The following is a 144,179-nucleotide window of genomic DNA, read 5'->3' as shown; positions in this document are numbered from 1 at the left end:
TAAGATTGATGAAAGTGAAGGGGTAAAAAGGGACCAGAAAAAATAAGAAAATATGCAAGAAAAAAAGAAATGGCGGGACACAGAGAAAGAAAAGGAGAAAGGCAAAGGGAAGGAGGTGGGGGGGGGAGTGTGCAGGGTATCGTCTCCGGAGCACACGTGTAAGGTTAGGAGATGAGTGGAGACTCTCTCTCTCTCTCTCTCTCTCTGACATTTACTGTACTGTGCCCCACTAATGGAGCAGCAAGACCCTGCGATGCTGTTGTCTCCAGCAGGGCCTGTGGAGCACAGCGGACCGCAGCAGAGCAGTGCTCTCCAGAACCCTGATCCTGAACTCTACTGAGCTAGGATGCATAACCACCAGAGCCACAGACACTGCCTTGCCACATAACCAATCTGTCTGTCTGTCGTTCTCTCTCTCTCTCTCTCTCGTCCCCTCCTCCTCTTCTTTCTCCTCCTCCTCCTCCCAGTGTTCCTCAGGGTATCATTTCTTCACATGCCCCTGCATCAGATCACTGCCTAACTGACCATCATGGCGTGCTTGTGCCGTATCCCATGTTTGTCATGAAGAATGTTCTAGCAAGGTGTTAATTCATAATGCATATGTGGATAGGTGTACAGATCTCTTGACACTCAGAGCCCCTTATTTTCCATGACCATGACCTGCACCACTTGTCACAGATTTATGGATTTCTCCTGGGGAGCGGAGAGGAAAGAGGTTGAGGTGGTTTGGGAGGGAGGGAGGGAGGGAGGAGGGGGGGGGGGGGGGGTGTTGTGCACTAGCCAACTCCCACCCCCCTCCAACAGTCAGAACAAGGCTTGCACCCCCATGGGGCTATCCTTCCTTTACTGTGGAAAAGTGGAAAAAGGCCTGACTCACAGGGTGATAAATTCCTTTCCTATGTTGAAGGATTCCCCAAGGAAACTGTTAGTAGCATGAGTTACCACGAGTTGCCAGAAATTATGAACTGAAGAAAACATATCTTTTTTTGAGAAATGCTATAATTTCATTAGCAAATATCTCAGCAAATGATATCTTTGCACTGGAGGTTTTGAGTATGCTACCACTTTTCTCTTTTAACCACCTTATCCAACAAATCTGAGTGGACATCAGTGCTCCATCAAATGATGAAAAATACTGTTTGATATCTCCTGCTTCATCCATTAAGACTGTCTCATATTTTCCATGTTATTGTTTTTTCTTCGTGGCGAGTTATTACTGTTCGGTAATCCTTGTCCCTCTCAGTGTTGTGGGCTTTCAAACACTTGTGTCAGAGCTTGGCTTCTGTGGAGTCTTTACACAGTTGCGTCATGCTACTCCTGGGCTAGGTCTTCATGTTGCTTGGCTTGCACTCACTTGCACTTATTGTAGAAGTATACATATTGCTCATGGTAACTGGTTGGCATTAACATCAACAGATCAACAGCATAGCAGTTTCAGTACAGCAAATGATTTTCTGCTCATGTCACTGATTCAACAAAGAATATCTTGAGCATAACAGTACCTTTTTATGTCTGAAGCAGAAACATGCCTGATGATGAACAAGTTATACACACAGCTGTGAGTTTATAAATCATCTCTCAGATTATTAGCAAAGACCAAGAAACAAAATAATTCCCAGCTGCAGTCATAAGTCAGCCTTCCCTCCTTCTATCCTCAAAACATCGTGGTAATGAAGACCAACAAGCTGTTTTCAATCAAACAACACAATCCTAACTTTCCGTCTGCCTTTCCTTCTGTCTATTTTCCACTCTTCCATTCAGATGGGGGATGTGAGTTGTAAAAAGCTACTTTTTGTGGCTCTGCCCAACAATGCAGGGAGAGAATGTGCAGAAACTGTCCGGGGTTGAAGGCTGAGTAATGCCCAGTTTGAGCACCAGGAGAGAGAGCCTGCTATGGCTCACTAGGTGATGTTATGGGTTTTAGGTCAGGCAGAAGGGGGTCTAGGTGGGAAGGCCCATCATTGCTGCTTGGCCCAACAACAGAGACTTCCGTAAAGGTTTCAGGTGGAGCGGAAGCCTCTAAAATCAGGACTCATGCCAATTAGACAGTTTGACATGTTGGAATCTTTGTCTGTGCTACAGGTTGCATGCTATGAATCCCAATAAAAATATTATATGTCCTGAAAATATAGGAGAAATGATGACTTGGTTTCTTTTTCTCATTTCCATTACAGATACAATGTCTCATTTTCTGTGACCATGTTAAATTCCAAATACCATGAATGTATCAAAAACCATTTACATAGTGTGTAAGTAAGTATGCAGTGTGTGCATAAATCTCTGTGATTGTGTGTGTGTGTTTGTGTGTATATGTGTGAGTTTTCAGTACATATAAGTAGGGACAATTTGGCTGTCCTTGTGGCTTAGTGGTCTAAGGTGCATACCATGTTACCACAATGTATTGGGTTCAAATCTGGCCCAGGACCTTTGTTGCATGTCAAAAAACAAAGGAATACTTTAAGGTACTATTTTGTTGTAAGGCATGGTTTGGCATTGGGCATCCTGTTTGTGGATAACTTCACAGAGTTATGGAATAGGCCTGACCTTTTCGCTTGGGATCATCTGCTTCTTAACAGATCAGGCAAATATCCTAGCCTGCAACATGGAACTCGCCTTGAGCTCATGTAGGACCCTCGCTACCTGACAGCTATGTAAGGTAGGAATTGGCTGTAGCTCTTCACCTTCCCCCCCTTTACAGTCCAATTGTCAATTCAATTTCCTACCATCTTCTAGTCGTTGTTAGTGTCAGGCCTTGCACACCATTCACTCTCAACAAAAAGATCCTGTCCTTTAAACCCTACCTCTCGCCCATTGCTTAAGCTCCCCCTGTTGGCTCTTCTTAATGTGAGATCTCTCTCTCGATCAGCTTCAGGTACCCGTTCCCTGGCCCCCCGGAACACGGCAGACCAGAGACTCTGGTCACCAAACCCCGGGAGCCCCAAGGACCCATCAGCGCCCAGCTCTATAAGAGACTATAAGAGCTACGAGGGAGCAGGGTCAGACCGACCAGAGTTAACTGGCCGGACGTTCACTCATCGGAGAGCTGGCTTTCTTTCTCCTGCACATGTAAGTGAAATACCAGTAAGGGTATCAAACTGTGTTGCCGAAGCTTTTAACTATTTTTTCAGGTTTAGGTTTATATCTGTGCTTATGTGTAATGCCATAGTTTATTTATGTAGTCAGCTACCTGTACTTCTTAGCTCTTTAAACCTTTTTTCGAATGGGTGCTCAATGGGTCCGTGGGGCTCCTGGAGGTCTGGCGGATGAGGCCTCTGGGTCCCTCCCCTCCCCTCTACTAATATGTCACAATGAATTAAATTGTGTTCTGCCAGCACAAGGTATTTACTAAAGTAGGGCACTCAAATGAGCGGAGGTGCAGATAATGTGCACAATAGTCCGCTTGTGGCAACGTAATGATGGGCAAAGCGCATAGAAAGTCACTCTGGAACGACATAACAAATAAATGAATGGAGTTGGGCACCAGAAGCATGATTTAGAGGTAAACAAAACCACGGGTATGATTTGAGAAGGTGAACCAAAATGCTTGCCACAAATAAAGCTTCTGTGTGATGGTAGTGTTCCCTCTGTAGAAGAGCCATCAACTCCCTTGGAGGAGCAAGGGCAGGAGAACCTGACTGAGACGCAGGTGCCAGTGTCAGAGGGATTGATACCTTGTGAAGGTATGGTTAAATATAGCTGGAGAAGCCACACACACCTCTCCATTGTCGTGCCAATTATTACGCACAAATGTTTTAGCAATGTCACTGAGACATTGGCTCATAATAAGTGTCAGCAAATTGAGAGAAGAGCATGCGACTTTTTGTTTTTGTATATTTAGGTAATAGTCTGCATATTGAGTGCACTTTCTGCTACTCTGCCAAAGAGGCTTAAATGGTGCATTTTTAAATCATCATACTAATTTAAAACCTAATTGGAATTGTAATCGGGATACAATCAAATGACTGCATGTTATGCTGTGTAGATGACTGTGTCACTTTGATCTTGGAGCCAGTTCTCGACCATTCTGTATGCAAAATGATAAGACATGCTTTTCCTTACGTCCACTGCCAATTTCCATAAATCCCTCCCGTTATTTTGCGCCTCAGCCATGGAACACCCACAAATGCATATGCAATTAGACCAAAGAGCACCCAGATCAACCCATGATTTCAAGCGCAAATCCCCTGTGCTCTGATAATGCGATTTGCACTGGCGCAAATCTTTAGTAGATCTGGGCCTAAGTTAGTCAGTACAGCACTAAGTCAGTATGGCCCTGGGTATGCGCTAAATCGTACCCGGGGATACAGAGAATGAACAGACTGAAAGCAACACATAGACTAAACCAATTTTCTCTGTGATGGTCTCATTTTTCTACTGACAACCTTTTATGTGATCAAAATGAACTGGAGGATGATCAGATACAAATTCTACACATAGGGGCTTTAAATGAGATCTTCAAAGTTTGATGCGTATCCTATGCCCTGGGTGGAAGAACTAATCGAGGGTCTGGGTCCCGCTTGATTTGCGTCCACCACAGCCCTAACCAAAGGCTACTGTTAGGTCCCCCTGACACATGAGTCCACGGATCCCTGGCTACATTCCAAATGATGATTGACAGGATCCTCCGACCCCACCGTGAGTATGCTGCAGCTTACCTCAACGATATTGTTGTCCACAGCACTGACTGGACCATCCTCCTGGGCCACCTGACAGCTGTCCTGCATGCCCTGAGGAGGGTCAGCCTGACAGCTAATCTAAAGAAGTGCTGACTAGGCCTGGAAAAGTCAAGTACGTTAGATTCGGGGCGTTATGAAACCACAAAGCTGTAAGCTCGAAGAAATCTTCCCCTGGCCAAAACCGACCACCAAGAAGCAAGTAAAAACCTTTTAGGGCTGGAGGGCTATTACCAACAGTTTATCCCCCATTTTGCCAGCACAGTTGAATGATCTGACAGCCAGGACACACCTACCCCAGCACATCTGGTGGGACCCAGCCACCGAGGAAGCCTTCAAGAAGGTGCAACAAGCCCTTTGTGTTGAATCCATCCACGTCACGCCCAATTTCCGAGAACCCTTCATCGTCCAGACCGACACCTCCGAGACAGGACTGGGGACCGTCTCCTGCGTCTGGACAGACACTCCCATCACCACAGACAGTACTGAAACTGCTCCTTGGCCAGGTCATTGAGGGGCAGTACTATCCAGTCCATGTGCTGTAGCCAGCCGGCACATGGACCTGGATGCACCTGACAACAATCCCATATTCACTGTGGAGCTATAAATATCAGCTTCCCAGTCAGTCGCAAGCATGGCAGCCCTGATTTCCCAGGCATTCTAGCAGCACTCAGCCAGTAGTAATACCAGAAGGAACTAGGACACAAGCAGGGCTGAGGGTTCATGTTTTCTCCTGTATGATGGGCTTTAGGTTCTAATGCTTTTTGTACCTTGTGCCAACATATTTTGTGGTTACACCACGCATGGCTGCTGAAATAAGAATTTTCAGTCGTCTGGTTGTTGTGCAACATTTGACGTGCTGCTGCCAGGTGCCTTTTTGTACTTTACTTTAGCAGCTAACTCCGCCTACACTGCCTACGTAAAGCCGTTGATAACAAGCACAGTCTGTCCCTTGTGATGCCTATGTAGAAACCTCACCCTCATTCTCAACAGCAACAGGCTGACCCTTCTGATTTGAAATGTGGACACAGCCTGCTCAGCAGTCAAAAACTACAATGCATCATCAATCACTGGCTAAATCAAAGGCTGAAATAGCCTATTCCACAGTTCATTAAACCAGCAATTTACTAATAACCATGCTCTCAAGGCAGGGTGGTGTAGTGAGTAGGAGAGAGCCTGAGTTCAAAGCTGGTGCCAATAAACATTTACCCCGTTGAAGTGTCCTTGAGCAAGACATTGAACCCCTACCAGCTCCAGGGATGCTGTTCTGTCTGACCATGTGCTCTGACAAGGTGATCCTCTGGTGAAAAGAGGATTTCCATATAGGAATAAATGAAGAATCACACACACATTGTGCGTGGAATGGCTGACCACTCAGGCTTTAAACTGGGTGCTTTTCAGCTGCTTGCATAAGCTCCTATAAAAATCTGTAGAGGGTTAACACAACACTTTTTTTGACCCTGAGCCAACTGCCAGATTGGGGTCATATTAGGCGATATAAGCGAGACATTTATGTAATGTTCTACTCTTGCATGATCTCACACAAATATGTGAAATGAACACGACCTCTGAAACAGATTTACGTGCTGTGGACACGTATTATGTGAAGATAACGTTTCTCCGCCACAAATTGAATTACGTTCCAAAGATTGGCTAACAGTTACGTTTAGGCAAGTAAAATGACTTTGGTTAGGTTTAGGTAAGTAAAACAACTTGGTTAAGGTTTGGGTTATGGTTGGTTAGGCAACTAAAACAACTTGGTTAGGGAAAGGATTTTGTCATGATTAAATAAGAAAAACATTTGCTAAAAATGAAAATGTGGTAGAAATGTCCTTCGTAAATGCTATAGGAAGATGAGACTGCTGCAGCTGACCCATGTATACTAAATGTGCCTTTTGAAGTTTTCCGGTTTCCATCCGCACTAAGTTTAAATCCCTCAGTGAGTTCTGCCAACTCTCACCGTTTTACTATATTTAGATTTTCACTTCTTTTATCGATCCTTTGGCTTTTAGGTTAGGTTATTTTTAACACAACTTTTACCCACTGGAGAAATTTTAGCAATCGGACCATCCTAAGCAGAAAACTTTTAGCGATATGACGCTCTCTCACTGGCGTCCTGTCTGTCCGCTAGCTTTGCTAGGCTTGTTTTTAGCCTGGAGGCTAAGTTTGATAGCCCTGTTTTTATTGCCAGTTACATAGATTTATTTTACTGCTGGATATGTTGATTTTTATACTCACTTCTCCAGCTAGCAACTGCCCACCATTCTTGGCTATCTTGGTTGTTTTGGCTTTTCATGCTTGAAACATGACATGAAACATGATATTTCTTCCCTACGGTTCTACGGTATTGAGAAAGTCTCTCTGCCACCTTGAGGTGGGGATCATGATCTGTTGTTAAAAAGGAGAGAGGCCTTTTGGATCTTTACTTTACAGACTCTAGCTCCAAAAGGCCTGAATGATTACTCAGTGTAATGCTTTAATTCCCCTTTTTACTCTATTTAGAGAATGTGGTAATATTTCTAATATTAATAATATTTTCTATTATTGTTGATATTATGTATTTATACTAGCCTATTTATGGTACCCCTTGTTTTTTATTAGGGTGGTCTTTCTTATACTTATTCTAATGTTTTGGCACTTCTCTTGCTATTATGTTCTGTAATGTGAGCATCTACCAATGTCCTCACATGGTCTACTTGACTAAGGATTAGCCTACCCTACTATATGGCTTAGATTTGTCTCTCTTCCATTGGGATCTTACTCCTATGCACGATTGTCATTAGAGAAGTGGCCAAAATTAAGACAATTTATTGTCATTACAGAGACTATGGCTGGAGCTACATTTCTAGGTGTGATTAGTTGTGATTTATTCTATTTTTGTATAACCTACAGATTTGTGGTCTTTACTCCTATATATTTTTTGGAGTCTTGATATTGGATGCTACTTGACCGAAACGTTGTGTCATTCAATAAAATTATTTTAAGTGAAGACATTGTGCGGGAGTCTACAGATTTCTACTTTATCTTTCTCCTCCGATGCACCTGGCGCATACTGTTGTGCAAAGATTATCTTTTTGTTAGGCTTTCATGCTCCGAAAACATTTAACTACCGAGAGGCACCACCAGGAAAATATGACATACTGGCATAACATCACCCAACGTTACCAGAGCCTGATCTTCGCGGCCGGTAAGTCTCATTCCCTGGAAATGTACCCGTAGTGCTCCATTTACGCTAAAGCCACATCATCGCAGTGGGCTCCGTTTCTCTGAGCCCTTGCGGGTAAGTGTCGGACTGTGCCTTTCTACATCTGCCTGCAAACTACTATATGATACAGATCACTTGCTTAATATCCATAGATCCCTTTACTGGCCATAGCTGTTTTCTATCTCCCCAGCTACCAATCCAGACCATATGGCCACCTTCATGCACATGTCAACACTCACCTTTCCATTAGACTGCGAGAGCCAGGTACCAATGGTTGCCTCCTCTAAGCTGAATGAAGTGTCCACTAACCCTAACCCATTAAAACTGAGCTCCAGTCCATTGAAGTCCTGATCACCGACCTTCAGCGTCAATCCCAGCTGCTTTCTCGGCTAGCAGTGTTGGACCCTGCTACCGATGGTCACCTCTCAACCCAGGACGACCACTGGCTCCAGCTGGGAGCCAGGCCAAAAGCCCCAGCCAGCTCCACCACTTGTGTATCCAATCCTTGGACAGTTGCCTGCAGTTCGCTGCGCGCAAATGTAACAGCAGCTTATGAATCCTGCCCTTCTGACTGTTTCTGCCTCTTTCCCTGATGACTGTGGAAAATTCTTATCCTTTTTTGTTGATAAGATATTAGACCTAAATTCAAGCCTGTATCAGCATGCTCTAATTTAACAGCAAACTTCCCCATTTTATTATCTTAGTTCATCCCTAGTAGCCCACATGCATCCATCTTCTAGTCCTTTGGGTGTTATCCCTACTAGATTTCTGAAAGAGGTCTGCCATTGCTCCCTGTCTTCTTTCCATTATTAACCAGTCTCTCACTGTTGGCTGTGTACCCAATTTTTTTAAGATGGCAAGTGTCCAGCCCCTCCTACAGACTGTTTAATGTTTATATTGACAATTGTGTGTCCTCACCCACTCCTCTACTATGTGGAGTTCCTCAGGGGTCGATCCTCTGACCCATTTTATTCTCCTTATACATGTTACCCGTGGGCCGCTTTGATTGTATCTCATACCATTGTTATGCTGACGATACTAAGCTGTATGTATCTGTTAAGCTTAACAAGTTAGATAATTTTGTCTTTCTCCAGGACTGTTTGACTACCACTGAGGACTGGATGTCCCGAAACTTTCTCAAACTAAACCCTGATAAAACTGAGGTCCTTGTAATTGGTCCTGATCATTTCACTAGGGAAATCAAACACTGCATTGGCCCCCTCACCACTAACAGCCAGACGGCCAGATGTACGGCACCGGTAAAATTTGCCTAAAGTTCACGAATGCCTGCCCTCTTCAGCTGCTCAATGGGCTCAATCCATCACATGCACCTCCATCAACTCTTCTTCAAATTGCCTTTTGTCACTTCTTGCCACTGTTTATGGAGAAGGAAAATTCTTGTTCAATTTTAACGGATTCACAATGTGATTTTCTTGATCGTTTAGCACAATAAGTATATCCCAGAATGGTACAAAAGCTTATTATTTTATAATTTGACCAATATGATACAAGCAAGTCATAAATAAAGGCTTAATTAGAATTATTTTTTATTAGAATTTTTTATTTTTCATTTTGAATACATTTGAATTTTCTCATCGTCTGTCCAGAACATGGGGGTCTACGGGCCGCATGCAGCCCGTGGGCTGCAGGTTGGCCACCACTGCCCTAGATCTTGAGTGCTTAAATTACAGTTGTTGTCTGCTCCTTGACCAAAAACACCAGGCCTGGGTGCTTGGTCCCCAACGAATATTGTTGTTTTGTTGTCACTTCTTATACACCAATGATGCTCAACACCACAATTCATATTTAAACTGCAACATAGCCTATAGTTTTTTTGGGTGAACATCAAAATATTCAGTAATTAAGGTGTGTATTTTGATTGGAATCAAGGTAATGCATGAAAGAAATAGAGCATGTTCATCAAAAAATGTTCCCTGGGAGAGCATGCCCCTGTACCTCCCAAGCTGGCTGTTTTCCCTTTGGCTGGCTACTCAATGTGCTTTTGGGAAACACACTGACTAGCTAACATGGAGGCAGTCTACTTACCTTTTAATTCTGACACCAAATGTAACATTCTACATTAGTGAAATTATATACAGATTTTATATGAAGCCATGAATTAAATTACAGAACCACACACAGGCCACATTTGGCCAGAGAACATGCCAAAACAAGAAACACCCCTTCTCTTGTCTGTCATAACTAATAGAACTCACCCTCCAGCACTAATTCACTACAAAGTGCAAACCCATATGAGTTGTGACAGGCTCAACACCCAACCACAGAACCACCGATCACAAGGATGCCCTGGCACCAGTACAGGGTGTAACCAGAGTAAAAACACATGCACATCCCAATCTTGACCAGGTGCCAGACAGAATGCAAAACATCATCATCATTGATCTGATTAAGAGCACTGAGCTAGAAATGTCACATATGTAGGTGTTAGTAAATGTGTTCCTCTGTAGCAGCTTTCAGTGCATGGACTCTTCTTTTGTTCTACCAAAAGAGGGTGTGCCTGTGATTGGCAGCCCGAGAATGATTAATAGGCTAAAGTAGCTCTAACATTTCTTTCCATTTGCTATGCAGATGACACCCAAATCTATGTTCCGGTCAAACCTAGTGACTCGAGCAGCTTAACCCACTTTAAGGCTTTCCTCTCTGATATCAAGTGCTGGATGTCCCATCATTTCCTCCAATTAAATGAAAACAAATATGAGATTGTACTATTTGGTCAAGCTGATACAGGGCTATCTTCGTAATTGTTCTACTTATATAAAGGCTGTTGCTAGAAATCTGGGTGTAATATTTGATTCTGACCTCTGTTTCGAAGACGGCGGTTCTGTCTTGCTTCCTCCAATTGAAAAATATTTTCAAAATTAGGTCTTTGTAGCCCCGCGACAACAGGGGCTCTATGGATCCCAGTGTCGGTCGGTCGCTCTGTTCAACACATGGGTCACGTGGGTGAAAGTGTGCCGCAGGGAGTTAGACTGCAGACTCTCAATCTGGAGTTCCATTCCCAGAAATTCAATGTTGCAGGGGTGTTAGACTCTAGACTTGGTTATTTTCGAGGTTCTAGGTTATTCGTGTCTTCATCTCTTAGATTACTGTAACTTCCTCTACTCAGCCAGAATTGACTTTACCCTCTTGTTGGGATCATATAATGCCCATTTTTTTTTACCAGTTTGTTTTAGAATTGATTTTAAGATCTTACTGATAACTTTTAAGGAACTGCATGGAACAGCTTCCTCAAAAGTTCAATAACCAAGTTACATTGCTTAATTGTGTATAATTAACAATTATACAATTATACCAAGAGTTGAGAACAGTGCCTGACTACCATACTACATATGCTGCCATAACTATGCCATAGGACATTTAACTCCTGTCTTAATCATGAGATCAATTTCCACACTTTCGACCCAAGCTGGTGTCCTTTATTCTCAGGCAGATTCATGCTGTTTTCAGCTGCCACAGAAGCTACAGAATGATATCAAAGCAATGTCATTTTCTTAAAGCTCTATGTGATGACACGTCAGCAGCTACTCTGGTCAGAATTCACAACTACACTATTTCGATTTTACTGCCGCCGCACTTTTAATGACGGCAGACAACAAACAAGCGTGTGCTTATTGATCATGTTGACACTCATGACACTGGTGCTTGTGATAAAACTGTTTGCACACATAAATCCTCACAATACTGTAAGATGCTTGGGATAAAACGATGTGTCTGCCATTGTAGAATACTACTAACAGGAGCTAACGGGCTAGTATATAGCTACGATGCTAACACAGCCGCGGTAGTTAGCATTAGCATCTACTAACATAGTAACGTGTTACGTAAAAGGCTGTCGGCTCATAGTTATCCAAGTTTGGACTCTGGCATCTCAGTCGCAGCAGTGCCAGCGGCGGCAGCGGGACAAGCAGAGCAAACATGGTTCTTCCTGAGGAAGCCTTCTTGAGGTGGTATTAGTGGACTTTTGCCAGATGAGTGCTCCGAATACGGGTTTGGATAGAGGTGGATTGGCGTTATTGTTTCAAGCTCTTTATCCGGCTTTCTTCATCTGACTCACAGCAAGACATCTCAAGGTACCAGACTGAAGGTAAGGCACCACAAAGAGTGTCTGTTTCTCATCACTAGCAAATTGTGATCCATGTAGAAATGTTGAGTGATATAACGAGTTTGCATTGATTTGGGTCAACAGCAGAAGTGGCATGAATGATCAGCAGTGTGAGTTGCCAGATTATAAAGGCCGCCTCATTGACTTGTTTGAATGTGATTGGTGATGAGAGTCAGCTGTTTGGATTGGACAGGTGATAGCCAATCAGCTGAATCGAGCCATCACTAACTTAAAAAAGAACCAGCTTGAGATTCCCATCAGAAAAACATCTTTCTCTAGGAGTGCTTGTGCGCTAGTCCAGAGGTTCTGAGGATTGACACCACCCGTCTTATAAAATTGACAAGAAAGCCAAACAGTCACTATTGTCTGAATGGAATAAATTTCCCTCTGGTGAAAACACAATGCTGTGGAGTATCCAGACCACTGCAAGAATTCTTTAAAATAAGTTACATGGTGAGAGGACATTAAAAGTGTTTTTAGAGAGCAAGTGGGCACCATTTCAGTTAGCATAAACAGGATTCCTGGTGAAGAGTAAAGGCTTTCTTCAAGAGGAGGACCAGTTGTCCACAAATCTTAAACCATGCTTATTGCAGTAGCATATATAATACCAACAACAGTGTAGAACTACATGGGAAACATTTATGCCAGCAAGAGGTTTCTCCAGGTGATGTTCAATGTCTAGTATCACAGTACCATAGACTTTTCTGTAATACTCCACTTGACATGTGTATGTACCATGGAAGCAGTTATGTCTGCAGTAATATCAAGAGTGTCAGATAGTACCTGGTACCTGTTTTTAGTTATAATCTCCACATGGGCACAAGATGGCTTCAGATGGGTACCACATTTCACAGGGATCCATTCTGACTCCAGGATACCAAGAGTAGTCTAAACTTCTACAGTTAGATTGATAGGGGAAAACTGGCGGTAGGTTGCACAAGAAATAGTTGATTGAGTTTGCTTGTACATCCATGACCGTAGTAGAGATCAGAGTAAGAAGTTACTAGTTAAACTTAGTCTGGCTGATTAAAAGCTTGTTATATTTATAAGTTGAGGTCATATCTTGGGATCTGCAAGTGCTCTTCCTGATGAAATGGTAGTACTCTTCACTGAGTTTGGACACAGGGAACACAGACGAAGAGGTAAAACTCAACAACTAGTTTAATTCACTGTTTCAGGAGGCAACACCAGTTCACATGCAAAGTCACACATGGTCTCTTGATCTTCAGTATAACGTCATACTGGCGTCATGCCTCTGTTTCTCCTATCTACTAACAACCAGAGGGGTATAAGAGAAGGTTAATACAGTTCAGGTGCTGCTCATTGTCTCATCAGGCTGCTCATTATCTCTGCCTCCTGATGTCAACCCCACCTCTGTTTGACACATCTGGCCGGCTCACCATCTAAATACAATGGCATTTGCCACTTGGCAAGCAATTCAGATCTAGAGGTTGGCAGTAATACAAGAACTGTATCTCCTGGTGCAAAGTCTCAGTTGCGTTCCTCTATTATACAGCTGTTGGTGATGTTCTTGGGCCTGCAGAAAATCTCACATGGTAATTGCACCAATGAATAGAGTTTGGCTCTTAAGTCCAAGATGTATTGAATTTTATTTTTACTGGTGCTTTGGCCCTCCTCCCAGCTTTCCTTAATTAGGTCCAATACACCCTTAAGATTCAAAGATTCAAATCCCATGGAGGCCTGGAGAACATGCAACAATTAATAGATAATCCAACTGCAGCTCCTAATGTCAGGTATCCTCATGAAAAAGTTCACAAACAAACCTTTGTTTTTATTGTCTGAGTGTTTTATTAAACTGTTTGATCATTCCATCCACCTGTGAATGATAGAGGCTTGTCTGAATCAATTTAAAGTCCCCAAATTTGTACATTGGTTGTGACATAAAAGGTTTACCTTGATCATTAATTTGGGGATTCCGACCTGAGACATTACATAAAACAGATCCTGCACAACTCTCTTGGCATCTACTGCGCAAGGTTACTGCTTTGAGATAACATGTTGCATAGTCATCCACAACTAATAAGCAGCAGATAGGGATAGGAATAGGGACGCAATTTTCCCACCCCATAGACAGACATATAGAAGTGGAACAAGAATGAGACAAAAGAGGGAAATTGGCCCCCCATTGTTAAAACAACCACCTGACCCAGAAACTACACAAGACAGCTATAAATTATTTCAAATTATTACAAGCTGTTCATCATAAAACTTTCATGGACAATAACAACACAATCATTTCCACCAGGAAAGTTTAGGCAAGCTAAAAAGCTAGCTGAATTCATCAAACTGTCATCACCCACCGAACACTTAAAAGCTCAGGTAAGTAAGTAAGTAAGTAAGTAAGTAAGTAAGCTTTATTTATATAGCACTTTTCAAAAACAAGTTACAAAGTGCTTTACAAAGACATAAAAACAAGAAAAATTACCAAATAAAAAATAAAAGTAGAATTGAAGTAATCATGACAAGCGAGGTATGGATTACAAAAACACAATAAAACAAATAAAATAAAACGGAAGAGTAACCGATTCAAGAAAAAGCAATTCTGAAAAAGTGCGTTTTTAAGAGAGATTTGAAAGAAGAAACAGCTAGCCTGCCTGATCTCCTCCGGCAGGACGTTCCAGAGTCGTGGGGCCGTGATTCCAAAGGTTCGGTCTCCTCTGGTTTTTAGCCTTGACCTATAGGGATTACTAACAGACCTCTGCCGGAGGATCTCAGGCTGCATTTAGGCTCGTAAGGGGTCAGTAAATCAGAGATATAATCTGGGGCCAACCCCAAACGTGCTTTAAAAGTAATCATTAAAATTTTAAAATCAATTCTAAAACAGGTAACCAGTGTAGAGATGCTAAAATAGCCGTTATGTGGACACTTCTATTGGATTTTGTGAGTAGTCTTGCTGCAGCATTTTGAACTAGTTGGAGAGGTTGTATTGAGAGAGACAGGAATACAGCGAGTTACAATAGTCTAAGTGGGATGAAATGAAAGCGTGGATAACAGTTTCTAGATTCTTAGCGGATAAAAAAGATCTAATTTTCGAGATATTACGAAGTTGCAGAAAGCACAATTTAATGACTGACTTCACCTGCTGGTCAAAGTTAAGTTTGTTTGCTCGCTGGAGGGGTCCGGACCTATGATAATGGCTTCTGATTTATCTGAGGAGGTGATGTAGAACACTAAACGGATGAACAATAACATGAATATTTTGCAAGACCATATTAGTATCATTACATCACTCAGTACATTTAACAAAAATGAAACGGCATTACAAATAGCAGTGGGCTAGGCTAACAAACGGTATGGGGTTAGGTTTAACCCTGACACTGTGCACATGGTAGAATCCATTCTGGATAACTCACCGTCTAACGCCAATATGGCAGATCTCTCTTCATCCGTGGGTGCAGGTGAGGGGAGTGGTGTCCGTGTGGAGTCGGGAGGGAAACCTTACCTATGTTTTCTCCAGTTGGGCATGAATGCAGGCGGCCTGGATGGGGGGCACTCCCCCCCTTCCTCTCTTCCTCCTCCTGCTCTTCCTCCTCCTCCGGCCCTTCCTGGTTCTCCTTCTCCTCCCGTGCTACTCCCTTCTCATTCCCCTACGTATGGGGATCAACAAAAATCCACTAAATGTTTCATTGATTTGACAGGCAGTCGCCAGCAGCAGCACAGGTGTACCAAGCAGACCCAGCTGACACATAAAAAGCACAAGTGTAATTCAAGCAGAGGTATATGATGAACCCACTGTCACACCAGGTACAACATAGTGCCTTTGCCTTACCTGTATCATATAGCAGCAGTAACGTGGCAACACACATCCAGGAAACCATCTCATGTATGCCTTCCCCTTCCTCAGGTGGTGGCGACAGCCGGCTCCGCCATGGCTCAGAGCTTCAGCCTAATCAGAGGTGGAGAAATTAAACATGATGAGAAATGGGTCCAACAACAAAGTCAGTATGACAACAGCAATGACCCTCTCTGAAATCTCCAATATTACCTCTAAAGTTAGGCTAGGGCTTGCGAGTGGGGGGCTACCTGGCAACGCTACTGGGGAAGGGCCAGATCAATTAGACCAAGGCATAACACAACAGGAAAACATCACATACACCCCCAAATACCATGTGGCGAGACAAGCCAGAAAACTCCAGGATTGGAGTTTTAGCGGGGTGCGACCTGTGTTGCTGCTGCAGGACTCCAATCTAAATAGGATCCCATCCTATTCCAACTCACAACCCAGGGGCTACGATATATATAATTTTTTGAAGGTCTGTGAGAAGACCCCAACATACCCGAACACCAAGGTTTTGGTTCTGTCGGTAGGGATAAATGACCGAGACCAGGACCCTGAAAAAAACTCGATCAAACAGCTCATGGCTCTCTATAGGTGTGCAAGGTCTACCTTCCCTAATGTTGATATCTACTTCCAGTGCATTAACCTTTCGGCTCATCTCTCGCAGGAACAGCAGCATGGAAACAATTTATCAGTTTATAACCAGAGCTTACCTTTCCTGACAGCCATTCCACAGAGCAGGTTCATCACCAGGTTGGACCACATCCATTGGACACCTGAAACCACTGGTGCGCACAACTAAATTTATGATTGATTTCCAGCCTAGCCAGGACACCATGGGGGTGGGCCTGCGGCCTGCGGCCTCCGACATGAGTGTCCCCCCCTACCCAGGATTCCCCCTGTGTTGTAACTTCCTCCCGAGCAAAGACAGAGTACTTCGGCTATGTGATTGGGAACAGTGTCATCAAGCCTCAGGTCCAGAAGGTCCAAGCCATCCAGTCTTGCCTACTCCCACAAACCAGAACCCAACTTAAGTCGGCATGTCAGGTTGGTTCAATCGGTTTATTCCTGACTTCTCTGCCAGAGCTGACAAGTCAAAAAAAACAAAAAACAGCTCCAATGGACAGAGCACAGCACAGCCACTAAACGATGTCTGCAGGGCCAACACAATAACAGACATCCTGTGGCCTTCATCACACGTAAGCTGTATCCCAGGGGTCTACGCTAAACTATGGTGAAGAAGGAATGCCTGGCAGTAAAATAGGCCCTTGACTCCCTGAGATACTCAGATCTCCTTGGGAGGGAATTCACCCTGGAGGCCCTTAAATGGCTTGAGTGAATGATGCAACAGCAGAATTACACACTGGTACCTGGCCATGCAGCCTTTCAGGTTCAGGGTCGATCGCATCCCTGGCAAGGAAAACACCACAGCTGACTACTTATCTCACTGTCCCAGCGAGATGCCAGAGGAGGAGTGTGTAATGGCTGACCATCTGGCCGCACAGTGTTAGTAGCCTACACTACGCACTCACCTCCACTTTTGTCTCATAAGTAGTTCTTATCACGTTAACGTTTACATACACAGACAACGACACACAAATGACACAACACATAGCTTTTGTTTCATAAACCAAGGTATACCCTTTATTTAGCATTACTGACAATACATGTTGCCTGATTTGAGTGCACAGATTTTAGTTAGCATTGTGGTGTCATTTGGCTATTTAAGTTACCTCTCTTGATTTACCGTCATTGTCTTCTGTGTCCTCCTTTGCCACTCCAAGTTCCAACTGACGAGACAGGCCAAGTGTTTGGGCAACTATTATTGCTGGGGGGTGCTCCGGCTGTACCAACTCCCCATGGATGGCAGGGGTGTTTGCTGTTCAGCTGCTATTTGAGCAATTTGCTTATTAATCACACATTATGTTATTATTAGTCTTATGCTGAATACATAGTAAAAGATTAACTGAAGCCTTGTTGCAGGCCTTTATGTTTATTTGTTTAATATTGTTTGTGTACTGTTAATTATACCCCTCTTCAATTTCATTAGTCTGGCCAGACTCAAACTCAGTTGTGCTCTGTTAAGATGTATGTGCACATTTCTGTTTAGTTGACCTGTATTTAAGCTAGGGCCCAAGAACTGCTGTTTTATATGTTTTTCTTTTTCATTCTATTTACACATTTATTGGTTTTGTTACCCAGTTATTTGTATTCTTTGGGTAAAGAAAACCCTGAACATTTTGCACCCCTTCCATTGCATCCTTGTGCCTGCTTGCTTGGTCCCTCACATTGCTGAAATGCCTCCAGAGCAGAGGTGTAAGGCGGAGAGCGCTTGACATAGGCAGCAAGGCAGCGGGCAATGTCCAGCTTTAGATGGTCAAGAAGGATGTGATACTTATACTGCTCTGTTTCCTAATGTGGCAGTAGGTTCTCCAATGCCATCTTAAGCATAGGAAACTCTTGGGGGTCCTCATTCCATAAGTAGGGGAATGATGGTCCCTCTACACAACTTGACTGTTGGGGAGGGGGTCCTGAGGACTCTTGGGTATAATGGAATGATGTAGGGTTGTAGGGCTGCTAAGTGACAACTAAGTGACCATTACTTAGAGATGGCCATTAAAACATAATCTCACTGAATCCAACCAAGATTTACCTCCGCCAATGTAGTTGGATGGGGGTTATTTCGCCCCATACTATCTGTCTGTCTGTTTGTCTGTTTCACCAGTTGGCCAAAGGGGGGCATGCCGGTGGCTGTGGCTTCTCACAAAAAGGCATATACCTTCCGAACGGATTCATGTAACACCATCAAACCCTCCATTATTGGCCCAATCAAACCACATGGGGGCCTTAACACTGAGTAGCACTGATACAATGGCTGTAAATCCCTGGCATGGAGCTATGTGTAACACTTATTGCCATCCAATGCCAAGGTGGAGGCTGACGTCACCCTTACCATCCACAAAATGACCTTATAAACAGATTCCATGACAATCTTTACCAGGGCACAGTCTGACTCCTGGCAGTCTAAGGACCTTGTTGAATTGGCCACCACTGTCTGTGCTATATCAATTCAACAAGTAATCTAGAGGATGGCATTGTTTAAGAGAGGGCTTTTGTTGAGCTTGGGTCTAAGAGTCGCTCACTGGAACCAGGGGCTGTCGTTCCTGCAACATCTCCTGGCCATGGGCCAGAGAAGCCACTTAGAGCACTGGTTTGAGATGAGGAGCTAAAAAACATTTTCTGGCCTTGCTACTTCTGTGATGAGTTAATTTCTCATTAAGACCCTCCAAACAACTCCAAGTTGTTTGGGTTAGGTAACTTAGGAAGCTGCTTTCTCTCTGACAGCCTCAAAGTTGGCAAGTCAGTGCTGCTCAATGGCATGCAACCTATTAATATTGAGCCTATGTAAAGGCCCCTCCATAGCCATTTTGCCGGTCCAGGTGAAATATAATTTTGCCAACCCATTTTTGGTAGTTGCATAGTTGCTATGGGCTGGGTATCGAGAACTGGTTCCAAGTTAGTCCCGTTTCCAAATGGGCAAATTCACTGGAATTGATAAGCCACCACACTAACAATACCTCTTATCAATCATTAAGAATGTTGAATGCTTCTCAACAACATTTTTGACACTGTCAGTGTGCTGTAAATCACAAAAAATGATGTAATTTGACTGCGTCATTATTTTGTCATTATCACCCTCATGTCAGTTGAAACACACAGCGAGTTTGGGGAAACCCAGGAAAGCTGATGGAAGACCATGCCACGCCAAGGCCTGGAGAGTTCCTGCTGGGGCAAGCTTTACATCACCTTGCTGCGATTCAAGAGAACCAGTCGGCGGCCCGATCCAAAGACTCTTATGCGAGCTGCTGAGTGGACTGGCTGGCCACCAGAAAGAACCAGAGCCGTCTCCAGCCACTGCATGCGGCTGGCCGGAACGGGAATGGGCTGCGCGTCTTCTTCCTCTCCTATCTGAGGAACCACAACTAGCGGCGCACAGCCTGCTGGCACCCTCCCGAGCCGACTATGGATTGGTGAAGAGGGCGGTCCTGGATTGGGTGGCCTGCTCGGAGGAAGAACATTGTTGACGCTTGCGGGACGTGCACTTTGAGGACGCTCAGCAGCTCCAGGACGCAGTGAGGTGTTGGCTGAGGCTGGAGGAGAGGACTACAGAGCAAATGCTTGACCAGGTCGTTCTGGAGCACTTCAAGGACAGCCTACCACCGGACACTGTGACCTGGGTGTACTGCCACCATCACCCAAGTGTCAAAGATGCGATCGCCCTAGTAGAAGACCGCCTGGCTCTCCAGCCTCGACATCCTCACCGGACCCGGAGAGTGGGCAGAGCAGACCCACACCGGCTCCCAGGAAAAGGGTCCCCTGAACCACTTTCTTCCCTCCTACTCCATATATTCCCCCCAAACCCTATCGCACTAACATTCCTCCTTCTCCTCTTCCCTCTTCTCCAGGTCCCGTCTCAGTGCCTGCTGTATTGACCCCTCAGAGAGCTCCTCAAGCACCTGGGCAGGAGTGCTGATGGTGCTGACGGTGCTGACGGTGCTGACGGTGCTGACGGTGCTGACAGTGCTGACGGTGCTGGCGGCCCGGTCATTTCCGCAAGGAATGTCTGTTTATGGAGGTGGGACAGGTCCGCCAGTCTCCTCCCCTGACCAGCAAGGAGCATACAGAGTATCAGTAAGGATCCAAGGGTCTATACATGAGCCATTGGTGGATTCTGGTTGTATGCAAACCATGATTTACCAAAACCCTGGGGCTTAGCTGGAGGCATCATGTGTGGAGATTAGGTGTGTAAACAGGGATATTCACAAGTATCTATAGTGACAGTGGTAACAGCTTTGTTACCAAGGCAAAAAGCATAGAGTAAAGCCCGTGGTTAGTACCTGCCTGTCACACCCCCTTTTATTAGGCACTGATTGGCCAGGGCTTTCTAAGGTAGTTAAGGAATGTATTACGTTCACGATGGGTAGGGAATGGGCAAGTGTTGTGGTTTTCAGTTGAAAAAAATATGAAAAATGTAAGGAATACATCTATTACGTTTTTTTTTGCAAAAGGTTTATTGGTTGTGTATCATAATGGTTTTGATTTTGGGGTTCTGGTGGGACTCAATCTTTCTCTACCTGCTGGTTCCCTGTTTGTTACATGTTTTCTGTTGTCAGGTGGAGCTGGGATGGACATTAAAATGTATAACCCAAAACATAAAATGCATATAGGCTACAATACTTTTTTAAAACATATCATTTGTTCAGAAGCCAAGTTCTGACCACATAACGGTCAATCTCTGTCTGTACAAAGCTATTGAAACTAGTACAGTGTGATAACTCTTCATATTTTCCCAAATCTTATAGGCTATTATTATATCAGTAATATAATTATTTACAATATACTCAGTGTCATTTAATATAATCCTGAAGACATGAGCATGGCTTCTTTTGTGAAAATTGTCTTCAACCCACAGTCCCACAGCAATCCACTTCACTGTTACTGCCAGTAAATAAGAATACCTTTACAAAATCTTGGAAGGCATATACTTTGCATTATTTAAAATTTTCCAATTTAAATATTAAATTAATTGTATCTGTGACTGTGATTTTGTGTGCAACTGAACACCTAATTACAATATCATAAAAATCATATTTGCAGTAATAGAAAACAGCTTGAGCTACTATTATGGTAAGGCATGGCGTGGTATGACAGTGTCTGTTAAAGTGTTCTGTAAATTGTATGGTGCCAGGGGAGGGGTATAACAATTGTGACCATGCATTTTGTGTGCGTCTCATCTGCTCTTTGTGGCATGTGCATAAGTGCACATATATAGGAGAATGTGCATGAACAAATATGTGTTGGATACATGTGTTTCTCAATCACTCCTGTTTAGTGCCCTCTTTGCCATAGAAATACAGATGGCAGTAATTATCAATCAACAAATGTGTGGAGGGAATAGAATCCTGTAGGCAGCCAAAATCTTATGAAATTACCCTTCTCTCCTCTGTTTCAATGGCTTTTGTTTTTCTTTTCTAAACCTAGTCCCCCAAGGTCTGTAGGACCTCTCAGCTTGGAGATATCTGAGCCAATGTTTTGGGCCTTTCAAGGAGCACTTTCACAGTCTTTTCTTTTGGATGTGATTACTTTTGAAAATAAACAAAGCCCTGGTACCTACTCTTAAAGGAGCACCACCGTTTTTAGTTTTCTCATTATCCCACAATCACCAGTCAGTGGTGTAACTTAAAACAGTTGGGTTAGCACTTAGATGCATGTCATTCACCTTACGTGTCATTATAGCAAATGATGAAGTGTGTGTTTGTTTGAGTGGGTGTATGTCTAGGTGTGGATTAAAAAGACATAAGAGCAGGAGAGAATGTAGTAAGAAACTGAGGCTGCTCTCTTCCTTGTGAGTGAGATAAAAGGCAGAGAAAGGAACTTGACACTTTCTCATTACCTGGTGATCTTGGTAAATGTCTGTCATTTACTCAACCCCCTCCCTCCTTTCCTCCACCCACCACCTCCACCCCCAACATCAACCATCCCCATTCCACTTGACACCATGGACCCTTGACCCCTTGTCATCTAGGACCTTAGGCAGGCAAAACACATGAGCTCACCCTCTTCCCTCCCTGTGTAAGGAGAGGTTTAATTTAGCTTAGACATCAGCCAGACGATCTGAACCACGCTGCACCTCAAATCCCCAGCCTCCGACCCACACTTACCACTGAAAACCAGTGGCTCCACTCCCCCAGGAACCCTAGTGCCCCAGATCTCTGTGGCTCTTGGCTCCCCAAAGTCTGGTTAAAACATTGTACAGAGCATCACATCATCTCTTACTTCCTTGTTGCCTTTGTCCCACAGTGGTACGTCACATACAGTACAGTGGACGGACGGACACACACACACACACACACACACACACACACCTCCCTGGGGATGATAAGCTCCTCCAGGTTGATGTATCAGTTCCTGGATGTTGTGGCATGACCTCACTGTGTTGCCACATCACAGATTCAAGATCAGCTTGTCCTTTCCAAAATTTAATCTAAACCATTACATGAACATGTAGAATGGACCGTAGAACAAGGGGCTGTTTCTTTCTACTCCCCCTCAGTATTTAGCGTCCAGATTTACAGTGATTTGCCTTCTTCTACCCAGCAGCTGTTGGACTGCCTGTCTTCAGGCTTAGTCACTGTCTGTGTGTGCTTGGATCCACATTCATGATTACTAGGGGTGATGGACTGTATAAACCCACAGCAAGGGAAATGTCTCTCTAAGTACCCTGTGACTCACTCCTGTAGTACTTTACTTCACTATGTCTCTATTCTCCGTCCCATAATGGGTCCAATTCTGCAGTTTCTCCAGTCAGTAGTGTGTGTGTGTGTGTGTGTGTGTGTGTGTGTGTGTGTGTGCAAGAGAAAGATGCAGACATATCCTCCTTTTAAATAAAGTAAACAAATGTGCTCTACAAACTCTACAGATGTTTAAAGATGTTAACAGCATGGTCAGTGAACATTCTCCAGATCTTGTCTTAATGATTGTTCAGCTGTGAGTGGATTTGTGTGCACATATGCATGCCTGTGTGTGTGTGTGTGTGTGTGTGAGAGAGAGAGAGAGAGAGAGAGAGAGAGAGAGAGAGAAAGTGACAGAGAGAGAAAGAAAGCAGGAGAAAGAGAGAGAGAGCAAGAGAGAGAGAGTGAGGGATGTTTCAGAGAGAAGTGCATTCATTGTGTCCTGATGAGCATTCCCCATCTACCCTTCCAACCTCAATCTTTCCACCCATCCCTCCATTCTGGCCACATTTATCTCTGTCTCCCCCTCTTTATCCTGTGTCTTGTGTTTTAGCTGGCAGACATAAATCAAGTGTCTGAAATGGAAACACTCACGTTACTGGTGTGCCACATATGTTTATATTTAAAGCCTTTTCCTCTTTTTTTCCTCCGTCACAGAGAGCACCTGAAAAACACAGGGGGGGGGGAAACCGCTGGAAAGTGTGATTCAACTGAAAATGTCTGCCCACCCCCGCCACAACTGACGTTCCCACTCCAGCAGCTTAGCGGAGTCAGATCCTTGTGTTAACCGGGGGGGGGGAGAGGAGAAGAGGAGGTATGGTTCTGCTTGACCCATGAGGCCGACAGAGGTGGAAAGAATGCGCTGTCCAGCCGGTGAACACGTTAACATAGAGGGAAAAAAAACCTCCTACAAGCACCCAACAGCTTTCCCACCCTCCCAGACCCCTCACCCGCCATTTACACATGGAGGGAAGGAGGAAGGGAGAGCAGGAGGAAGAGACTGAAGAGAAGAGGGGAGGGGGGTTGTGGTGTGTGTGTGTGTGTGTGTGTGTGTGTGTGTGTGTGTGTGTGTGTGTGTGTGTGTGTGGAGGGGGTGTTGGGGGGGGCTGAGTGAAAGAGCAAACTGCAGAGAAATGGAAAAGGAATTGAGTGGGAGAGTGATAAAGAGGGGAGTAGGGAAGTGGGTGGCCAGAAACAGAGAAAGAGAGAGAGATAGACAGTGTGTGAGATGAGAGATGCATGTTAAATCTTGAATATTAGACAGATAGACACACAGATAGACATACAGAGATGAAAGATTGAAACACAAAGCCAGGCCATCTCTGGCTTCTGCAGGAGAGCACCAGGTAGTAATGTGGTGGGCTGGGGGCGGCGGCCAGGTGGCCACACAGCCCAGGGGTCTCACTCCTCCCACCTACCTGAGTCAACTCACTGCTGACATGACTTTCCAAGACACGAGCCTATTATGAGATGCACTTAGAATAAAATACCAGACACAAGGCAGGCACAAATTTTGTTGGCAAAGTTAAAATATCTCCAAGCAAGCTGCTGCACACAAATACTCTCTCTCTCTCTCGCACACACACATATACATGGATACACACACATTCTAAGAAAATATTCTTATGTTTTTTCTAGGGTAAGTGTTAGATAGATAGATAGATAGATAGATAGACAGACAGACAGACAGACAGACAGACAGACCATAATACCTGAAACTTACTAGACTGATTTATTGCTAGAATCAAACTGAAATATGGGATAGGCTGGAGGAAGTATGCAGCTCTCTACGTAGAGAAGTTTAGGGGCCTTGTGGAGATGGAAAAACTCCTGCTCACCCCTCTGCCTGCCAATAATATAAAGGCCAGGAGCACTGAGGCCTAAACAGTGAGACAAATGCACGAAGAATAGAAAGCAGTGAGAAGTTGAACCAACAACACAAAGAAACAAACAATCCAAATGCTGAAATGTTGACAGCCATGATGTTTCCTGTTGTTTTACTAAACAGCAGGCCCACCCAGCCAGCCTTGGTAGGTGTGTGTGTGCGCGCGCGCGCGTGTGTGTCATTAGCGCACATGTACGTGTGTGTAGGTGTCAGGCCTCCCCAGGGGTCTCTGGCGCTGTTAGAGGCAGTTTATAGGGAACAGACCCACACCTGTTTGCCTGTCTGCCGTCTCAAGCATCAACCAATGGTCAGCGCCCATCTCCCAGAGAGGAGGGCCTCTCGAGTTCCACACGGAGCCAACTTCCAGCTGGGGGGGCCGACTCCCTGCCACGACTTGGGATGACCTCCCAGGAGGGGTGGCATCCAGTGTATCCTAAGTGTCCCTTAGGATACGCCATGTAAATCAGAGACAGAGAGGAGGACACCCAGGGGAGGACCGGGGAGGGGTCAGAGGGGCCCAGACTGCCCAGGATATGGCTCACTCTGCCTGGGATGACTCAACTGCAAAGCATCTCTCTCCAGGCAAAACATCCACGTCAGCACTCTCCCACCAGCCCATAGGGCCTTTTAACCACAGTCTGGAAAGACTTACTTAAACTGCAACACTCATTTTATACAATCCATATCTAGAAATGTAATGGTTAATCATTTGTCTTATAGTTTACAGTGTGTGTGTTTAGGTCCTTGTATATATGCCTGTATATTTGTACATGCATATATGTGGATATGGGTATATGCACAATAGTAATGTGTCACTTTATCGGGTCTGTATATGTGTGTGTGTGAGCATTAATGTGAGTGTGTATATGTGTGAATGTCAGAGTGCATGTGTGTTTCTGTGAAGTGTTGATGGGTGAGAGGAGAGGACTCTAATGTCTTTAGCAGACTGTGGATTATGTAAACAGGCCCCCTGACCCACTCAGCCCCGCACCCCACTACCAGCTTCCTGTCCTCCTGTGGAACCCTCCATCCCCGCATCGCGTTCATTCCTACCCCCCTTTCTCCTAATCCATGTTACTTTTGACCCTCATCCCCATCTCTTTCTGCATCCTATGCTGTTTTTCCTTAATGTGAAAGACACTTCTTTCTTTACTTTTGGGGGATAACTGCTTAGGATTTCTCAAGATGTAAACACTGTCAGCAATCCATCCCTTTATACTTAAATGTTCCAGAGTAAAACATGCCAACTTCTTTTTTCTTGATGTATGATAAATAGACTCTCGGCCCATGTATTTCATGAGCGAAAAGACTAATGACATTGTGCTATTGTTTGGCTTTACGGCTTGTTGTAAAAAAGGCAGCTGAAGTTGAGGCTCATTAGCCAGTGCTAAAGACCATGTCCTGGAGCTTGGGATTTCAGAGACAGGAAAACAACATGCCTACAACAACCCACATCACACAATACAAAAATATGGAGGAAATGTAGCCACAAGATGCCTATCACCTTACATCAGTGACAATTTAGGAGCAAAATTGGACTACAAAATTTTAAAAGTTTGCTTTCAATCGATAAGTCGGGGCGTTTTAGCTTAAGCCACCACCAACAGATATCGCCTCTAATTGACTTATTTTCTTTATTTTATTGAAAAGTTTCAAATTGCATGTGACTGCCATAGCTCAAGGGGTAACTGTTAATGGAAAAGAAAAAGCCCCCCTCGGTGAATCATGGAATAAACGTTATTACAGGGAAATAAAAAAAAAAAAAGAAAGTTTTCCACTTAGTAGAGAATGGTTTCCTGAGAAAGCCTCCATTTGAAAAGTTTTAGGAGTGAAGCAAAGAAAGATGTACTTTCGTCAGCATTTTCACTTATTTGAGGGAAGGAAAGGAAAACAGACACAGATGTACCAACAGACAAACAAATGCAGCAAAACTCAGCTCATTGAAGGCAAACTCAAAGATTAGTAAGCAATTCTGCTCTCTTTCTCTCTCTTTTTTGTGTGTGTCGAAGTAATTTCTTTGTATTTGGATGTAGTCCGTGACATCTTTGGCTCAACTGCCTCACGAACCCTAGGCTTTGGCAGTAGGGTGGGGGTGGCAAGGCAAGGCTAATGTGAAAACCTGACCCTGCAGACCTGCAATGCTCTGCCTTGACCTGAGGCACTGCTGGAGCAGGGCGAGATATGTGCATCTGAGAGCAGTGACAAGCCCAGGAATCCAAACATCCAGCTCTTCAAAGAGTCAAAGAGAGTGCAAAGATCTGAAAGCACTGTCACATCAGCTTTAAACACACTGTGATGGATTCCCTTCTCCAATGGATGCAATAAGTGAGAAGAGATTTTCACGTTTAGCTTTTTAAAGCTGCGGTCGGACCCAGTTTGAAAAAAAATGTCTCTGACAGGCCCGGTGTTTCCATAAGTCAGTTTTAATTTCATATCACCTGACACCTAAATTGAATGTCACCTACCAAAAGCTGTGGCTCAAAACAAAACAGGCAGAGTCCTGGCCACATCCATCCACTCTGACCACACACTTCACAACAGTGTTAAAAGATGAGCTGGAGCGTCAGCCTCAGCATCCACAAAAGCGTGATTTAGTGCCTTGTTTGATTCCAGAAGCTAAAAGTAGCTGTAGTAATGAAGCCTCAACCACACATGGCTGCGCTGTGCTCCTGTCCTCTGCTAAATCTGAAAACTGAGCAGAAAGACGATGGAGGGAGGCGCTTATTGTTTCTGATCAGAGATGGATGACACTTGAAGAAGGATGACAGAGTGTAATTTAACGTCGCTGTTTGCTGTGATATTGTTCTCATCTCCCAGGTCTCTCCTCATAAACAGTTCAAAGCTCCCTTGAAGTGATGATGGATAGAAGCATTGGCCATTCAATGGGCAAACTGCTATGGATGTGTTTTTCAGAGTGAGTGACGTGGGAATTTTATATTTGGTCAGCAGATAGCAACCAAATTGTCTATTATTATCATCACATTTAACTTCATTAAGAGGAAGCCCTGAGAAAATAATACATGTTACTCTTGTAAAATGCTGCTGTTTACATTCCCCCCTGGAACGAGTGGAGGGCAAGTCTGCTTCTCATCCCAGAGACCAGAGCCATCCTCCTTCTCTCTCTCTCTCTCTCTCTCTCTCTCTCTCTCTCTCTCTCTCTCTCTCTCTCTCTCTCAGTAGTGTACACCCTCCCCCCACCCACCCAAACTACACTCACGAGACAAACCTCAAAGAAAATGAGCCTCCATAGAGCTATTCCCAAGCTGTGTTGGACATAACCATGGCAGGCATTGCAATAGCTGATTTAAGATCTCTCTGTATTTTTCTTTCTGTCTGTCGGTCAGTCGGTCTCTCTGTACACCCCCCTCCATCTCTCTCTCTCTCTCTCTCTCTCTCTCTCTCTCTCTCTCTCTCTGAAGTCATGAAGTCATGCTTCATCCTGATTGGTTTAAATCATTGTTGACAGTAGGATACTGGGACATGGTCACCGTAAATGACAATTATGTTGTCCAAGATAGAAATGGAAGCAAAACCGACCAATGCCTCCAGGATGGGTGAGAGAGTGAGGGGAGGGAGGGAAAACTAGAGGAGAGAGAGCGGGAGAAGATAGATCTGGGAGAAAGGGTCATAAAGTAGTGGAAAGGAGGAGAGGTTGAGAGAAGCTAGTGAGTGGGAATAAATTGAGAGTGGAGAGTTGAGAAAGAGAAAGGAGGGAGGGAGCAAGAGGAAGGAGAAAAAAACGACGGAAAGAGAAAAGGGGGGAGTTGTGAGAACGTGAGGCAGGCGGAGTAGTGAGTGATGCAGAAGGGTGGGATGGAATTTGCTCAAAAGTAGACGCCAAGACAAATGCGCAGCTGTCAAGGACTTTTGTTCACTTTAAAAACATCTCTCCGTCTTTGTACGACTTGTTTCAACACACAAGGCAATGGTCAAAATGCGAGGAAAAGAAAAGGTGAGAGAGAGAGAGGGAGGGAGGAAGGAAAGGAAAGCCAGGGAGAGTACCAAACAGCAAAACAAAACTCGAAGAACAGAATGAAGTGTGAGGTGAGAAATGGAGAAGCAATCTGGAGATTAGCAAGTTATGCTAAATACTCTACCAGCTAGAACTGGAGAAAGGAATGTGGGGAGAATTGTGCAGCAAGCCATTGGCAGAAAGAGTGATACGGCACTAGGGGAACTAAAGGAAAACAGGAAGAAAAGAGGAAAGGAGGAGAAGAATTAATAGTATTTTTTCAGTGCACCATGTATCCCCCACCCTCCCTGTGGACCCAGGGCCTGCGCACATGTCAGCACACTGAGTGCGCATATGTTTCTACTATTACATGATAGGCTGTGGAGGCAATATAGGAAAACCGTATCTGTGTGTGCATTGGGAGGGGGCAGAGGGAGAAGGGGGTGGAGTAATATCGACAAAGCGGCCTTTCCAACAATGAGCTCCACCTTCATCTAGTGTATCTGTGCGCCTGAGTCTTCAAGTAATAGCCCAGGAACACGCCCCGTCCCTCTCTCTCTCTCTCTCTCCCTCCCTCGCTTTCTCTCTCTCTCTCACTGCACAATGACAACATAAGCTCAGAATTATCCAGACACATCAGCAGTATTATGTCCTTTTCTCTCTGTTTTATATCAAGGCACCAGTCTTCCACCTGACCAAGAAAGCAGTAAAAGGAATATTTGACTATAGTACAACATTTTAACATTTGGCAGACATCCATGTGACTGAAATGTTGCTTAAGTAGACCCATTCATTTCATAAGTATGAAGGCACAACATCCTATGCTTCAGTAAAAAGAGACCTTTGGTACCTGGTAAATCCATTGAGATGCTGTCAAACATGCATCTATGTCACCATCAACACGTCATTACACATGAACACAGTGTGTTTCAGGGGTGAGGAGAGCGCGGTGATGTCATGGCGTGACAGGCTGTCTGGTATGCGGCCGTTGCGGTGGCTGCATGTTAGTCCCATTTTTGCTGATGTTTGGCAGGGCCTTGCTACAGCCGTGTTTGGCAGAGTGTGTTGTGGTAACGGAGAGGAGAGGGGCTCACCAAGGTGCTGCCTGTGATGTCATCCCATGTGGTCATCTCCAGAACCAAGGTTAACGGTTAACCTCAGGAGTTGACTGACAGCAATACTTCTCCATTGGGCATGCGGATGTTCAAATTTCACATTGCATCAAATTAGTTTCATTTGTTTTTAATCTTCATGGGATGATCCATCACCTCATTTGATATTTCTTCATGACATTCAAGATGGCAATGAAGAACACAGTGATGTGAATTTACAGCATCTGATATATTTGCTGTTAATTCTGTTTTCTTCATATTCCCATCTCCATCTCATTTTTACATATTGCGTATATAATTATATTTATATAATATTTCCACCATTTCCATAGTGCATATAGGCTATTTCATATTTTGGCATATTTTCATTTTGTACATATTGATTATTTTCTTTGTCTCTGTAAGTTCTGCTGCTGTTATTGAATAATGTGCACTCTAATAATGCTGTAACCCATACTTTTTTCCCATATTTTTCATTCATACATTCTACCCAACATGATATAGTATTGAAATTGTCGGATGAGTATGTTTGCATAACCTCTATTTGCTACATTCTTGTTTATATTCTATTTTTCTTATCTTATCTTATCTTATCTTATCTTATCTTATCTTATCTTATGGTTTGGATTAGTTAAATCATTAGCAGCAGCTGAGCTTAAAACTGGGGATGTATAGCCTATACATCCATTTATGTCTGAATACCCCAGAGGCAAAGGAGAAGTAATATTTAACTACATCCACTCACAGCTGATAGGCTTGTCAAACAAACTGTGTGTGGGACAGAATGTGTATGAGAGAGAGAGAGAAACAAGAGAGAGGGGGAGCAAGAGAGAGAGAGAGAAAGATAAATTCCGATGCTAATGAGTTTGGTTTATACTCGCACACTTTGAGCATTAGTGCGCAAAAGTACATATTTGTATGAATGCATAAGCACACAAAGCATTTGTGTTTGTGTCTGTGCTTTCAAAATTCATGAGGTGTAAACATAGGAGGCATCTCTATGTGTGATGTTCTCAAGTACTTTTGTGTGTGTGTGTGTGTGTGTGTGTGTTGTGGGAGGGAGGGGGGAGGGGGGGAGTTAAAGTGACAGAAGGACAGTAAAAGGAGAGAGGGACAGTGTTTGTCCCATGTCAACAGAACTTAAATATAGCTGGCCCTTTGTTTATGCAGACAGGTCATCCTAAATAAATCTGTGCCTACTCCTCTTTCTCTTTTTTCTCTCTCTGCCTTTCATCAGAGAACCACCAGGCACAGCTGGCGGTTAGTGTTATCAAACAAATCATGTATTCATGGCTAGCATGATTCGTGATTGTTGCCACGGATATTATGGCTTTAGGCTCTCTGCGTCGTGGATCTTCTAGCTTTATACATACCAGTTAAATCAGTTAAATATCCTTCATTGTAACAGCAAAGCACACCAGGAGTACTTTAAGCCTACATTGATATATTGAGACAAGAGTCAGATTTATGTCGATAAACCCTTTCACTGATAAGCAGTTAAAAAAAGGCCTTAAAAGTGATTGGTTGAGAGATGTTCTTGATGCCAAACATTTGGTCTTCAATCAAAAGTGATAGGCCTGGAGAAAATGTATAAGAATGAGCCAGTTGGCCATGTCATTGTAATTCCTTTGCTGCTCTAAAAGACACTTTTTTGATGCCTTTATTGATTTTCAGCTGTGCTGTCTCTTAGCCAGAAATGTTGCTTCACTATTACATTCACATAAATAGAAAGAAAGTGCTATATTTTTGTATGTTTGTACAGCACTGTAAATGGGAGATGCTGGAGTGGCGCTTGAGCCAGCAGTTTCTGTTCCCATCAAGAAAACACCAAATGATGCCATATCCTGTGGAAGAATTGGGTTGCATTCTTCCCCCAGAGGTCCAGATGTTTGTGGAATCAATGCCAGGGTGCTGAAGGCTTCTGGCAGCTCATGGTGACTCACAGTCTTATTAACACACTTTTCATTTTGTGTTCTCTTTATTTTAATAGTTACCTGCCTGTATTTAGACGTTACGGTGGAGAATCACGCGTGCAGGTTCTATCTGGGCTCAACTCTATGTCACTTTGGTTCCATAGAGAAATGCTCAGACCACTTCACTATGTTCTGCATTTTCTTTTTGGTTCGATGGAGGTGAGAACCACTGAAGAACCTTAGTCAAATGTAGAACCAATACCATTATAGTACCATCAAGATCAAGTGTCCATAGAGAACCATCACGGTGAACCAGTTAAAATTCTATATTTGAACATATATTGTTCATATAGTTAAAAAACGTCAAAGACATATTCTGCAAGTCTAGCCCTTTTCTCTTCATCATTTTTTCTTTCTCCAGCACCTTCAATACCATCCAGCCCATCCTTCTGGGGGATAAGCTGAAGGCAGATGCAGGTGGATGTCTCTACATCACAGGCATGCCATGCTTAATATGCCTGCAGAGCTGTGGAGGTGGTACTGAGTAACACAGCAGTGCCATAAGACACCATACATTTCCGTGTTGTTTCACCTACAGAAGTTCTGACTCCTCCTGGGTGCATCAGTGAGAGAAAGTGGAAGCACAGCCTGGTGCACAGATTTGTCTTTTTGTGTAAGGACAAGCGCCTGCAGCTGAAACGTCAAAAACATAAAGGAACTGGTGGGGAATGTCTGATGGGACAAGAAGTGGACGCATGCAGACTGAACAAGTTGGTCCGGCAGGCTGGATCTGTTGCTGGGCTCAGCCTGGACTCGCTGGAGGCAGCGGTGGAGAAAAGGATGTTAGCAGAACCGTGCTACTACAGTCAATGACCTCCACCCCTCATGTCATGCTGTCAGTGCAATGAAGCGCATTCAGTTACCAGCTCGTTCCACTGAGGTGTGCCAAGGAGCGCTTCAGGCATTCATTTCTGCCAACTCCCATCCGGCTCCACAATATCTCCTCCTTCATTAGCATTAGCAAGCCTGAGCCAGTTGAGACGTCTGTCTATCTATCTATCTATCTATCTATCTATCTATCTATCTATCTATCTATCTATCCGTATCTTCAAATAGTAATGGTTTTAGATAGCACAAAACCTTAGGATGTGTGTGTTTGCAGCAGCTACTTGCTTGCTGATATTTTCACTATGCCTACAAAATTTCCCTCCTACTTGTAATACCACTATTATGAACCCATGATCAAGACACTCACATGTTCTGCATATGTCGGCAACCAGCCAACTCAGGGGTCCTAAAAAATGTGACCAACACAAGGGCCTGGGGTTCATGTACTGTGCTGCTATTAAAAACCACAGCATTTTCAAGTTCTTATATGGGAGGATCAAGGGAAGACTGACAAGGTAATCTACAATAATAAGTGGAAATGTGTGTTGGTGATGAGGATAATTAAACTGTTCTAAAGTTATGACTCATTCTGAGAATATAGTTACCTCATACCTATTAGATACAGCTTTTTGTATCTGAACTTTGTATTTGCTGATTTAAAAAATCAGCAAAAATGCAAATTCAAATTGCTATTTCATTGTACTGTAACAGTTCAATGAATGTCTAATGAACTACTTTAAACTAGAGACGCTGACATCTCTGTTGTGATCAAATCAGCGGCATTCCTCTTTAATTACCCAAACACTGGGAATATTGCATCTTTAATTGTATATGAATCAACTGACATTTATATAGACTATATTCTATATAGTTTATTCATCCATTCTGTCGCTGTGACTCCTCGTCTCTTCTTAAAACCCCGTCTCCCCAGTGTACTCTGACATCACATCCCCTCAACTATGTGACTAAATGGTGTGCTGAAAAGCACAGACGCCAAACGACATCAAATTGACCACAGAAAATTTTAAGTCATCTTGTTTAATTCACTTAGGTCATTATTTCTTCCCCCTTTTTTCCTGCAACTGCGCATTACAGACACGTACCGCCTGCCATGGGAGGTTTTAACAAGTTTCTGGGTGTACGTTTTCAGTGGGTTGTATGGCTTAATAACTGCCAGCAGTTCCCAGTTGAGAAGACAAACCTCTCTGCCCTCTCTCCTCCCTCCCTCCCTCCCTCCATCCTCCCACCCTCCTTGTAATTTTCTGAAGATTCTGGAAAGTGCTACCTCACCCTTTCTATAAATCCCCCTTTAAACGGGGCAATACTTTATGTGTGACTCGCTGAAACGTTTCCACCGCAGCAAATGTTTACTGGAATGTTAAAGATCCTGTCCCTTTGTTCAAACACGAGACCGTGTCCACGCAGTAACGTGAATATTAAAATGTTACTTTTTCTCTCTTTTCAATTTTATTTTTGTCATGTTTTGCCTTTTCGTAAAGTCATTACCATTTTCATGTTTCACTTTGAGAGGAAGTGGCTGACTTAAGCATTACTGGCTGAGCCTCAAGCGAGATCAGACAGAAAATAAACTAGAGCATCCAGGTATGAATCCCCGCTCTTTTGCGTCTGATGAAGAGCACAGTCTCTCTCTCTCTCTCTCTCTCTCTCTCTGTCTCTCTCCCCTTCCTCTCTCTCTCTCTCTCTCTCTCACACACTCACACACATATACGCACGCATTTAACATCTGCTTGGAATGTGGTGGGGGCCGGCGCTGCGAAGGGGATGGAAAATGGAAAGAGGGAACGTGAGAGAGAGGGAGAGGAGAGGGGGGACACGAGGGAGGGAAAGAGATCAGTGAGGAATATGAAGGGATGGGGAAAAGGCTGACTGCATAAGCAGCGGCGGAGTCAGCGGAGAGGGATGGGCACAGAGACTAAAAACAGAGATCTGGAGTAAGCCTCATCAGAGCCCAGCACACATGCCCTGAGAGTGCAGCACGCATCACTAACACACACTTCAAAGAGCGGGGCTCAGGCAGGCCAGGAACCGTCTAGACACGCTCTTCCCATCACACCATTCACTCCCTCTCTCTCTCTCTCTCTCTCTCTCTCTCTCTCTCTCCTTCTTGCCCTCTTTCCACCTCTATTCAATTTACTCTTTCCCTCAGTCTTTATAACATTGGGTCATGTCATTCTTTTTTAGACAATACTGATTTCTTTGTATCTAACATTATGTATGACACGGGCAAAACAAGCAAACAAACAAAAAAAAAAACTGGACTAAAAGAGAGAGAGGAAGAATGAAAAGAGGATATGTTCTCTCCCTCATTGGAGCTCATGCACACGGAGCAGATGAGTCGTCCAAGTCCCAGTGAGTAGCGGGAAAGTCCCCCTTCCCTCTCTTCATCTCTTCGCCTCTCCCTCCCTCCCTCCCTCCCTCCCCCTGTAGTTCCAGTCCCCAGGCACCAGGTCTGAATGGGAGCAGTGGCCTAAATCAGGGTTCGACGTTGAGCAGACAGCAGGCAGACACTTCCACTGAATACCACAGAAATGCTACAGAACGGCCCGGTCTCCATTCTGTTCCCACCAGCATTTCAACAGCTACAGTCTAGATTATGAGTAAATTACTCGATGCTTGTGTGTCTTGACCAGCACCAACTGTTTTTTGTTCATTCACAGTTTTGTGCTGTGTGTCATCAGCCGCATGAAACACCCATCATACTGGGATTTCTGACGTATTTTACCCCCTGGTACCTTTTCACGCTAGTTTCTCCAGTGTGACAGGCTGTGCCAGGGCTGGGAGAGACCACCATAACCTTCTCTCATACCCTGTGGTCGTCTGCATACTTTAGACAGCGGTTGTCCCCGTCTGTGTTTTAACAAAGATGCCAAAGCAGTTTTATTCCATATGGTTTTCTCTACTGTACCTCGTCCATCTTCCCTTGCAACCCCCCCCCCCCCCCCGCTCTCTTCCTCCTTCGCTCTCTTCTATTCTCTCTCTGTGTCTCTCTCTCTCTCTCTCTCTCACACACACACACACACACACACTCACACTGCCACATAGAAAGAGACCCTCCTCCCTTTCTTTCTCCCTTTCCAACTATGCATTCACCAGAAGACATCTGGATTTCAACTGCAGACCATTACATGGTAACAGAGTCAGCTAGCTTTTATGATCTTATGGAGAGAAGCAGCAAGTAGCAACCATAAAGACGCAGAAACCCAAGGAGTGGCATTAATGGGTGTGCGATATATCTGTGAATGTCAAATTGTGCCATTATGTTTCTTTTTCTATATGATAGAGTGACATTGTTGATAAACATATAGAATTTTCAAATATATTGAACATAAAAAATTCAAAACGAGGGTAGGCTATTGAATTCACCACTGTGCTGTGAATACCCTCTGCATTGTGTTTCCAGACATTGTGTTTATCGAGACGAATCAACATTTTGGCCGGGGTTGCAATGTTAAGATTTTCCACAGGAGTGCTGCCAAACCTCGATGAGATGTTTGCGATGCATCACATCAGATGGAAAGTGTATTAAACAGGATTGGGCAGGGAGATTACAGTAAAATAATGAGGGATGGAATAGTTGTGTGCACGTATAGGCCTATCTGTCTGTGTATTCATTGTTTGTGTGTGTGTGTGTGTGTGTGTGTGTGTGTGCGTGTGCATGCTAGAACTTACAGCACATAAGAATAGCATTTGTTTGTATTAAGTATAAACATGTGTTGTCCCCACAAATCCATAGCTCTTTCTATGTGAAGCCTAGCAGCGAGCATGATGGGCGGATTGGATTTTAAATCGAATCACTGAAGTTCAGGTAGGTACTCCTGCTTGCAGCCCCGCCTGGCTGTTAATGCTGCTCTTCAACAGACTCATCCATGCACACAATAACCATGGGATTTTCAGCCAGCAGAGAGGAGGGCTGAGGTGAGAAGGATCCATCCCCCAGGCTCTCAGCACCACAGGGAAATAGTTTGAATGTCTGAGACGGGTGCTCCTGGAATTCAGAGGAGAAAGGCCCATTAACTGCAGCAGGACATAACCGTATTACACAGAGTGGGGCTGTGTGTGTGTGTGTGTGTGTGTGTGTGTATGCGTGTGTCTGTATCTGCATGTGTGAAGGAACATCTGCCTGGCAGACCGGGGATGGGATTAAGATGAGAGAGAGGGTATAGGTCTACCAGCCCTTGATCTCTGTGACCTTTATACCTTTGGGAAGCTTGGTTTCTAAAGTTGAACCTTTACCAACCAGAACTTCAGTTGGTAAAAAAAGATAGCAATGATTCCACAAATATAATATGTGTCATCTCTTTGTCTCCCAGGGGCTTTAAACCACTGTCCCTCTGTAGTGATACACATGGTTGGAGGTTAATGGCTGTGAAATGCCAGAGCTGGAGAAAAGGGAAAAAAAGAAAGAGAAAGAGAGAGACGAAATGTCTCCAGAGATTTTCAAAGAGGGGTATGGGTTGTATCTCCAGAGTCAGAATCCTGTCAGAGAGGTAACAGAGCCAGTGGCATCGTGACTAGTTAAGGGAAAAAGATGACTGCAGGCTGCTTGACTCAGCACTATCTCACAGTTCAACAGCTTCCTGATTATCTCCCTATGCTCCTCACTAGGTTAAACTCTGTAAGAGAGGTTTATAATGTCAAAAAAGGCTACAGCAAAGTACATTTTATTTTTATAGTTTTTACTATAGCAGTGCATAAACTTCTCCATTCCAATTAGGCATTCATCAGTGCCTCTAAGTGCTTCTGCTCGAACATCTGGCAGGCCATCGGGGAGAGAATCTCTCAAAACATCCAAAAATCATCAAAGCTACAACAAACCAATAGAAAACTGAGATAAGATATACTCTCAGTTTAGAGAGATTTGATCCAGATTTGAGGACAACCCTTCCATCCCCGGTGACATCACTGGCGTTTCAACCCCACCACTTCAGACGTGTAATGTGGGCATGGGGCTCTGAACTGAGCCACACCCACCCAGTCCTCAGCTGGCTTGTGCTGCATCTTCACTGTTATGTACTCCATTCACACCACGGAGTCTCTGATTAGCATATCCTTCTGGCCCTTAATTATTATGGCCTGTATGTGATGTTTAATTTATGACATCAGCTCTCCTACAAGTGAAAAAAAAAAAAAACGGGACCAATATGAGCCAAAAACAGGGGCTGCATGCCACATGTGAGCCTGAGGTTGGACAGAGCTGCATGGGTCTAGTGTACTTGAGTGGTTTTTTGCCTGCAGTGTTGAGTGCACAGTCAGTCCGGGGGTGGGTTCAGTCCAAGCTGCTCCTCAGCTGGTGACAGAGTCATTGGGGTCATTCCATGACATGTAAGAGGTGCCAAATTACTGTTTTTTTTCTCCAAGGCACAGGAACTATTGCTGGTGACAAAATACAAGACATTATTGCTATTAGATTGATTGTTTTCAAGCACTGGGAACATGTCTTTTGTATTTTAGTAATTAGTAGCAAGCACTGCCTTTTTAGGGGTTGTTTTCAGTTCAGCTAAAGGAAAAGAAAACTGTCCTTCTTAGGAAGCGTCTCACTCATGTAATTAATTAGTTTATCTAATAACTTAAGGCAGAAAACACAATGCAATTTGACATAGGTCAGGATGATACACTTGTAGGGTCATGTAGTATGCACAAACACACAAACACACACACAAGGGTTCAGTGAAGGGTGACGTCATATACCACTGATTTCAGTCTGAATGGGGTTACAACAAGCTTTATGCACTGAACTTTTCTCCGCTGGGACTACACTGGAGTCTGAAGGTATTCCTCCAGAGCACAAACAGGCAGACCTCGGGACACCTGCCAACGGGGGATTTGCACTCAATTGATAACTGGCAGCTGGAGAGTTCATGACAACGTGTCAAGTGTGTCTGTGTGTGTGTATGTGTGTGTATGTGGGGACGTGTGTGTGTGTTTGCCTTCATTAATGTGTGTGAGAAAGTGTGAGTGTGAGTGTGTAAGTTTGTGCATACCCATGCTTCTCTGGTCTAATCTGATGTATTGCTCTCTTGCGAGCAGCTGCTGAACACGTTCACATGTGCATAAGTATTATGCACTCATGCTAATATTTATATGAGTAGAATTCCAGCTATAGGCCGATGGAAAATGTGCCTCCTCTCCAAACTCTCTGTGTCCCATGCACTCATTTTGGTCCAGACAACCAAACTGCTCAAACTTCTCATGTCCTTAAAATTATCTGTTTCATCAAAGCAAACTCCAAGAAATGGGGCTGTGCCTTTCTGTGTGTGTGTGTGTGTGTGTGTGTGTGTGTGTGTGTGTGTGTGTGTGTGTGTGTCTCTGTAGGTGCCCACCTCTGTGAGTGGATAAGAGAGTGTCAGGCAACGGCAGGGCAGTCCTCAAAAATAGATTAATGACTGACTGCTGGGAAGGAGATAAACATAAAGAAATGGTAGGAATTAAGTTGGACTGTGCTGGATAAATGTTCTTGAACCTGGATGTAAGTCCTTTGCCCCCTGACAATGGTCGGCGGCTTATTCCAGGAGGAGGAGGCCCTGTAGAAGATGGCATGAGCACTCTGTTTGCTGCATGGAGAGTCAAGCATTGCAGTAGTCAATTCTGGAGGAAATAAAATTATTGATCAGTTTTATAAGGTTGGTAACAGGAGAGGAAATGCCTGAATTCTAAAATACAGGATTCAAGTTTATTTAGTTGTGTTGTTCTGCAATATTTTATTGCTGTGCAAAGTTGTGTATCATCTACATACAACTGAAATTGACCTTACAATAGGCGGAAGTGGCGCCATCTAGGATAACAGTGTGGGATCTGTTAGTCAGATAGGAGTGAGCAGTACTGCGGATGCCAACAAGATTTTCTAAATGATCTAGGAGGACGCCATGATCCACAGTAGCGAAGACTGCACTTGAGTCAAAATAATGAGGACTGATACAGAGCCCTTGTCCATGGCTGATCGCAAGTCATTTGATACTTTGATTAGAGCTGTTTCAGTGCCGTTCTGAGCTCATAAAATCTCTTTTTTTTTTTTTTTTTAAATGAGCACGAAGTGTGTGAAGATTACATTCCTCCACCATAAATTGGATTATGTGACAATAGCATAAATAGGACATGACAATTTCACCTGTTTGTCATGTGAAAGGGTTAGCTAATGGTTAGGTTTAGGCAAGTAAAACAACTTTGATTAAAGGATGAGGCAGATGTTTTTTAATGCATTGCTTACCGTCAACAAATCCTATGAAAATAACAAAATTAGCAATGATTTTGTTTTGCCAGCAAGTCTCGTCCATGTAGCCGGTGCCCAATGCAGCCATGTCCCAGCAGCCATAGAACTCCATTGTATTAAAAAAATGATTCAAAACACGTCACAGAGCCATGCTGTTGCTCTGGGCAGCATATTTCATCATCACGATGCACCGGGCCGGCCGACTTTTTCCTCAAACAACTTAATAAGCCGGCTGTAAACACGTTTGCGATCTCAGGAAAGTAGTCCCGTAGCACCGAAAATAGTCCCCGGCGTAATGAATAATTTGTTCCCATTTGAATTTGATTTGGTAATAACTACAACAGCCTGACTTTTCGTGGTAACAGTTGGTGATTTTTAAAATAGAAACTATGTCTTTGTGAGCTGTATTTCAAGGTTTTTAGCTTACAATTGGAGCCAATGACTTCCAGGTTGACGGCTAAAAACGGTACGTGGGAAGTCAGAAAGTAACGGGAGTAGAGCAAACGCATTGTTGATTTTGTTATTTTCATAGGATTTGTTGACAGTAAGGAATACATTAAAAAACACCGGCCTTATCCTTTAAGGTTAGGGTTAAGGTTATGGTTAGGTTTAGGGAAGTAAAACATATTGGTTAAGATTAGGGAAAGACTTTGGTCATGGTTTAATAAGAAAAACTTTATCTTAAAATAAAAACTTCAATTAGAATTCTTCTTGGTATGAGTTGGGAATAGAACCTGGGTCATCGGAGTTGAAGACAAATGCATACACCCATCCAGCCACCCTGACCGCAACACCCTGACTTTCCATTGTGTTATCTCAATGTCAGACTGACACCTGTTCCCAGTCGTGCCTCCTTCACGTAGTCCTTTCATGGTGGGAAAACGTGTTTCTCTCACTTTATGAGTACGCAGCACGTATTTGTATTTTAAGACATCGTGTTCATTTCACAAAATTTCAGGAGATCAGGCTGGCTCTGATGCAAGATTGAAGGAGCTCATAGATATTGTTTCAGTTGAGAATGTGAGTGAGCTGCCAGCCCTCACCACTTTAAATACTTTTGAGAGGAATGGAATGGAAATTGGTTTGAATTTTTCAGTTGAGGTTGACCTTCTTCAATGCTGTACTAAGTGCTACTTTGAATGGGTCAGATACAATGCAACAATTTTCCATGAAAAATATTGTCTAAAGTAAGGAGTGCTAAAGGAAGTGGCATAAAGAGACTCAACTCAGTGGTGCTGTTTCAACCATTTTTTGTTTTAAAAAACTGTTTGAAATATTCTTTTCCAGCAAATCCTTGGTTGGAGCAGGTGTTCAAGGCAATAATCCGGCCAACATAAAAATGAAGTAATCTTTAAAACAGAACATCACTGCTCTGTTTCAAATGACCGCTGTATTGAATTGCACAAAAACGACTCTTTTACAATCTTTGCCTATAAAAACAATAGTATTGCACCTGTAATAAGGTGCGATCCAGTTCAGACCTCTTGAAAGTTTCTCATGACATAGAGAGGCAACTTGTTTGCACAGCGTCGCTCCTCAAAGCTTTGCAATTACGAGACCAGCCGCTTTCAACAGTGAGTGGAGAACATAACGAACCAGTCTTGTAAAAACACATGGGTATGAACTGTCTTCCGTAATTACAGCCACCACTACAAACAGCCGACAGGGCGGAGCTGGGCTCCCAGGGGTGGGGAAGGAGACATGGTTAGTTAATGCCTTAGACGACAGGCGACAAGTTTGGCACTTTTTATGTTGCTATGCTCTACAGATTTAAATTAAGGGAGTGTTAGGTCTCACTGCTCACTGAGTAGCTTCCACACTGAGACAGAAGCACTGTGTTTGAACCCAAGCCCAGACAGACAATATGTGATACAGTAGTTTACCAAAGAAGAAAACTCTGCCTTTGAAGTGAACTGTGGCAGGAAACTTTTTTCAAAAGGGAAGACCAGTGTTGTTCACTAGTTGTTGCAACTTTCTTGTTGCTGTCTCTTATTGAACTGATTTGATGTTACAATTTGAGAGTTTGAGGATTCAATAGGGAGTTTGCAGATGCAGAGCTTATTTCCCTGTGCTCATATTTCATCTAGAAATCATCATGGTGACTAGTACAAGCTTTATCAAATGACCAACTGTGTTTGTTTTTCATTTCAGCAATGGTATCTAGTTATCTGTAGTTTGGAGAAACTTATATTATTTAAATATCAGACAGCTTTCTTTACATTCTTACCACAACCAGCAATCGGTCAGCCTACAAATTAGGTGATTAACAGCGTTACAAACATTTGCACTTTCAAAAAACTAGGCAACAAAGTAACCATTATATAATTAACATCTACATCTAAACATGTGTAAAAAGAATTCAGTGTGTAATTTGCTCAGATGTTCCCCTCACCCTAAAAATGGAAACTTGCATAAAACTTGTATAGGCTTGCTTATTTTTTCTCAGATGTTGCTCCAATGTTTAGGCTACACTCTTACTTCTCTTGTTCATCAGTCCCTCTGCACTCTGTGTCATTGTCTACTTTCCTTTTTGGCTTTACGGTTTATCTACTTAATTGAACAACAATCTAGTTCTGCTTTCAGTGGCAAACAAAAACTGGTGTAGATCAACAAAGTAGGATGTCACCTGACATTTTAGACTAAAGTCTTTGATGTTTCTAAAGCAAATTGAAACACGATACTGAAAAAAATGTGGGGTTAGCCAAATTTTGGTTCATATATTGACTGTGGCTTTGCAAGTTGTGACAAAACTGGATGGAAGACGCATAATTATAATTTTGGGTGAGCTGACTTTGTAGCCAGGATGGATCAGGTGTGTGCCATAAAAATGTTGTGTTTACTTACAATTTGTTATAGGCTACTATTCAATTGTGGGGGTCTCACCGTTTCCACTAAGATGCCGAGTTTCAACTAGTGGTGAAAATTATTTAAAAAAAATATATAATCTGCTGGATCTTTAACAGTTTAAAATATCATGAGTGTAATTCACATTGTTCACTTTAACTATCAATACCAACTCAAACTGTATCATTCCTGTTGCCCTCACCGATTTAAACATCACCCCTCCAACAACTCACTGTGCCAGTTCTCAAAGATAGTCTCATGTTACAATGTGGGTCAGAAAAAAACGAGAAATTGAAGAAATTACCAACTACTTCAATTACAAATTACAGGAGTCTTCTTTAAAAAGTTTATTTTCTGTGCCGAAGGCATAATGACATTTTTTAAAATGAGCCAAGCTTTAAGATGAAAATCTGCAATAGACGCTACCTTAACATTACCATATGATCATGAGTGATGATAACATCAATGAACTCACAGAAGCTAATACTTTGGAAAGTGTAAGCAGATGTTCTGCATTTCTTAAATAGCACAAGCTGGATCAAGCATAGTCTTCTTAAATCAAAAAAAAAGAAAAAAAAGGTTGGCTTGCAGCCTTACTAAACTCACGGATCATGGGCAACACAAGAGTGTGCCACATGGGTTACATACCAAAACTATGTTTCCTATTAACCCCTTTTTGCTCTGAGAACTGAACAAATGCAACCTCTGATATAAGCACAATATAATCTCTGCCATCATGTAGGGTGAGGATCAGAGCAATAGTTTGCTGCAGTACATATGATAATGCCCTCTGATCCTATCTGCTTTGTACTCTTTGGCATATTTATGCACCGTGTACAAGGCCACACATGCATGGTTGCCTTTTCACATTCAATTTACTTAATGCTCATTGATTGATTCATGCCTGGCATCAATATTTTTGGCCTGCTTTTCTGAATGAGAAGAAATGTGTGTTTGCCAGTCTTTCCAACACAACATGTTGAAGGAGAGATGAGCTGTAGCTGGGAGCATGAGCAGACAGGTGAGGCTGAGTCATTAAACACCACTGTGTTTTTCTTCTCTGATGACAGACGCTGTTTTGTCATCCTCCCAAGTGTATATGTACTCTCCGATTTTTCCCTCTCTCTAGACTTAACAGTCAAGTCCTTCATGCTCAGAAGTTTATGGTTCTTTGCCATGATAAAATCTGGCACAGAAAGGAGTCACACATTGAGGAATGGAAAATATGGTGTCCTGCCATGGTGTATCATGCCAAACAGGCTTAAACAATGCATAGCAACACCAGCGTGCATCTGCCTCAAGAGGCAATGGGTTCATTTTCCTTCAGAGGTTCAATTGCTTTCTTCAAAATTGTAATCAGTGATACCAAACAAAGATTGTTGTAGTGTTTATAACAGGTTTTAAAGTTAAATCTTAATAATCTAGTAGAGAATCAAACACCCCAATCGAAAAACATCTGCCATTTGCTCGGGAGCCAATGCACATTTGTCCCTCAGATGGGAGTCTAAAGTAATTATGCAGTGATGTGATTTGAAAATATAAAAAACTGGGATCTGAGTCACATTTTCAGGTTTTTTTTTTCTTAAAGAGAAAGTCAGCTCTTGGGTTTCCCCTTTGCTGTTAGTGCATGTGCCTCCTTTGTATCCAGGACTTACCCTCTGCCAGAGAGCTCCCAAAACAGAGAGCACAACACACACACACACACACACACACACACACACACACACACTCACTGAAGGTGTATTTCAAATTCACACTCCTTTTGTCTCGCCAAGATCTGTGATCTGCCGTGCAACATCCCACATTGTGTAAAAATCTAATCTGTCTTTGGAACTGCCAGGAACTATTCAGCGCCAGGATCCACGATTTATCTGGTCTGTTGGTGCGCTGTATTTTGAATTTCCCGTCCTGGCTCTTTAAGAATCTATCATTAAAGTGAAACCGCAGCATCAACTCCATTCTGTAATTCACCTCCATCACAAGACGGCTTAGGAATGTTTTGACGTAGGGTCTGTGAGAAATTATTGGGTGTTTGGGAGATGATTGAAAAGGTCTAAAAGGTAGGTTTGAATACGTGTAATTCCACTTGTACAAAGTTTATGACTTCTTGACAAATGAAATGCCTGCAGAGAACCTGAGGAGGAAGAAGGTGTACAGATGTTTGTTCCTGTGTAGTTTCTTCTACCTCTTGACAGTCTTGCCTATAAAGATGACTTTCTAAAATCCACTCCATATTTCGAGATGCTACTGTTACATTAAAACCTTGTATATTTCGTTTAGTTATGTTTTTTTTATTATTATTATTATTATTTCATATTATCCTTTATGTGGTTGGCCCATGAAATCCATTCAAAGCACTGTATAATTTCAAAAATGTATCACAGGTAATCTGAAAAGAGTCGTTTTTCAATTCAAAATCACAAAAAGCTGTGGGAGATCGGCAAAGTGAGTCTTATATGATCGTGCCTAGCTTTGCCATGGTGGTTGCTCTGTTGTGACTATACTGAGCTAATTTTCTAGCAAGAACTTGGAATATCTCCACCCTGGCTTCGGTAACAGCGCCATCATCACTAAGTGTTGCTTTTATGGTGCAGAACCAGAAGACTGATGGATTGAATTAGGTTCTCTCTGGCATTCTTACCCAACCTGACACCAAGAAAAGTGGGGAAAAAAGGACAAGCAGAGGGGCTGAGGAGAGGGGGTATGGAGCTCTAAACAGAAACACTGAGGCACTAAATCACAATTTCCCTCTGTTTTCCAAACTTAATGTCCCATCTTTTGTCTGACAGTGGCTTTGGGGAGAGACCTGTTCAGTCAGCAAGTCCTCAATGGAAGCATAGCTGTGGTGGCGAAATGGTCCTCTACACATGGCAATATGTAGAGGACAAATAGGATAGGATAAAATAGGAGGATAAATATATGCATGGAGATCAATCATTAAGTTTTTGGTTGAGAAAAATTTTAAGGGCACAAGTGAAAGCCTTGAACAGGAGTAGTTGGAGACCCTGAGATTAGTGTGGTGTAGGCATAAAGCTGCCCTAAATGCAGGGCTCGGGCCATAATTTGCCTATAATGGTTAAGTGGTCAGGCAGTTTTGAAAGGCCAGTGCCTTCTTGCTGTGAATATCTTCTCCTTGATAAGAAAAAGTTTTTAATTTGATACCACTGAATCGAACATTTGGTCGCTTGTGTTTTTTGTTTTGTTTTGTTTTGTTTTGTTGCGATGCTATGTTGCGTTTGTACTGTGTCTGTACAGCATGGAGTCCAAGACAAATTTCCCTAAGGGGACAATAAAAGTATATCTTATCTTATCTTATTTTATCTTACATACTATGTGAGATGCTTTGCAGTTTGTGTATGCATGCAACAAACTGTTGTGTATGCATATGCAAAAGTGTATGCATGTGGGGACACGGATGACTTGAGGTAAGACTCTAACGGGGAGATGAAGGCTAAAAAGAAAATGGTTGATGTTCATCTTATTCAGCTTGGACACGTGTCTTTACCCAGTGCCATGGGGTATGCATGTGTGTGTGTGTGTGTGTGTGTGTGTGTGTGTGTCCGTGCATGTGTGTGTGGGTTCATGCATATGTTCATACAAATGTTTAGTGTGTGTACATTGATGACAGTTGGCTAAAAGAGGATTTCAGGTGTATAGTCTTGTTCCTGTCTGAATGCTCCTGTCTGTCAGTGGAGGAAGCCCCTCACTCGGCCCTGTCTGTCTGGGTGTTAGAGGCCTGTATAAAGGCCTTTTTGATACTTGGATAGTGATGCAAGACAAGTCTTTGATCCAGATGCCAGCCATGAAGTCAGTCTCAAATTCTTGCTGGTGAGTGGGGCAATCTTTATTCTCCATGGTGCTTTAACTGTATTCAAGACAATTTCTTACTAATCAGGAAAGAAGTAGTAGGCTAAAGTTGATTTCCTTGATAACTCTTGTCAGTTGTGCAAAATAATCCAGCACTTGCACATCTGAGGTATTTGACATTGTCTGGCTTTAGTACCTCTGTACCAACTTCGGTGTGACCTCTGAGCGTCCACTTTCAAACTCACATCCCCCACGCATTGCAGAATGTGACACAGTGTCAGGTGTGGCCACCATTGAGATCCCTGTCCACTGTGCTGTCTGTTTACTGTGTTTACAAACCAACTTTTACTGGGCAGTTAATGGAAGACTGCCCCCCACTGGCTCACACATATGACAGCTTACAAAGGGCAGCTGCATTTTTGGCCGTTCTTGGCACTGCAACAGCAACAGCAAGACGGAGGCGTCTGAAGCCACTGTGGCCAGAAACAAATCAGGAAGTTACACTTGTGTGTTTAAAGGATGTAGGCCGAGCAATTCGTTTCCATGATAGAGTCACATATATGCTGTTCCATTCACCATTGTGACTATTAAAGCAAAACAAACAAATATATATATTTATATATTTAGGTTACATTGTTAATGCCACCTCACATTTGACTTAATCACAGCCTACATGTTTCATGTTTAAATGGTTGTTTGAAGAATGATTATCGGCTCAACAATGGCGGCCAGTAATAGAACTGGGCAACAGAACCAACTGGTTGTTGTTTAGTGTTTGATGTTGATAGTTATTGCTTTCTTAATTTCCTTTCACGATAAAAGCTGTGCTCCAGTTGTCAAGGGTGCCAGTGTGTGCTTGGCTTTTAATACAGGACTTATTCTATTATTAAATACAGCAACACCTTAGCCTTTTGTGACCAAATATATAATCTACAATGCATTTATACTGTGATGTACTGTACATTTGATGTCCTCCTAAAGAACTAAAATATTACACAAATTATACAACAAAGTCATGCAAATGAAGTTGCATGACTTAGTTCATTATGTGTTTTATAAGTGGTTTGCTTTTCCCGCTCCGGCACTCTCCTATAGAAACAGATAGATTAGAATAGATGTTGTATGGAAGGGAGCAACAGATTTAGGAGCGCAGTGAATGTAGGCGTGAAACTTTCCCTCAACTTTGTCCTCCCTCCCCCGGCCCAATAACAGGGCTGGCTCTTTTATATGGACTCCTCTGATTTGCCTATCTCCCCTGTCCGCAGAGTGAGTGACAGCCAGGGGGGGGGGAGAGATTTTTTTCCTTGCCCCGTTGGACTTGTAGGGGCTCTACGTGACGAGGGAAAGAGGGGGCAACACTTCTGATCGGAGGCTCGGCGGTGCAGGATAGTTCAGACGAGCAGAAGAGTGGAGAAGACGAGTGCGGGAGAGAGGGTGTCCCACCGTCAACTAGCTGGAGGAACCCACACTAAAAAAAACTTATGGCTGCTTGAGAAATAACGATACATCCCCCCCCCCCTTTTCTCTTTCTCTTGGACTTTTTGCTTTAAGTTCTGCCCTGATCAGAAGTTGCTGCAAGTCTAATTAGTTGCTCTCAGTTGAAAAGTTAATCCACTTGCCGTGGACGTCTCTGGCGGTCATGGATACCCATATAAGATGGAAAGTAAAACGGAGGATAAGGGACGCCCAAATCACTATAGCGGTGATTTTGCTTTTCGTCACATCGCAAGCAAGTTCAGGTAAGATGCAGTTCAGAGGATCACTTTCTGGACGCGGTTTGTCGCAGCTGGGCGCGTTTGGATCACACTGGAAAAGTTTCCCTGTGGAATAGAGTTGATGTCCGCCACTCCTCCTAAACTCATCTCGGTGCCTTCACTGGTGCCTTAAATGCCGTGAATAGTTTCATGAACAATATGGTCAGTCCGACACTATGGGACTTGTCAAAATGTCAAAAAGACTGGATCTATGTCGCTCTCTGAGTCACAGCGTTTTCTTTGGAGATGCAATCGAAGTCTGACATTTTGGCATTGGCGACTTATTCTGTCGACATGATATTATCTGGTTTTGGTGAAATTGGTTTGCACTGTAATTGCAGGCTACTTAAGCTCCCAAACGTCTGTTTAATCAAACTTGTGGCAACTTCTATAATGCCCATGTGTTGAGCATAAACAGTATGAGCCATTTGGCATCTAGATGCAGGCCTAAACACATCATCTAAAAGTCTTGTAGTGGCTAATTATCTGATTATCATATGGATCAGTACTGGGATGACCACATTTAATTGATAGCATATCACGCTAATTAATGTCCCTACATTTATAGCATATAACATCATTTATTGATTTTTTTTTCTCGCTAATTCAGTGCCATGCCAGGCTGCATAGGCTATTTACAACCTTAGATTTTATTCGCAAAAGATATCACATATGAAAAGACTGCAAGACTTAATCTTTCAGATGTGGACTAGGTCTTTTGCACATCTCTCCATGTGTTGCAACGTAACTTAGTCTTTGCTCTGGAAAAGTTCAGGAAAGTTCAAAGAGTTTTTTTTTTTTTTTTTACATTTATGAGGATGAGCATAATGTTCATAAGAGGGCGTGGCCCTAGCTCGTCTGAAGTGGTAGGGTGGAGCCGCCTAAGGGAGACAGACATCAGGACACACAATTCCCAAAGCTCTATGTAAAGGTTGAAATACCCACAGTGTTTTACCGATTGCATTAAACAAAGCTTCACACGCTTCTCAGTGACAATTTAACATTTCTCAAATGTGAATTTGCCATTTTAACTTGATAATATCAACTAAAACTGATATCCAAGATGTTTGATATATGATTTCTCCTCCATATTCTTCATCATTTTTCATTATCATGAGACACTTTTGCATGGGGCTGTTGTGTCCCTTGGAAGTTTAGAGGTCGTGGACAGACACAGTGCCGGGGCAGTGGGGCTCGGGTCTGGCCTACATGTATTATTAGCACCTTGAGACTGCCGTGCATGGTAGGTGGTCTGCTGTTTGCTGTGTCACAGCCCTTGGAGGTAAACAGATGGCCTGCTCTGTCTCCAAACCTTCATGGTCAGTTAGAAGGTCTCTGAATTGAGCTGGATTGTAGGTCTGAATGAGAATGTGATCGCTAAGGTGTCTGACTGAGCCAGATGCTCAGTTCAAACCTAAATCCACCGATTTATGTTTAATGAGACAGATGAGATGTTATAGGCTACCAAAGATTAGATGTAATTTCAAAGAGGTTTTAAATGCTAGCATGGGCTATACTGTTAAAGTAATTTCCCATTGCAGCTTGTGTATTTTCATGTTGTATAACCACTGGTTATTAATTGAACCCAGCTTAGGCCACTGTATAAGTGTTGGATCCAGGTCCGGGTCATTTCAGATGATAGAGGAGTTGGACTGGAGTTTTAGTGAGACTTTAGAGAACATGGGATTGAATGCACTCGGATGCTGCTGGCTGGATTTAATTGGCTCTTAAAAACCGACAGAAAGCAACCAAGGGTCTTGTAAGTGATCCACTAGGGTCCTGCTGCACTTCCTGAAACTTGACACTTGACAAATGCAGCATGAGAATACTTTATGACTTGACTGTTAGCAACATGGTTACTACTGTACATAGCGCAGCTTTTGTTTATGCCAACTATCTTTTTTTTTTAACTTTCAAATTTCAGATTTTAAAAGCATATTTACTTTCATTCATTCTTTTCTCAATAAAGCAGTCAACAATTAAATAATGAGACATAATCCTTTTTTTAGAGTTTCAAATTCAAAACGTTTAATATTTCCAGTAATGCTGAGTTGACGCTTTGCATGTGAAAGCTCTACCCCGTCAGGGCAGACAAACTATACGATTATGTGGTAATTAGACATAATTAGGCAGTTTGTCAGCAGTAAAGGATGCATCTTGACCCAAACCAGATGACCTGTTAGCCGCAGGGCTGAGAGAGCCTCGATGTACGTTCATCTCAAGGCTTGCAGAGTTAATCTGGGCCAAAGGAACCAGTCTCTACCTAGTGGGCTCTCATAAAAATACAGGTCACAGTATAAATTGCTTTACAGGTGTGTTTTGTGGCCATATGAAGAAGTTGTTATATTTAGCAACTAATTTATTTAAGCAGTTACTTAACTGATCTAAAAATATACCATGAACAAAAAGATTAAAATATTATTCTACATGTTATGGACCATATTGTACTATTGATCCAACACCATATAGGTAACAAGTATACTTACTATTTAAATTACATGCTATATTCAGAACCTATTCACTTAACATTTTATATTGAATAAAAGGTTTATAAAGAAAGTAGATTCTCTTAAATTGTATGGGTTTTACATAGTGATTACATGCAAATGAAAACAATTAAGAAGAGAGTTTAGGCATTTATGATAATGACTACAGATACAAATTCAAAGTGCAATATTTTCACTGTACAGTTTATAGAATTGATGTCACATCTTTGCCTTTAGCTGTAATCACCCTTATATTGATGTTCATGAGCTCGGCTTGTTCAGTCATTGCGTTGTGTTTCTTGCCTTCTTCTAGATGATGGAAAAGCAGAAACATAAGTAGCTGTTTGTCTATTGTCTTTAATCATTTAATGATAATTACACGCCTATTATGCAGAAATGTTTGTGGTAAATTCCGGCGTCTTAGTTTCCTGCCATCTAAACAGTCTCCACAAAGAGTTTACAAAATCCTCAGAGCAAGACAAACATTTTCAATTGCACAAGGTTTTTGCTCTACTGAGCCTCACAAAGGCAAGCATGTGAAAATGGTGACATCGAAGTTCAACTCATGGAAAAGCATTTAAGCTACTGTCTATCTTAAGAGTAATACTAACATATTTGAAGATGGGATCAGCTGTATGTTTTGAAATATTGAGACAGCTTTTTCTCAAAATGGATGTGTAGGATTGTACAATGAAGAAGTTCAGTTGTTTGCACATTAGATGTTTCAAGTGAACAGCAACTTGAGGTCAGACAGGATCAGCATGCTGAATATAAGTCAAGCTCCTGTTATTCAGGGTAGGTTGCCTTCCCTTCGGATTAATGAGGATACCTTGCTTTAAACCAAGGTGAAAGGTGGTAATAACAGAAAGCCAATAAGGCAGAGATGTCAAGAATGGGAGGAGGGGTCAGAGTTCAAAGGGTGAAGGTCATGACTTTCAGATTGCCACTGCTGTCAGGTTTACAGTTTCATTGCCTGAAGAAAGGAATTCTTGTTGTGGAATCAAAGTCGTTGAACCTCCAGTGCTCCTGGGTTCGCAAACTCCTCTGACTTGTGGAGGTCAGAGAAAGAAAAACGAAGTGCAGCATGGGAATATGTTTTCGGACAAGACTGCATGTGTTGCTTTTTATGAATAAAATCTCTGCAAAGTTTCACATTGGAACTCTGTACCAATGTTTCTTGACAATCCCATTGACAACTTTAGCCTAAGTGAAAGTGAGGATGAAGAATTAGAAGTGAAAACAACAACGTAGGTAATGAAGGTCACTTTGTCTTTCTAGTTTCCAGCAACTGACTTCAGGACCAGGATTTCAGATGTCTTGACTGAACAACACTCATTTAAAAGCAATATAATTCCAGGACCTCCTAGTGTGAGGTCTTAGTTTGTTGTCTAGGCTGTTATATGACCAACATGCCTGGTGTGGACCAACTCTGGGTTCTTCTCCAAAAGGTTTCCTTTGTGTTTCTACTGAGTAGTGTTTTGTACTTAGTTCCGTAATCAATGGAGCCTTTTTCACAAAGCTTTAAAATTTTGTTTTGGCTTTTTTCACTGTGGTTTGTTATCATTAATTAAGTAAAAGGTTTTTGGATTGTCTACGTCAATAAGAGACATTCCCCTAGGACTAGAACCTACTTGTCAAACTACTTTATTCATCAAAAATACTGAAATAACATTCTTTGAATACCTTGTGCAAATGAAAACAAGGATGGATTTGGGCCAAAGCCACTCATGGTAAAAAAACTACCGTGCTGTATGGACCAACGGATATGGTAAGGAATCAGGAAATTTGATTAATGAATCGAGATTTATGCTATATTTTAGGAATTGGTATTTGTTTTTATCCTCATGTTCTTTAAAAGGGGATAATAAGAAAAGGCCTTGCTGTTTCACTGTGCTCATTCACATCTGGATCCGATAAGTTCCATTGTGCTGTCTGCTTAGCTCTCCAAAAAAGGCAGAAAAAATGTGTTCCAGATGTTTTCATCCCATTCCTGGTGGAACAGAAAAAAAATACTGTTGCATTTTTCAAAAGAAAAATACACCATTCTATGCTAGTTTTAAAGAATATTTCTGGTCAAAAAACATCTGCACCCCCATAGGTGGGTTTTGTCAAGATTATAGCAGTGCCTTGCATTTCAGGCAGGTTTGCACATACTCATCCAGGGTCATTAAAAGGTTCTTTTTGTTTAAGCAGGCCAACTTTATGACAGGGTTAAAGGTCGAATACAGCTGGTCCGCAGCTGTTTTTCATTTACAATCCCTTTATATCTGAACAACTCCTCTTCAAAGGACAGTTATATAGATCAACGCAACATTTTGCATTCTGTCACAAGTCAAAAAGTTCTTTAGGAAGCCATTAAATCCCATAGGAATGATGGAATCTGTATAGTGTAGAATGTTGTATAAATCCCTGGATTTACAGGACACCAACAGTCCTTTAGTCCTATATTCAGGCCCTATATAACTAAGGCATTTTTCATAAAGTTACTGCCACACCTGTGTATGTGATGGAATGAAAGGACGAGGATATAACTGTTGCAGCCTTTTGTTCACTGGCCACAAATGTTTTTGTTCCAAGGTCTGGGAATAATCTTAACCTCCCAAACTGACTTGGCTAGCTCTTGGTGAGAGGCAGACACCAAATATGCCTTTGCCTTATAATCAAGCAACAACGCAATAATGAGGCTGTTGAAATGAAGAAAGATGGCTATCACTTGCTCCCATCATTAATCATTGCTAGTCTGTACTGAGGAAGCCAGACATGTAGCTTAAGCTGCAGTTTTTTCAGTAGGTTATTTCTTACTCACCTTAAAGTGGGAATCCTAAGGTTTTGTTCAACCCAATCAGATAAGTGGTGTGAAAAAGCGGTTTCTTGTGTGTGTGGCTATCGCCATGGTGCCGAGGAAGGAATCTGAGCTAGCTGGACTGTGGAGAGAGGCAGTGACCCTGCAACTGCATGTGCCACTTCAGCCTGTAAATGCAGGCATTGTGGAAAGGACTCTGTAAATCAGCTCTAATGCCTGATAACAAGATGGGTGATAAAAAAAATATGCAGGGCAAGCCTTTGACCCGGTGTCAGAGTTAAGGAGATCCTTTGTGTGACACACATAGCACTTTTTTTTTGCCATGTTCTAGACAGTAAGATGTCTATTCCTTTCCAGACACATTAAGGGTCAAATAATACGCCCGATTTTAACTTCTCCCTGTGCTCCATGCTCATGACACAGTGTGCCTGATTTGAAGCCAGTTACAGTGGGTTTTCTCCAAAGGTATTGAACAGGAGATTGTTGCTTGGCCATGGCTAGTGTCTGCTGTTGAAAAAGACACGGACAAAGATGGATCAGATCATTTAAATTCCAAGTTGCAGGCGGGAGAGATGAGGTGTTCACTTCTCCGCTCACTGACAGACAAAAGGGAACAAAATGGAGGCAGTGATGTCTGAACTTTCAACACAACATTTTTTAAAGATGGATTTGGCCACTGATGCGGTATCTCATGCCATAACTCTCACTCTTGTCTTTGATTTTTTTAACAGTATGCTTTGTTACAGCATGTGGTCTATGGCAAGGTGAAAGTAGCTCTGGTCCAGCCTCGGAGGCGGAGTATTCACTTCAGCTGGGAAACAGTACTTTTCTCTGTAATGGGGTATTATAATCATTGAGCATGGAAAGCAATGTATGACTCATCCTTTCCAACCCCAGTCCCCCTTCCCCAGTCCTAGCCTCGCCACAGCCTGGGCAATAGAATACTGAGTGTAAGCATTTTTTTTCCTAGTAGGGGAAATAGAGAGATTTCTGGTTTCTCCAGAAACTTCACTGCAGTCAGAACTATTCTATTTTTACTTTATTAGGTGATAAAGTGCGTAAGAGTTGTAATGGAAAGGCTGCATAAAAGTGAGACACACAGCCAGCATGTGCTTATTCAGCAGTATTTTGTAATTAAGCTTAATTAATTATGTTATGTGACAATCAGGGACCAAGCTAGTGTTTGATCACAAAAAAATTCATTTTACAAATACATTTCACTTACTTAAGACTTACACTCTGACGTGAAGTCCATGGTTGATTTTGATGAGTCATGGTAATAAGTACATTCTCTCACAGTTTCCATTCACCCGCAAGGCTGCAATTGCTGAAGAATGGCATTAAGGTGTCAGTAAGAGATGAAGTGATGGTTGGCTTGGCTGTCACTGCAAGACATGCAGATCAGTTGGCACTGCATGAGTTGAATATGATTATGGCAAACTTTCCTTTCCCCTGGCTGCAGCTACACTGAAATTTATTATTACTATCACAAGAACAATGATTGATAGTCTAAGTGTTCACATTCCCTCCATCATTTTCTTTCCACACCTCTTTTTAACTCTCTCATTACCTTTTTCATCTGCGCGCTCTCTCTCTCTCTCTCTCTCTCTCTCTCTCTCTCTCCTATTCTCTCATTCTCTTTTAGACATGACAGTCTATGCATCTTGAAATGCTCCTTTTGATGTATGACTTACATTTTGTCTCATAACACTTTCAATATACAGTAATAATGTCAACAACATGACTTGATTTCAGTAGGGCAATATAATTCCCTCAGAACCAGAAAAAAGAGCCTTGTTAATCATATTTTTGTAGAGCTCGATTTTAGTTCATACTTGCTGCTGGTGATATTGGTGCCAACATATTGATTAAGTGGGCCAGTCACAACATTTCTTTGCAGATGTTTTTTGTTTTGGGTCATTGAGTTCACTGATGATGACATGGAAATGAGATGTTCCGTCAAAAAATGGAGGCATTAGTTTGGTTTTTACTGTGCCTTTGTAAGAAAACATGATTTCCATCATTTCCTAAAATGCAAGACTGTTGAGATGCTTAAGTTTGACCGTTTGTAAATGTTGGAATGTCCTTAACAAAGTTGAAAGTTTAATTATAGTACAGGTTTTCTTATTTAATAGCTTTAGTTACCTGATCATTATTCAGTCTCAGTGTGTATTGGCATTGGCGTAATGGTCATCTCTCTGTCAGGCTGGAGGACGGGAAATGGTTCTGTAATGCGAGTGCTGCGGTGCCAACAGCCGGCCCTCAAAACCATATCTGCTGGGACAGAGAGAGGGGGAATTAGGAAGCTAAAAAAGCAAAAAACATGAGAAAAAACACAGGAAAACATAGTTGTTAATGGAGATCCGACGAGACAGAGAGGCTGATGCAGAGGAAGAAAAAGCTTCAGTGAGGGTAGAATAAACACAAGCAAAATTAAAGAGCGGAAGAGGTGATGAAAAGCGAATGAGTGAGGAGCGGAATACACAAGAGAGACCTACAAAGGGAGAGAGGACGGTGATCACATCTGTGTGCCTCGAGAGTGCCATTCCTCTACTGTCCTGCTGTAAACGGAGCATTTGAAAGTGCGCCCTGGAAGCTTGAGTCAGTTTTTCCATCTTAGTCTGCGGCGGATAGCAGACAGTGATTTATCTTCGCTGCTCCGAGCTTCAGCGTGGAGACAGTGAAGTAAACCATCTGGTATTCCCCCTGTTAAAGCAATAAGAGTCCAGCTAAAGCAGGAACTCTGGTCAGAAAAGCCCTGTTCTCTGGATCTTTTGCCTCTCTCTGTGTGTGTGTGTGTGTGTGTGCATATGCGTGCACACGTAAGCATAATATTCTGTGTGAATCTGTCTTTTACTGTGTCTGGGCATGTCTATTCGTCTGGCTGCTTGTCTTTGTCCATTTCTTGTGTTTTTTATCTTGTTTGGCGTTTCCTGTTATTTGGCAATTAGTGGCATGGAGTTATTCCCGTGGAATCTCCTTCTGGCCGCTGTCCCTCAACTCATGATGGGCATCAGAATGGTCTGGGAGTCACGATCGGGGGAAACGAGGGCATCGGCCACGTAAACAAAAAGCCTCTCCTTTCTTCCTCTGCCCCGTCCTCGCTGCCGCTGCCATCTCACGTGCGTCCCCCAGTCCGGGTCACTGGGTCAGCGTCTATCTGGAGATGTTTGTGTTTTTCAGCCGCTTACTCTAACAGAAACAGAAACGACACATGCCACTTTTGCATGTGTGCCACTCTAGGTGTGATCTTTATGTCTTTGCAGTTTTGTGTGTGTGTGTGTGCGTGGGTGTGTGCGTGCGTGTGTGTGTGTGTGTGTGTGTGCGCACTTTCCAGGAAAGCTTAGGTGTAGAGGTGCACCGAGTGCCAAGAAATCAGGCTGACTGCGGTGTGGTAGGCAGTAGGTTTAATTAAGCTGAGGTGAGGAGGTGTGTGTGATTGCTTGCCATCTTGCTGACATCCATCTGAGTTTGTGCTGACATGAGTTCATGTGTGTGTGTGTGTGCATGCATGCGTGCGTGCATATGTGTGCGTGCATGTGTGTGTTGGTGCACATGCATGTCTGCATTAGTGTGTGTTCCCTCACAGGATGTCCATGCAGTGTATGTAATGCGTTTAATCTAGCAAGCGTAATGCCTGCCTGCAGTATAATTGCCAGCTCTGATCACATGAAAAGCAGAAGCAACAAGTTATGGTCAATGCTGATTGAGTTGTGTCTTATGTTTTGAGGGTGGGAGAGTGAGCGGATGCTGCCATCTTTGATCAAAGAGATTGAGCGAATGCATGGTTGATAGGTTTGGACATGATATGCTTCAGGCACTTTTTGAGACAAGATGCTTTGGGCTTTTGTGGTACTTATGTCCTGACCTTTTAGACTTAGAGTCAGGAAAGCCAGGGCCTTAAGTCTGACCCGCTCATTTCACAGTGAGGCTCAAAATCCACCACACACGTCACAGCTGGCATCGCTCAAAGTTGGATAACAGAATCAGGTGAAATCCAAAAGACTCTAACTTACACCCTCCCTGTCTGAGATGCACTCTAGGAGGGGGAAGTCTCTCATTGGGCCTTCTTGTTTTTGGCTGTGCTGGCTTCCAAGAAGCAGGGTCCTCTCTATGGCTGCTAATTACTCCTTGTCCTCAGCGCCAGGTCAAGCATGTGCCTGCAGAATCAGGCCTCACTTCAAGACGGGCTGGAGGAGGAGGATCGGGGGCAGCGAAAGAGGGAAGAATGTTAATCCCCCCCTATGAAAAAGTCCTAATTCACTGGTCCAGCACCCCTCCTTCTGTCAAATGAAATGGTCCAGTCTGGAGTCACTGAATGGCGTTACATTAGTTTGTATGTATGTGTGTGTGTGTGTGTGTATGTGTGTTTCTGAAAGGGGTGGAAATTGAGGGTGGATGGATGGGTTAGGGGATTGGGATCTGCGACAGTCCTGGCACCGGGCCAAAAGCAGGATTATGAATCTGGCATTCAAGCTACTGTTCAGGGAAAGAGAGAAAAAAAGAAGGTAGAACAAGAAAGAGGAGTGAAATGGGGAGGGGAGGATATTTTCAAAACCACATCATACTCTCCAGAACAGTCTGTCGTAATGTAAACTTTTATCACAGAGTTTAAAATATCTCTCACTTATGCTGTACAGTGTACTTTTATGAGTTCATTATCCTTTACAATGCTGCCACCTCATGAATCCAACCCGTGTCTGGCAAAACAGACCCATAAAAGGCTGAAAACAAAGTTACCCTCTCTCTTTTAACACCATCAAAACAAAGCGACAGCGCTTTGCTTGCCACTTTGTACTGCACACATGCCTTTCTACTGTACACATAGTAGCAGGGAGCACTAAAGTGAGAATAAAAGGAGGTGCTTTATATCCCACCCCTCTAAGTGTCTGATGTTCAGATAGTGAGAGCAAGATCAGTGTAGTTCCAGTGAGTTATAATGCTATGAAGCTATAAAGCCATAGTGTGTAAGAGCTTTAACATGAGGAACCCATAGTTTGATGAAGGTTTTATCTTGAAAATTTAAAGAAAACCACATTTGATGCCAGTTTTCATCATTGAGGAAAAGGTGAATGAATTCTAGGTGAATTCTGTTATTTGGTGACCCAAAATTAAAACAGAGGTTCTAGTGCAACCAGTTCAGTTTTTTTTAATACTTATCCATCATGTTCTCTCCTTGGTTGCGCTGTCTCTTTGTTGTGCTGTGGACAACCTGTGGCTGATTTGAGCATTGCAGAATTACTCATGCCTGGATGAGTGCCCTGGTGTGTTAGTGAGAGCCGGCACAGAGGGAAAATTCACAGCACTGTGATGTGTGTGCTGATGCACTGATGAGGGCCATGTAAGGGCAACATGAGAGGGCGACGGAAGAAGACATTTTTTTATGTGCCTATGAAAGAGTTTGAGGGATATACTGTATTTACCGAATTGCTTTTTTATGCCAATTGCATGAAAGAAGCCAGAAGACACACAGGCTAAATATACAAGACAGTATCATACAAACACTTGCTGTCTATGTGCAGAGAACCTGCCTCTTTGAAGTGAGGGGTTGTGGTCAGGGCGTCTTTGCCGAGGGAAAAGCAGCGGAGGTATTTTTAGCAGGGGTGCATCTTGTGCCAGAGGTGTTAGTCTCTCGAGGGAACTGCCATGCTAAGTAGGTAAACACCTCAGCTTAATAAGGTGGGACTGGGACCCATACCTGTGGCTTAGGATGTGGTCAGCACGGTTTCCTCTGGAGGGTTGAATGTCGGCAAGTGAAATGCATGAATAAAGGTGTGTGAATGTGGGTCCAAGTGAGAGGCAAATAGAGTTGATAGTGTTTTAGAGTATATGAAGCACTGGTTTGGTTGTTGATTGTTATGCAGGCTGTAATATTTATTTTTTATTTTATTTTTTTCAAGTTCTATGCAATCAGATAAATCAGTGCTTTACATGCTGAAAAGACACACTGTCACAGCATCTCTGACAGGTTTCTGACAGGTTTATGTATCTGCCTTATTGTGAGGTTGCTGGCCTCAGGACAGAGATACATTATGCTATCCCTTCACCTTCCCCCTCCTTTCCTGTGAGCTGCTAATTGGCCCTCTCCCCCTGGCTGACCCCCAGGTGACCCAGCCTGGGCCTGCGGTTGGTTTTAGATCCATCAGGGGTTGGGGTTCAAATCCCTTCCCTCCGCAGATGAAAATAAGGGATACAATCAGGCCTGGAATTTCATCATTTTAGGGGCAAGGCCACTTGGCCTTTGGTGTTGTCAATTTTTTGAGGGCACAAAGGCCAAATGCCAGGGCAGCAAGGCCATCAAATAAAATGATTTTAAGTCCACGGAAATAATGAATTTAACGAAGCCAGCTACCGGTGTTAGCCTACCTAACATAAAAACATAACATTGATTTGACAGCTAGCTAGCAAGCGTTAGCTAACGTTACGTTTGTTAACATTAATGTTACAAACATTAGGCTATAATACTCATTAGGCACGTCACACTTCTTAGGCCACTGGGTCAGCTATGCTATACGAGCAATGCGTAACATTATATGTTGAGTTTCTTGTCTTATTCGTTCGCTAATTTATCAAACTTTCTTACCTCAGCTCAGTCGACCTTCTCTTCTCAGTTCACTCAGTCACAGCTTTGCGGCATTGGCACATCAGGATGAGTTCGATTAAGTCTCCTCCTGGTTGTCCGGTGCTAGATTTGTGTCAAACTATCATCATAAATAGCCCGGTTTTCCAGCGGTTCATACCAGGCTCGAAATCAAACCCACCACTGGTTATGTGCGCAGCGTTTCACTTGATGTTGCCCAATAAGAATTCAGAATCTCAACAAAAGACACTGGTGTCTAAAAACCGTATTGACAGGAAAGAGGCAGAGGAGAAAACGGCAAAATCAGCTGGGGCAGTGCGGGCGGGGCATCAAGGCCACTGTGGCTGCAGGGCATATCATTTTTTGAGGGGCATAAGGCCAAACTGAGGGGGCACGGCGGCCATGGCCGTCATGGCCCCCGTGAAATTCCTGCCCTGGATACAATAATTATTGGTGAAAGAGAAATTGAAGGACGGAATGTGAGAGAACACAATAGATTTGTTTGATGAGGTAATGGATAGATTGATGGAGGGGAAGAGAGATTAGCAAGTAGGGAATGAAGGGGGGTATCCTGATGACAATTGTTTCCTTCCCAAAAGCTGCTGATCTTTATAGGATTAGCTCGTGTCAGTGTGGATTAGCAAAAGCAACACTCCTCAGCAGGGGTCACGACACAGTTAGCATCGACTGGATGCTCCTCACAAACTTCCTCCTTTTTTTCCCTTCTGCCGCTGAGCACAGTCCAGCGGCTCATGCACTATCCTGGATTGTTATAATACTGTTGCGATACACAATGACTGTAGGCTGCTGCAACAGTCCAAAGGATATTTGTTCTTTCTATCATTCATATCTGTCACAGTTTATGTATTCTCATCATCTGTAAACTAGTTGTGGTCATTTTCAGAAAGTGGCTGTGGCTTGTTGCAAATAGCAGTTAGCTGCTAAATGGAGCTAATTTGCTAACAGCCCCTGTTAGCTTGTAGGTGCTGTTTGAATACTTTATTTACAGATGAGTGTAAAAAAAAAAAAAAAGAACAGCATTCCAAGCACCTTTCCAAACAAATTGGCACTTGTTAAAATCACTGGATTATGTAGTGCCATGTTGACAAGCTATAGCCTGCCATGCTATAAAATACACAGGTGATTTTTGAAGGATTTCTAACACATAAATTAGTATTATGGGGATGGAAATAAATCCTCAGCTCTATTATGGGTAACAGGCTAGGCCTATTTTATGAAGTCAACGTTTGTACCTGTCACTACCAGTGTCTCCAACAGTAGGAAGTATGCTTGGTTGTGTCTATATAAGGAAATGGGGAGCCATACACAGCAGTGGGTGTACATGAGAGATGATTCAGGGCTAGACAGAAAAGGGAGGCAGTGGCTGGTTGGTAAAATAACAGCCTGAGAATCTGGCTCACCAACCAACAATTAAAATTCATCTGCATGCAGAGCTCAGCCATATGAACACTATGACTTTTGGCCAAACTGTCAACACCACATGAGCCAGGTGATTTTGTGGTATTTAGATTTTTGATGGTTAGATTGAATGAGCAATCACTCTTAGTCTATCTGTCTAGCTGCCTGTCTGCTTTTCTGCCTTTCTATCTATCTATCTATCTATCTCCTTGTAGCTTTGTACATTAGTCTGTATGGTAAGTGTGTGTATGTGTGTGTGTTTATGCATACAAGTTAACACATGTATATATAAGCACATATAAGTAAGTATGCATCTACAGTAAATGTATATTGCTTGTCATATAGCCATGCTTTGGTTTCCTGCCTTTAGCCTGTGGCCTTGTGGTCCTAAGAGTCCGTCAACTCTGTCACCGTCTGTGTCTCTGTAGTGGTTGTGTGGTGGCTTTTATCCCTGTCTACCTCTGACCCCAGGCCTCCAGTATGCCATGGGCCTCATGTCTGTGAGTCCTGCAGGGTGACGTGTTGTGGGATGTTGCCACGTTAGGAGAAAAAACTGTGGTGGTATAGCTGGCTGATGTGGCTTTTACAGGGAGCACTGGTGGTTGGCGCTGAGGGGCAAACTATAGGTTTTCCCTCTGCTCAGCCATAGCGGTTGTTTGATGTCACCAACTCAGTTAAAATCAAAAGATAGACTCAGAGATATACTGCATATGAAGATGTGCAATGTGCAAGTTGGTTGTATTTACTGCTGTTACATTAGTGACTGAGAAGCAGCAGTTTCAGAAGCTCCAATTGGATTGCTGAACTGCTATAAGCAGAATATTCTGATACCGATACCAGTCCATGCAGCAATGCAGATTCATAAGGTTCACACTTTAAAATTGTGTGCAACAAGTTTTAGACTACAATAGCATAAAGTGTAGGTGCATAATAGTTCTTTGCCTAGGCACCACAAGTGATCTTACCAAGTGTGTGAACACTGCTCGAAAATTATCAAAAATTGAACTATAAAATTGTTATAATTACATTCTGTAATGAAAGAAAAAAGATTTTGCATTGACTGAAGATAGGTTCATGCCTTTTTACTGCATGCACTGTTGGGTGAAAACATCCCTTTTTTTTCTGTGCCATGGGCCCAGTGCAGATTGGGCAATGCCCAGCGTTGTTCTTTATAGGGCCATAGGCTATGACAAAAAGAATAGGTGCAAAAGACATTTGAATAATTGTGCCTTAAGCCTATGAAACAGGTTTTAGCTATAAAAGCATCAGGCGTTGCGATCTCAGCCAACATCAGCTAACAAGACTAAATTATAAACACTGCAGGTTTTAGCAAGCGCCTCACTTCCTTGCCATATTTGATGAATGAATCTGTCATTAAGCAGTTGTGAATTCATGATGCTTTCCTTGTGCTTCTCAATTTTTATATCCCCCATAATGTCGTTTGAAGAATCGTTTTGCCAAACTCAAAGTGCATTATCATATAACACGTGATTCTTTCTTTAGCCTGAATCAATGATTTAAAGTCCCTGTGCTTTAATGCTCTATCTTCTGACACCGTGTTGATGTGTGTGAAGAAACACTGTGCTAACACTCAACTTACTTTGCAGAAGTTTAATGCACATTGCTAACAGGCAGTCAGACCCCAGAATGCCTCAGTTGCTAAGCAACCGGTGCAACAGATTCTATGCTTGCAGAGAAATTTGCCTCACGCATTTCATACCATAGGATCAGTTCTTAAGATCTCCCAGTTTTACAGACCACAGAGTGATAATGATGTAGAATGAAACTCGATTTTGATTAGTGACCAAACAACATCCCGACAGAATTACATTCCCATTCGCTCTGACAGTCTGACATATTATTACACCATCGTAGAGCTCTCTCAGACTCACTCATTAAACGAGCCTCTATTATCATGGTGAATGATGGACATTTTCTGGCTGGTGGGGGAGTTTCTGTATATCTCTTCATTATGAGTCGATGACAGACAAAGCTGTCTTTTTGTTTGGACCCTTCATCCACTTAAAGAGGCTCTGTCAACCTGTGGTATGCGCTTCCAGGGCCTGTGCATTTAGTTATGTTATCTTTCTGTCATATTTAAAGGCTGGGGAAGGTGGGTTACGAAGTGGATGGGTGGTAGCTGGATTAAGTTATTTATCCTTATGTGTACGTCAAATAAACTGCGACTACGCATCCCAGTGCTTCTGCCTAATATGTCCCCCAGAGCAATGTGATCTCATGCAGGGTTCCACATTCTCATGTGAAGAAATACAATTATGTAGTTAGGGGTTGGGTAATAGCTTTCTTCCGAGACAGGAAGAGTGGGTTGGCTCAGGACAGTGAGAGAGAGAGGGAGAGGGGAGAGAGAGAGAGAGAGAGAAAGAAAGAGAGAGAACGAGCAAGGGAGAGATGAGATGAGCAGCTTGATTGGGGAATCACCACATAGTTTACATTTTTTTATCTGACTCAAATCACACAATTGTTCCAGACTGTTGTGTGTATATGTGTATGTGTACAAAGTGATAAAGGGTGATGATGTTTTGTTTATTTTGTTGACCAGCCGAAACAAGTTACAAGGTGTTTGTTTGTCTGTGTTGTGAACTAATGTTTCTGCAGTAGTTGTCTGTAATTGATATGAGACAGATGCACTTGCAAGTGAAAGATCTTCGGCACTTCTGAATGTTCCCCGGTCTCAAGCGTTCTTTAGCTGTGTTTTTGTCTCATTGACTATAGCATGATACAGACAACATGCAATCAGACCCCACTTGATGAGGAGGAAGTTTTCCCCAGCCCCCCCCCCCTGCAGCTGTAGCGGGACACGTGCAGCTGAAGCGGTCTTAAACGGAGACCTCTCTTTAAGAATGTCGAGGTTTCTTTAATTGATCTCCGCTGCACGTGAGTCCGTGTGTAATGACATCCAGCTGGAGGTTGATGCAGGGCAACGGAGAGTGCAAACACTCTTGGCTCTGCCCATCCACTTTTCCAGCAGCCCTTTCACTCTCAGATGGATGGGGCTATTGAAAGTGTTTTTCTGAACAGAGTGTGTGTGGTCCTTGCAGCCTGTCACTAGGACTGCTTAACCTGTATGTGTGTGTGTGTGTGTGTGTGTGTGTGTGCACTTTCATTCTTGGTTATGTCGAAGGATTACCTTTCTCCCTCCAAGTGCTTCTAGAGGACAAAAATGCATGCTGTGGCATACCATGGTGTGGAATACCATTGTTTCATTTCTTAAAGACCTGTGCCATAAAATCCTTTTGTTGTCCTCCTCCGTTTACTCTACATCCCCCCTCATTTTAGTGTTTGCCTCCTCTAAAACATCCCGTCGGCTCCCAACCCTATGCCGCTTTCCCTATAGACAAGGCCCACGACCCTCTTCTGCTCACATCTTTGCTCGGACAGGGCTGGATGCTAACGTGTGTCATTGTGTAGCTTGTTGTCAGCATCTGGCTGCAGGAACAGCTGTTTGTTCTGGGTGGTTTGGCCTGCAAGTGTGCGGTCCAGGGTCAAACCCCATGTCACACAGTTCTGACCCAGTGTGCTTCTGCGGTGGCCTGGTTACAGTCGGGACGACCGGCCTGAAAGTGTGCTAATTGTACGCTTGTGGCCAGAGGGAGGCAGCGGTAGATTTAGCATTGTAGAGAAATGGATGGAAGGATGGGCTTTGCTGCATCTATAACCCATTATCATGGTGATCTATAAATGGGCATCTCTGTTTAGTGTGCCTAAATGGACAATTAAAATCTTTCCTGAGCCACAGCGGCGAAATGTCCTACTGAGTAACTAGTACTCATGAGTCAGCAACAGAAAGAAAATAGAAGGAAAGGTCATAAAATGGGCATAATTATGGCTAACTTAACATGCAGAGGTATAAGATATAAGACCATGCCTATAACTTGTGTTGTACAACATGCTTTAGGGACTGTAAATGTATTGCGCGCTATGGGCAGTATGGGCTTTATACTGTGAGAAATCTGAGAGACAAATTTCTCAATTCAAAACCGTTTATCTAAATCTTTTTTTCTCTACCTCTCTTTTCTCTCTGCAGTGGAACCAGCGGACCTCTTGAAGATTTTAGATTTTCACAGTTTACCCGAGGGTGTTTCGAAAACGACGGGTTTGTGCTCACATAGGAAGTCAACACAAGGACCTGATGTGGCCTACAGAGTAACCAAAGATGCCCAGCTCAGCGCCCCCACCAAACAGCTGTATCCAGGTGAGTAGCTAACCGATGCTGAAGACACTAGATCTCTCTCTGGACCTCTAAACGCTAATGCAACCTTCTCTTTTCCTGTTCACTTTCCACCTCAAACCTTCAACCTCAAACCCGCTTTGTCCCCTTCTAATGTTGTGGTTTTATGATATACTCTTACAGGTGTAGCGGCATGTCCGAGATGCTCCGTAACCGTCTTACAGGTTGTTTCTGTGACCTAAGGGTCTTGACTTCGGGGCAACTCTATGACCTTTCACCCCAGGTCATAGTAAAGTAGAGATGTAATGTTTTAACATGACTGGAAAGTAATATGTCTGTCCTCCCACTCGGCCTGTCCCTTTCCTACCCCTCCAGGTAGCTATTTTAATGGCTATCATGATTGATGTCACCTGTATCGTTGAGTTATGGTAGCACAGGCTGGGTATGTCACATCTGCTATTTCACCTCTAAACACCCTTCTCTCTCTCTCTCTCTCTCTCTCTCTCTCACTCAAACACATACAGTATGTATACATCTCTAACTCTAATTCTTGGTCCTGTAAAGGGAGAGACACAGAGAGAGAGAGAGAGACAGAGAGAGAGAGAGAGAGAGAGAGACAGAGAGAGAGACAGACAGAGTCCATCACCTCTGGACACTTCTGGATTGTCTGGAGACTGAGCTAGTCCTGTTTCTCATTCAAACCCACTCGAAAAGTCGAGGAGAAACAAAGAAGAAAAGAAACTCACAAGCAGTGAGTCATGCTAATTCCCCCCTTATTAAAAAATCTCACACACCAATTCCATGAGAAATCCAGCCCAGTAATATGGAGGAGGAGCTGGAGGATGGAAAAGCAGTGAAAAAAAGGGGGGTGAAAGGGAGGGAAGTCTGGGGTTCCACTTTTTCCTTGTTCTATTGTGCTGACGTGGCTCTGGGTTACGGCTCTGTGGTGCACAGCAGAACTTTCCTCTCTTTCTCCTCCCTCTCCAACAATCTTTCCTCTCCTCGCTTTTCTTCCTCCCGCTCTCTTTTATTTTCCCTCTCGCTTCATAATTTATCCCTCTACCATTTCTCCTCGACTGCTGCTGCTGTCTCGCAGTGTTTTCTCCCTCTCTGTTGTTATCTTTGTGTCTCACTCCTGTCTGGCTCTAGATTGTTCTGAGAGGGACATGCTAAGCACTTTCCTCTGTGCGCCGCCTTATTTATTTATTTACTTACACTGCAGAAATTCAGAGCCATAATTTTGTGACCCAGACACTCAATTTCAGCGGAATGTGTTTCCCTGCAGCTCGAAGAATCTCCAAAATACAATAATCAGGGAAAGTAGTAAGAAAAGCAAAAGAGAGTATAGTCGCGGTATAGTTGCTGAGAAGTAGGAGAGACAGAGAAATAAACCTTGTGAGTTAAGCTGACACACAATTCAGATTGGGGTGACAGCCCTATCATAATATATCTCTCATGTATTCTGGGCCTCTCGGAGGTTGTCCTGGCCTTAGTGGACCTTTGATCCACGTCGTGGCTCTTCTTATGGGCTTAAGGCAGAGCCACAGGACTCCTGCAGCCTGCATGTCCTCTCATGCACTCCAATCACACCAGCACTGTTGACTTTGAACTACTATGAGAGCAGAGCCAACATGAGGCTCTGTTTAGATACACATACTATAATTATGCATATGCTAGATCATCCAAAATGACAGTCTGCATAATATAAAACAACGTGGAGGACTTCATAATAGGCACCACATAGTCCCAATATACAAACAGAGTAACTATCTGTCTGTGTCTTGAAGGCCTTAGAAACTAGTAGTCGTGTCTGCGATGTGTTCCCCTAGTTGGCTGCACTCTCACCTCGACATTGGATGTACAGCTAATATATTCCAGAAGCCAGCTAAACTTATGAGATCATTTTGTCCATTTCTTTTTTTCCCCATAACTAAGTTTGACTTTGTTCCAAAGCCCGGAGGTGGAAAAGACCTAAATTATCAGCACATACATTTATAAAATGCCCATGAACACACATATAGAAATACACAGACTTACTAACAACATGCACACTTCGTTATGGTTATGATCTTGGTAATAAACCACACTAGCTCTGATTGGGAACATGTTGGCCCATGACCCCATAACCACAGACAGGCTATGATGATGTGTTGGAAAAGAACAAGTGCAGACATGCAATCATTAGGCAAACATGTGGAAGGGATGATTCATTTGAAACCTCTGAGAAACTGAAAACAGAAGAGTCCTTATGGTTACTCCTCCTCACCTTCACGGCGCGGATGAGGACTGGAGAAATAGGCCAGTGAGGCAGTTGGCTTCCTCCGACATTTGGACCACACACTTCCCATGTCTGAATGGCCTATACAGATTTAGTGACGCTGTGAGTCTTAGATGAAAATCGGAGAAGTTGCGTGTCTGCGCACATATGTACCAGTCACAGTGTCCACACAAATGTTCTTCATATTCCAACAGCCACAGACTTCTGGCCGTGGCTCTGACAATTTGGGAAGTTATGTAGAGGTTTTTGCTCACCCTTGCCTATTTTGTTTGCCACAACGAACAACCGCCAACATCAGCACAAACAGCAAGGAAAGAATGATGCAGCCACTCTCACCTTTTCCCTCCCTCCCTGAATGGGGTGAGCTTTGAGTTGGCATTCTTCCTCGTGGTCTGGACTGCTGTGGCTGGATGGTGCCGTTCACTTAGGGCCCTCTACCGTACAGTACAGCTGAGATTCAAAGGGCTAAGCTAAAATCACAAGCCGTAGAAAGCAATAATACTGCTGTGTCTGCACAGATGGTTCAGGAGTGACAGATATTCTGTTTTCCCCTTACCTTACAAAGCATGACGCACTTTTCCCTTGAGTCCTACCTTTTCCATTAGGGCCACTTGCAAACAGGGCCACTCACATACTGTATGTACAATACATATCAGTCTTGCTCTCTGTCATTATGTGTCCCTCTTTGTCTCTGTTTCTACGGTGGCCGACGGGTGCAAACGCTGTACAACGGCGCAAAGCAATTGCATAAGGAGAAACGCACTGCAACTTGTACACACACACAACAACACAAACAATGTCAATTCAGAAACACATACGAACATCCAATGCAAATACAACGGAAATGTGCTGCAAATTAAGAAATGCACTGCAGATGCCACAGCAAATACATTAACAGGAAATGTGCTGCAAATTTAAAAATGATGCAAAGTCAAAAACACATGCAAACTACGAAAACAAACGCAATAGAAAAACGCTGCATATCCAGTCAACACAACGGAAGTAGCCTAGAGGAATAGTTTGATTTTCAACACGAGAGAGTAAGACTGAGTTTGTTCTGTAAGTGGGAAGAAGAACTATTGAATAAAGAAACGACATAGGTAAACTTTTTTTTTTTTATTTGGCCAGCTAACGATAGCTACTCTCTTACTCTCTTTCTCTCTCGTGGTCGAAAATCAACCTATTCCACTTTCCCATACTCCCCTGGAGGCCTGCAGTGTTTTTCTGTTGCATTTGTTTTTCGTGGTTTGGTGTGTTTTTGTTTCGCTTGTTTCGTGTTAATGTATTTGCTTTGGCATTCTGCAGCGCGTTTCTTCATTTGTGGTTGTATTTGCTTTGGATTTTTTGTACGTGTTGTTTGAATTTGCATTGTTTGTGCAGTTGCAGTGTTTCTCTCTTTCCGCACACCCACAAACCTGCAGCACCGTGCAATCCCATTGGAATGCTGCTCGTCTCACACGGAAGAGCGGATTTGGACACAACGATGACTGAATGACCAATTATATTACAGAAGGCTTTCTACCCCATTTACCTGGATGCATACACACTGACAGATGGCACAGCGGATCAGTCAAAGTGCTGGCATGACTCCTGCCCCCTTCCCTGGCTCTGGAGGGTTTCTTAGGGATTCTGTAAGGTTTGGTACATCCAGGAGAATGAATGAAGAGCAGATGTCAGGAGTTAGACAGAGAAGTATGCCAGCACAGCGAAAGTGGAGACAGGGTGGCAAACCACTCTCTCTACCCCCTTTAACCAGTAACTAAAGCCCAGGGCTATTAACTCTAATAGTTCTCCCACAGACCTGTCCAAGGAAAAACAAAATACTGCCTGTGGAATTAGCTATACCATACTTCGAGGGTGAAAACGTTTGATTCGACTCACTCGTTGTGCGTGCCAGTTCTGACTCAGTTGATCAAAATAAAAGGTCACTTTAATTGCTTATTTAAGTAGGAGGAAAATGATGAGTTGTTCCTGATTGGCTGGTTGAGATGTCTTTGAGTCCCTGGCTTTCCCAGATCTTTTTTGGTCTGACACTGACGATGGTGCTGCCAGTGTAAACTCCAGTAGTACTGGCTCCACAGCCATTCCATTCCCACCATGTCCAGACACACACTCTTTCTCTCTCTCACACACACACACATACACACTAAATGAGGAATGAAGTATCTCTCATCTGGTGGCCCAGAGTAGCGGTTTGAGAGACACATTCCAGAGCAACCCGAGATCCTCTGAGCCACCCCCCTCCCACCTTGCTATTAGGACCTAAGGAGAGAGTGAGGAGGAATGGACACTGACACAAGAGAATGCTCATTTTTTTCTTTTTTTTCCTCTCGCTTCCTCAATTTTCTTTTCTGTTTACCTCCACCCTCCTCTTCTGAGGTGCTGCTGGTCGGGGCGTCATGATGGAGGTTCTCTCAGGGCATCTTAGTCCCCATAGTGATGGCAGGGTCAAAGGTCAAGCTGGGTGAAGCTTGGGAGGAGAGGAGACAGCGCACAAATGAAACATCACAGAGATAAATGCATAAATGAGAACGCTTGCTGTGGAAGAGCGACTTAAACTTCAGAGAAAATGGCAATTGGTCCACCCCGAAAAGGAACACTTTGAATTTGAACGTTGGACTCTATCGTTCTTCTCCTCCCCCGCTCCCACTTCTTTCTTCTGTGCCATGGAGTCCCTTTCACCCCTGAGCCAACCCTTGACCTCAACACAAACAGCCTGTCCCGAGCCAGCGCTGACTCATTGTCTCTGGGCCAGACGTGGCTCATGCATAACCGGATGTAGGGGCAAACTTTCACTCCCCAGGTTTCTTTTCTCTTGTCCAAATTTGTCCTAATTTCTGTAACTCTTACTTATATCTTATCTCATTCTTATCTCACTCTGCTCACCAGTGTCTTTATACATCTACACCCTGTACTGAACTCCTCCATAGGGTTGTCTGAGGTCTCTCTCGCTCCCCTCCCTCTTTCTCATGCTCTCTCTCTCCCTCCAGCTCTCTGCCTTACATCGTCCCGCCGAAGCATCTGTCAGTCAAAGCGGTGCCTCTCATTCGGTGCCAAGCTGAATTCCTGAGGAGGCACACGGCCGAGGCATGTGCTCTCCGCATGATGTGATTAGATGCCTGGCATTAATGAAGGAAAGATAGGAGATAGAGAAAGGGCAGATAGACAGGAAGGCAGGCAGACACACAGATGCAGACTGACTGACAGACAATGAAAAGAAGAAAGGAGAGGAAGCGGAGAATGGCAGATGATGGCAAAACCAGACTTTCCATCAGTGACTGGAGCTCCTTTCCCTTCTGTCCCTCCTCCTTTCTTCCTTTCCTCCCTCCCTTTCTTTTCTTCCCTTCTCTCCTCCAGTGTCTGTTCCCAACCTCAGGCTCCAGACCTCGGCACTGCTTTCCCGCTGAGGCGTCTTTGCCTCCGCAGCTTCTGATTGGCTACCTAAAACGTAGACACTCTAATTTAGCATTTCCAGGCAGCTCCGCCTGTCTCCCATTATTTGGGAAATGGTGGCGGAGCAGGGGGTTCGATGGCTGCATGAGGTGCTACAAAACCACTGCGACCACAAGCCCCACTTCTCTTTTCCGGTCTCCTGGAAAGATTGGCACATACTGAACAGTTAGTCGCTACTGGAATCCAAGTGGTTACTTTGCTTATGTTAAAACTAATCCAGTTAGCCACGTCTGGCTATAACAATGGTAGATTCAATATAGACAGATTTTCTGAAGATCCCTTTTCCGAACTCTAAAATATCGGAAGATCTGCTTACCTGAAGTGACGTGAGTCTGACCTGCATATGTGAGAGCGCCGGTGTTCTTGGACGGTTGGAAAGCCCGCCCCCTTGCTGGGGTCTTGACAGTGTCTCACAAGGCTTTGCTCTCGGGGCATCTGTTTGGCAGATGTAGCCCACTCTAACAAAATGGAGGAAAGAGTTCAGTAGGCTTCAGACACTGCAGACACTTCCTTTTCATTTCTCTGTTTCTGCACCTTTTGTGGCTTTGTTTTTGTTCAAATGTCCCTATATTGTCCCCTTCCACTGCATCTGTGTCTTTAACACTCTCTCCTGTAAAAGTTTTCACTCTCTCCTCCTATTTCCTCTTCTCCATCCCTCTGTTGGAGCGCCTCGGCGTCTGCTAGATCGATCAGCTGTGGGAGAGGAGAGCAGTGGGGAGGCGGGGTTTGGAGGGTAGCTCTGCAAAGTCTCCCAGGATCACATGCTCTTGTCATTACCCTTTTCATCCTGTGCTGCACTGGGAATGCTCCACTTTCCACTCCTGCTTCTCCCTCTTGTTTTTTCTCCGACAGACCTCTACTCTGCTATCCTTCCTTCCAGATTTACTCCTATCCTGTTTGGTTTTGGGCAGAGGTACCATTCTAGAAATGGCCGGTGTTTTCTTTAGTTGCTCCAAGCCCGTCTCCCCATGTCTTCCAATGTTAATTATCCCTATCTGTTATTGTAACATTCGTTTGCGTTAGAAAAATCTAATATCTCACTCAGCCAGTAACAACATCCAGTAGACTTACTGCGCCCTCTTGACACTGAAGAGTACAATTTATTCCTCAAGATAATATTAACATTACAACATCCTGAATACAAATCTAGTGTTTCATTCTTTTTATGATGACGAGCGTAAACTGCTATTTATAACCTCTCTCTCTCTCTCTCTCCAACCTGCCATTGGTTCTGCCAGGTGATGTGTTCCCGGAGGACTTTTCCATCTTGGCCACAGTGAAGCCTAAGAAGGGCAGCCAGTCCTTCCTGATGTCTGTGTACAACGAGCAGGGCATCCAGCAGCTCGGACTGGAAGTGGGTCGCTCTCCCGTCTTCCTGTACGAGGACCACACAGGCAAGCCCAGCCCCGAGGACTACCCCCTCTTCAGAGGAGTCAACCTAGCTGACGGAAAGTACGTGCGTCCCAGGCACCTGTTGTTTGCTCTGTGCAACAGTTGGCTCAGCTGACATCCATCAATCTCTTACCGCAATTGCACAGTACATGAGTGTCAGACTGCATCAGTCCATGTTACGCTGATATCAGACCTGGGCTCTGCTTTTTGTTTATGCATCTTCCTCTCTAATCAGAGAACAGGTGGATGTGTGTTAGTCTTTGATGAGGTTGTTTGTTGCATCTGTAGGTGGTTTAGTGTGTTGGCACCTGAACCAGGTGTCCCTTTATTGGTGATTGTTATTCCTATCTGCCGATCTGTGACATGTTATCAAATCCATCACTTGCCAGTATTTATAGTTTGTGAGATTTAATCCCTCGTACTTTTTATATAGTGCAGGTCACCGTAGTGTACTCAAATGCATAGCTTTTTCCTGCAATCACAGTGTATAAATCCATTTACATCGCCACTATACAAGAAGAATAGAGTGAAATAGAGTAGAATATATTTGAATTTCAAGGAGAAGCTGGACACAAAAGGTTGTCCTTAGCCTGTTAGCAGTTTGTAAGCGAGCGGCTTGTAACCCAGTATGTGTGTGAACTAACCTCACCTCCCCTTCCAGGTGGCATCGAGTGGCCATCAGTGTGCACAAGCAGACCATCACCCTCATTCTGGACTGTAAAAAGAAGACCACCCAGAAGCTGCTCCGAAGCCCCCACCCCATCATCGACACCAAAGGAATTGTAGTGTTTGGAACTAGAATACTTGATGAAGAGGTCTTTGAGGTAGGCGTTATGACTCCTTATCTCTATTTCATCTACAGATTCTTTATTTTATCAAATACCCTAAGGTATCAGAGACATTAATTAGAAGAGGATTCATTGGACCTTTTAATCTTCCCCAGTTTTTAACCGTCCTGCTGTTGGTTCTGAACCTCTGAGTGACCTTTGTTGGTCAACTCTGCGTCTATTGTCGGTATTTCACCACTTGTTGTGGTTCAATGAGCAGCTAAAACCTATTAGACGAATTGTTAATTTTCTCTCTTTAGATCCCTGCGTTTGTCAGAATGTGCTGCTACGTTTCTGTTTAACAAGTGGTGACAGATAGTGAAGATTCTCATTATGAGAACGAGGGCTTCGCCCCCTCTCTTCTGCTCTTTTTATCCTCCCTTAAGCAAAGCTTTGTGGTGGGAGATGAAAAATTGATGTTAATCAGTCTACTGACAGCAAGCCCCCTGGGGCTTATCAAACCCGGAGATACCTGATATGCATCTCAACATGAAATACTTTTTTGTTGTTTTGAACTCAGACGGGAGAATCAGGAAAAAAGAAAGTTATATTGATCTTAGATAAGATAAATCCCAAGTAACCTAAAGGAAGGAAAAAAGCAAGCTGGTGTGGACATTTGTGGCTGAGCTGCTCTTAAACATGAACCCTGTGAAGGATACATGATGCATGCTCACGCACGCGCTCACACACACACACACACACACACACACACACAGGCACAAGGAATAGTGTTGTCTTTGTCCTGTCAGAGTTGTGCTTGTATAAAGGGGGATTAGTCTGTGAGGCTGAGGCCCTCAATAATAATTAGTAACAGAGGCTGACTGATGTGACTGATGCTGAGCCAGCTGACCTTTGACCTCTCTGCTGCTCAACGGGAACAGACAATAAGAAAGAATTATGACATCACTCCCCCTGCGATCCCCAAAGTGGGGCTGCCAAGCCATAGGAGAGATGGATATATGATGTGATATAAAACTAAAACTAAAATTCACTTCATGCAACCCCTCTTCCAAAGCCATTTCATATGCCGTATAAATGACAAATGATCATCCAAATCCCTGTATTTCAAGTAATAGACGCACTGCAGATGTTTTCTTCCATAGGAGTGTTACATGTGGTTCATGGGCGAAGTAGGACAAAGTAAAGCTGTGTTTTATATTACATGGGTTTAATTTCACATTTTTTTGTGAAATTGTTGACTTGAAATCTTAAATGAGGCATGAATGCAGTTTTGGCATTGTGTGTGTGCGTGTGTGTGTGTGTGTGTGTCTGAGAGAGTTTTATATACACACACACAGAGTGTGTGTGTGTATTCCCCACTGTACTCCTAATGGCCACTGGTAAATTCCTCCAGTTGACATCACCAGAAGCTGAATTCATTCATTTGGTAAGGTTGTAATTCTCCTCTAATTTAGTTGTGGCCGGTAGCCTACTTATCAACAGATTGAGGTGATGTAGGAACAATTTAAATCATATCCAGCTATCACAGCCACAGTAATAGGCCACTCGTTACCGTGGGAACAGACAGATATTTTGTCAGTGATGTTTAAAGTCCTCCTGCTGTGTGTCTGCCAGTTGGGAGACAGGACAGGCTCCAGTGCTTGCAGAAAATGGAAAATATGCCACATAGTTTCCAAATTATGCTCATGCTGCACTCCTTTCTCCCCTTACTCCCTTCTCCCCTCCATAGTTTAGTCTGATCCCGTGTTGACTTTTGCCAAAGGCAGTTACCACCAAAAGGTGGTGAGCATGAAAACACAGAAAAACATATTTGATTTCAGTGGCAGGCCGTTTAATTCAGTTGAGTCAAGAGCCTGCAATTTCCAGTTGATTTTCTTAGAAAAGCAGCATGTAAAAGGGTAAATAGAGAGAAGTAGCACTATGGTGCTTGTGAACTATAAAATTAAGATTGCTCTTTTTGACAGATTGATTCGATTTCTCCTGAATTGATTTCCATGCATGATAAGGAAGATTATTAACAAAGGGACTACAGTAAAAAAGAAAAAGAAAAAAAAAGAGATAAATCAGTGTTGAGAGGCAGTAAAACATCAAGCGTATACTTAAACACAGAGGAGAAGAGGGCGAGAGAATGTGGCTTATCACAACTTCAATCATGGCAGTGTGTGTGTCTCGCTGTGAATTACAGTGACTGATGTGTTTTATCTGCCTGTAAAGAGACTGAGCCTTTTCTTTACATACAGCAGTCAGGAGGAAAGTAGTACTTATGCTCAAGCGGTTTGTGGTTTGGTTTCTGACATGGTTATTGTGGTCCCAGAGAGAGAGTGTCTATCTCGCATAAGTACCATAATGTGTAGACTATATGTGAGTATAGTGAGTAGCGTGTATCAATAAAGATTACGTAGGTAATTAAGGAGCTGATTATGTAACCAGGCAGGTATTTTACCTGGTAATCGTTTATGACCTATCCCAAATGAAATTGTAATTACACCTTTATACGACTGCTTCTGGTTTAATACCATTATCCTGAGCTTTAGTGATAGCATGTTTCTTCATGCCAGTGTACATGGGTGTTAAGGGCATGTGTGTGTTTGTAGGGTATTTATATATCAGTGTTGTGCAGAAGGTAGCGCCTGCTTGACAGTGTGCATCTGCAGACAGTGCTGTCTGTGTGCAGACAGCACTGTTTCCCAGTGAGCGTGCCAAGAAAAACGGTAGATAATTTAAGGCCCGTCGCTGGGCTGGAATCAACATTATGTGGAATAAATGGCTGTGGCTAGTCTGAGGGAACACAGACGGGCCAGGTTGGCTGCTCAGCCTCTCTCAGGAGGTAATCTGCACGGGACCGGGGTGGGGGGGGGGGGGGTTGTTGGCTTTGCAAAGACAGTGGTACAGTCTAGCCATCCATTGTCTCTGGCATAGACTGCTGCTAAACAGCCAGGCAGAGCTAGAGTACCCATGTTGGCTGGGACTGTGTATGAATGTGTGTGAGCGTGCCGTTTACCTTTTGTCACACAAAGACATAAATCAACCATATCAGACAGGTGGAGGAGAATAATTCAGAGCCAGTTTTTAGTGTTGGGTAAAAATGGTACAGGGGTGCACGGTAGAGATTGTGAGGAGAGTGGAAGCTGTAGCAGTAGGTCGGGGTAGGGGAGCCAAAACATTGGGTCAGACGCTGGAAAGAATGAGGAGTTCTCTCCCCGCTGATGTCAACCTTTGAACGGCAGCCACATGACATCATCCAGAGGTTTCCATGGTAGCCGCTGATAGGCTGTCCCGGGGCTGATGGGCCGGACAAGGAGGAGAGGAGGGAACACGATAAGTGAGGGACGAGAGGCAAGGAAGGGTGATGAGCTTGAGATGAAGAGGGTTGAGGTTAAGAATAATGGGGGATTAGGGATGGAATGAAAGGCATACTGATAAAAGTAGGCAGGGGAGTGCAAGTTAGATGAGAGAAAGGAGGGGGTGGGGGTGGGGGGGTGATGGAGGGTTGGAGCACGGCTGGGATGAGGCGAGGTGTGGGACTTGCTGTGGAAGCACCCAGAGCCAGGAAAAAGCAGTAAAAAACAGGAACACATGGGCTTGATGCTCGTTAAGGGCTTAAATATTGTGAAGCCATGACAGCTTTTACATGTCCTGTTTCCTCTTCTTCGCTTGAGGCTTTTTCTGCAATTATCCTGCCATTTATTAAGCTGCTCCCCCTCTTTAGAATTCAGACACTTAAGTCATTTAAGGTAAAGATGTGTGAAAAGTTTTCACCTTCAGAGGCTCTTCCCACTCACAGCTTGACTATTCCTAAGCACATGTACTTGTGACGGAAACCTGACGCCATTTTCCATATCCAGGTTTTCCACATTCAGAATCCCATTTGGTGCCATTTGGCTCAGTTTCCATGCTAGTTGTCAAATGGGTACGGATGATGTTACCAGGCCTCTGCCGTGCTTCTCCTTTATTGTTTGTCTATTATTAGCTGCGCTCATCTAGTTTTAGCAAAGCGTCTGAAACAGTGGCTCCACAGTTTAAAATATGAAAACTGTCCAGCACATGAGTCACTCTGTATTTCACCAACACTATGAATGCACCTGGACTCTTTGGTTTTTGTTGTGAAAACCCCTTTCAGGTGTCTGAAAGAAGTAACAGGTCTAAAACGGACGTTGAATGGATGGATAATGGCCTCTCTCATCAGCCCCATTAGAGGAGACTTGGAAAGGTCAGCTGCTCTGCTTGGGCCTTGATGACAAATCTGGCACAAAAACACGAAGGGGCATTAATAGTGTCATGGGAGTTACATGAGGCTATGAGGCCAAACATGCCCTCAGACAGACTTGTCTGAGGCATCAGTCATCAGTGGTAATAGTGTGTTTTAGGTTCAAGTGGAGGGCTTTCTGTTGTGCTTTCCATGGGCTCGGCATCTATGATAATGTTTTCACTTTTGAACAGTGCATTGTGTCTAAAAATGTACACCCATAAAATGCCTCAGGTGTTTATGCTTTATGTACAGTCTCTTCTTTCTGGATGGGACTCTGAAGTGACTGTGAACTTCCAAAGCCTGTGATGGATTGAATCTCAATGTTAGAGTCTATACTTGTATATTATTGTAGTCACATTTGCCTGTAGCACCATGTCCGTGGTACATGACATGGTTCAGTTTCAGAACATACTAACGCCATACATTTTGGGCTGTGGAATGGGACTTGAACTTCGATAGCCCCGGGGAAGATAGAGTTTCCACCGTGGATAATTAAAAGAATTTCTCTAACTCGTGTCAGATGTTTGTGTTTCGCCCCCTTTATCCCCTCCGTTATTTCTTAACTGTGTCAGCAAGCCCCCGAAATGTGCCCTCAGCACTTTTTATGTAGATTTCAGCAAATGGCCAAGCCAAACATTCACAGAGTCCACCTCTGTGAGGTGAGGCGAGCCGCCCTGGCTCCCATTAGCCTAAAGAACAGGGGAATGGGAATACAGCCGCCCATGGGATTAAATCTCATACGGGGGGGAGAGATGGGGGGGGGGGGGGTTGAGAGAGAAGACCTAGAAAGGATCCAGAAACAGGGCAGGAGCAAAGAGGCCGCAGGGTGAGGGAGTGGGCACGGTGCTGTGTAGTGGATAAGTGGGGTGGCAGACCTGCCTGTTGCTCTTGGCAGCTGACCTGAGCGCTGGGATCCAGCTACAGTCTGGAGAGGAAAGTGTATGTGGCTGAAAATGTACTTGATGTCTGGTAAGGTCTTAATTCTCTGAATTTGTTGGTGTGGCATTTGTGTGCGTATGTATATGTTTATGTGTGTGTATGTGTGTGTGCACGAGTGTGTATGTGTATTTCTTGATACTTGTATGCCTATGTGTTTGTGCATGTATATATATATATATATGTGTGTGAATGTGTATGTCTATGTGTGTGTGTGTGCGTGTTGATTTATGGCTCCAGTGCAGCGAGCTGACCTCTGCAGTGTGTTGTTTGGTTTTTGTGGTCAGGCTGGAGAATGCCCAGGCTCTGGGCCTGTGAGTGTGCTGGTGTGGGCTGGCACTGGGACCAAGGCCTGGCTCTGAGCTCAGGGGCGACTGTGTAAATACGTTGTGAAAGCAGCTCGGTTTGAATGCAGCCAGAGTTTGGACCTCCCAGAGTCCTGCCCTGCTCTGCGGAGCCCTCCTACCCTTTCTCTCTACTGACATACGACCAGGCAAAAAGACTGGGTTTTTCTTCCTTTAAGCTGCTGTGTAAGGGTGCTGTGCTGTGTTGAAAGGCAAAACACAGCCATTATCAGGTGTCGCTGGGGATATGGAGCAGTAATGACCGTGGGTGTGTGCTGTGTGTATTTCCTGCCTACTCTAAGCCATGAGGGTGTCACTTTCACAGGACCCTGAGCTCACCCATCTCGAGTCGATCAGCAGGGGGTCGCCTGACGTCACTTCAAGACCCTGCTCTAATCAAAACAAGCCTTTCCTGGGGTTCCATTCACCTCATGCTTGAAGTGTGCGTGTGTGTGTGTGTGTGCGCGCGCGTGTGTATGCATGCATGCATGTATGTGTCATTGTGTGTATGTGTGTGTGTCTGTGTGTGTGTGTGTGTGTGTGTGTGTGAGAGAGAGAGTGTGTGTCTGTATGTGTGTGTGTGTGTGTGTGTGTGTGTGTGCTAGAGAAAGAGAGAAAAAGAGTGAGACAAGGAGGATGTCTGCAATACGTGTTGTGTGTGAGAGAGAGAGAGAGAGAGAGAAGGAGAGCAAGAGACAGACAGAGAGAGAAAGAGAAAGATAAAGAGTATAGATTTTTTTTTTTTCTCCCTCTAATTCATGAATTGTTTACTCCATTCATTGTCTGTTCATAATGTAATGATTTTGAAACCTCACCAATATTCCTCTCCATTCCATGCACCATATCTTTTAAATCAGAGCAGGGAACACAATGAACCCAGTCCACCCTGCATGATTATGGGTCAGGTTCAGAAGGAGACAGTTTTTTGGCTTCACGCTCACTAGAACACTCTCCTGCCCCCACCTGGACACAACCTGAACAGCAATGACTACAGTAATGTGTGGGTGCCAAATGTGTGGGTGAGGTTCAGAAAAAATGAGAGCCAAAAAAGTCATGGCTGACAGTAAAACACAGATACAGTAGGTGAGTATTAGAGTATTGTAAAGCCTTGATGAAGTGTGTCTGCTTCTGCACAGCTGTAATCTACAGTCCTTCAATCAGACTTGCATGTGCATGTGCATGCATGCACATACACAAACACAAACACACACACACATATATATATACATAAGTCTCCTCAGCAGTTTCTATAACATGCAGTATGTGAGGTGAGGTTGGCCATAGCTCATAGCCACAGGCAATGGATTTTCCACTGGAGCTTGACACGGAGAGAGCATTGGCCAGGAGCGAGGTCATATTTCAGCTTAGACCAGGGAGATGCTGACAGCGGCAGGCCTGTTATTGTCTGAAAACCCTGCCTTAAGCACCACTCTGATGTGCCACATGATGTTCTAGAGTGAAAAATGTCGCTGTCCCCTCTCAAATAGGAACGTCTGATTGCACGTCTCTTATCGTTCCCCCAGGGGTTTGGGCGTGATTCCGTGATAACTGTTTTTTCCTCTGGTGTGTCTCTGTGCGGTTGTGGGCTGGGTGGTGTTTGTGTGTGTGTGCATGCGTGTCGTATGTACCCATGTGATATACAGTACATTTTTGTCTATGTGTGTGTGTCACACATGTGTCTGAGCTTCCGTTGATGTGACCGTGCTTGTGCATGATTGAGGTGAGGATGGAGAAAAGCGCTGTCTCCCTCTAAGCTATAATTTCCTGTTCTTTTTATGTATCGGGGTTGGGGTTAACCAAACGCCTCGTCATGATGCAGCCTTATCAAACACCGAATCCCTGACTCTGCATTTAATTGCTGTGCAGCATCCCCTCTTATAAAACACATAGAGAAGTTGATCTAATGTAATGCAGAAAAACCCATGCATTAATGGGTAGCTGGACTGGAGTGACCGTTCAGTGCCAAGTCCTATATGAGAAATTTAAGATTAGCATACACCTGGGGTACAGTATAGGAATAAGCACCGCCTCCCTACATCTGTAAAACAGCAGCTTATGCAACACTTGGCGAGGTGCGGCATGTGACGTGTGGCAGAGAGACCAACTCTAGCTCAAAGAAAGGAAATCAGAACCAGCTTTAGCGGTCGCCACGGTGGATCTAGCCTTTGACAATAGTTTTACTGTGAGGGTGTGCCACTTTCATGGGAACACCACATGCCTTAAATCACTGTAGAGGTGATCTAGAATTTCATGCTGGAGAATGAAATGGCAGTAATCTGTGTCATAAAAGTCATAAAACAAAAGAAGAAGAAGTGCAAACGGAATAATTTGCAGAGCAGTTGCAGCTCTACTTTGAATGTTCGAAAAAAGACAAAGCTTAGCAAAAAGTTTGTTTCTAATCATTTTTTTCTCCAGCCTGTCCATCTGCAGTTGGTTTTGTGCACAAAACCAACTGCAGTTCAGTGTTTCTCTTTTTATAGCCTAGCACTTTTAACATTGAGTAAAACCTCAGACAGCTGGACCTGGTTGTGCTGAACGGCCCGGCACAACTCAGCACCGCTCAACTCAGGTCTACATTCTCTATCCAGCTCCCTCTCACCCTCTTTCCCCCCCACATGCCTTTGGCTATAGAGTTACTACAATCAAACACAGCCATCAGCTTTTCCAGCCTTATAACGGCACATTTCTTTCAAAGCTTGCACACGCCTCTCTCTCTTCCTCTCTCTCTCTCTCTCTCTCTCTCTCTCTTTGCATGTGTGTGTACGTGTGTGTACATGTCACACATCATTAAACATATTCTGCGGTGATATTCTCAGCGCTCCGAGGGTGTTCTCATTAATGCTTAGGTGTATGATTAAGTATCTCGTCTGGGTAAAATCAGGATCACACCACTTGTGGTCAGGATCTACCCTGGGATTCCTCCTGCTGCTGTGGGAGAAGGAGGGGGGGGGGGGGGACCAGGAGGAGAATGGTATGCGAATAAGAAAGCAGTTGCAATCCTTCAGACTTAGTTTCTCTATATAGCTGTCTTGTTGTGTAGAGGGTTTATTCCTCACTGAATGTGACCTCATTTCAAACACTGAAATCCCATCATCCCCTCTCGGCGCAGCTGTGACACACAGACTTGCCAGGATGAGGGAGAGGCAGGCTGTCAAACTGATACCAAGTCCAGCCCCCCTATGGATGCTCGTTTTAGACAAAGCTTTCAAACGGCTCAAAAGTACAAATGGCTCAGAGACCTTCCATCGCAAACAATTATGGCTATCAAATGAATGCCTGTGTTCAAATTTAGATCTTTCAATGTCAAAGCAAAGTTTCCTGGGAACTTTGAGCTCACGGCCGGGAGAGCTGTGTAATGGCTACACCAGCAGCTCTACTGTCTTGGAGGAAGTTTTGGGATTTGTTTTCCTGCATCCACCATAAACCCCAGTGATAGCATGAGCCAAGAAACAGAGCAGGAAACATCTTCTCCTGGAGTGTTTTGCAAGGACAAGAGGATTATTAAAGGATCGGAGACAGGGAGTTCTATGCGGTATGTTCAAGTGTACTAGTGAGTGGAATTAGTATTCCTCAATGAACTGTCACTGGTTAGACCACAAATGAAATCCATGTCTGTTAGTCAGAAGAGAGAGCTATGCATGGAGAATCGCAGTTGGAAGGACTTACTGAGGGATTTCAGACTTTTGGCAAGAGGACATAATTAAAAACACTTCATGCTCTGTGGAAATCTATTCCCATAGTAGACAGTTTGTGTAGTTTCAAGATACTCGTAGCACTGAAAATATATTTGTATCAACTAAGTTGACACTATATTTGATCCATGTGGAATGACATCATTGGATTTGGAAGGGTGATCGGGACATGTTTGGATTGATACAATACAGTGTTTTCGGTGCTGTAAGCTTTCTATCCAGAAACATGTGGCAAACACACACACCCAGCTCCCTATGCAGCCTGGGGATCCTTCTGAGCCTTTCTCCTCTTTTCTCTCTCTCCTTCTTGTTCTCTCTTGCTCGTTTTCTGTCTGTCTCCATTATATATCTGCCTTGAGTTTTCTCTTTCTTTCACTCTCTCCCTTCCCTTTCGATACCACTTCTGCTACTGCTCACCGCTTCCACCAACCCCACCCCCCACCCCCCCCACACCCCTCAACCCCCACTCCCACCCCCACCCTCTATCCCCACCCCTATCCCATGTACTCGCCTCTGTAAGTCAAATGGCTCCGGTGAGATATGTGTGTATGTGCAGGTCTGCTCACGTCCTCCGCGTTACACACGCTAAGCAGATCCATTTGTCTTACATGATGAGCTTGAAGGCAAAATCACTCATTTCCCATTCTGAACTGGCCAGGGTTTATGTGTGCTGTGAAAATAAAGACAAACTGTGTGTGTGTGTGTGCGCTACTATTAAATCAGTTATTCCATGTTCTCTTGTCAGCCCAGACTCTTCTCTATAAGCTGTTTGTGTCACATTCTGGTGCTCGGCTCTGATGCGACGTGACACTGTTGGACCCGGGACAGAGTTCTTGGTCATCTAGTCGCCCTTCCGTTCCCCCTGACTTGACCTACTTTCAGGACGTGCTTGTTCTGCGTGAGACAATGTTGCGCACAGATGTTTTCCCTCATCTTTTATTTGTTTACATACGTTCATTCTTGCCTCAGGGTCGCTGAGTGTGGGACTCCTATGTCAGTGTAGTGTGCTTTGCTTGTTTGTTTACATCCATAACAACTTCCCGTGTTCAGCGAGCCTCATGACTTCCTGTTTCTTGTGGTTTCCAGGGCGACATCCAGCAGCTAATGATTGTAGCAGACCACCGCGCTGCTTATGATTACTGTGAGCACTACAGCCCCGATTGTGAAGTGGCCATTCCCGACCAGCCGCAGAACCAGGACCCCAACACAGACGAATATGTGAGTGCCTTGATCTTTTCGACTTTAATTTCATCTGCTCATTTCTGTTTTTTACCACTCTAATATGTCCGTATTTACTCGTAACTCTAGGCATTTTCAGAAACAATAACATAGTGGCTGACTCATGACTAGGAGCAATTATTGCATTTTTATGTGGATTTTTTCTAATTATTCAGAGACAGCTGCATTCAGAGGTCACTATTAGGACATTGTAGGGGCTTTCAATGGAGACAACCACCAAATCCTCTCATGGCTGACATACTCTACTCAATTAAGTTAATTTCCCATAATCCGTAATTGTCTCTAATACCCTAATCAGATCTTGGTTGGATCTAATGCCGAAAAGTCTAATGCGAATGCTTGGCTGATGGAAAAGAGTTGCACTCTGCCAGAGGAAAGTGCTGACTGAAGAGAAAAAGCTTATCATGCTATGCAGTTAGTTAATGATATGCAGGAATGATGCGGTGCCTGCCTAAGCCTGCATCCCTATACAGTACCATTTTCCACACTGAATACCAAGTATTCAGTGTCTTTACAACACTGACGCAGGTAAAGATGCGTCAGTGCTACAAGGCGGACGGGAATGTTTTCAGCATGTTACGTGCACAACCACTGTCATTTCTATTAACAGATGAAAGTGATGATCTTAACCTTTGCTTGGGAAATAATCGATCATGCATGCATCTGAGCATATTTCAAATTCCTTTCAATCATTGTGCCAGTACATCAAAATGGCCAACCCACCACCAACCTCTTCCTCTCGACCTCTCCTGTGTCCCGGGGCCTGTCAATATGCCTAGTGGGTCCACAGAAAACTTCCGCTGTCTTTTAAAGGTGTGACAGACTCATTTAGAAGGCAGTGGAAAAGTGATTTGTCATTCAGTTGTAACAAGTTGCAACAGAGAGATACAGCACTGCGAAGGTTGTGGGGAGTGGGAAGGACAAGGGGCAGCGTTCCTGTGTCTTCTGATCAATGACTGATCTTTGGCACGTGAACCCAGCCGGCATCTCATCCAGATGACTGATGTAGCAATAACAGCACAGTAGCACAGATTTAATGCCTCATGTTTTTAATCATCAACAACAATATAAATCTTTGTCTCTCTCTTTCTCTCTCTCTTTCTCTTCCTCTCTCTCTTTCTCTCTCAATGTTATGTTTATTTCCTATAGAACACAGAGGAGGACAGCTACTACTATGAATACCCTTACTATGAGGACATGGAAGGCAAGCCTTATGAATCAACCCCTGAAGCTGAGGAGACAACCGCGAAAGAAGTCAAGGTAGCCTCTTGGTCACTCTCGGTCTGATCTATGCTAGTCCAAACATTCTAAGTTTCAAATGGACTCTCTCCATTAATGTGGAAATCTTCTTCCTCAACGTATCTCTCTATGCATATTTCTTATTGTTCTGAAAAGCACTAAAATGACCAAAATCATTAGCGGTCGAAAGCTATGCAAGAATTGTTGTTGACCAGTGGTTGCTATGCCTCGCAGGTGACCGGAGGAGACGAGGTGGTCACCACGGTGAAGGAAGTTGTGACTAACGCCAGGGGTGGCGCTGCCGGTGCCGAGGGCAAAGTGGTGACCTCCATCTCCACTGGCTCGTCGTCCGGCTCGTCTAGCAGCTCTGCGGTGGGCTCTGCAGGTACTGCCAATGCTGGAGGTGACGCCTACGGGGAGGAGACCAGCCCTTATGACAGCTATGACACTTACGGCAACTACGAGACCTACTACGACGAGTCCACAGCAGCGCCCGACACCTCTCGCCGCGTCACCATCAGCAGCACGGGCACTGGGGGCGAGCTGGACTTGGGGCTTGGGTCAAAGATCGACCTGGCCACAGGGGGCGAGATCGATAGCAGGGTCATCACCACTGGAGGAGGAACGTCAATCACCATGACAAGCAACAAAACCTCAGTAAGTAACCGCACTAGCACTTAATTGTTGTTGGTGTGACTGGTCGGTCTCGCAGAAGCTGTATATTGAAAAAAATTGCTGTGTATCCTTAGAATCAATGAATCCCACGTTCCTATAAGGTTTTATCCCATAGTGTTGCAGCTTTATAACTAAATCTGTCTTTATAGGTGGGAGGCTCCTACGATGACGGCTACGGCGATGGATATGAATATGGCGAGGAAGGCCATTACACCATTGGTGGAGGAGGCAGCAGCAGCAGCAGTACAGTTCACTTGGGTGGTGGAGGAGGCAGTAGCACCAGCACTGTCATCAGTGGTGGTGGAGGAGGCGGTGGCGGTGGCAGCAGCAGCAGTACAGTTCACCTTGGTGGTGGAGGAAGCAGTAGCAGCAGCAGTACCATCACCGTCGGGGGCGGGTCTGCTGGAGGAGATTCTGTGTCTGTAGGAGGTGGTTCTGTCACTGGAGGAGGATCTTCCAGTGCTGGAGGCGGATCGGCCAGCGCCGGGGCCGGAGCCGGGGGGTCCGTCGCCACAGGAAAGGGCCTGGGTGTGGACGGCGAGGGGGACTACACGGATCTGGACGGATTCAAGGAGGAGCACATCACCGACTATGGAGATATGGACCAGGACCTGTATGATGCCTATGGCGACCTGGATTATGGAGACAAAGGGGGCAAAGTGCTGCCTGCTGAGACCGATGAGTATTACGGACAGGTGAAAAATAATGGAAGGACATACTGCCAAAGACATGATCATGAAGATGAGGAGGATAGGATGATGAGGATGAGGGTGATGAAGAGGAGGGGGCTGATATTATGTTTGTGTCTGTGTGTTTGGTGTGTAGGTTGATGGAGCTCGCGGTGAGAAGGGACAGAAGGGAGAGCCTGCTGTTATTGAGCCTGTGAGTATCATTATTTGAACAACAGATTTGAGCAACAGATGTAGGCAGCGTGTGCCTGTGTGTGTATGGGAGTGTGTGGATGTTTATATCTGAGAGTACATATGTGTGATCCACATCTAAACACAACCCATCCCTCAACTCTGACTGAGAATCCTGTGGCCAAACACACTGGTTAGGTCTCACTGGGGCTTACCAGACCCCTCCTGCAGTATCCTTGGGCAAGGCCCCACTCCTGGCTGGTCATCAGGACTACAGCATAAACATTTGGAGAATGGCCATGCAAGGATTGTCAATGATCTCTAAACACAATGTGGGCCAGGGTAAACACAAGGGGAGATGGAGGAAGGGAGGGAATACAGGGAGAAGCTAAGGGAGCGAGAAATCGCTCAAAGACTTTCCTGCCTTCTTGCAAACCACCTCAGATTTGTCTGAAGTCCTAGCAGGTGGAGTCGATTCATCTACTCACACATGCACAGGTACCAGTGTGAAGATGAGGATGACTCGTATATATTTGCCAGAAAAATGTATCGGACATGGTCGCAGAATCCCAAATACCTGAAGAAATCCCATTTTTCTGGTGATTTCCTCGAAAGGATTTCCTGTATCGTATAGCCTCCATCTCCAACACAGCTACAGCTGGCTCACTTCAAACAAATGTCACCGGGCTCTGCTCAGTAAACATGCCTGTGTGACTGAGTGTTTCCATGTTTATGTGTGAGAGAGTAAAGGAGGGTGTGTGTAAGAGAGACCACCTCTCGGAAGGCAGTGCGTGTGTCTGTGCTCATGTGGACATACACACTACCACCCAGTATTGGCCTGTTGGCTATCTCTCTTGCACAGATTGTAAACAAGCAAAAAGCAGAGACACCACTCCAATTCCCCACCCCCACAATACTGATGCCGACCCATCTCCTAGATGTCTCCACACACACACACACACACACATACACACACAGGCACGTGCACACACAAACTTTTCTATCTTGATGATCAGCCACTAAGCCTGGGTCAAACATCTAAGCCCATACATCTCAGAACCATCAGCTGTTTGTGGGGCACCTATCATCACTGTAATCATGCTCTCTCTTTCTCTCTCTCTCTCTCTCTCTCTCTCTCTCTCCCTCTCTCGCTCTCGCCATGACCTGAGGACTGTCAAAGACCAGTTGAAGTCGTTTTACTCCAAAAACACCATTGAAGGAGCTTAGAGCGAAGGGCTCGTGGGTTGATGGAAAAATGCTGAAATCACATGATTCAATAGGTTTGGATATTGTGTGGGTTTCTGTCCCCACAACAAAGCGAAAGAAGAAGAAACCAAAATGTCACCGCAATAGCAAACAAACAAAGAGAAATCTCTGTAGCCACCGAGCTACAACAATGCATCTGTAGTGTGAGTCAGTGCCAGTGCTGACTCCACACAAAGCTGAGATGGCCCGCTGTTTTTGACTGTAGGGATATATGGTAGAAATACAGATTCTTAAAGAAATTATTCCATACAGGAGAAGCTCCCATGGGATATATTTCAAAGAATAGACAATTTCCCTGGTTATATGTTACATGTCAGATCTGATTGGCCCATGTGGATGAATTCACATCCTCTTCCTGTCCCATCAGTAGTTCCCTTGGCTTGTTCTGCCTCTCAGAGAGAGCACTTCAGGGCATGTTGCCTCTGTGTTGCCTCCTATCATTCACCCTCCTGTTCCCCCTAGATCAATTGCCAGCAGAATTGAAATGACAGGCAGGAATTTACATTAAGACTCTCAGATGGAAAGCTGATATGCAGCTGTGTCGGGACACGTATGCATGTGCACATCATGCCTCAGCCGCAACTATCTATGAATGGACACAATGCATTTTAAAACACCATCATGGCTATGCTTGTGAGCATATCTGCGTACCACACACATGTAAATACACACACAGCTTATGAATGAGCCTGTGAGAGTAAACAGAGGTGACTCTAGTGGTATCTGATGAGTGTTTATGTGCTTGTGTGTTTCAGGGAATGCTGGTGGAGGGTCCGCCTGGGCCTGAAGGGCCAACAGTAAGTCAACCTGTCTCAAATTCTCTCTGTCACTGTGTCTGTCTCTCTTTCTCTTGTCCTCCCTCCCTCTTGCTCACTCTGGCATTACTCTTTGCAATCTCGGTGGATCAATAAAAGCCCCCATGCTTCTTATATTATGTTTCTCCTGTGGGGTTTTGGAAGGAATATTCTAAGTTCAGTGCTTTCCCAGTGGAGTGAGTGTAACCGAAAAAGAAAAAAAAAAAAGAACAAGAAAAAAACGATTGAGAAGCGCAAAAGCACAAGTGTGATTCTTGCAGAGCTGAATCCTAAAGCAAAGGGAGTGGCAGAACAGTCCCCCCGGAGAGATATGGACTTGCCCAGATGTTTAAGGAGTTAATTATTTATTTAGACAGATTTTTTTCTGACACGCTTGCTCTTGACACCCTGGAGATGGGAGTCCCGTAGAAAGCAACCATTTAAGCACTGAGCTATAGACAAATACAGAGGGGCCCACAAAAGATTTACAGCTGATCTGCTGAACAACTGAACATTGCCTCATACATTCCTTTCCACCATGTGTGAGCATTTTGCAAGATATAGGGTGGAACGTTTAGTCAAGTGAATTTGAATATTGCTTTTGTGTCGTGTTATGTATGTATGAGGGTCTAATGGCATCTTTTGTTTAAAATAGGGTCTCCCTGGACCCCCAGGTGCTTCTGGCCCACCAGGCAGCTCTGGAGATTCTGGAGAGAGGGTGAGTAGAGACAGTCTCCATCAAGACATGGCAAAGTAATAAGCAGCTGGTATCTGTCACACTAAACGTTTGAGCTATAGAGATATGGACCATAACCACACCTCTGTCTGTGTGTGTGTGTGTGTTTGTGTGTGTCTTTCTGTGTCTAAGGGTCCTACTGGTCGCCCTGGTCTTCCTGGTGCTGATGGTCTGCCAGGACCCCCTGGAACTGTCCTGATGCTGCCTGTAAGTTGATTAAATTATTGCTTATCTTGTAAAATAGCAAAAAAAAAAATCTCAGTTTTCATGTTTACTCCACCTTAAATCACCCTTCTGCGTTATGCCCACTGACTCCTACTCCAGCTGGCTCTATGTTTTGTGTGTCATGCTTGAAGCCAAGTATGATATATGTGTTTCTGTGTTATCAATAACTCGGACAAGAGGTTTACACAATCCAGTGGAATGTAGGGAGTTTCCTTTGAAACGCTTCTCCTTGATGGACCTGTCCCTCACCGTGTGTTGTAATGCAAATCTGTACTCTAGCATCCCCTTGTGGATCCTATTAGTAACAGAGGCAGCCCCCTACAGCAGTGATCATCCCTAATGATCATCCTCTCCTTCTGTCACTTTGGACTCCATAAACCTTTACCTACATTATCATAGGACCCTCTCCCCCATCATAGACCTAACTGCTTCCACATTTAAGTGAAAGTTATCAGGTGGGCTTCCAGGAAGACATTTGACCTCAGACGGGAAGCAAAGCAATGCTGTCACTAACTTTTTTAGTTTCTTCTTCTCCTACTTCTTGGTAAATAGCTAGCGCTGCTGCTATTAGCCCTGATTAGTTGTGCAGATGTGTGGTTGTGGTTTCAGGGGTCCACAGAGCCGTCTGGGAGAGCCATGTGGCAGGCTCTGTCTGGACAGGAACTCAACCGGTCTGGTGTATCCACTGGCGAAAAGCTCTCCTTGAAATCTGATCCTCGAGCTCCAGCCCTAATGAGAAACATGCATTGTTGTTTTACCGTTGTTAGCAAGCACCAGAGGGTTTTTGTCTTTTAGTTGTTCTGCACTCAAAGTGGGGAGTCAACACAAGGTTAAACCCCGTAGTCTAGCCCTGTGTTTTTTCTTAAAACTCCCAGTTACATCTTTCCACTAGTGATGTGTCCTCTTTCTCCATTTTCCTCCGGGCATGACAGGATCTAATCTGTCATGAGCTCAAGAAACCCTTGCAGTCCTCAATTGGATGTGAACAGAACATTTTGTTCAAGGCTTGATGCAGAGGAATGCCAGTTAAGCACTGAGTATTAGAGAGGGATAGAGAGCAAGCGTGAAAAGGATGGAGAGAGAAACATAGTCAAAGGAAAGAATCAAAGACAAACAAGCAGGCTGGCAGACAGACAAAGAAGCAACAGCATACGTTTGAGAGGAACTGAGATTGCAAAGAGAAGGGCCAATACATTATCACACTCAGCAGAAACCTAGACTGAAAAGTTGATGGGGTTTGTGCAATAGTTGTGAAAAGTTTCTGCTCTAGAGAGGTTTGGTTTATGTTGTGTGAGCTGCAGTAGATCTGACTCAGCCCTGTAGTCCATGTTCTGAAACAACTGTTTGTATTTTGCTTCCTGGTAACAATGTTACTGTGATGGTGAAATCCTGCCCAGTATTTCACAGTTGTGTTGTTATGCATCTGTAAAGCAGCCGACACTCAGCCTCCTGAGGACTGTGCTATGTAACCCAACCCAAGATGCCTGGCAGAAACAGCTCTATGTTGCACCACATGCTTGGTTATTCACCTATGGTGCAATACTCACTTATCACCACTAGATGCCAGTAGAGGTCATGAGGCTTCTTGCTTAGCAGCACAGCCTTCGATGGTGTTGGTTTGGCAGCTGGAAGCTGATGCTTAGTTCAAGATCTGTTGCATAGTTTGAAGACAGGTACACTGTTCTAAATAAATGTTAAGGATATTTTTTTTTGTCTTAGGCATCAATAAATGGACTGAAAGATTTATTCTGCTGCCAGCACTTCATCCAGTTGCCTCATTTTTCTTTGATTTTTCATTTGTGTTTTGGCAATGCCTGCTGTGCACTGGGATCAACTTTACTGGAGTGCTGTCTCACCAATCAATGATTCCCTCCATAGTTCCGGTTCAGCTCTGGAGGAGACTCTGGACAGAAGGGACCTGCTGTATCAGCACAGGAGGCCCAGATGCAAGCCATCATGCAGCAGGCTAGGGTACGGTTCACACATAAACCGCACCTCATACACACATATTACACATACATATGTTCATGTATACGCTCACGTACTTATGCACATGGTTGCACACAAGCATGCATGGTTTCATATACATGAACACATGCACGCACACAGACACACATTCATACCCTGAAACTCACTGGCACATGAATGGGTAAACATGCACTGTATGTTTAACCATACAACAATGCAATTTTGCTTTTATGTCTTACTAAATTGTTTGACTAAACAATTTTTCCTCTCCGTTTTCAGCTGGCTATGCGTGGCCCCACAGGCCCAATGGGTTTGACTGGAAGACCCGGCCCTCTGGTATCTATCACAAATCACTTCGCTGACAAACACACTCACAGTCAATGAAAATTATTTTCACTTCAATTTCACAAATTCAAATCAATTAATATTGTAGTGAATGGTACATAAAATGAAAGCTGAAACAGTTTGTAGCACAATAAACAACCCTTGTATCGGTTTAATGTCTATTAAAGCTTAGTGAACGTGTGGTTTTTTTAGGGTCCTCCCGGTGTGTCAGGACTGAAGGGAGAGTCTGGAGAGTCGGGACCTCAGGTAAGAGATATCAAAATACTCAAACGTAAACCGAAACTAAACTAATCTCTGAAAAATAGAAACTAAACAAATCCTAGCAAGCGCTATCTGAATACTAACTGATGTGTTTTTTCAGGGACCCCGCGGACCTCTGGGATCCCCTGGACCTGGTGGAAAGCCTGGCAGGAGGGTAAGTGTGACCCCATGCCAAGTTGCCCACTCCAAGACACATGCACACATAAATATTCTTTCTCACATTGAGACTGCACTGGGTAGTAGTCAGTAAACGATTGTCTTTTTTTACTGACCCGACTTACCTGTTAATACTGTAACTGTTGCTTTTCCCAGGGTCGTGCTGGAGCTGATGGTGCTAGAGGCATGCCGGGACAGACTGGACCCAAGGTACCTTGTTCATCATAATGATCATCACTTCATTGCATTTTATGTAAAGCTCCGTATATTTTCATACCTTTTACATCAACTCAAACAGTCGTTTTCTCTGCCCATCAGGGAGACCGAGGGTTTGACGGTCTGGCTGGGCTTCCTGGTGAAAAGGGACACAGAGTAAGTCTTACGTTTTTGCTGTCTTGTGAAAAGTGTGTGTTGCGTGCACGTAGGCACAGTATGTTCATGTTCACGCGTGCTACGGCTCAATGTTTCTGTTTGTTCTCATAGGGTGAACCTGGACCCTCTGGACCCCCTGGTTCCACAGGAGAGGATGGAGAGAGAGTGAGCATAGAGATTTACATACATTTATACATTTCTGAGTTATCCTCCCACACTGTTCCTTTTCCTTTTATTTTTCCTGGGAGCCTCTCTTTGCGTGTGTATGAGTGTGTCTCAGAGAGAAGGAGAGAGCGCTGGTGAGATAGAGTGCGTACACATGTGTCTGATGTGAGTGTGGGCTGCATGTCTGTCGTCGATATTGCCACTGAAAGAGGGGCAGAAATGACTATTGCCATCCTCATTTTACTTGCTATTTCTCCCTGTTTCTCTCCGTTTCCCCCTATCACCCCTCACTCTCACAGCTTGATCCCCTCTTGCTCCCCTTCTCCTTTCACCTCCCCTGCTGTCTGCGTTGTCTCCCCCTCTCTTCCCATCTCGCTGCATCACACCCCCTCCCACACACACACACACACACACACACACACACACACACACTTATCCTCACCCTCTCCTCGATTATCATTCATGTGCTCGTCTGTGCCACATTCTGACCCGTTCTCCTCTCTCTGTTTCCCAGGGAGATGATGGAGAGATCGGACCCAGGGGACTCCCTGGTGAACCAGTGAGTGATCGCATTCATTATCCTACAATCTCACACTGATTCTGCGAGAGCTCAGGTCCCACTCTCATCATGTCACTGTTAGTGAACAGTGATGCGGCCTAATGATATCATATATCATCCGCCGATCGTAGGCGCCGTTTTAATCCATATAGATGGAGATTTTTTAAGCGGTATATTGTTGAGAAGTGTATGTTGTTCGGGCTTCTTTGGCACCTCATCTGTACAAGAGAGAATCTTTGGAGGTGAGAAATTCAGGCAGCTCACATCAAGCTTGTTATAATAGCTTCCCACTCTCGCAGGCGGGATATTCCCCATGGGGAGAAAAAGATAGGGAGGGAGAAACCATCAGAAAGCCCTTGAAATCTACTGCCATGATTTATTTTGACCACCAGGGTGTGCTACATTGGTTTGGATCCATGCTGCCAGGACAATACCTCTTGTTAGGTAACTGTAACTGTGAGGCAAAAGCACTGAAATTCAAAGCGCTCGTTGATAGGCACAGCCGTGGGGGAACGGAAGCGTAAAAAACAAGGGAGTTTCAGCTTTCCCTCACAACCTGACTCAGTAGAATATCCTCAAGGACATTTGATAAGGCAGGTTGTTTCCAGAAGTGTAATTTCTTGACTTGATTTAGCCGAACATGTTTTATAATTCATGAATTCTGTCACAGCTTTGATATCATTCAAAATCTCATTCTCCTCTTTCCCCAGGGGCCCCGTGGTTTGCTGGGACCAAAGGGACCTCAGGGACCTCCCGGACCCCCTGTAAGTCCCCACGCTCTCCTCTCACCATTTCATACCCGCATTATTTCCATAGATTTACTGTTTATGGAGCAAAATCCATTTTTTGCCATCTCATAGGAAACAGGGAACAAAAGACATTGCAAACAACACCCACAGGGAAATACAGAACTCAATATATCCAGCACACATACACACATACATTAGCTCATGTTATTGAGTTTAGCTTTGAAAAGAAAGAGTAAATCTGCCTCCGTGTTCCAGCTTACTTTATGTTTATATTGTTTCATTTAATTTTGCATGGACAGTGCATATCAATTAGCCAGCTTTTAAACTGCTATCCTGTGCACAATGTTAAAAGTGATAAAGACAATAAATCACACTCTGAATCAATTTGCATGGAGCATGTGGGGTGAGGGTGCAAAAGCCAACCATACATACAGTCTATGGTGCTGTATTATATTAGGAGAATCTCTTTCTATGTGTCTGTTGAGTTGAGTGAGGTCCAGCAGATGTGATGAAGTGTTCCCAGTAGACAAGCATGATGCAGTTTTAGTGTATTAGAGATTTTCTGTCTCGCCCCTGTATGTTTGCTCTGTATGTGCTGAGCGGTGTTCATCTCATCTGCTGTAGGGCGTTACTGGAATGGATGGCCACTCCGGACCCAAAGGAAACATTGTAAGTAAAGTTGACACACACACACACACACACACACACACACACACACACACACACACGACACAGACTCAAAATGCACCAATTTCTTCTCTTCCTCTCTATTTCACCCTCAAATGCACAGAATTGTCTCATAAGCTCTCACTTTCTTTCTCTCTCTCTCTCTCTCTCTCTCTCTCTCTCTCACACACCACACACACACACACACACACACACACACAGAAACATATACACTGATACACTCAGAAGATACTTTGCAGCTAATCAAGAATAGACTAGGCTGTATTTAGGCCCATTTGAGAAGTCCTCCATGGCCAGCTGTATTATTCCAGGTCCATTTCTGGGAGCGCCTGGCCATAATGAGAGAATGCCTGGCTGGAGCAGCCTGTCTGCTGGGAATGCTCCAATTAGGGAGAGATGGAGGATCCACATCTTTCCCAGACTCTTGGACTGGGGGAACATAGTTGATTGTCAATTATCTGAGAGTGAAGGTGTTTTGAGTTTGAGGTTCAGCAGTTTCTTTCATTAGGAAAGTAAGTGTGAGAAGTCGGGTGTTTGCGTGTGTGTCCTCTGCCTCGAGCCAGGGCAAGATGCGGTAATGTTTTTCAAAAGTTATGGGCTGTCCTGGCGTTAGAAGGTAATAATGTAGTGATACAGACTCAATCTTCAGCCCACTGTTGGACTGATCCTAATTTATTTCTCTTTAGAGCAACATTACACTTTTATCTGACATTTATGGAACAACAAATCACTTGTACCTTCACGTGGAGTGTGTTTTATTCAGGTAAATAAAATAATTAATCACTGTGTTAATCATGAGATTTCTAAAAACAATGCTTTATGTTTTTTCAGGGGCCTCAAGGAGAGCCAGGTCCCCCTGGACAGCAAGGCAACCCAGGTGCCCAGGTCAGTATTAACACATTCTCGTTTGGTCTTAAAGCTGTGCCCGATCTTGAGTTGGTCATTCTGAACAGGATACAGGAAGAACTTCAGAGTTATGTGTCAGTTATGTCATTTCCCTCTGATCCAAAAAGGAAAAACATATGTTGTGTTTTCTCCACAGGGACTTGCAGGGCCCCAGGGAGCCATCGGACCTCCAGGAGAGAAGGTAAGAGCCATTTATTTCACACGGCCACTGATAAACCACAGTATAATATAATCTATTGTGAAAAATGTCTCCCTGCAACTCCACAAGCAAAACTGCCAACTTGATAAAATGTTAATAGACAGAGACCCAAATTCCATAAAATTGCAGGAAATTGTTCCGTTCATTTGCATGAGCTAAACCCAAGTTACTATCTTATTCACTCCCCAAATGCTTATCAGACTATTATGCAAACATGTCCCCATTCCCCATGCAGGACCAAATAGTGCCTAGTCGGCAGATAGATTTTAATCCTGATACATTTTAATCCAATTTGGGGTAAATCGCATTTGCCAAATTATATGGATTGTATTCAGTCTATTATTGAATAGTTTGAATGCAGAGAATGAACAATGCAGATATTATGTTTCCCTGATTACAAAGTAAATATTAGAAGGCCATGCTATTTGTTGAAATAAAATAGAAGGAAATAAAATAAATACAAGGTAATCTATTATAAAATGTAATGTACTGTCTAACACAACTCTCATAAATGCCACCATGCCACTAGATGCAACACTTAGATATTGGTCCCTCCTGGCTCTTTTGGGGCACTCAAAAGAGCCAAAAAACACCCCAGATGATCATGGACTCTCTCTGCCTTAATTGGCAGGACATCATAACGAATACCAGCATATTATTTAATAGATATCACAAATTGTCTCTGTTGTCTCTGTAAGCAGCAATACATACTCAGCTTTTTGTATTTTTGCATCAACTGTCTTCTTTCCCTAATTTTTGGGAAGCATGTTTTTTGGGGGCTGTGGCATTGCTGGGGTGAATTGTTTTGTAAGTTAGATACTCTTTGCAATAAATCGTTGTATAGCTAAGTCAACAGGTCATTAATATCTTTCACACAAAAGTCTCCCAAAAAAAAAAAAAAAGTAAAGCGTGTCTATGCATCATAATGTTTTAGTGATGCTGCACCAGAATTTAGAAAAGGAGATTCATGAGAACAAGGAAATTATGTCCAATGGCATTTTTTCCATACTTTATATCTGTATCAGCTGTTATGATGCATACAGCCTTTGATTCCCCTGTTTTGTCTTAGTTTGCGATGGCTTAGTTGCACTAACATCTTGTCTTCTCTTCTTATCAGGGCCCAACTGGAAAGCCAGGTCTGCCAGGAATGCCAGGAGCTGATGGCCCACCGGTGAGTGTCTGACCCCATGAAAGACACTCACATATTTATATATATATGTATATATTATATACTTACATGCAGAGAGAGAGAGAGACATGCAAGCAAAGCAGCCTCTCTCTTTCACTCCTCTCTCTCTTCCTCTCTAACTGTCTCCCTCCAACACACACAATTCACAAGCCAATGACTTCATAGGCAAGACTGTTTATCAGACAATATTGCAGAAGCAGTATACAAAATGTAATTAACAGTATGTAATCACCAATATCTGTAATGACAGGAAAGAGTTCCCAATCACAGACATCTCTCTCTCTCTCTCTCTCTCTCTCTCTCTCTCTCTCTCTCTCTCTCTCTGTCTCCATCCACTGTCTGTATTTCCATATTTCTGTGAGCAAAATAGAACTTAACCATTGCAAATAGAGCTTTTAGAGGAATATACATTCATTCATATTCTGCATATTTTTCATCCAACAATGTTGCCCTGTTCCCTTAATAACAACAATAAACACATTTTATAGCACATTGAACTATCGCTCTCTCTCTCTCTCTCTCTCTCTCTCTCTCTCTCTCTCTCTCCCACGCAGTTATACACACACACACACTTCTCTCTCCCCCACCCCCCCCTCACAGAAAACACCTGTGCTAATGACAGGTGGGCCTTGGAAGGCGCCAGGTGGCATCTGGGAGAGAGGGAGAGAGGATGTGAAAGATGAAGAGCTGTAGGGCGAGATAAAGGGACGGGGGGACCTTCAAATGGGCGGTGCTGTGAGAAATGGGGGACTTGGTGAACGAGAGGAAAGAGAGATAGATGAGCGAGATCGCTATATGATGACCGCTGATTCTCTAATGGCTTCCAAAGTCTTTTTTAGAGTAGAAATAGCTCTTCCCCGTTTACACACTCTTTTCTTTTTCTTTTTTATTCATCCATTTGTTCCATCTCCCATCAACCTCAATATTCTCTTCTCTCTCAGGCTCCATTCTCCCTCCCTGCCCCTAATTTCTCTCCCCTCTTGTCTCTTATTTCCTTCTCTCTCTCTCTCTCTCTCTCTCTCTGTCTCTCTCTCTCTCTCTCTCTCTCTCTCTCTCCCATCACTGAAAACCTATCAGAGGCATTGCGGAGCTTCTTTGTCTCAAGGGAATGCAATCAATTTCCCTCAACCCTTTCTTCACTGGACATCCATGTGTGCATTAGCAGTGTGTGTTTCTGTGTCTTGGGATTTTCTATTGTGTGTACGTGTATATGTGTGTGAGGATGTGTTTGTGTGTGTGTGTGTGTGTGTGTGTGTGTGTGTGTGCACGCGCGTGTGTGTTTTATTGTGGGTTCCAAGACAGCCTTGGCTTTAAGAGCCCAGTAATAGCCTGTAGTGCCTCTATAATACTGTGCATTAACGAGAAATCCCAAATGAGATTGAACTCCGAAGGCTCCTATTCAAATGGCCTTTTGCAGTTTGATACATCCTCCAATAGTTTTACAACTTAATCCCTCAGTAATAGGGAGTGGTGTAGTATTTATGATGGTAATTATCCTGGCATGAGATGCAATTAATGTTTCTCTTAATAATTTACAGGGTCACCCTGGAAAGGAGGGACCCAACGGAGAGAAAGGACACTTGGTAAGTTTCCTTCCCTCCTTCTCTCTTTTCTCTTCTCTCTTTCCTTACTCAGTATGTTATTTTGTGCTTGTATGTGTTCTTTCACTCATTTTTTTTCTTGGTTCATTTACACTTTTCTGTCTGGTTCCTTCTCTCCTCCCTCTTCTTTCTCCCCTGGTTCATACATATTTGCATTAAACATTTTGCATTAATGTAGAATACATTAGCATTGTGCATGCACACGTGAGTGAGTGTGTGTATATGTGTGTGTAACAAGCCCTCACCAAACACCCATCTCTCTCCAGGGCCCTGCTGGCCCTCAAGGACCCATTGGTTATCCTGGGCCCCGAGGCGTGAAGGTGAGTTTATTTGTGATCAACTACTCAGGGATGAATTCTTAATATCATTACCTAGTGCTGAGCTGCAATTAACAGATATTATGGGGTAATAGTTCCCCATGATCTTATTAAACTGGTATTGAGGATTGGATTATGATTTGCAAGATTTGTCCAACCAACCAAGGATTTTGTAAAGAGCTATAGTTTTGAAAATTAGAAGCCCCAATTTCCCATTAATAGTAATAATAACAGATTGTGTTCCCTTGAAAGAATTGTCTGGAATGGTTCAGTTGCTTCTCAGCAGTCCTCACAGAGATGTAAAAAATCTCACTATGATTAAGACTGGAGGTTAATCTTTGCAGAACTTACATTGCTCATATCTTAGCTCATGTAGGGCGATGTTGGGGTTAGTCTGTAGTCGGGAACGTGGTGGCAGATAAGACCTAAAGGCTCAAGGCGCACAGACGTCCTCTTGATTTGGCGTCATTACTAGCTGATGAAACACAGACAAAAGAAACCCCATCAAATAACCCTTGCAGAGAGGGGCTGACAGGTCAAAGTCATTAAAGCCTCCACTGAGGGAGAAGATCACACCAGTGGCTTGACATGCTGCTGACTGGCCCCTGTCACGTGGCTTGGAGTCTTGCTAACTGCCTCCGCTCTCTGGGAAAGTGTGCACACATGAGCCAAGACATATCTCTAAGATATATATATAACATAGGGTTTCAAATAGGCAACAGAATAGAGAATTTCATGTTTTGCAGTTCTGACAAAACACAGACAAATGCACCCACCATACAGTATTGCTTCCATAGCACTGATATTGATGATTGATGTGTCAGTTGCAGAAGCTCTCACATTACCTTGACACTCAGTGAACTTTTCTCCATTTTAGAAGAACATCATGTTCATCATCATGTTTATATGAATGCCCCCCTGGCTTTAAGTGACAGACGCATGGTGGGAGTGAATCTTACTCACAGTGCAACCCGTCTCTTCCGTCCAACATTACCCCTATCAGTCAATAACTTGTGTTTGTGCTTGCTTCATAGGGAGCCGATGGTGTGCGGGGTCTGAAAGGAAACAAGGGTGAAAAGGTAAGAGAGTGCAGACTGTTGGCTGAGAGTGATTGTGGGTCAGAGGGTGAGATTTTGAGATTCAGAGACATTCTGGTTTGCTGTGTTCTTACTGTGGATGCATCAAAAGGTTTTGAATGGTTACATACACATACATGAACAGGTAGGTGATGATGATGATGATGATGAGGATGATGATGATGTGGATGGTAGTGGTGGTGGTGATGAAACTTTTGAAACATGGTCATGATAAAGATAACGATAATTTTGATGATATGCTGTAGATCTCATACTTGGGAGCCTTATCTGAATTTTGTTGGTAGAAAAAAAATCTAGAGTTTCTATGGCAACAGGGAATGTCGAGGAGACTGCGAATGTGTGTGAACACCACGCAAATGGTTTTCAACATCTGTATCATCCAATTCTTTCCCATTCATTACATCCTCCCCTTTCTGTCTCCTTTATTTTTCTTGCTCCTAGGGAGAGGACGGCTTCCCTGGCTTCAAAGGAGATATGGGCATCAAGGGTGACCGGGTAAGACTGTTTTTTGTTTTTATTTTGTTAGATGTGTCCGCCACATCTTGACTGCTGGCCTTGGCCATTCATTGTCAGTGAATTAAAAAGAGTAGACAATTCAGTTTAATGAACTGCAGCTGGTTAGGTTTTTAAAAAAAATACACCCAAAACAGTCATTGAGCAAGGTCTAAGGGGAGGTGACCTTTACTTGAACTGATTGAATGTATCGACCACTCTTGTCACGTTAGCCCCTCATGGCCTAAGCCTCTGTGACCACTGTGGAATTGTGGGTAATGAGCAAACATAAGGTGTTGTTCCTATCGCCAGCCATTTGTGTGTGTGTGTGTGTGTGTGTGTGTGTGTGTGTGTGTGTGTATACAAAGTCTCCAATTTCTTCTCTATCCCCTTTGCCACTTTCCAATCACTCTTACCCATAAGCGACTTTGAGTGGAAAGGACAGGTTTGACAGGTGCGCCGAGGAATAGCTTCCCCCTCCAAACTGCATCAGGGGTTTACGCTGTCAAGCCTTAGGAAAACCGCCTTTTTACAGTGAGAAACATAACTCGCCCTGGACCTCACTTCAAACATCAAACCCCCCCAATCCCTGACCAGGCTGTCTATAGATGAGTGGAAAAAGGAAGAAGAAATCAATGGCAGTTTAAACCCCTTCAAACCCGAGAGAAAGACGCGGGGCTCCAGCCTGTCTTCCTCTGGAGATGTAGCAGATCTGGATGAAAGCAGAGATTTGAGTAGGCCCTGTGCTCAAGAAGAGACACTCTGCATGGACTGGAATCTAAATGCCTCATTTTCAAGCATGCTTATGAAATGTGCGTGTGTGTGTGCGTCTGTGTCTGTGTGTGTGTGTGTGTTCAATTTAAAGTGCTCTGTTTGATGAGCTTGCAAGTGTGAGTCAAGTACAGTTTGCTTGATGCCTTTTTATGTGTACTTGAGAGAGCGCGCGTATGTGTGTGTGTGTGTGTGTTTGCACGCTTGTGCAACTGTGCACAAGTCTTTAACTAGATACCTTTCACACACCACTGGGTCTCCGCAGCAACGGCTGGTTGTCAGAGCGAGTTTGTACCCTGTCATTTAGCTGGTGGCCTGCTAGTGGCTCTATAGGAGCCCAGAAGGGGAGCACACTTACAGGAGGCAATAACAGGACCCCTATAACTGCTATGAGGGGCAGGCAGGAGGGGAAATGGCCTTAGTTGGTTCCTTTAGCAGCTACATACTCACAACATTTTCAAAGGCAATAGCCATCGCCCCAAATAGACAGGCTTGTGTGCTCAGCCAGAAGAATCTTTTGTGTACTTTCACACGTGCTGCATCTGTCATATTACATGAACATGAAGATGAAGATGCAATATATTCCAGTACGATGTGAGTCATTCCTTTGTGTTTGACATGACAAGATGTAAAATGAATGTATACAGTATGAGAAGATATGAGATGACTTCACACGTCCCTGAGCATAAGGAAAACGACAAAAGACAAAATAGACTGTATGATGTGGTTTTACAAGGTGCTTTCAGAGTGTTTATATATATTCTGCCTCAATGATGACTGGGTGGATGCATCAAGTATTTAGGTGTATGATATTGGACACTAACGTTCTCCTGGCTTTTGCGACACAGGGAGAGCTCGGACCGGCAGGACCCAGAGGAGAAGATGGTCCCGAGGGGCCCAAGGGTCGCTCAGGTCTCCCTGGAGATTCCGGTCCTCTTGGTTCCTCTGGTGAGAAGGTAAGCTCTCGCTCCTCTGGGCAGTTCTGCTCCTACAGTGAATGTATGCAGATACCCTACAGAGGCCCATGTGTGGTCTAGGATGATGTCTCAACAGGGCTTGATAAGGAGATAGTTTTCCAATCATTCTCTTGCGTTTTGGTCTAGCTTTCCTGAACACACAACACAATAAAGTTTCAGTTTTTAGCATTCTTTGTTGTTAAATTGACCACATGGAGAGCTATTGTTGGTGAAAAACACTTTCACTTAAGGCCCAGAAGTTGGCTTGAACAGCACTGCGTTGGTGAACGTTCACAGATGGAGACTAGCATTGAGAGTATGTTTACAGGCTCAGGCAAAGTCTGACTTGGCAACTCATGAGCCAATGAGTACAAGGAGTTGGAGCAACTTTGCAGACAGACTTCAGTAACCACAGTAACTGTGCTAGCTTTTTCCCCGCTAGAGTGCACAATTTGAATTGAACATATATTTGCATTATGTAGGTTACACAGCATTGTTTGGACGGGTGCATGAAATGTAGACGCTGATCTCTATCTGGGTAGCAGAAGCGCACATGAGTTAGCAGTTGAGTAATTTAGATATTTTATTAGAGCCAGCACAGCAGCCAACATATCAACTTTGATTTGAAACGCTGAGCACTGAGCTGGCTCCAGTAAATGTTGCTGTGTTCACCGTGTGCTTTTCCACTTTTTCATGTTCTAATGTAGTCTTATTGGGATTATAGCACGTCAATCATGTATTCGTTTACATATGTTGGTATGTATAGCAGATTGTGGGCCTATTGCAGCTTACTCTTGTTGCATTCAAGCTTTTTATCATGTCATTGCCGATTAGTAATTATGAAGGGCTAACATTGTATGGAAAATCTGTACATTGTATGACTCCATTTGCATCACTGACAAGTACATAAGTTCTATGAATATTAGATATTTCATGCATGGCCATGACAAAGAATTCACCATGCAATATTGAATAATATTGTGTGGGAATGGGCAAAATTACAGTGTTAACAGATGCTTTGCAAGAAAAACAAAATCGATTGCACCCATCCCTATGAAAACATAACATGGTACGCACGGTTTGACATAATTCAAATGTGGCTTTTCTCATTGACAGGGTAAACTTGGTGTTCCCGGATTGCCAGGGTACCCAGGAAGACAAGGACCAAAGGTATTGTCCAAACATCGTTGCTCATTGATCACAATACTGAACAATTGTAAAATCCTATCAATGAGGGACACATTCTGTAGGCCAAAAGTCTCTCATTTACCAGTCACATGCGTGTTTGTGTGTGTGCTTGATACAGAGAGAGCATATATGTGTATGTGAAGATCACTTTGTTGAACTCTTCATGGCCCACGCCTTAGCCTTTCTTAGACAGGGCAGCAATCTGACAGTTGGACATGGTTGAAACTCCCTGATCAAAGAGCCGGGGATTTAAGTACGTCGATTGGTGTCAGTCTTCAGCTCCTAATACCACAACAATCGACCACTGCTGCTCTATACTGCATCCCATCTCCTACCGCTTCTAATAAGCCTGGGATATTTCAGGATAGAAACATGGGATATAATATTTAAAGTATTTCTACTTTACAAATGGCTGACTCTCTCACTCTCTTTCTCACACACAGGGATCTCAGGGTTTCCAAGGTTTCCCCGGTGCAAACGGAGAGAAAGGAACTCGGGTATGTCAGTAAGACTTATTATTATTCTTCTCATTCCTTTGAGGTCTGGATCAATACGGGCACAGCACTGGAGACAGACTCCTGTTTCTGCCCCAGATTTATCAACATACAGGGAGTTGCATGGTCCTAAAGTAAAGATTACACCAAGGACAAAAAGACAATTGTATTCCTTCTTCATTACCACTCGCACAACTCATTTTTAAGAGCATCCAAATCCGCCAAAAAGGCTGTTTATCACTTTGTGGTACTTGAGCAATGTTTCATTTTCTTTGTTTAAGGGATGGGCCATTAGCTTGCTTGTAAGAGTAATGGTTTGTCACCATGAGTGGAGCAAGGCACGCAAAGCTTTTCATCTTCACAAAACATTCGTGAAGGTTTATGAGACCGAGCTCCCAGGCAGAGAGGGATGATAGTGGCATTAATACAGTTTCACAGCAGTTACTTGTACCTCTTAAAAGCCACATAAAGATGTAATTGTTTCTCTCATTAAAGTTGTATAGAGCAACTGTAGCTGTAATGCTGCTGTGAAATCATTATATTGTGCATATTTGATTAATTAGAATGTTATATTTTAAGATAATAACAAATCTAATGTAAGTCATGATAAATGTTGAGTGTAATTTAGAAGGAACTGCTTTCTAATTAATGGGAAAATGATCAGCCCTGAAAGCCTAAAGGGTCCAATTATATTGAAATCTGTGTAAATGTTAATGTGTCTGCCCTATTGGTGTTAGATTCATTCATCTGCACAGGTCTATGGGTGCGGTCTGTTACTGGGCAGAGTGCCACCCCTTTCATCCTTGTTTGTGTTCTTCATGTCCGCAGGGAACAGCAGGAAAATCTGGCCCACGGGGACAAAGAGGACCAACGGTTAGTCTTACCCAGCTGACCAGTGCTTACATACAGTTGGCTAGCACGACACCTGAGTGGCCCATTGCGAAGATGCAAATGGCCATTCAGCCTTGACACGGCTAACTGAAATTTCCTGAGGGAATGAGATGGAGAGCATGACATTTCAGGGTCAGGAATATCTCTAAGGGTTTTTCTCCATAATTCTCATCACTTTATGCCTCCGTTTCTTCTCCCAAGGGACCTCGTGGAGAGAGAGGACCAAGAGGACCCACAGGAAAAGCTGGACCAAAGGTGCACAGAATATTCCAATGACACAGTTGCTGTATTTGCTGTTATACAAGTGAACAACGACTATGCTTTTGGACCTAATTATTTGTGTATCGGTTTAATTCATCTGTCCTCTTTGTCCCGATGCCCCTTTAGGGTAACTCAGGAAGCGACGGCCCTCCAGGACCTCCCGGTGAGAGGGTATGTACCATCCATCATTCTGACATTAAAGTTTCATTTCAGCCTCCATCTTTCAACTCATATCTATTTCCAACAGAGACAAATGATTATTGAGCAGAAGTCATGTGTCGTTTGTTTCAGGGTCTGCCAGGGCCTCAGGGACCAACTGGATTCCCAGGACTAAAGGGCCCACCTGTGAGTACAAACCCATGCACCACACAAGTGTAAAATGACCATGCCTTTTTTCCCTTTGTCGTCCTGTACATTAACATTTATGAACTACAGCAGAAACTATCGTGCTGATGTTCTCTATCTGTATTCTTCAGGGCCCTGCCGGGAAAGACGGACTGCCTGGACACCCTGGACAGAGAGGAGAGACTGTGAGGAAAACTCTTTACTGAACATGTATTGATCCATATTCTACTAAGCCAATGTCATGCCAATCCCCACTCTTTTGTCATCCACAGGGTTTCCAAGGCAAGACCGGCCCTCCTGGCCCTCCGGGTGTGGTTGGACCTCAGGTGAGTCACAATTACACCATCTCTCTCTCTGTTGTCGCTTAATAGGTGTTACGGATATCACCGATGACTTAATTTACCTGTACGTTGGGTGACGTGAAACGAATACGAATGTGACCATATTTGTATTGATTGGGTGGCACAGCTTCTCTGAGTCACTCAAGTGATTTTAGCCCATTGAGCAGTGAAGAAAACAAATCTCTATTAAGCAGCGGCTAATAACAAACATCTTAAAGTGGCTCTCAGCAAACATCATCATCTCAGATCTATGTTGTGGTGACTGTGTTGTTCTTGATTTGTTGTGCATAAGGTGCTATCAGAAAACCATTAGGTTGTCATTAAGATACCACAATACGGATTTTCTTAGTGCTCTGCAGATAAAGAGGGATTTACCCTCATACCTAAATCTCATGAGCCCTGACTTAAGTGTTGTTTATCCTCTTTGATATTAGCATTGGACTGTTCATCCATTATGTGTGCATGTTCAACAGCCATTTCCTCCCAGTCACTCTGCTAATGCTAATTGAGAACATTGATGATACACAGCTGTATACGGCCGTCATGACTAGCAGGCCTCCCACACAGCAAATGCTCAGCCTCCCCATCCTCTGTTACACAAGGAGAAATTATAACACCTTTTTTTTTTTTTTTGGTATTTTTTCATCACTCGCTTTGCTCACTTTGTTCTTTGTGGCTTTTCTCTTAAAATCTCAGTTTCTCGTCTTCACGCCTCCTCTCTCGTTGGCCGTTTAGCAGCTTTATGATTGTAACTTTTCTTTCACCCGCAGGGACCAACAGGTGAGACTGGACCGATGGGAGATCGGGGCCACCCTGGACCCCCAGGCCCACCCGGTGAGCAGGGTCTACCTGGAGCTGCAGGGAAAGAGGGAGCCAAGGTGAGTACTGAACTTCCATATAACCTTTCCATATACCAGCATAATACATAATGAAATGCTGGGTAATTATACAATCAAAACTGACATATCATGATAGGCTTCAATCTAAATCTAAACACAAATAAGCTCAGTTTGAATCATATCCACACCTTCATGTTCTAGTTTAGAATATACCTTTAGTGTCTCTAGCATTGTGTTGGGATTGGGATGTGATTAACAGTGTTGTGCTTTGCCCCACAGGGCGACCCAGGCCCTGCTGGCCCAGCCGGTAAGGACGGCCCCCCTGGTCCCAGAGGTTTCCCTGGAGAGAGAGGTCTGCCTGGCCCTGTGGTTAGTATTGCTCTTTGCTCTGATCGAGTAAAAAAGCTCCACACAGATCCGATACCTTTCACAGCTCCACCTCTTAGTTACTGCATAATAATTCTGGGCTCATAAGTATGGTTATAAGAATTGTGGTGAACTTTAAAATATCAGAAATGATATCAGATCCCTGAGTGGGTCTTCCAGAAGAACCGAGTGCGCTGGGCTTTTTTAAAACTTGACAAAGTCGAGTCCTGAGAGTTATGCAATCCACACTTATTTTGTGACTGCAGACTTGTTAGCAAGCAATCAACAACAGAAATAGCTTTACATTCAGCTTTAGGATGCAGAAATACACCAGGGCATGATGGGATACTCCAGTTCCTTTATACTATAAACCTGAGGAGTTCACAGCAGCTTCTGTGAATACTTTTCCTCCTTGTACTCTCTCAGCCTCCAGTCTGGGGGCTATGGGAGGTTTTCCAGCTCACGCTGAGGCTGTTTGAAGACAGGGAGTCCAGTGTAAGGAAGGATGTGTGCTTCTCCAACAGATGTGTTTGTTTTCTAAAGCCTTCATTTTATCTCTCTCTGCAGGGGGCTCATGGTCTGAAAGGGAATGAAGGCCCTAATGGCCCACCTGGTCCTGCTGTGAGTACAAACCACCGCATCCACATCCTCAATTTCCTCTCCTCTTCATTCACTCCCATTCTCTCACTCTTGCTCTCACCTTCTGTATTCTGTCTCCCTCTCTGGGACTTGTGTTCATACCATCAGTTGTGCCAGGCTGTTACATAATATAATGATATGCATAGTTAGCTACTTATGTAAGACAGGTTTGACCTATTTGGTACTGTAGATTTGCCTGATATTAAGGTTCTGTTTCAATATTAAAACCTGTCATATCTCCGATAATGTTTTTGCTCAGCCGTTCTGATAGCTCTATCTGGTTCTCCTGAATCCTGTAGGGTTCTCCTGGTGAGCGTGGTCCCTCTGGCCCCGCCGGACCTACTGGACTCCCCGGACGTCCTGGCCCTCAGGGACCTCCAGGACCTGCTGGAGAGAAGGGTGGACCGGTAAGATCATTCCGGAGATTTCTCCAGCATATAGAAAAAGCAAATTGTGACACAAAGATTGCTTGCTGTATTTTACCTACAAGAGTTCCTCTAGCGTGACGGACATGTATTGTACTGTGCTAAACAATTAGGGAGAGAAAGGACCTCAAGGCCCAGCTGGTAGAGACGGTATTCAGGGACCTGTGGGTCTGCCAGGGCCTGGAGGACCTCCCGGACCCCCAGGAGAGGACGGAGACAAGGTGAGTTAACAACGCCATACTGACTGCATTATGGCTAATCTAGCTCCCCACTGCTCCTGTCCTGTTGGCAAGCGCCTGACTAACCGGAGTGAAATGCAGTGGAATTCAGTCAAGCTGCATGGGTATGACTTTGAAGCTGCCTCACACGGATATGACATTGAGCTCTCTCTGTCATACACTCATACACACACAAATACACACATGCCTAGTTACAAAGACACAAAACTTTTCAGATTTTCTCCTGCCTCTCTCCCCGTGACCCAATCTGTCTAAGGGAATTCGACTGGCACAGTTTGCGCCGATTAACGGGCCTTTCAGAGGTGAACCTGCCATGTTGCTGCTTTGTACCGTTCTGTACAAACATACAGGAGGAGGAGAGGGAGGAATTGGTGGCGGTGGCGGTGGCGGTGGCAGTGAGAGAAGAGACCCTTTAGTATTCAGGAGCAAGAGCAACCCCCCACCACCCTCTAAAAAAAACATTTGCAGGGAGATCAACTCTACGGATACTCAAAGGATAATCTCTTATCCTTTGAAGAACGCCTCAGTTCTTAACCGGCCTTCCCGTCTTCCCCACGGTGCGGACGGACAGAGAGAAGACAGAGGGTATTTGCTATGCAGATAAAAAGGATCTCGCAAGCTAATGTTTACACGCGCCCAGACGCTCTCTGATTAGAAGTCCCGGCCACGGGGAGCGGACGACTCCAAGGCCTTTATTTAAGAGACTAATGGTGTTTCAGTAGAGCGCAAGGCCATCGTCTGGGGGGATTTACTTTTGGGTTGGAGTCAGTGTTTTTTTTTTCTTCCCAAGCACCCCGCAGCATGTGGAGGCTTTGAGGGTGTGGCGTGAAGTTCTTTATTCTGGGCATGCTGGTGCAAACAAGTTGAGAATGGGACTAATTAGCTATTCTATTTTGGCTGCTGGTATTGCCAGTGACTCCCCCCCCCCCCCCCCCTCTCGCCCCATGATAAGTCCCCCTCAGATGGGAGTTCTATTTGTCACTGTGACACAGAAGGAGAAGTGAAATTCACACATCCATACACAAGTCTTTTTGGGGCAGGCTACAGTTGAATGACATCATAGTGTTTTGATATGTTACCCTCTGTTCTGAGTGTTTGATTGAAATGTAACATTAGTCACTGTCAATTTTATCTCCTTCTCACGTGCCTTTTATTGAAAGTGATGGTTTTGTCTTTTTCCACTTCACATTGTGATTATTCCATTCTCCAGGGAGAGATCGGAGAGCCAGGCCAGAAGGGAAGCAAGGGTGACAAAGGAGAACATGTGAGTCGTTTATTCGTTTATTACTGTGAATTCATTATATATTCATTTATTTTACCTCCAGAGATTATGAGGCTAATACATTTTTCTTGTGAATACATGGTAAAGGGTGTGATCGCTGACTGTCTGTTGAGTGACGGTTTTGTTGTGTTCCTTTTCCTCGTCTTCCCTGCAGGGTCCCCCTGGTCCTACTGGCCCTCAAGGACCTGTTGGAGCGCCTGGTCCTGCTGTAAGTGTCCGTTAATGTCATATCCGACGCCTCGTCTATCTTTTGGCCCAATAGCGCCGAGCTTCACCTGTTCACTCTCACATCATCTGACTGTGACCCCTTCATCTGTCCTGGTGTACAGGGTGCTGATGGTGAGCCTGGTCCCAGAGGTCAGCAGGGCCTGTTTGGCCAGAAGGGAGATGAAGGATCAAGAGGATTCCCTGGACCCCCGGGCCCAGTTGGGCTGCAGGTGTGAACTAAAATGAATAATAGAAACTGTGACACTGGTAAAATGTTATCATAAAGAAACACTGAGACATGATGATTAATTCCTTTGCAAAATCCTCAGGGCTTGCCTGGTCCCCCTGGCGAGAAAGGTGAAACTGGAGACGTTGGTCAAATGGTAAGAGAATTAACAAGATTATGCACTATATGAATTACTGTGTTATCAAGTGTATTCAGTAATGCGTTACACACATTATGAACAATATGTCGGACTAACATGTATACTCATCAGATTCTCTCTCTGTCTCTCCCCCTCAGGGTCCACCTGGCCCCCCTGGGCCCAGAGGCCCTTCAGGACCCCCAGGAGCCGATGGCCCCCAGGGACCCCCTGGTGGTATTGGAAACCCTGGTGCTGTTGGAGAAAAGGTAAGGTTCTCTTATGTTTCTGGTTTGAACACTTCGACTCATAATGATTAGATAGTAGAAAGCTAAGTGCACTCAGGCTCCTCAGCGCTCCACTGTGCAGCTTCTATCTGCAATATAGCTAGAGAGATTGTCGTCCTTGATGTGATGTAATGTTATTCTAGCAAATGTATATGTAGAAAAAAAAATCCTCTCTATGAAATGAGACAGTTTCCACGTTTTTGTCATGACCTACCTATAACATCGGAGCCATATTTGTCAGTTTGACTATATTTTATAGCACTTTGGAAGAGGCGGCGTCAGTATGCTAGCAGCCTGATTGTCAGCTTGAGTGCATGATGTAGTAAAGATTGTGAATGATGCCTCTTCGCGAGGCGTTTGCAGCCATTAATAATTGATATGGCTGCTTATATGATTCCCTCATAAATGGGACAGGATCATTTTTTCTGCTGCAGAGTGACAGATGCACAGACAATCTAATGGGCAGCCTGTCTTCCCCGGCAGTACTGTCGCTGGGTGGAGAGAGTATGAATAAATACTCAAAGCCGCTGTACTTAAGATGCTAAGCTGCTGAATGCATTATTAAAGGAGGCTCTTTTTAAAATCAGCTCTCGCTTGTGTTTGTTGTTGCCGTTTTGTTATGAAAGGTCCGTCTTGGCAGCAGCCGCCGGCCGCGGTGCACTTTCTCATCGCTTTCTGTCTGCGGCGATGGCGTGATTTGTTTTATCTGGTCCAGTCAATAGAATCACCTTTGCTCCTTGGAAGTCTCCCCGAGGATGGCTCGTCCGTCTCCTCCTGCAAACAAACACGCTGCTCTTTCGGCTAATCTGGCTTCAGCTGGTCTGGCTTCTTTCATTAGCCGGCCCAGGCGACTGGGCTAAGGCCTTTTCTGCAGACAACTCCCTCGTATAGCTGTGATGAGCAGCTATCTCTCGTGCTCACAGTAATCCCCCTGTTCTCAGCTGATTTTGAGCAGGTTGTTATAAGGATGGAGTGCCTGTGCAGGGCTTCTCAGAGACACGACACTGCGTAAAGTCCAGTGCACGCTCCTCCCAATACAGGAAGATCAGTCATGCTTTTAACCAGATGTACCGACTGCTTAGAGAGTATATCCTGACAGCAACAAGAGAGGAGTGGGAAGGCAGCCAGACGCTAATTTAGAGTATTGGTGGATGTGTAGAATACAGAGCTGCTGTTCATGCTAGAGGGAGTCTGGATGCTTATCAAAGCACAGCTTGGGATTGGCTGGCCTTGGCATGAGCTCTTGCCTTCCTGCCTCCCAGACAGGACATAGGCTTAACATTTTCTCTCGGAACAGGTGTGGCAAACTGCAGCTATATCCCAATAGGGAGGGTGGCAGGCTTATGTGACAGTGAATAACGATAGCACCCAGGGTGCGGGTGAGTCAACAGGGCAACTATCCAATAAAGACAGGGGAAAGAGGAGAAGATGTATGGGCCGGGTCCGGGGAGAACCCTGAGGTCAGCGCGCTCCCTGCTCCAGCCACCATATCTGCCTACACTTGATGGATTGAAATCTCTTGTGTCATCTCTTTCTATCCCCAATTGGGTGACCAAGGGCACTGGGAGGGTGGGGGCTGCTGTAAATGATGGGATTTGTAGAACCGTGCTGGATCAACAAATGGCCTTTCTGATATACTATATGTTTCTCTCATTTCCCCCTCCCTCTCTCTCTCTCTCTCTCTCTCTCTCTCTCTCTCTCTCTCTCTCTCTCTCTCTCTCTCTTTCCAGGGAGATGCCGGTGAAACAGGAGAGCCAGGTCTTCAGGGAGATGTTGGCCCACCAGTAAGTGATCTGAGTCTCTCTCCTCCATCTTAACAACAAAAGCGATTCAAGCAGTAGCAAATCAATATGCAGCACACTACAGGAAAAGTAGAGCGCCATTGCGACCAACAATAGCTTCACCACCAGTGAAAATGAATTATTGTCACTGAGTAGCTTGACTACAAATGAGTTTATCTATAATGGCCATTGAGTATAATGAGACTGTTCATTTTCCATTTCTCAGTACAATGTTGGAAGTTGCCTTTGCCATTCTCCATTTGTTTTCTAATGTGTTTCCTAATATGTAGTCTCTCTGAATTAGAAACGCTAACGCACTGCCTATTATCCCAGGGTCCAAGAGGAGAGCGAGGAGAGAAGGGAGAGGGTGGTCCTGCTGGCGCGGCTGGACCTCCTGGCCCTAAGGGTCCCCCTGGAGATGATGGTCCCAAAGGCAGCCCAGTAAGTTCTCTTCCACCTTCCTCTACAGCAAAGCTTGTACTCATCACATGTGAATATCTGAATAAACCTATAATATATCTGCAACAGTAGGCCATATCTTGCAACTTTTACTTTAACACCAACACATTGGGAGCCGTCTCTGGTCTGCATGTTTTTTTGTGCCACACTTCATGATGACGCTTGTGGTACCCAGAAAAAACGGCAGAGTGAGAGCTCCTGCTTCTTCCTCCTCTCCGTCTTCAGTCACCTGCTATCATGTGATGAGAGCAGTGTAGGGAATGCTGTCGCCACATGACTCCATTTACTGTATATATATAATTGAACTAGAGCCAGCAGCATTCTTCAGTGCATGTTATAATGCAGCTTGTATTGATTTCCAGGGTCCAAGTGGTTTCCCTGGTGATCCTGGACCCCCTGGAGAGCCCGGACCAGCTGTGAGTAACAAAATCTCATCAGCTGATACTGTTCAAATCTTTTGATACTGCCAATGCTCTGTGCAAACCATATTTTTCACAGTTTGATTGTTATTGATGCGGTGCGACGTGACTGTTCTGTTCACTCCTTATGCAGGGATTAGACGGTCCACCTGGAGACAAGGGAGATGACGGAGAGGCCGGTCAGGCTGTGAGTATTGTGTGCCTTGTGTACCGATCGCTGTGGTGCCTTCCCACCCCAGTGTGCGTCCTGAAATGGAATTCTACCATTGAAAATTGTGACTTTTAAAATGCAAAATGAAAATTATTTTATTTTCACTTTATGAAAATTTATACTAGGGTTCCCCTGGACCCACTGGAGAGTCTGGTCCCTCTGGCCCACCAGGAAAGAGAGTAAGTACTGTGCTGTTCTCCCTCCACATCGTTACGTAAATATTAACAAAACATGCTCTCTCGTTGTATTTCAGTGTATTAATCTCTCTGTATTTCTTGCTGTCACTTCTCCCCTGAATAGGGACCCCCTGGAACCGCAGGACCCGAGGGAAGACAAGGAGAGAAGGGAGCCAAGGTAGAAAACTTGTCTAATAAATACAGATTATCTCTCTTTCCTTCATTCTTCAGTATACCAACAAACTGTCAAATAACTCTCAAGTAACAAAAAAGGTGACAAGAATCACAAATGGTTGGTGTGTGTCCTGCTTCTATTCGAAAGGGAGAATCTGGTTTGGAAGGACCCCAAGGAAAGACAGGTCCTGTTGGTCCTCAGGGATCACCTGGAAAGCCCGGTTCTGAGGGACTCAGGGGTATCCCTGGTCCAGTTGTAAGTACAGCCGTTCTTATCTCCACACTAGTTTATCACAGTCACATGTTGGAGCTGTGTGAGACACACAGAGCAAGTGTACAAGTGTAGACAAACTGTTCCAATAAACTGCAGGATGTAACAGGGCAGCGCTATTTATAGAAACCAGTGTTTTCTTGTTTTCTTGAGAGTGGGGGATAAAGGTTTTGTCTAATTGGTATTTCTGTGCAGGGAGAGCAAGGTCTTCCCGGTTCCCCAGGCCCAGATGGACCCCCAGGACCTATGGTGAGTAGAAATGACCCCTGACCTTTCAACCGAGGTATCTGATTAATCTGGATCCTCGCTCAACTGTCCTCTCTCCTTTTCTCTCTCTAACCTCTCATCCCACTCTCCTCTCCTCTCTCTCACAGGGTCCCCCAGGTCTGCCCGGTTTGAAAGGAGACTCTGGCATCAAGGGAGAGAAGGTGAGCCACTTTGGTGCCTGCTCATCTGGTTTTCCTCTGCTAATACTTTGGATGTTTTGATGCACTGGATTAAGTAAATAACAAAGACTAATGGTGCTATTCACCAACTGATTGATTAGATCTGTTGTTTGCCCCCAGCCATCAAATCATTACCCTAATGATTGGAGTGTGTGCTAGATAGATATATTATCGGGCTAATGTGTGTGGTGGCGCGTTATTGACTGTTGTATTGATGGTGTGTGTGTTGTTCTCTGTCCTCAGGGCCATCCCGGTCTCATTGGTCTCATCGGACCCCCAGGTGAACAGGGAGAAAAGGGCGACAGAGGTCTTCCTGGTCCTCAGGGAACAGCTGGTCTCAAAGGAGACAATGTGAGTTAAAACTCAACAAAACCGGACTAGAGCCTTTTGAAGAGGCTCACATGGGATCACATAGGGGTTGTAACTCTTTGTCCCTAAACGGACATATAGAGTGTTGTTCACTGTTTATCTGTTTTTTTTCCATCAGGGTATCGCCGGTCCTTCAGGTCCACTTGGTCCCCTTGGTCCTCCAGGATTACCTGTAAGACTGTGTTCATCATACATATTGTGCTATGTGTGTATCTGAACAGCATGCAACGTTTGAGCCAATATTGATTACTTGGTTGTCTTTACATCTATAGGGTCCCCCTGGTCCTAAGGGAGCTAAGGGATCATCGGTAAGTGTCACTAAAAGCTAGATTCATCAGAAACAATAAGCAACATTTCTCACGCCACTCTGTGTGTGTCTCCTCAAAGCGTATACAGCACTATTAGATTCATTTATAACAACAAACATTCTTTTATCTGTCCTGCTCAGGGTCAAACTGGTCCAAAGGGAGAGACTGGTGTTCCTGGACCTCCTGGTCCTCCTGTAAGTCAATCCACCACATTTTTGAGTTGTATCGTCCGTTTCATTTGATCCTAAGGGCAAGTCGGACTGCTCTTTACACTATCTCCATCCCTCTCTCTTACTGATATATGTCTCTCCTCCCTCCGTCTCCCATAACAGGGCCCTCCTGGAGATGTTATCCACCCACTTCCCATCCAGGCCTCCATGAAGGGCAGAGCGCGTAGGAACATCGATGCCAGCCAGGTAATGGACGACGCGGCCATGGACGCCAACTACAAGGACTACGACGACGGCATGGAGGAGATCTTCGGCTCGCTCAACTCCCTTAAGCTGGAGATCGAGCAGATGAAGCACCCGCTGGGCACACAGGCCAACCCTGCCCGCACCTGCAAGGACCTGCAGCTCTGCCACCCGGAATTCCCTGATGGTTGGTACCGCATTAAAGCTGCAGCATACAAGTTTTCGCCTTGAGGCAGGCAGTGTGTTGTCTGCCCTCCTCCCCCCGAGTTGTTCATGCTCCAGCATTTGTCCCTCGCCTTGATGAGCAATCTGACAATCTAGTTTCGCTGTTATCTCGTTTCTTACCACTTTCTGCCACAACCCACAGCAAATAGTGTGTGCCCCAAAACCTCCTTAACATCATTGAAAAGCCGTTTTCAGGCAAACGAGGGGATTTAGGCTGATAATGTGTAATATATCCTATTTATTTATTATTATTTTAATGTAAAAAAAACATTTTTCCTCAAGCAACAAAAGCATATGAAGACATTTTTGTGGAATGCCATCCTAACACAGATTGAGGCTGCAGACATAGTGACATGCAAGATACTCGGTCAGGTCTTACACTGTCAGGAATTGCTTAGGCCTAAAGGACTGTGAACTTAAGATCATATGTGTACTATAATTGCTCTCTCTCTCTCTCTCTCTCTCTCTCTCTCTCTCTCTCTCACTCTCTCTCCCCCTCTCTCTCTCTCTCTATCCCCCTCTCTGCAGGTGAGTACTGGATTGATCCCAACCAGGGCTGCTCTCGGGACTCCTTCAAGGTTTACTGCAACTTCACAGCAGGCGGAGAGAGCTGCATCTACCCAGATAAGAAGTCTGAAGGGGTAAGTGAGTCCACATTTACACCTACTGTATGCACAAATGTGGTGCAAACGTGCGCGCACACACACACACACACACACACACACACACAGTCAAGCTCACCCAGGTTGACGATGCAGCAAGCAGAAAGGTGAGAATGGTGCTAGTATGATGATATGGTACGGAAAAGAGAAGGAAAGAAATGTTTACTATTTTCAGTCCCCAGTTCACTATTTGATTGACAGTTGTAACGTTAGGCTGTATACTCTAGATAAGTGCCATGCATATAAATAACCTGATTGTCTCGAGACAGTGCTATTTGCAACAGTAACTCCATTGTACCTACTCATGTACCCATATAATTAGCCTCCATGAGATTACCTGGTGTGTTGTTATTACCAAGATGATGTGGATGATGACTCAAGGAGCCCTCCAGTCCCCAGTGGGCAAAGCAGCCCCCTTTTTGAGATTCTTATTTTACTAACATGCTAAATCTCATAGTTTTGTTTTGACAGACAGTAACAGCGGGGAGACGACTCCTTCATTCAAACACACACATTCACATCAACTTGTTCATAATCCCAACATATATATATATATTTTCCACGCCATTTTTTTTAGGTCGTTAAGGACTAACTTCGCTGTTTCACCTGTAAAGGCCTTTGGCAGGTGACAGGCACCTTGAGAAGATCTCTGGTTCATTATGCATGAGTGTGTAGAGAAGAGGAGAGGAGAAGAGCGGAGCAGAGTGGTGAAACATTGGGAACACTGCCTTTGACAAGTCAGGGGATCTGTAATAGCATAGTGCTACAGCCATTTTAATGATCCCACTCACCAAGCCTCAGAGGAGCAGGAGTTTGCTTAAGCTCAGAATAATGAAGCAGACTTTTTTATAGCGAGCTGGTAATGGGCTGCTCTCATTTGTGTTGAGGTGAAAGGGAAAGCCTGCGCTGTCAGTCTCTGCACGGAGACTGAAACACACCCACTCACATGGAGACACACTGAGAAACACTCATTATAAGAGGCCATAGTACTGTATTGTGCACATACATGATTCGCACACACACACGCAGTGCCATTCCATCATGGACACTAGAAAAGAGAAAGTCGCATAATGGTCACATAAAGAAAGTCACATGTCTTCTCTTCTGTTCAGTCCACTCCGGTGAAAACAGGGTCACCTTCAAGGCAGCGTGGGTCTAATGTATGCCGTCTCCCACCGTTAAGTGATCTCCGGCCTATCATTCATTAACGCATTAAGCTATTGATGACAGTTCCGTATCAAATTCCTCCATCTAATTATAGGCAAATTCATCATTGTCACGGCTGAAGCCATTAGAGCTGTGCCCTGTTGGCCAATTCACAGCTTCTAATGGCATAACAAAGTTAGTGCTCCATGGCTGCACCGCACAAACACTTAACAGCAGGGACAGAGGCCTCAGTATAAGAACTCCTTGCAGGCGATCATTTCTTAATTAATCACTGTGTACTCATGAATTTTTCAGCAGCAATTAGCTGCCGGCTAATGTTTGTACTGTACAAAACGGCATAATGGCTTACTAAGATCCTCTACCCTGTTCCGGTCTGGTCGATCTCACCCAATACTGTTTCAGGTCCGGAAGACTCCACAGAGGACGCACAGAAGGAGACAGAGGGGAAAGGGCTGGGAGGGGATGTGGTTCTACCAGAGCTGTTTTCCTTCTTTAACGCTGCTGTTTTTGTCCTCCTCCTCTTCCTCCCTGTTGATCCATACCCCCAGGCTAGGCTCACATCCTGGGTAAAGGAGATCCCTGGTTCCTGGTTCAGTGAATTCAAACGTGGTAAACTGGTAAGCCCGAGTCCCAACTTCCCCCAGTCCTTTTCCCTTCCCTGAATGCCTCTCATATTTTACAGAGCAAAATGGCAAAATGGCCCAAAGACCAGCCAGGCACATGGTATAGTCACTACAAGAGAGGTTCCCTGGTAAGTGGCCCCGCCTCGGGTCCCAGAGGCCTGGCTGAGGCCGGGTCTCTGCGTGCCTGAGGCTCTGCATGGTTCTGGTACTGCCCTACAGAGTATGTATACACACTGGCACCTGGCTTGTGGTTGTTACGTGATTGCGATTGCATGGTTCAGCACGAGCTGCACTCACCTTCAGTCCAGCACCATAGGTGATGCTCTCACATGGAAGTGGAGGAAAGGTTTGTGGACCATACAGGCAAAGTGAAACAAGTGCATTTGGTCTAGACATCTATTGAAGTTTAAAAAACCGAACAGCCAGGGGCATTTAAACAGGACGTGCTGTTGCTTCACTGTGAAAATTCCTGTCTGTGTATCCACTCTGCCTTCCCTCTGGTACATTAGGAGAGCATCATCAAGTGACTGTGTGCCTTGACACTCATATAGATAGCTGATCTAAAAATGTGGTCAAAAACACCCAAGAGTGAATACACCAACGCACAGTTCTCTTTCTTACACATTTGATTTTTAGTTATAGAAGCCAGTGAGCAGTCTCAGCAGGCAAACTATCCTCCAAAAGGGGGAAAGAATATGTGGCATTTTGTCTCTGCTGAAGCCGCTCACTTGCACTCACACCTCCTGCGCCTCCCTCACACACTCCTCACATCTGGTGGAGTGGCATTAGAGGACTGAGTCAAAAAGGTCAGGCACTCAGTCACCACCCAGGGGCTTCTGGGTACTCAGTCACTGTTGACTTGCGGCTGTGATGATAAAGAGGTAATGTTTCCATGGCGATGTAGGGCTGGATCTACACGCTGTGTGGGAAGGGATAAGGAGTGGTGGGGTAAAAGACAAGAGCAGGGGGCTAGCTAGCCACGACAGAGTAGTGGCGCTAGTCTCAATTTGAGCCACAGTGCTGACACTCAAACTTGACCTGCTGAACAGAATCTGCATAGTTTAAAAATTGACATTAATTAGCTAAAAATCAGTCCTTGACACTAAATTATTGTACAAATAGACTTTGTAGATGATTGGCCCTACCTGTTATTGTCAAGTTTGAGTGTTGGGATGCTGAGTTTGTATGTGTATCTTTACGTGTGTGTGGAGGTGTGTGTGTGTGTGTGTGTGTGTAAGAACAAGTAAAGGGAGAAAGAACACATCCAAACTCACAGGTGGCTCACTGCTCTAGCTGCATGGCATGGATACTGCATGTGCTCTGCTCTCAGTAAGTCCTGTTTGTCTGAAAGAAGAAGCGACCATGTGGATCAAATGGAGTCCTGATGGTTGGTATGGAAATACGGACCCTTCTACCTTTGCAGTCTCTCACGGACATTAAACCAAACCATGACAGGTTCTAAACCAGGCTGCAACCTTATCAGTCATCATTAGAAAGTATTACAACCAGCCTAATGGGATAGTGCAGTTTTGTATAACAAGGGGAAAAAAGATAAATTCTATTTTAATTGCGCATAAGCAGTTGACATCATCAATTAAGATAATTTAATTTTACATGTTTTTACCATAATTTGCTCATATAGCTTATATATTTTACATAATTTCTTAATTGAGGCTTACATTAATTGTTTAGTTATGCTTATTTTTTGCTACTAGGGGGCAAATTTCCCCGTGTTAAAGCTTGCACATCAGTGCAGTAACAGTTTAGAGTTCAACTGAACTCCAGTCCTGAGGCCTTGGAAACCCTCTGCAGTCTTTTGGAGCTGAACTGTGAGCTTCTCAGAGATGCCGACAGTCTCAGACAGATCCAAACCCAAGAATCCTCTCCATCACTCCTAATGTGAAGGAGCTGGGACACCTAATCCTCCCTTCAATAAATCATCACCTGATTCGTTGTTAAAGAAATCGGGACTGTGTCCCACTCACATACCTTTCACTGGAGACGAGCTAGTTCGTCGCTCTCCACCTCTTCCCTGGCTCACACATATAAACATTTGCGCACAAACGCATACATTACTGACATGCACTGAATGATGAGGCCAACATTGATGATTGATGTCCCATAATTTTGTCAAGGCCACCAGGGAGCATTGTGGCTGACACGCCTGAGTGACAATGCATCTCTGCTCTCCATCCTCAGACGACACTGGCTTCTTCTAATACTGTTGTCAATAAGACACTGTATGACTTCGCCTAGAAATCCCAACACGGCAGTAAAACAGCAATTCAAATTACCAGTCACAAATTAGATCTAGACGTCTCCCAACAGACACAGCATTGCGCAGTATAAATATGACAGTGTGCTGTGTAGATTTGATTCATGCTCTTCCTCATGCATTCATTCTGTATCTACTCGTTCTTCGTACTGGTCCCCTCCTGGTTTCGTTTCTGGTGCTAGACTCCATCTGTCTCCCTTTTTTGTAGCTCTCCTACGTGGATGCAGAGGGCAACCCTATCGGTGTGGTCCAGATGACCTTCTTGCGGTTGCTGAGTGCGGCAGCCAGACAGAACATGACCTACAACTGCTACCAGTCAGCGGCCTGGCACGACCAGGACCAGGACAGCTACGACAAGGCCATCCGCTTCCTGGGCTCCAACGATGAGGAGATGTCCTACGATAACAACCCCTACATCCGTGCCCTGGCCGATGGCTGTGCAGTAAGTCAGAGGGACACCTGTGTGTGATTGTGTGTGTGTGTGTGTGTGGGTTTGCTCTGGTAGACACTGTCAGAAAATGCTGTTTTTATAGTCTTTATAGTGGTTCAGTCAATGAAAGGACTACTCAATTGTGTGATGTTCTTATTTCAGAAGAAAATATTTTCTTTTTTTTCCCATGTAGTAACCTCCCCTCCTACTGTGTCTTTGTTTTCCTTCTATCAACAGTTGAAAAAGGGCTATGAAAAGACAGTACTTGAGATCAACACACCAAAGGTGGAACAGGTGCCATTTGTTGACATCATGTTCAACGATTTTGGCGGTGCCACACAGAAGTTCGGATTCGAAGTGGGTCCTGTCTGTTTCATCGGCTAAGACTGTTTACTGAACAAATGGAGAAAAAAAGCATATTTTTGTTTTCTCAGAAACAAAACAAATGAAAAGAATAGGACAATTTCTATTTGTAAAAAAAGCAACTTTTTTCCAAAAGCAACAAGTATGAGTAAAATAAAAAATCAAGATGAGAACACAATGAAATTCTATAGGAATTGATGAAAAACGAATAAGAGCAACCTTGAAACCTCAGTGTGCCTTCTCCATCACATGCAAGTTTTGAAACTGGATGTCAGATCCTGCCTCCAACGCCCTGCCCCCCCCCACACACACACACATACACACACACACACAAACACACACACACAACCCCAGCCCCATTTCAGCACACTTGATGTAGATTCATTTTTGTCCCACACAACGAAGGCAACCCTGAGAACTGCACCTGTTTCAGGAGGTAGCAGCATTTGCCATGGACTCCATCTGATTTGGCTGCTTTCTTTCTTTAGTTTTGATCTCCTGTTTTCCCTCATCTCCCCTGCTTTCTCCACTTGTCTTTTGTTGGTTTGTTTGCTCATTCACTATGGGAGCTTCGTTTGTGCATAATTGTCTCCTCATTCTCTTGGAATGGATCTTATATATAAATATATATAAATAATTTTTATGTTTGTAAGTACATTCTGTATATTTTTCCTGGTAATGTTTATTGGTTCTGGCTTCAAAACATGCATGTGACTTTCTCAATTGTGAGGTAGGAGATGATGGTTATTGGGATACATCTAAATTACCGAAATACATCTAAAGTGAGAGATTCGACTTGTAAATTGAAAAAAAAAACAAAAAAAAAACTCGGGAAGTGCTGTCTTGTTGCAGTTGTGGAGCACGCCTTGTTGTAATTTAAGAACAGAATGGAAATAAAAGACGAAAACAAGCTCTGTGATATTATGTGACAGTTGATTTGCATAAAAAACAAAGAAAACATTCCTCCTGTTGTGCCCTCTTGAACAGAATGCCTATTTTGGTGGCAGTTGGAGATTTCATTAACTTAATAAACAGCTTGTATTATTTTTTTTTTTCCTCAAATACTTATCTATCCAACTATGCAATGGGAGATGATGTCACATTTCAACGAAAACACAAAGAAATCAAAACTTAGGTGCTATTTTCTCTCTTCTGTGGTGCTATGTATTTTTCTAGTTTGTGTTGTTTGAATGAAAGAAAATTGATCATGATAATAGTCCATCGCCATTTGCCCCTTGACTCTCTTAACTATCACCTCTGACACAGGGGGATCTTTGCTGCATCCATATTCATGTTCAGCGGTGGCTTATGCATGCCATTTCTCTACATATCCATCCGTAGATCAGTGCAGCGTTTCGGCGTACGTTATTTTCTGCTTCAGTGGACCACGCAAATAACAAAACCTATAGTATCTGAAACTTACACCGACTCTTGGCATAAGGAGAGGAAACTGAGATGGTACTGTTGGTTTTGCATATCATTGCTCCAAGACAATGCATTTTGGATCTTACTGTTGGGTCGTTTGTGTCATGGATCGTCTTTACCGCATCAAACTTTTGGAGCTGAGAGGTGGATGTGTGTCTATTGTGATGGGGGCCAAAAGGGTATTTCTCCCTCCTGGTGGTCCAAAGCACATGGCCAAGTTTTGTTTGGTATGTGAAACCCTAAAACCTCCCACCAAAGCTTTTCGTTTGCATAGCTTTAAGTGCCATAATGGCCCTGTAACCTATTTTTTGATTAGGAAACAACTTGAAAAGGCTTTGTACTTTCTCCAGATTTAGACCTGTTTTGCAATAAATAAAAGAAAAAAAGCAAACAAATGAATTTGTGTATAAAGTAGAAGCAGTTCACCAGATTAGCCAGATGAAAAGCTTGTTTTTAATAGTTTGGCGCTTCAAAATGACTTGTTGGTTTACTATTTTGCCCTTTTTGTAGTTATCCTCTTTGTTCAAACTATGCACTCTGTATGCTTGTGACCACTAGTATCTACCACAGAAATTTCACAGCCCTCCATACATAGGTTGGTTTTGTTTTGTTTCCTTTTTTACCTTCAGATATGTGACTTGAACCATTTCTGTTAAGATAACTCATTATGCTTGTAGATCTTTGGTTTTTATTTTTCATTGTGATGCAGTATGCCAAATTTAACATTTTGCTCTCGATAAAAGGACAAACCAATTTTGTAAATTTTCAGAACCAGCAGTGATGCTGCCATTTTTTTGTTTTGTTTTTGTTTTGTAGTTTTACGTTTGTCTGTTTGATTGTTTGTTTGTTTTCACAGTCTTGTCAAACCTGTGTAAGGATAAGAGGATAGAAGATATATTGGTTTTTATGTCAATAAATTCAAGTTTACTGTGGCCATCCACTCTTGTATGTCTTTTGAAGCATTAAAACCTATCTGTATGCATGAAATTGTAAAGTTTTTTTCTCTTGTTATATTTTAGAGTGGCATGATCTCCAGCCCACGTTTTATTCATCAAGATACATCAATTTTTAATGCTAGTGATGAATGAAAGGTCATGTCCACAATTGTGAAGTGGAGAGAGAATGATGATATTGTAACTCTCTGCCAAAGCCAATGTTCATTTGTAGTATATTTATTGTATTATTTAAAAAATAAATGTTAAATGATACCATAGTGTAAGTGTAAGAGGCCCCCTCTTTACATGCACACTGGGACAAAGTTTATTGTGAAAAGGTTATTAATTTCCTTCATGCTCTTTTATCATAGTTATTTTACACATTTACTAGACATCAACATATATGCGTTGGGCATTACTCCTCCTTTAATCAAACCTCTCACAGTGCTGTTGGTTACATCCACTTGTCTTCATGTTGACGACCTCTGGGTTGTGTGTGTGTGTGTGTGTGTGTGTGTGTGTGTGTGTGTGTGTGTGTGTGTTTATGGTTGAATGTAGACAATTTGAGTGCTGTCTGGAGGATTAAATATCTATGTGAACTACACAGTGTATCAGGTAAGGTCAATCTCAGCTGCACTACAATATATTTATAATAGTGTCCAACAGTTTTAGCTCCACAGATGTTCATGTGTTGGAGAACCCAGTCGCCACCCAGGAACAAGAAGATTTCCAAGTTCAGAGCTTGCTTGTCTTGATCAGACATGCAGTCATCCATGGACTGTTGCCTGCTGGTGTCTCCAACACAGACTCTTCCTGGCTAGGTATTTTCTGGGCAGCTATGTGCTTCTGTCACATCAAGATTATTTGTGCATAGGGGTGCATTGCGACTACATTTTGATTAGAGGGAAACAGTATGGATTATATGTTTGAAATATTTTTCCTATTACTGTTATCAAATATAAAATATTTGATTTTTTTTATTTGATTTTTTTTTTCAAAATAACGGTTCCCCTTGAGACTGTATTTTATGCAAGATTTCCAAATGATCATCAAAAAAAAAATGTTCTTTTTTTAACCATATTTCCCTCACGCACCACCAATTTCAATAATGTGTAACCCCATAGCTTTGATCAAATTGCTGGTGGTAAGGATGAGTTGCAGCAGTGCAATGTCTCATTAGGAGAAAACTATGCACAGTGCAGATCAAGCCTAGCACAGCAAAGAATGTTGTGCATGATACCATGATCAATATTTCATGCAATGTTTACAGGGCGGATTCGGGACGATCAGAGTGCATGGATTCTACTGAGGCAGCATCCTGGGTGAGCAGAGCATGAACCAGAGTGAAAAGCTAATGCCTCTCCCCCTCTCTCTCTCATCTGTACACAGAGCTTATCTTTAAAATAGGTTCAGCAAATTGTTTATGCAGTACTTGTTCCTGGTGGCCAATTGCACTGTTTTGAAACTCCCTTTCAGTTCACATTATTACCATGCTTCTGACCCTCAGGGTGTTCTCACTAATCACAGATTTTATTAAAGTAGCAAGGCAGGGAACAGGAGGAATTCAAATTCTAAAAGAGAAAGTCTTTTCAAAAGCTAATTTACATATCAGTGCAAAACGCAGGAATACTGGGCTTCTCAAGGAACACACAAGCACGATTTGGCACCAAATTAAATCAGCCAAACAACCAAACAGATATTTTCATGTTGTATTTCGAGATCTGGAAAATGCATTTGCATCAGTACAAAAAATGCCAACAAATACGTTTCATTATAATGAAATGAATTAGAACAGGGCAGCAACTGAAGGGAGCACAGTCACCCCTGTAGCAGTCACTAGGGCAATGCTGATCATTAGGGCATCAAAGTGGGTTGAGGATGGGAAAAGACGGCAGGTAGACAGACAAAGAGCAGATTCGGGGGTTAAGACAAGATTTAGTATAGAATGCATAGAGAGGTCAATGTTACATTGGTCTACTTGGAACAAAGCAGCACCCTTTAAGAAGAGCAAATTTACAGTGGAACAAATACATCGCCACTATCGCCACACGCTGAAGTGTGGCAAAGCAGTTGCTCAAGCTTAACAGGGGCAAAGGATGAACGAGGAAAGTGTAGAGAAGAAGAGCCTTAGTTGGAAAGAACTGTGGAATATGGAGGCATCTAGGATTAGATCCATTATTGGACCAACCTGTGATGTGCTGCCATTAGCCAAAACCTCAACCAAACCCCACATGTCCTCTGTGTTAGAAACAGCAATGCGTATCCTGTAAAGATGCAAAGTTGGTTGGAAGAGGGAAACAAATATATCAAATTGGCTTTGTATATGAAGGTAAAATATCCAGGAATAATTATTATTGAGCAGGAGTTAAGACAAACAGACATAGTGCAGCAACTTGAGAGATATTAAGCACCAGCCAAAGATCTGTTATTGTGGTCCAACACTCAGCAGTCAGTTTACTTTGTAGAGCTCACTGTGCCATCAGAAGATGCAGTAAATGAGACAATTCACAGGCAGAAGCTTAGATAAACTGGAGTAGCAGCCGAGACTGAAGAGTAAGGCTGGAAGGCCACAAAGGCCAATTCTGAAGCAGTCAAAAAGAGCAGCCAGAAGGACACTAGGTGAGGTCCAAATATGGAAATGTATCTAGATATCATAGCTATGGCAGCGAACGAGGGCAGTCACTGCTGGCATAATTGTTTTGCAACTGCTGTGTGGGCTGTTTAAAGCCGGCAGGGTCAGCAGTCCCTTTAGTCTTTCACTGTTGGTACGGTTCAGTTTGCGAACAGCTGAGCGGACCTTTTCAAGCCAGTAGGGTCAGCCGTCCCATTAACCTATTGCTGCTGAGATCGATGGTGACGTCGGAAATAATTGGGTAAGACGTTGTGGACTAAGTGTAAGATTGAGTGTAGTTGCAATGTCAGGGCGATGTAGGCGTATTGTGGATGAGTATTGCTCTGATCAGTGTTGGAATACAAGAACCTTCTGGTGGTGTTGTGGACCCCATTCAACAAAACCAGAAGATAAACCCAACAGATAAACCCTAGCTAGGTTTCTACATACATGATACCCCTAAATAGCACAAGGGATAGTCACATCAGAGTCTGTGTATTGGTAAATGCACTTCACAGCTCCTATCATTTCTATCTGCTAGGTGCTATGTTTATAAGAGTCTAATTATAAAATGTGGAAAAAAGTGCATTTAATGTGTGGTCTGGGATGAGTGGAGAAGAGCTGTAGGGTCAAGTGCCAGTCGTTGAGGGGAAATTTGGAAGCCCCAGTATTAATGTGTAATTGCTTTGAGCCTGTGGATCTTTGGGCAACAGAGCCCATTCATAGCCAGGCCCCTGCGCTACTGACCTACTTACATATGAATCAGATAGGGGAGAGAGGAAGAGAGTGTTACAACACAGGGACTGTCATATTAAGATATTAATACCAGGCTTTTCCACTCTGATAGAGTTTGAGAGCGAGGAGGGACTCGCTAGTTCAAGATGTCAGTTTTCTGATATGATTAGGGCAGACCGCCCAAACATTGCGTAGGATTGCAGCGACCAATATTAGTGCTTTGTGTTTGTGTGGAGGTGTGTGGCTGTCTGTGTATCTCATGCATCTTGATGTTGAAATACTTACTGAGCCTGCTAACCAATCTTATCCATATTTAATGTGTCAATTATGCCCTTGCACTCACTCAATTTTAAGTGGTAAGGCACGCATAGTTGTGACAGATTTAATATTGTTTACTATGCTCTGATTATTGTCATGATTAGCCCCTCCTTTGTCTTTCAGCAGACAGAAGTAAAGAGATTAGAAAAAAAAGGAAAAGAGGAAAAGCAATTCAAAAGGATTGGAGAGGAGGTAAAAGTGGAGATAAGAGGAGAAGGGAGAGGATCGGAGGAAAAGTAGAAGAGAGGAAAAGGAGAGGAGTGATGGGGAGGAGAGGGAGATGTTTGATGTGTAAATATACCACACACAGCCGGTGATGTTTTCCCCGCAGAAATGCAGGTGAATAACGCATGAGTTTGGTTCATATTTAGAATCATACTCAAGTTAAGTGCCAGCAGATATCATTAACATGCAAAGAATGAATTAGTCTCATCCTGTGCATCTCTTTGTCTCGCTCAGTTATTGTCATGAGGGGATGCAAACGTCTTGGACGCCATTAAATGAAATTCCTCTGAAGATATCAGATCCTCGCTGGCAAAATGCCCAGATGTCTCCAGATTAAAAAAATGTTTACACTATAGGAGATTAAATAGATCAAAGTTTGCTTGACATAGCAACAAAAAGAGTACATTCGCTGTGAATATGTCAAAGCAGGTGAGGTTTGCCAACTTAAACGGCGAGATTGACCCACAACACCATTTGTCCGTGGCATTGAATAATGCAATGAATTCCAATGCCAAAAAGTACTAGCGAACAATATGACTTCAAACCTCCTCTCAGCAGGAGGAGCTTTGTCTCACGCATGTAAAGCTCAGCACTTGATTTAATTAGATCGTCTTGTTTCGCAGGCAGAAGGAAGAGCATATGGTCCTGTACTTTTTATTTCTTTATTTTTCTTCACTCACATTACAGTAGCTTTTCTGGTCTATTTTCAGGATCCCAGAGTATCGGCTTTGAAGCCCCTGGCCTCTCCTCCACACTCTTGCGGTCCCCTGTAGAGAGACGGGGGGGTAGAGAGAGCTGTGTGTAGCAGGACCCAAACAGCAGCCAAGGACAGGCCTAAATTACCAGCGTTAATTACCACTCACAGACACAGTGGAAGTCTGTGTTTTTTCCCTTGTTGTCATTCAAGTTTGGATGGGTTTATTCACATGAAGGACACACTTTTTAGTCCTGTTATTGGTTTGTATCTTCAAATGCTTTTGTTACAGCCTCATGCACTTTTGCCTCACAAATTTGTATATCTTCTTTATAAATCATGTGGTGTACAAATCTCTTTTGTGTAAGCAATGTCCTGTAATTCTCAGCATAAAGCATAAAAATTGTGTTAAAGCAATATTCCACTTAGTTTTAACATGGGAGTTATTTGGCACTTGACCACCATGAAAACCGTAATATAAACTAATCACCAAGATCAGATGCAGCTGGACGAGTTTGTAGCGTTCAGATTTTTATTTCCCATTCATTTTAATGAGGCCGTGAAAATAGACTGAAAACTGACATTTAACATGTTCGTGAACAGATTCAACAACAGATCCCGCTTTTAAGACAATAAAGCAATCTTGGGTCCTTTGTCATTTTGCATTTCTATTCTAGTCTCCCAAACAGGAACTATCTCCTAAATGGTATCCCTCCGCTATGTTCTCTTCTATCAATAAAAACGCTGTTTGGTGAAATTCTGTTCTAAAATGTTGGACCCTCAGTCAATTGAAAATCACAGTAGCGGGATCTGTTGTTGATTCTGTTCACAAACTTGTTGTGTATGTAGGTTGTAGGTTTTCAGCCTATTTTCCTGGCCTCATTCAAATGAATGGGAAGTAAAAATCTGAACGCTACAAACTCGTCCCAGCAGCATCTGATCTTGGTGAGTAGTTTAAATTCTGGTTTTCATGGCGGTCAAGTGCGAAATAACCCCCATGTTAAAACTAAGTGGAATATTGCTTTAAGAGTGTGGCATATATTAGCACTAACGCCCCGCCTTCAATCCCTCCCTCTACTCATCCCCATTAAGAATTGTCCTAGTTGTCTTTTGACCTGTTCACATGTTCACAATTGCACAGCTGTTTTTTGCCTTACACACAATGAGTATGTGCCTGAGAGGCGTCAATCTGATATGGGCATCCATCAGCAGGCTGGTGGCTAAAGTTTAAACACTTCTGTCCAATAAAACCACAAGCAAGCTATCATTAACCACTTAAGAGCCCAGCCACTTAGGCACAGGGCAAAATAAAGAGTGGGCTCAGTTAACCTTTTACACCGGGAGAATTTTATCTGGGCAGAAGCCCAGACAGTGTGTGCATTCTCAAATGACTCCAGTAGAAAGGGATATGGATTTACGGCTGTGTTATCATGGCCCTCTTAACTCTGTCCTAGGATTCACATTGCAGTCCAGAAAGAGAAAGGGTTGGGGGTTGGGGTGGTGGGTGTGTGGGGAGCAGAAAAGCAGAGATCGAGGACTTGTAGGGCTTGACATTTGGAGAACAAAAAACGTAATATACTGAAGAGGGCTTACTAGGTCGATGAACAGACAGAAACCAATATTGTTTGTTCTCAGATTCAATCTGGAGATTGTATATGTGGTTGTGTTAGCTATCAACAAACAATTCCTCATGATATTTATCCTCCTATTGTGTTCTCCTGTACTTCCCTCCCTCTCCTCTCCTCTCCTCTCCTCTCCTCTCCTCTCCTCTCCTCTCCTCTCCTCTCCTCTCCTCCCCTCTCCTCCTCTCCTCTCCTCTCCCACCTCTCCTCTCCTCTCCTCTCCTGTCCTCTCCTCTCCTCTCCTCCCCTCTCCTCCTCTCCTCTCCTCTCCCACCTCTCCTCTCCTCTCCTGGCAGATGGTGCATGTCTATCTATGATGAATACATTAGTTAAGCAGGTGTGGGGAAATAAATGGGGAGTTGTTAATGGATTGAGGAGCAGTGGAAAGAAGACCTGTGGAAAGGTGTCATTCTTGACAGTGTTAACATTGTCAGGTCATTTAACATGCAAGTGCACATCTACCTCTGTGGCTGCATTAATAGCTCAAGGATTCAGCCAAAGGTTCTAGATGCTGTGCTAATGACCATGATATTAGAGTCATTACTTGCTTTATGGGCCCATTATTTGAGCTCATAATTATGTAGGATGTTGTGCAATGTATTATTATGTACCTGGTTTTGTTGTAGCATTGCTTCAGAATTTATAGGAATTGGTATGTTATTAGAGAGACTGAATATGCATCACTTTGTGTTCTTAATGTGTTCTTAGTTCATGGTTTGCTCAAAAAACTATCTATAAATCTACAAATAAAACCTGCACCTCACTGGATCTTGATTTCAAAGAATAAGAATAGATGTAAGTAGAAGTCCGCAATAACATCCAGTGTGCATGCCATTTCTTAGTCATTTGCGATAATGTGAAGAAAAGATATTAATTCTGGTATGTCAGTTTGATTCAGTCATCAATTCATCCACATTTTCCTGGGTGGGAGAACACATCTCTCACCTCTCTCCATCCGCACACCTCTAACAGATTCAAATGAATCAGGTGATAAAATCATTTCAGTGTTTGTGCACTCAACTGAATATTTCATGATGCTGGCGGAGCTGTTCTGCAGCACGATCTCACATTCCTCAACTTTGCTTTTATCTGCTTTTAAAGCATTCGCAAAATGGCAAAATAGAACCCGGGCTTGGTCATATTCACATGCAGATGCGACCCCGCAAACATATGCACGCATTGGCATACAAGAATGATCCATATATGCACACCCACACATGCAAATGCTGAATGCAAATGTGTAGCTTCATTTATCACGATGAATGGCAGGAGAAGCTCGAGGCTCTTCTCTGCAGGGGGAGACCTTGTCCTCATGGCCAGCAGAAGCACCTGGTCGGCTCCTTGGACTCGCCTTGACCACATTCCCTTCTACTACTGATATTTCAGTATGTGTCATCCACACAGCAATTGAACTGATTTGTAATCCTATTTCTTCAGTGCAGGTTTTGTCAAGAGTGTGTGTGCGTGTGCGTATGTGTGTATGTTTCTCTGTAGGCACTGGAGGGCTGGCAGTCAGGATTGCTGCTGGTACATGTGTTTGCGTGTATGTGAATGTGTGTGTATGTGTTTTGATGTGTTTCCAGTCACCTCAATGTGCTATTTTTGCTCATCTTCTTGTATTTTGGCTATGGGGAATTATTTTGGAGTGTGACAACTTTCACTTTTTCCGCTTTTAAGTTTTGACAAATGCCAGGGAAATAACCTGCCCAAACTTGATTTTCTATCGATTGGAGTAACCTGAAATCATCCACCTCCCATGCATCCTGCCAAAAAAGATATAAGTAGAAAAGGAGGAGATGAAATTATGAGAGTGTGCATGTCCCACCTGAGGTCAGAGCCGGTGGAGGTAATTCATCACTGTCATCTCAACGTCAACACCTTACCAGCAGGTCAAAAGCTTCCTCTGATTAAACATCTAGTGGAGACAGTGCTACAGCGATGCCAAGGAGAGTCTGGCTCAAACCAGGTCAGGACAGCGCAGAAGACTCTTCAGAAGACACAGGTATCACCAACCAATCCTGTGAGATAAGACTATCACATGAGGTTATATCGCTTATGACATTCAGTGTTTTTTCTAACCATAGGCATAATAACTACCTGTTTTTACCTACACTGAGCAAAAATATAAACACAACACTTTTGGAAGAAGAATAAATGCCTTTGTATGTTTCTGTTTTAATTAGTGCTTTTTAAAAATACCAATGTATTGGGGTCCTGGGGGACCCCAGTCAAAAGCACCCAATTCCGCCTATGCAGTTTTAATAGATGGAACTATTTATTGAGTTCATGTTTGCCATGGGTCCTAATTTAAAGTATCACACACTATCGGGGGGGCGGGGGGGGTACTCTGTCAGTCATTTTGAAGGAGACAGACACAGATGCAGCAGACACAGATTTCCTCATGTGCTCTGTCGACGACCCTAAATACAATATAATAAACACCATTCATTTTACATTATGTACAAATTGAAAAATCTAAATTTGAATTGCATTTATTCAACCTTTATTTTGACAGGGGGTCATACTGAGACCAAGGTCTCTATCTACTTTTGTATTGAAAGACAAATAAAATTAAAAAGTGTTGAAGTTTGAATGACTGTGGGTTTATTTCAGTTATTTTATATTGGGGTCAAAATGACCCTGGTTGGTTTCACCATATAAATATAACACAAATAATGTTTACTTGAAATTACTGAAAACTAAATGATACCAGAATCAAAGGATGGTAAATAAGCTTTTAAGTACTAATGTGGATTGTACTTGGGATAAAAGCTGCAATTTGTATTAAAGAAAAGTATATATTTTCATTTTACACAATATGCAAATTAACTGTAACTTTCCTAAAATAATAATAATCTGTTTTTTTTTCTTTTCAGATGACATTAATTACATAACTAATAATGTTCTGAGAAGAAATAAGTTAACATTTTGCTATGATGGTTGTTTCTTACAGTAGTTTATTCTTGGGGTCCCCAGGGACCCCAGTCGGTAGTCCTTGTATGTTAAATATGTTGGTAGGATGAGGGTTAATCAGCATCTTGATATGCCACACCTGTCAGGTGGCTGGATTATCTTGGCAAAGGAGAAGTGCTCACTAACACGGATTTAAATAAATTTGTGAACAAAATTTGAGAGAAATAAGCCTTTTGTGTGCATAGAAAAAGTCTTAGATCTTTTATTTCAACTCATGAAAAATGGGAGCAAAACCAAAAGTGTTGCGTTTATATTTTTGTTCAGTATATATTGTGCCTAATCCAATTTCATAGCTTTTGAGTCAAATAGAGATATGCCAATCGACTGTTTAAAATGAAATACTAATATAACAGTATTTATAGTTTAAGCACAATTACCTCAATATGATTGCAGTCAATCTTCAACATTATCTGTCCTTGGAATCCCTGGAATGTGCATTTGCCACCAGTGTTCAGTTTTTTTCATGCACTCTTTATCAATAATCACAAGCAGGCAAAATTATTTATTGAAAAATCCTTTCAGGAAAATCGTATTATCTCCATAACACTTCAGATTGTATCCCTGTGGAAGGACTCTAAAAGAAGCCAAATGAAGGCATCAGATTATCTTTGCTGACATTACTTTGGGTAAGTAGAGTAATAAGTAAAAATCACTGTTCTTGTGTTTTGGGTGTACGAGAGATGTCTTTAGGAAGGATGACATCTGTGGGGCGCTGAGAGGCTGAGGATGGGCGAGGCTGGACGGATGGACTAGTCCTTGTCAAGCCCTTCCTGCTCCCTGTCTAGAGCCAGACTGATGGGGAGAATAATTTATCTAATGGTAGTAAATTGACACTGCTCACTGCTGTCATCACTCCTCTCTCCTGGTACCAGCAGCAACCCAGACTGCTAACCCTCCAGTGCCTACAGACACACACACACACACACACACACACACACACACAAATAAGCATGCACACACATACATGGAGGTACACACACACACACTTTATCTATAGAAAGTCCAGGAGCTGTATCAACTTCTTTCCCTCAACTATCCTCCATCTCCCATATCTGTCACTACTGGTTTTCGTCTCTCTCTTTCGATCCCTTTCTCTCTCTCTCTCTCTCTCTCTCGCTCTCTCACTCTCACTCTCTCTCTCTCTCTCTCTCTCTCGCTCTCTCGCTCTCTCTCTCTCTCTCTCTCTCTCTCTGTCTTTCACCTTTACTCTGACCTTCCTTGCCCTCTCTCAGAATGTGCAAAAGAGTCAATCTACAGTGTTAAAAAACATAATTTAATTTGGGGATGTAATGGTGTTCTGTGTAGCAACACACTGGTCTAAACTCTATGTTTAAAATAAAGAATAAGCAGTGAATGGTATTGGAGCGCTGACAATCTTTCTGCCTCGGCAGCACAACTCAGATCACCGTTGATTCGATCAAACGGATTCTGTTTAATGGCTGACTTCACCTTACTTTCGCCTTGACAAGGTGTCATTAATCGTTAGCGAAAATGACAGCTGGATTAGGAAATGCCAAGCGCACAATGTTACAACTACAATGAAGATGTTTCATAATCAAAAACAGCCAGATCAAATAAACTTGAGTGATACATCTTCAATGGATCCCTACTATATAATTCAGACTTAACACATTCATTACCTGGCTGCCAGGCAGGCATCAAAAAGCATTAACTTTTAAAACAAAATCCACCCTCAGATACTCTTACACTGTCAGATATCATCAATTTGTGATGTTCGATGCATTTATTTTGTGATGAGGTTTACTAATTCACTTAAGGTGTACCCACTTTCCCTCAACCTGTCTCGTCACCTTCTACTTCAGTTGGTGATTTCCTACATTTCCCACTTTCTTGTGGGAAATGTAGGATCACCCCCAGAGAACGGGCCTGAACTTGTGGCTTTCAATCAAAAGTGGGCATATGAGCATATAAATGTAGCCAGTTTGCCAACTAGTTCCTGAACATTTGTGCGTGTCTATGATTGCGGCCATGCCCCTTACTCTGCCCCATCTTGTGGCTGCATTGCATTCTGGTCTATACTGTCAGTGTAGAAATGAGTATCTCTTTTACGCTTTTACGTATTCTACTTTTACAATGGATTCCTCTCTCTCTCTACGATGGATGTTCTGCTGTGTGTTCTTGATGTGACGTCATATTATCTACATTTGGCCAGAAAAATACACCACCAAACAACAAAAATGGGCCCAGAAATGCAATTTATTTCTTTATTTTAAGCTGTTTTAGGGTGGATTCTTCCTTTAACTGTCAGATCCTAGCTTTGGATATCAACCTGCCGAATAGGGGGAAATAAGACAAAAGCACCTTGGCACAGTCAGACTCAAGGATCATTAATGGTCTCCATTGCACTAAATTGATTGGAAATAAATAAAAAAAACAATCTTCCATTCCAGTTCCAGTCCTCTTTCAGTCCAATCTCCTGCACTTAAATCAATCTGCAGTCCTTTTAATTCTGCTCTATTAATTAAGGTATGTCTACTTTACAAACAACCGACTTTCTCTCACTTTCTCTTTCTCTCCTTCTCTCTCTCTTGCTCACACACATGCATATCCCCATTTTTCAAAGTAAGTGAATAAATGAATACCATAAATGATCAATCAAGAAGATGGATTTCTCTCCCTTCCCCTTTTTTTCTTTTTTCCCTATATCAAACACACACATGCACGCACACACGCACAAATGCACCCACCCACACACACATGAACGCATGCACGAACACACACACACACACGCACACACACACACACACACACACACACGCTCACACATCTTCACTCTGTTCCCACTCTCCTCTTACTGGAGTGTAACTTCTTTATGGGATAGAGGGGAAAAATGTCTCTTGAGCATATGCTTTTCCTTAACTAATTACAGCACTGAACATTAAATTAGGAATCCAGTCAGCTACTCATTTCTCATGAAGTGGCAGGCTGTCACCGAAACCCAGACATTTCAGCATGCCTCTTCACCCCTCCTTACCATTTGTTGTTGTCACTGGCTGTTCAATTCAGGCGGGTTTTTTTGGAGAAGGGTGCAGCCGTGCCTGTCCAACATGTAGCTGTTGCCGAGTGCCAAGCACAGGTGTGCAGTTGGCAACTAAAGTCGTATGCGGAAACAGTACTGACAGCTGAAAACTCAGTGTGATATCTTACTAACCGCTTCCAAACACAAACACGATCCTACTGCATACTTAATGGCGATGCCATGTGAAGTAGATAATATGTTACCTAGGTCCATTATGGGAACTGATTGCCTACAAAGGGGCAGGTTGGGCCAAAAGACAATTATATGGGGGATGCAGTGTGAATTAGAATTTTCCAGAAGCAGTGGAATGAGATGCAGGGCCTCTGAGGACCAAATAACAAAGCAGACCGCCTGGCATGAATACTAATTACACTGTGGCCCAGTTAGGAGGAAAACTTGGGGACAAAATGTTAACCTGTACCCAGATGCCTGAAAGAAAATTACAACTCCACGCCTCACTAAACAAACACCAAATCCCAATTTGCAGGATTCACCCCGTCGGAGAATTGTTGGTTGGTTCTAACAAACAGTCTGGATATCTAGTTTGGCATTGTGTTCAATTACAGCTGTCAGCCTTTCTCTGCACTCTGTGTCCATCTTCAGTGGGGCGATTCTGTATTAGCTTTGATGAGAGCAAAGCCCTGCAGCAGTCAGGGGATCATTATGGGATCCACGTCTTCTGCAGTTGCTGGGAGCTACAGCCCTCGGTGTGGTGGAACTGCTGACAGGATGGAATTAAACCCAGTTTGAGCTCTGAGAGTGAAGGCCATGACCATGAGAAACTTTAACGGTGGGCTCTCAGACAACCCAGCAGTCCATCATGAGGAGACTCCATCCTCAGCATCAGCTCTGCAGCATCACCTATCAAAAGAGTATGGGAGTTGAAAGTTGGGGGAATTGCAGAATTCAGCAGTCAAAAAGTCATTAATCCAAAACTTTCTGATCCATCTTTATAGCGAGGCTAGAGATCTACTGTAAAATATGGTCAGCAATTGAATGTATTGCCCAATGTTGTATTGAATGTATTACTCTCTGCATGCGTGTGTGTGTGCACGCGTGTGTGTCTGTATGTGCGATTGCTTGTGCACAAGCCGTCTCACTCAGACAACAAAGATAAAGTGGTGATTCTCTGCTTTATATCTCGTGCATAGCAATCACTGCAGGCCAAGACTGTTCTGCAATTCATGCATGAATCTGGAAATAGGCATGTCCATCAACAATCTCTGTTTTTGTTGACACATTTCATTTCCCATACTTTTTCTTCCATACATCTCCTTCCCTCGTTCTCTCTCTCTCTTTCCTCCTCTTCCCCTTCTCCTGGGTGATGTCCACAGTGCCTGATGCATTGTGCCGACGCCCGAGCATTAACGCCAAAGTCAATGGGAGGACGGAGGACTGAAGTGATTTGCACAGGACTGTGGGAATTAGTTGTACAGCAGTCAGATACCCTGGGGTTACACACTGAGGAAATTGGATCTAGAGGGAATGAGAATAGGCCATGTGATTTCATTTATTACCGCAGATCGGCGGAGAGAGGTGAGGTATTATTCATTACCGAGAGCAATGAACGCAGCAGGAGCTGCCTAGCTGTGCAACATGCCACATGTCTACTGGCTGCAGGAGCCATAAACCTTAACAGAGTCTTATACGTAGGTGGCAGTAACTCAGTACAATGCTAATTAACTGGCAGAACTACGATTCTGCATTGGGGTTGTATGAAGATAAGCTTTGAGTGAATGGCTTGTAAAAAGGCCTGGCTATCCTCACATTGTTGCCAGTGTCTGTTGGTATTCTGCCTGCATCTGTCTGTGTGTCCTGCACTACTGAAGGTTATTTATCATCTCTTGTACTCCTGTGAGAGCAGCATCACTGGGCAGACAGAATGTAGGAGCCGAGAACTATGGTCGCCATTTTTGCCGCGAGCACAAAAGACAAATCGGTGTCTTTGCTTTGCTCTGAAAAGACATAAAAATAGATTTTTATAGTGTGGCCACACTGCGCTCTGACTCAATGCATTATTAATAATGCCATGAAAGAGAAACAGCTGCGATGCTAACACTGTGAGTACCCAAATGCGGGATGGGCTAGGACACAGAGTAAAAAATAGAAAGACAGAGTCCCATTTGGCACCAAGGTGCTCATCATCTTTTTAATAGCGCAACCAGCCTTTATCATCACTGCTTAACACTGGTATGATTGTGTTAATTATTTAATAGGTGAACAGCTGTCTCACTCATCACTGTGCACCGTCTCACTTGAATTTCTAGCGCTTTCAATTTTTCTTTCTCTTGTTTTTGAGAAAATATATACAATAAGAATGAGAATACAGATACAATAACAAAAGAATACAAAGGAGTCCTTCAGTTCTGGGTTGGTTGAATTTTGAATTTTGCCCAGTACATCTATGAGTAATAGTAGATGTTTGCAATGATGTTAGCAACATCATTCTGACACATTCCTCCATTCCAGGATGCAAATTGGACCTGTAAAGGCCAGTGCCAATATCCTTGTCATTAGAATTGGTCTTGTTTAGGCATAAACTGGCCTTAGAGAGAGTAAGGCTGGGGACCATGGAATTAGCTGGAAGCCAAGCCACAAAGCGTCCAACACCTGATTCTCAGCTTGGACAGATGGCAGAATTGCGGCATCGTGGCACAAGCATGCACACACAAGGACAGAGAGAGCAAGAGAGAGCGAGCGATGGAGATAAAGAGAGAGAGAGAACGAGGGAGAAGCTGCAAACACCACACGCACGCACACATATCCATATCCCAGTGTTCCCTTAGGCGTGGGGCCAAGAAACCCAATGTTTCACCAGGATTAAAGTCTCTCTGCGAAACCTGTGACTGAGCAGACACCCATCTCCCTTTGGATCGTCAGACGCTGCCAAAGCAGTTGTCAGGGGCTAGTCGCGGTACCAGCAGTGAGTCACAGGTCCTGTCCACAGGCCATTTGCCTCATGATATGGAGAAGTGATAAACGCTTTTCAATTCAGTGGCAAGCACACTTGCCCACCATGTTCCAAATCCTCCTACACCCAGAAGCCACAAGACTTCTGATTGATCATACCGCAGCGATCAGCCGCACTGGTGTCCATGCTGCCGATGTCCCAAAGCTGGTTAGAATGAGAAGCATAATGGCTCTTCATATCACGGCCAAATTTGCGCGGTGGCATTAGCCGCACACTGCTTAAGCTCCGTGGTTTCTCAGGGGCAGTGTTAATCCATCAATACTTTGATCTGTCTCCCCACTCTTCGATGATCCAGGATGATGAGCAGAGCTAATAAAAGCCCGGGCAGACAGAAGCTGGTGATAACACACATTATCCTCACCATCTAATCCCCCTTCTAATTAGAGATGCTGACTTAGACCAAGGAAAAACAGCAAAACAGGGAAGAATGAGGAGAGACAGTGCCAGACACCCACTGGGTTTGTTTATTGTGTGGATTTGTGAGTTAAGTTCTGGGAGTTTAGGGCTGAGATGAAGGGAGAAAGACAGAGAGAGAGAGAGAGAGAGAGAGAGAGAGAGAGAGAGAGAGAGAGACGTACACAAGCATAGTGAGTGCAGTGTTCCAATACACTTCATACACCATCAGTGTCACCCACCCCTGTAGAGAGAGAGAGAGAGAGAGAGAGAGAGAGAGAGAGAGAGAGAGAGAAATTAAATGTGTTTTCCTATTATTTTAAGGCAAAATTTAACCTCGAGTTAGACAATTGTTATTATTGTATAAACCTGGTAATGAGGAGAAGACTGTTTATCTTTTCATCCACACCCCTCTTCCATCTTGATTTCTTCATTGTCTCTGTATTCTGGCTCCGGCACAAAGGTGGCTTCATCTGTATATGTGTGTGTTTGTGTCTGTCAGTGTGTTTGCGAGGGTGGGAGAAAGGTAGAGAGAGAGAGAGAGAGAGAGAGAGAGAAGGGGAGAGATGCTCCCAGTGACACTATCTACTCCTGTCACTCACCTCTCCTCCTCATTATCTTTGCACAGTCACTCCATCTCTCCTCCTCTCTGCCTCTCCTATTCTGTCTTTCCGTGAACATCTATTTCTCTGCTGCCTTTAAATCCCCCCTCTCGTCTGCCACTGAATATTCTGCCCCTGTTTCCCCCCTGATTTTCTGTTTACTTTTCCTATCTGTTTGATTCTCCTTCTTTTCTTTTCTTTTTTTACACCAAGCACCAATTTTCTTTCACTCCTCTTTTGTGTTCCATCATTCACTGTGATTTTCTGCTGCTTTTCATTCTTTCCCTGTATGCTTGGACATCGCTGATCTCCTTTCCTCTCTCCTGGCTGAGTTAGGTATTTGTATGTGTCAGGGGCTACAGCAAGAATCACTGATTATTGGCTAATGATGGTGTAATAAGCCTGCACCATAAGGTTAGAGGAGCGAGGGGAGAGAAAAGGACATTGCAAGGAGAGACAGGATGAGAACACACACACGCAGTAAAGTCTGGCTTTAGCCGCTTTTGAACATTTGCGACTTTAACCTAATTAGGATGGAAATTGCCACATATAAATGGAGCGGAGAGATTGGAGATGTTTTAAATTAGGAGAGAAACAGCCGAGTTAAAATGACTCACATTTTTGTGACCTGACAAAGCATGAAAGCTATATTTCAAAATGGGAGTTACGTTTTATACGTTAAGCTGCTGATGCTGTGAAGGCATTTTGTTGAGCCCAGAGAATAGACTGGGGATAGTAGATGGTCTAGAGAAGGCTTTGGGGTTTTATTTTAGTACCTTTCTAAGCATGCGTCCACTCTCTCCACGGGGCAAAATGAAGCACATTGACTTCTGGACAATTGACAAATCCTCTTCAACCCCGGCCAATGCCCAGTGACAAGGGTTATAAAAGTTTTAGAGAGCGATGAAGTAAGCGATCTCTAATTGGCTCAGTGCTTTTCACCGTGAAAGCACTCCCACTGACTTTTATGCCTTATGGACTGTAGCAAAAAAACAAAAAGATCCGGCCAATAAGCGCAGGATGACAGGGGATCAGACATGACATATTGTATACAGTGGCAGGTGTGGAAAAGTTTTATACAGCAGATAAGACGAAACAGATTTGGTGTAGCTGTATTATTAGTGTCTTTATCCTTTTCTCCCCCCCCCCATCTCCCACCCTACACTAACACACATCACCATTTGTTTATTATTTTTGTTGTTGATGATGGAGCTGCTGAGTCAGTGAGAAAGCCAGACAGGCCCAGTGGGTGGTGGTGTCGGAGTAATGTCTTTCATCAGCCTGTACTGATACACAGAACTAGAGCTCAACAGACTGCAGGTACAACAGCTCAATCTCACACACACATTGGAGGATGGAGAGAGAGAGAGAGAGAGAGAGAGAGAGAGAGAGAGAGAGACATCTTTGACAGCTGGAATAGCGAATAGATGGTTAAAGCGCACAATAGTGTGAACAGATGCCTGGCATACAGTTAAAGATTATGATTAAATGTTTGTGAGAACCTTATGTTTCATATGTGATTATCTGTGTATGACAATAACTGTGTACATTTTATAGCAGTGTTTGTTTGTTTTTGTTTTTTTTACAAGCAATGTCTCAATTAATCTCCCCGGCAGCATTAGTGTATGTGGTGTGAAACCTGCTGCATTAGCCACCTGAGAGCAGCACCGCCAGACCATACAGCTTAAAGAAGACAGCTCTCCTCCTGCAGAGGAAGGTGGATTCCTAGACTACCAGCTGCCAGCTGCATCATCACCAGCACAGTGGAGAGGGGAGCTAAAGCTGCCCTGAGGGTAAGAGGAGCCTGTCCACTTTTTCTTCAGGCAAATCCTCATCTTCCCTCTGCTCGTCCTTGACTATCTCACCAAACACCCTGTTGTCTGACTTAAGGAAAGGGATTGACTTTTTTGTATTTCTCTCTCTCTGTCTCTTTGTGTGCGTGTGCGTGCGTGTGTGTGTGTGTGTGTGTGTGTGTGCAAGTGTATACTGCTCTGACACTGTGAAATAGGAGATGAAAAACGTGTGAATATAGAATATTTTGCGAGAAGTAACCCCTGCTGTTTTTGTGTTTATAGATGAGATGCAAATACATATACATAAAAGGAGAGCCTTTGTCTATATACTTGTTGACTGTATAGATTGTTTTCCCACTGTAATATATAGATTGTGCTTTTGTGTGTGTGTGTGTGTGTGTGTGTGTGTGTGTGTGTAGGTGTGTGTGTGTGTGTGTGTATGTGTGTGTGTTTGTGTACGTGTGCAATGGGTATCACTATTAGATGAGTATTTAATTAGTTATTCACAGATTGAAATTACAACTTTGAAGAGAAAAAAAAGTAATCTTGATTGTGAAAGAATTTATTGCAACTTCTCTCTTGCTTTCATAGTTTGAGGGAAAGACAATTTTTGTATCTTCAACAAAAAAAGAGGCAGCAGTCTCACTGTCTAAAGATTCGTAAAGGTTTTTAATGATGCCCAATGTCATGCAAATTATTCATTCATAGCTGCTGTTTGGCTTAGTGTAGAATAGATGGGGGAAATTTTGACCTAATGATGTTTGGATGGAATCTCCGTTCTGCATTAGGGCTCAAATTCATTTGCAAACACAATATCTTTTCTGAGACCATTGCAACTAAATCAAACACCGAAAGGAATCCCATTGAGGCCTGCAGAAGCTTGTTCAAATTACATTATAAATTCTATTTCAAAATGAGCAGCCTACAATGCCCAGCCTGCTCACCATCACACTGACAATTTACCTCCCCTGCCAATTTGGAGAAGTTGGGAAGCTAAGTATGCAGTGTCAGATTCATTCAGAGAACTGTTGCAGGGATTTGAATAATTTTACAGGGTTTAGGCATCAAGCTAGAACCAGACTGTGTGTACATCAAAACTGTACAGTCTAAATCTGTGTTGCGCTGCCTGAAGAGGAGGGAGGCATATATTGTGGTTCTCTAGGAATGCTATCATAAACATCGAAATAATGGCACAGTCCAATCGCATGCAAAAGGCAACTGGTGTTAGGAGAATTACATAACTGAGGTTTCTGAGGAGACACTATCTCCCAGTGTCCAGTTGGATCAATACATATTAAAGACATCCATCTGTGTCCTGCCAGCTGCACATCGACACATCCTCACATGATGCGGATCTGTCACCACAAATCTGGCACAGACAGACACTCTGCTCACAGACAGCACTGATATATGGAGATGTCAGTCAGAGGCCCACCACTTCCCCCCCTTAAAATGAAAGAATATATCTTGTCAGAAGGAAAATCTGTAGGGTGATGTTGATTTACTCTGTGCAGCCTCCTGAAATAATAGAGGCGGCGACTTTATAGCGAGATCGTAACTGTTTGACGCTCCAACCTAGAGGACAGTACATCTGCTGGCATGCTATATTCATGCTGTATTAACTTCCTATACCCTGTATGCTTTCATGTGTTGAACAAATATGTCCTACTGGTATAATGAGAAGCTGAGAAGCTCTGCGCAATTAATTCAGCTAATCGCAGTGGTACCAGGTGATTAACCAGGTGTAAGATATTAGAAGGTAGGAGCTGCACACAGAACATGAAAAATGTTGTGTTCATAAATCCAATCAACACATCCTTATCAACAAAGACCACCTTTTCTGCATTCAAACAGAACAAAAATGTACAAGGATTTTACAAGCTTCACACAAAAAGTTTATCCAAAAAATAAATAAAGGATGCAAATGGTTCTCCATCCTTCCCCGGCAACAAATACATATTTTCCAATCCCCATGTTGTTTCATTTAGCGCTGAAA

The 144,179-nt window shown here is 43.6% G+C and overlaps 1 protein-coding gene across 2 annotated transcripts; it reads left to right on the top strand.

Annotated features, from left to right (window-relative positions):
* The first annotated feature begins 48,097 nt into the window (after positions 1 to 48,097).
* On the top strand, positions 48,098 to 124,484 carry col5a1 (procollagen, type V, alpha 1). Of its 2 annotated transcripts, none has more exons than XM_071924047.2 (66): positions 48,098 to 48,460; positions 65,809 to 65,976; positions 72,922 to 73,135; positions 73,737 to 73,899; positions 84,171 to 84,302; positions 85,473 to 85,583; positions 85,797 to 86,219; positions 86,387 to 86,932; positions 87,063 to 87,119; positions 89,119 to 89,160; positions 89,813 to 89,875; positions 90,026 to 90,100; positions 91,997 to 92,089; positions 92,366 to 92,422; positions 92,624 to 92,677; positions 92,793 to 92,846; positions 93,005 to 93,058; positions 93,167 to 93,220; positions 93,332 to 93,385; positions 93,900 to 93,944; positions 94,655 to 94,708; positions 95,318 to 95,362; positions 96,212 to 96,265; positions 96,423 to 96,467; positions 97,603 to 97,656; positions 99,213 to 99,257; positions 99,542 to 99,595; positions 100,627 to 100,671; positions 101,131 to 101,184; positions 102,801 to 102,908; positions 104,025 to 104,078; positions 104,540 to 104,593; positions 105,419 to 105,463; positions 105,683 to 105,736; positions 105,869 to 105,913; positions 106,034 to 106,087; positions 106,219 to 106,272; positions 106,360 to 106,413; positions 107,199 to 107,306; positions 107,547 to 107,636; positions 108,201 to 108,254; positions 108,572 to 108,679; positions 108,811 to 108,918; positions 110,147 to 110,200; positions 110,373 to 110,426; positions 110,548 to 110,655; positions 110,755 to 110,808; positions 110,949 to 111,056; positions 112,805 to 112,858; positions 113,189 to 113,296; positions 113,677 to 113,730; positions 113,867 to 113,920; positions 114,070 to 114,123; positions 114,245 to 114,298; positions 114,443 to 114,550; positions 114,761 to 114,814; positions 114,940 to 114,993; positions 115,255 to 115,362; positions 115,499 to 115,552; positions 115,653 to 115,688; positions 115,829 to 115,882; positions 116,021 to 116,288; positions 116,855 to 116,967; positions 118,838 to 118,906; positions 121,262 to 121,495; positions 121,721 to 124,484. In XM_071924047.2, the coding sequence occupies exons 1-66, from the start codon at positions 48,361 to 48,363 to the stop codon at positions 121,865 to 121,867; spliced, it is 6,054 nt and encodes a 2,017-aa protein (XP_071780148.2). In that variant the 5' UTR covers positions 48,098 to 48,360; the 3' UTR covers positions 121,868 to 124,484. The 2 variants fall into 2 exon arrangements, with proteins under 2 accessions (XP_071780148.2, XP_071780147.2); XM_071924046.2 differs by lacking the exon at positions 118,838 to 118,906 and adding an exon at positions 118,704 to 118,772.
* The last annotated feature ends 19,695 nt before the right edge of the window (positions 124,485 to 144,179 follow it).

Source organism: Centroberyx gerrardi, chromosome 2 (genome assembly GCF_048128805.1).
Source record: "Centroberyx gerrardi isolate f3 chromosome 2, fCenGer3.hap1.cur.20231027, whole genome shotgun sequence".
NCBI lineage: Eukaryota > Metazoa > Chordata > Actinopteri > Beryciformes > Berycidae > Centroberyx > Centroberyx gerrardi.
The sequence above is the reverse complement of the archived record's forward strand: the minus strand, read 5'-3'. Positions and strand labels throughout refer to the sequence as shown.

Excerpts from the sequence above, each read along its gene's own strand:
- col5a1 (XM_071924047.2), top strand. The coding sequence starts at position 48,361 with ATGGATACCCATATAAGATGGAAAGTAAAACGGAGGATAAGGGACGCC. Across the intron at positions 100,672-101,130 it reads AAGGAAACAAGGGTGAAAAG|GGAGAGGACGGCTTCCCTGG; the intron begins GTAAGAGAGTGC and ends TCTTGCTCCTAG. Across the intron at positions 102,909-104,024 it reads TTGGTTCCTCTGGTGAGAAG|GGTAAACTTGGTGTTCCCGG; the intron begins GTAAGCTCTCGC and ends TCTCATTGACAG.